Below are 121,896 nucleotides of genomic sequence, written 5' to 3'. Positions count from 1 at the left end.
CCAAAGGGGTTTTATGCCCAGCGAGAATGTACCAGTAGAAATGGACATGTTGGCTGTGGGTTCTTATTTGATAATCCCAACCCCCAGCCTCCAAACCCGCTGTGAGACCTCAGAAGAGCAAATGAAAAGGAGACCCCGGTTTTTATATATTTACCCAACAGGTAAGGGGGAATTAAGGTTAGGAGGTGCGCACCGAGCTTCACAGAACCTGACAGCTCCGCGGAACCCTAGCCCTCCCGGGGACTTCCGCTTTCGGTCTTATCTCCTCTCTTAGAGCAGGAGTGGTTTAAGTGGTAACGGCCGCAGGGCGTCGCCGGAAGTGTCGTAAACGCCGGATATCCGGTTTCTCGGATCGCTAGTGAAGCTGACGGAGAGGGCCGCCGCCCAGCAGTAGACGCGCTATCTGAGCCAGCGGAGAAGCACTTTCAGCAGAGTGTGAGTGAGGCCGGGCCCGGTTCCCTCTCCCGCCGCCGCCATGGGCTGCACGTTGAGCGCCGAAGACAAGGCGGCGGTGGAGCGGAGCAAGATGATCGACCGCAATTTGCGGGAGGACGGGGAGAAAGCGGCCAAAGAAGTGAAGCTGCTACTACTCGGTGAGGGGCTGGGGGCGGGGTTGGAATGTGTTCGGGAGAGCCCGGCTTTTCCGAAGCCTGAGAAGGGTCTAGCCTGACCGGCGGAAAGTACGGCAAAGGGATCCGGAGGGCGTGCCGGGGTGTTGAAGTTGATGGCTGAGGCCCGAGAAGGCGTGTTGAGGGGTGGAGTTTGAGGTAGTAGGAATTAGGCTGGAGAGGGTGTAACTCCGGACTGGTATGGCTTTTAAGAGAGTTTGGGAATATGGAGTTTTGAGACTGTGTTAGGAATTTGTGAAAAGCTCATAAAGGAAGAGCCTCTATTAGGGAAGGTTTTACATTGGGTTGGAGAGTGTTGGTAACTCCGAGGACGCGGAAGCGTATATGTTGGGTTTGTACAATGGTTTGGGAGTTTGAGCGTGGTGATACTTGATGACAGGATAAAGCTGCAAGACTTGAATGTTTAAATGGAGAGGCTTGGACAGAATAGTCACATAAAGACCTTGTCATTTGTAAGAGTATTTTGAACTGTTATTAACGTGTTCAAACATGAAGGTATCTGTGTGTTGAGATAAATGGTAAGTTCTTAGATATAAAGGAAAAGAGCTTGGGTGCAGAGGCAGTCTGTGCTTTTTCTACTTTTTTGTACCATTCGTATTCTCAAGATTTTATATCTCTTTTTTTGTAAAAGGAGGGGGATGGTATGAATTGAGGAAATTCAAAGAATGGTTTGAGTTTTGTGGCTGTCTAGTGGACAATAGATTACACATTGGAAATTGCTGAATAGTTGCTATGGGTGGTGTGCAGTGGAATGGAGTTACTTTAGGATAAATTATGGAATTGGACATTTACTGTAAGACTAATAAACTTCTGGGGAGCTGGTTATCTCTTGTGTTCTCTTTAAAGGAAAAATACTGCCTTTAGGACTACTTCATGTTACCTGATATTCATTTTAACTGTTTTTATGTACAGTCAGATGCATTTTACTTAGCATGATTTAGTTTTAAACTTTTATAAATCATATGAAGTATTCTGGTATTAACTTATCAATAAATCAAGCCATGTTTCTTCATTGTTAGTATTTTATAGGGGTCTGTTAGAGTAAGTAGGAGTCATGGTTTCTGTAAGCAGTAAAACTTTACTTTTTAAAATAAATTGATTTTTTGAGAAAAAGGAGTTACTTTAGGGAAGTGCCAGATTTTCACAATGAAAAGCTCCAAAGGACAGAATACAACATCATAAACCAAGACTCACTTTGTACTCCATTTTGTACCAGGTACGTCTCCTAGTTTCTTTATTTTTATTTTATTTATTTATTTATTGAGTACTGGGAATTGAACTCAGGGGCACTCCACCACTGAGCCACATCCCCAGCTCTATTTTGTATTTTGTTTAGAGATAGTGTCTCACTGAGTTGCTTAGTGCCTTGCTTTTGCTGAGGGTGACTTTAAACTTGCCTTCATCCTGTCTAGCTGCTGGGATTACAGGCTTTATACCGTCCATATCTCTTTGTTAATGTATTTGGTTGTTAGAAGATTGTAGAAATATTAGTGACAGCTTCTTTTGGATACAGAGGAAAAGTTGTACATTGAAAGGAGCTTCCAGTTTGAATACCAGAACTTCCAGAAGGCATGAATTTGAATTGTAGTTTTGGACTGTCTTTGTACAATAGCAATCTTCTGTGGATGAACATTTCCTTGGAGCATAGTAGATGTTCCTTAAGTATTTATTGCTAGTTAATGTTGAACATTTGTCTTTGGGGCCCCTAAGAAGTTTGGTAAAAAACACAATATCCAAGACATTAGCATTTTCTTTATTGATCAGTTGGTTATGAAATTAAAGGCATATTCTCATCTTTTGTGAATGATTTGATTTATTTACATTGACCATAAGAGAGACCCTTAGGACACTAGCCTATTGTAATATAATTGTAAACTGTGAGGCTTTTTAATGGCATGATGTAGCAGTCAGAACTTGGGCAAGCAGAACTTTTCCAAATGTCTGGAAAATTTTTTATTCAGAACTTTACAAATAGTGCATTTAGTTAAAAAAAAATTAAACACATGGTGACTTACAGAACTTGAAAAGCAATAAGTAAAAATCAAAGTACTAAAACTTTGCTTTTAATTTTTTACCAACTTCATTGTTTTTCAAGTGTGATTTTTATACAGTATTCTTGAGTAAGTTAAATCAGTAAATTCAAATAGGTTGTAAAAACAGCTGCTCTCACTTGAGCCATATCATAATACATATCTTTAAGTTAAAATTATGTTTCATGCTATAAGCATAGTACACCTACATAGTATCCAAGTTTTTTTTTTCTGTAGAATATCTCCTTTGATGTGCATGCAAGCCTTTTTTATTTTTACTTCAATACTATGAAAGTATCTAACTTAGTTTAAGTTGAAATTTATCTACTTATCCTTGTCTCTTCTGGCTCACAATAGATTTTCTTACTGGGATATAATTTTTTTTAATATTTATTTTTTAGTTGTAGTTGAACATAATACCCTTATTTTATTTATTTATTTACTTTTATGTGGTGCTGAGGATCGAACCCAGGACCTTGCACTCCACATACTAGATGAGAGCTCTACCGCTGAGCCACAACCCCAGCCCATGGATGTAGTTTTGAATAATGATGGACAACATGGGTTTCCAATCTTAATTCCCATTTGCTAGCTATAAACTTGGAAAAGTTATTTACTTAATTTCATTCTGCCTCAGGTTCTTTAAAATGGAGAAAATAGAGAATCTTCATGGTGTTGCTGTATGGATTAAACATGAAAACAATGTGAGGCAGAACACAGCCAGGTATATAGTACTACCTCAGTGAATATTAGCTGTTACTGTTATTATGAAATTAAAGTGTATGTTAAGACCATAGGTAACACAGAAATTTAATTAAGATACTAGTATGGGCTAAATTAGCTAAGACTTGAGTATTGTAATTCTTGGTTTGAATTTCTTTCTAATTGGAAAGATCTTGATATGCCAAATTAGTGTTTAATCACAATTTTCTCTTGAAAGAGAAAATTATATTATGAAAAGCTTCCCAATCAGTGTGTAGTAGATAAGATGGCATACCAGGTGAGCTGTTTGCAATTTTTTTGTAATGTTGAAATTTTAAATTATTTTTATAATAGTTGAAATAATATTTGAACACTTATGTGATTCTCTAAACTTCCTGAAGTTAGTAATTTGAAAAATATTTATTAGAAAGATTTATTCCAATTTAATCATCTGTAATACTTTGTATTTTTTTAGTCATAATTTCATAACAAGGAATATTTTTCACCAAACCTCTCCGGTTTATTCCAGTGAGCCTTACAAGTACTCCCTCTCTTCTTCCCCCTGGACACTGGGGATTGAACCAAGAACTCTACCACTGAGCTATAACCCTAGCATTTAAACATTTTTTTTTTTTAAATTTTGAGACAGGGTCCTGCTAAATTGCTTTAAACATTTTTTTATTTTGAGACAGGGTCCTGTCTTTAAACGTGTTTTTATTTTGAGACAGGGTCCTGCTAAATTGCCCAGGCTGGCCTCAACCTCACTGATATAACTGAAGTTGAGAAGCACTAGTGTGATTGATAAAGGTACTACCTTTGAATAGACATAAAACTGAATTAAATTTCTACCTTTATTTACCACTATGAGATTTAGAACAAGTAAGTCAACCATATGCATCAGTATATTCACCCATGTAGAGTTGGGATGATAATACTTGTTTCATAATGTGCAATGAGATAATATATATAAAGCGTTTACCATTATTGCCTTCCAAATAACACTAAATGGCAAGTTTTATCTATTATGTTTGTGAGGCTTATCATTTTAGCTACTTTTTCCAGAGATATTTCAGAAAAATATTCGATTATTTTTCATATTACTAAGTTCTTTCCCAAGCTTTTCAAAGAATTTTATATTCTTGTGGTGAAAGGAATTAAATCTATGGCAAGAATTAAGTTGCATGCAGATAATTGCATTTAAAACCTATATTGTAGAATATTTGAATTTATCTCTAATCCTGTATTATATAATTGATCATATTTAAATTTGCAAATTACTGACTGAGTGTGCTGGAAATAAGACTGTCCTTTGATACATATGCTATTATATCCTTCTATAGGAGGGTATTCATTATAACATTTGCCATTTATTTGGGAAAAGGTTTATAAAAGTGAGGATTTGTGTTATATTGGGACATAGAAAGAAAATGGCATAACAGATAAAAGTACGTGATGCAAAAAACTTTTTTTATAGGCACTTTCTTGGTATTTTTTTTTCAGTTGTTGATGGGCCTTTATTTTATTTATTTATATGTAGTGCTGAGAATTGAACCCAGTGCCTCACACATGCTAGGCAAGCACTCTATCGCTGAACCATGACCCCAGCCCATCTTGATATCTTTTACATAAGTGCATTCTTTTGCAGGCTGAAATATGGTCCTTTTTTGGACACATGTCATAATGTGATCTTCCCTGACCATGATATTCTTGTTATACAGTGATGACCATAGAATAGGGTGCTCAGTATTTATATTTGAAAGGGCATGTGACTTTATAATCAGGGCTGCAGCTATATTTCCTTTTTCTTTTTTGGAGGGGGTTGCTGGGGATATTGAACCCAGGGGTGCTTAACCACTGAGCAATATCCCCAGCCCTTTTTAAAATACTTTATTTAGAGACAGAGTTTCACTAAGTTACTTATTAGGGCCTCACTAAGTTTCTGAGGCTGGCTTTGAACTCATGATCTTCCTGCTACAGCCTCCTGAGCTGCTGGGATTACAGGATTACTGGATAACAATATTTCTTAATAATAATTTTAGCTCAGCATACTTATTTGCACTATTACAAAACTTTGTTTAGATCTTAGGCACTTGTTTCTGATAACAGTGGCTCCTGGTCAGGAGTTCTCTTTTGCAGGTTTGTGAAATCTGAAGCAATATGCTGTTTACGCTGTCCCTCCTCCAAACAGCTGAACTGCTTCACCTTCTTGTTTCTCAGGGAAAAGGGAGTTGGTGGGTCCCTGAGATATTTCCTGTTTTTCCCTACCATCTTCTCTGTCCCTTCCTTGGTTTCTTCCATAGCATGCTTGCTTTTTTTTTTTTTTTTAAACAAAACAAAACATGAGATGCCTGTCACTCATTAGGGTATCAGAAGACCAATGAACTTTGAAAAAAAAATTATTAACACAATTTATAGTTATATATGTTTTCGTGAGGAAGGGAACCATTTTATTTTTTCCCATCAGGTTCCTCCTTGGAGTTTTTGAGAAATCTGTTTTCTATATTTGGGATAACTCACGTTTCTCCTTTTCCCCCAGTGCATTAATAAACTTGCTGCTACTTATTCCCAAGTCAGTACATCCCAGAGAACTAGCCTTCCTTCTTTACTTCTCTTCTCAGATCTACTTGTTGCAAACTTTTCTCTTCCAACACCAGCATTCACATTCAACATTATCTATACTTGGGCTAAGGTTGTGGCTCAGTGGTAGAGCACCTGCCTGGCATGTGTGAGGCACTGGTTTTGATCCTCAGCAACATATAAATGTAAATGAATAAAATAAAGTTAATGTGTCCATTTACAACTAAAAAAAAAAAAAAAAACCATTATCTAGACTGAAAACTGGATTTATTTTCAACTCCTCTCTTGCTCCCATCTCTTTATTATCTGTCAGTTGCCCAGTTCTGTCACTTGGTCATTACCAGATTCCAAATTCTCTAGACCAGCTAAATTTAGAAGAAAAAAAATTTTTTTGGTAGACCTAGGATTCCAGTTTTCTTTGTAAATACATTTAAAAAATGTTTCACACACTATTGTCCACTGTGATTATCATTTAGTTCCTTTTACCATGAAACCTTTTTGATATTCTGAATTGGATGTGATCTGTCTCTCTCTCTCTCTCTCTCTCTCTCTTTTTTATTCCATTCATTAATTGTTTATTTACCAAGAAAAACTATTCTTTAGGCCATATATTCATGTTTTATAGTTCTGGAGCACAAATCAGTAACAAACTTCCAATGACCACAATCCAAAGAATTTTTTTTTTTTTTTTTTTAATTCCAGGATCACTTTGCACTCTGAAAGATACCAGCATTCTTCATCTCCTCAGAATCTTTTGTGTGTGTGTGTGTGTGTGTTGCTAGGAATTGAACCCAGGGCTTTGTGCATTCGAGCCAAGTACTCTACCAACTATGTTATATCCCCAGCCCCATCCTTAGAATCTTTCATAGAATCATAATTTCTGTAGAAATTTTTATATGTCTTCTTTCTTGGTTCAGTCACACCAAACTTATAGAGGGCTGCAACCTCCAGGGTGACTGAATGCTCCAGCGGGATGAAACCCCAGATGCTTGGCCAGAAGGCTCTGCCTCTGAGGATTCATTCAGGTGCTGGAAGCCATGGCAGCTACTTTCCTTCACACCAGCATCCCTCCTGATTGATGGAGAAGTGAATGGTGTCCCTCTTCTTGAGATTTCATGGTACTTTTTTTTTTTTTTTGCCAATTAGTGTCTGCCTTATAGCATGGTTATTTATATATGCAGTTGCTCCTAACTATATATGGTTCTTAGTTCAGGAGAACTACATATTTCTTAATATATGTGTATTTCAGGACCTAATATAATGTTAAGAACCTGTAAGAAATAATATCACTCATATCATACAAGTAAAAGAGAGGTTTATTGAAAGAACACAGTAGATAACTTCTTAGGCATCAGACATCCCAGGAGAGATAAGAAATTAAATATAAGCAAGTTGCATTCTCAGGGACTGTGACACTATTCCCCACCCCCATTTCTCCTACAGCAGAATGGCCACTTGCTGTGCTCTGTTGGCTAAGTCATCAGTTCATATCAGCTTTCTCTGCTCACTTTTGATACTCTCCCAAACCCACCAGTATTCAACTTTGGCTTATTCTTACACTTTCTATGGCTCACATGCCACCTGACCTGGTATGTTAAGTGTTATGTGTCATCTGGCATATGCTTCCAGGATCCCCCCATTCCAGGATCCTGGGAAAGAATATCAGATTGGTTCAGCCTTGTTAGATACCCACCAGTCTAGTCTTGAAGTAGGCAGGGTTGTTGGGGTGTTGTGAATTTTATAAAGCTGAACTTTATAAATTTTTATAATTTTATAAGATCTAGGGTGGGTCACTATTAAAAAGAATTAATGATTAATTAATAGATGTCAATGCCTACCACTTAGTAGACATTCACTAAATATAAATTGAATATAATGAAATTAGATGGAAATATTGAGGAACTAAACATTGCTGCTCTAATTTCTCATTAATTCATGAGAACATGTCTGCTCATTTTCAATATGGTCATTTTGTGTAGTTCAGAGAAAACAGTTCAGTTCATCTTGAGGTAGGGTGTAGGATTCTATTCTAAGCTCCTGTTGTCAACATATCCAATTGAGAATACTTAATGTAAACTGAATTTCATTACCTTCTATTTTATTTTAGAAATGTTTAAAATATACATAATCAAATGTATTTTGGGAGGTTCATGCATCATCATCACCCCTGTTTTTTTCTTGCTAATTCCCCCGGTAAACCTTTTATGAACACCAAAAAAAAAAAAAACTGTTCAAAAGTAAGAAGAGAAGTAAACAGATTATTTTGCTGCTTATGTTGTGTTTCTAGGTTTTTCATAAGGAGTAGGTAGAAACATTTGGCAAAGTAGATTTTGGTGTGGATAGGTTTTAGCTGTCTTGTGCTGTTTTTTTGTTTAGTTATTTGGCTTAATTTCATCAGAGATTGGGACTTTGGAGGGAAAGGAGAAGAGGGGATACATTAAATGTTCAGGAACTAGAATATTAGCAGTAAAGACCAAAAAATAAAAATGTTACAAATTTGATTATAAGAAATGTCTAGACCAGTGGCGCTAATTTTGTTCGGATTACTGATGTTTATTTTTAAATGTATTTTCTAGCCAACAGAATATAGTAGACTAGTATTAACTAAAACACATCCCTGATTAATACAATTCAAAATAGGAGATACCATGTAATACAGGACAAAGAGCCTGAAAATTGAGAGATTAGTCCTAATCTTTGAACTTCATTTTTCTTTCTCTCAATTGGTGAGGGATATAAATTGATCTTAAGGTCCCTTGATGGTGAAGTCAATATGATTAATCAGATAGAATATTTAAGTAAGTTATAAAAGGCTTATTTTTGTGTTATTTTTCTTATTCTTGAGTGTGATTGAAATCGTTTTAACCCTACAAAGCTTCTTGAGAAGATAGTTAAATTGAATTAGAAAAATGCCTCTGATGTAAATGTTCAAAAGAGAATACAAAGAAAATAAATTCTACTAGTATTTGGATTTCCCTCAATTTTAATTGTCTTCATTTTAGTGTAGCTCTTTTCCAGTGTTTAGCAAGTTGGAGTTATCTTTAAGCTTTTACCTATCCAGACTATCCTGTTACCTGCTTAGTGATCAGCTGTATTTATTTCTGTAATTCAAGCTGCTTGAACTGAATAACATTGTGGTAGGATTGCTGGTTAATTGTTCTAGTTTTGATATAGTGCTCTATGTAAATAACATATCCTGAAATAATCTATTTTTGTCTTAACGTTTAACAGAAATTAATACATCTGATGTAAACTAAACCAAGAACAGGGGTACCCAAAGACCAAATTTGTTTGACTGTACCTGAGTGTGACTTAGAGATATTAGAAATAAGTTTTTAGGAGAAGCTAGTTTTTAGTCTGAAATTCCTTTGATTTCTAAATTTAACTTGAAAGAGACTTAAAGGTTTAAGGAAGATTGTTAAAAATTAGCTGAGATTTTATCATGTTTATTGATCCATTACTGTTTTGCTGCTGTGGGCTTTTCTTTTTGTCACTGAGTCATATTTTTAAATTGATAAAATTTTAATATTCATGTAAAAAAGTTTTTCGAATGATGTATTTTAACGTCTCAGAAATTCTTTTTATTTAACTCAAAAAGTAGATGATATTCTGATTTTTTTCTAGCTGCTCTTGTAAATCTACAACTGTTGAATTGGACATATCTTGCTATGATCCAAACATTTGTATACTTTTATTCACCTGGCCTGCAAATAATACTTACCAGACTGGTCATATAGGGATCATTTCGACTGGATATATTTAAAATTATTAAGATAATTTGATTGTGGTCATCTTGTAATTACTTTTCATATAAATATTGATATGTAACCTATTTATACTAGGTCAGGTACTAAAAAATTGCTTTTATTTTTTCAAGCTGAATTTAATTTATTTGTTACTGGATTGAGCCCAGGGCTACTCAACCACTGAGTCACATCTCTAGCCTTTTTTTGGTAGGGTACTGGGGACTGAACTCGGGGCATTAAACTACTGAGCCACACTCCCAGTCCTATTTTTTATTTTATTTAGAGACAGGGTCTCACTGAGTTCCCTAGCACCTCACTTTTGCTGAAGCTGGCGTTGAACTGGTGATTCTCCTGCCTCAACCTCCCTAGCTGCTGGGAGTACAGGGTGTGCACCATGGTGCCGGGCTCTAGTTATTTTTTATTTTGTGACAGGGACTCTCTAAGTTGCTGAGGCTGGCTTTGAACTTGGGATCCTCCTCTGCCCCAGTCTCCCAAACTGCTGGGATTATAGGTATGCACCACTGTACCTGGTTCCCCTCTGTTTTCTCTATTTCTCCTAGAACTGGGGAATCATTAACTTCAAAACAGAGCACTGTTTGATGTAATGACATAATTACGTCTGTTAAGTTACTTAGAATTTCTGAAAATAATAATGTTAGTACTACTTCAGTTTAATGATGTAAATCTTTTAAACCATTTTGCAACATTAATAAATTTTCACATATTTAGTTCATCCCAGAATGTGATCCAATCCTAGGGTACTGCATCACATTTAGCCAAGGCTACTTTTTATTGAGCTTTTTGATTTTCATTGTTGTGCCATACAGTGGGAGGCTCATTTATTATTTATGATTATGTATCTCTGATTGTCTTATGAAAAAGGCACTTTTATAGCCTAGTGATAGAAATAAGAAATTGACAAGACTCTTAAGCAGTTCACGGGAGGTAGATGTACAATTAAACAATAGAAATATATGTGGGATGTGACTTGAGAGGGAGTCAATTTTGTAAGGTGGAAGAAAAAAGATATTCATATCAGGAAGTCCTCTTGGAGGATGTTACATTTGAGAGGACCTTGAAAGATAAACAGGAATTCTTAAAGCAGAGACTGGAGAGAATTGTATTCAGACAGAGGGAATAGTATGCATTAAGGCTCAGCATGAGTGAGCAAATAGATTTGACAAGAAGGATTGGTATAGGAGGAGGATAGGAGATGAGGCTGGAAAGATATGCAGGAGATTTGGAGAGTATTTATTTGAAATTTTTAGTAGCTGTTTTTTAAGACATATTTTATTATATACACAATAACAGAATTAACATACCAAAGTCTTTAGACTTTGCTTTGTTTTTATTACTTGCTTTTAAAAAATAGAAATAAATACATATGTGAAACCCAGACTTCTAAGTTTTGTCTTAACAACAATGGTGAACATTTATATGTTAAAGGAAATTGAAATAGGCCCTTACCTGGCATCTCAAATTGTAATGTTTTCCTATTGGTGAATTTTTAAAGTGTGATATATTAATTTACATTTTATTAAATAGATATGTAGAAAAGTGTTCTGTGCTGCTATCAATGTTTCTGGGTCCTAGGATTTGATTCTGATATTTTTAAAGGTGAAATTATGGGATATTTGGATTTTTTTTTTTTTTTTTGTACCAGGGATTGAACCCAGGGGAGCTTAACCACTGAGCCACATCTCCAGTCCTTTTCTCCTTTCTATATTTTGTTTAGAGACAGAATCTTGCTGAGTTGCTTAGAGCCTTGCTAGGTTGCTGAGGCTGGCTTTGAACTCATGATCCTCCTGCCTCAGCCTACCAAGAAGTCTGGGATTATAGGAATACGCCACCTCTCCTAGCAGGATATATGGATTTTGATGAATGGATTTAGTGTTACTCTTAACTTTGGAGGACATCCTCCACTATAATGGAATTATTTGTATAGACTAAAATAGGTCTTTGGATTATTTGTACATTACTATTGTTCATGGCATTTCTGTTCCTTTTTACCCTAAATAAATGAATGTTTTCAGTCATGTCATATATAAAGACCATATATAATTTAGTATTATTAGCAAAATGGCTTTTTGTTGCTTTGCTTTCAAAGAAGTGAAGAAACTTACTCACTAGAGACCACAATTTGAATATTAAGGCATGCAGAGGATAATCATCCTCCTTGCTGACAAATGGCTGCTCCCTTAAGCATTCTTATGTTCTGCATAGTTGAGGAAGAAACGGCTTCTTCTCCTTCTTGACCAGTTGTTATTACTAAAATTACTTTGTTCATATTCTCAAGAGGTGATATTTTGGTAATATTTTGGGAACTGAGTGAACTAACTTTCTGTCTGTCTCTCTTTTAAAATCAAACCAACACCTTCCTCAAGTGATTTATGAATGTAAAAATGGTTGATTAGTGATCTATTGCTTGGTTTTATAAGGCTTGTTACAGGTTCATGTTCATGCACTTGGCAAAACACATCAAAACTCTGAACAAATCATACACTGCCATGTAAGTTATGGATATGTTTTAGTTGGAGTTTTTTTTTTTTTTAATCTGCCCTTCCCTCCTTGCATACTTAGCCTCTAGAAATATTTAATGTAACAGTAATTGACATTGAGTGGGACACGTAGATGGCTTCAAAGATAAATGGTAATATTTAATTTTTTTTGAGGAATAGGTACACAGAAATTTGTTTTATTACACATAACAAATATACCCTTTTATTAGCATTTAATATTTAATAAAAACAACGAGCTTTTTAAAAGCTCCCCCCAAAAGTAATACTAATTTCCTTAAAGCCAATTTCATTCAGTTTCTTTTATTTACTTACTTTGTTGCAAGGAATAGAAAACTCATTCAAACTAGTTTACAAATTGTTAGAATATAGGGAGATTTTTGTGGGAATACAGAAAAATTGAAGAATGGTTACAGGAGCTGAGGCACCTGTTTTTCTTCTTGCCTTCACTATATCTGCCTCCTTTTGCTTTCTTATCTTCACTTGTTCCCCTCTGCCTCTTTCTCTTTTTTGGTCCCTTTGGTCCTGTCCATTCTTTATTTCTTTTCTAACTTTCTCTTGGCATGCTCTCTTTTCACTCTCATGGCTTCCTTTTTTAAAAGTCTTTCTGCTCATTTGTCTAGACGCTTTCCAAATCAACCTTTCTCTGAATCTTTTCCTTATTACCTTGGTGTAAATGAGGCTCTGTAAAGGTAGTGTGAGCATGTTTTTTCTTTCACATATTGTGAGCTTTTAGTTTAGGATAATGTTTTCCATATCTTCTGGCACATATTTCTCAGATAACTGATTTTTCCCACTTACCTTTTGTAGGTTTCACACAGTGTAAGCACCTGACAGCCTATGATTGGGTGATTACTGTCAGGCATTCATTACTGATCCAATCATGGAAGGAAATTGGCCCATATTATGTGGATGATTTATTACTAAGGGGAGTTAGGATTTTTCTAGAAGGGAGTTTATGGGCAGGCAGGTATGAAATTCTGTCTAAATGAATGTGGTGGTGCATGCCTATAAATCCAGCAATTCAGGAGGCTAAGGCTGGAGGATTGCAATTTTGAAGCCAACCTCAGTAATTTAATGAGACTCTAAGTAACTTTTTTTTTTTTTATATACTGGGGATTGAACCCAGGGTCCTTGGAACAACTCCCCCCTCCCATTGTAAAAATTTAATTCTTTTTAATTCTTTTTTTTTAATATTTATTTTTAAGTTGTTGTTAGACACAGCACCTTTGTTTCACTTATTTATTTTTTTATGTGTGCTTAGGATGGAACCCAGGGTTTCGCATGTGCAAGGAGAGCCTCTACCTCTGAGCCACAACCCCAGCCCCCATTGTAAAAATTTGAGACAGAAACTCACAAAGTTGTTTAGGGCCTTGCTAAATTGCTAAGGCTGCCCTTGAACTTGTGATTCTCTTGCCTCAGCTTCCCAAATTGCTGGGATTACAGGCCTGTATCCTGTAAGTTAAGTTTTATAAAAATTTTCTTATATATCCTTTAAGCCTTTTTAGTGATTGGTGTATGATTGCTTCCATGAAAAAATCTTTTTTAGAAGAGAGCTCAATCATCTCTGTCTTAATTGAAAGTTCACTGACTTACTTAACCCATAAGATATTTATTCATTCATCCACTAAGTGAATATTTAAAGAGTGCTCACTATATTTTTTGTACTCTTTTAGGTGTTGGGGTTACAAGGACAGATTTGTAGCAGTTTATGGTACTGGAACAGAATGATAGTACATGCATGGGAGCTAGGACAGGGTTTAAGATTAAGTTTAGAGGGAAAAGAGGCTGGTGAGTCCAAATTTATTCTCATTATAGTAGTGGGCTGAGAATTGAAGGCATAGCCAGTAGTGGGTGTAGAGTTGAGTAAAGATAGCCAAGGAATAGAAATCTGTTTCTGCTAACTGCCCACATTAAAAATTCCATCCATCGCAGCTGGCACTTACAAAATAAGATTAGGCAACCACTGACTATCATAGAAACTCGAGCCATTCATCCTACAGATAATTATTAAGTGCCTATTCTGCCCTAGTTTTGGAAGAGGGGGCTATAGAAAGAAGGCAGCTTTTTGTACTTTCAAGAATTATCCTTTTAAAGAGTTTAAGGATAAGTGGAATTCTAAACAGGCATAGGTCCGAATAATTACCAAAAAATTAACCAAGTATGAGTGTAACAGTGTCTGATCCTATCCTATAGAGCCAGGTTAGGCCTGGTCAGGGTAACTCTTAAGGGTGAGGTACACAGGCATGGAAGGGTTTTTAGATTATATCAAAAAAGATTTCATAATTATTTTAATCAAAATCAAGAAGACCATTTAACCGTTTATGAGAAGCCAGGAGATGAGGAGCTAGGAAGGTAGTCATATAGTGTTTTTAGAATAGCCAGAGCTGGGCTAGAGATAAAATTGAGGTGCAGTGACAGGGAGGGACGATCTGGAGTTTAATTTTGGAAATTAACCCATGGGACTGATGCTGAAAATGGATAATTTTTGCCAGCCATTGGGATGGCAGTAGAACTGTGGGAGAAGTGCAGAAGACTTCAACAATAAGATTGGAGTTTGACTTGAATAGGGGCATCAGGAGTATTTATACATACAAGGCTTAGGATGTTTAAAGAAATAGTGGGGTGAGTAAACAATTATTCTGTTATTTTAGACTAAGGAAACTTGAACTTTGAACTCTTGATATCCAGCAGTTCTGGGCACAAAGGAGGCATATTTGTTGAAAAAAAAAAGTGAATAATAATTTTTATTTGCTCAGGGACATTTTCCCCCAACTGTGATTCTTCTAATCTTTCCTTTAAATTAATTAAAAAGCAACTGATTTTTGTAGTTAGTATCTTGAAAAGCACTTACATGAAATGTCATTGTTAACCTTTGTCTGAATTTTTACTGTTAGCTACTTACTACCTGTTAATATGAAGGATCCAGTGAGAGCAATAGGTATCCTCATTGGAAATAGCATGGACTGTGTTCCTGTGATCCTTAATTGTAGATATTTACAATTCTTTTCTTTTTTTCTCTTTTTAACCATAGCAGTCTAACTTGCAGGCTCTGCTAGTTTGAGACTATATATAAAGTACCCTTGAGCATGAATAATAGGAGTTGACATCCCATATAACTCATCCTTACTGTCATGTATTCTATTTCTGTCTACTATTGGTCCCTTCTGGAGCCAGGAGTGCATGTTGGAGAACATGCTAATAACTGCATTATGGTAGCTGTTGTAAATTGAGTTGATAGGAAAGTAGGGAGCCGTGGTTTGATTCGAGACCTCTGTGCGTCAGAATAAGAGATTTAGTCAGCTTTTAGTGTTATAGTAATTATAGTCATGGAATAATAGAATATTAGAGTGCAACTATAGATCACATGTAGGCCTCCATGTTTTTAATTTTTTTGTAGTTGTGTATGAACAGAATGCCTTTATTTTATTTGTTTATTTTTATGTGATGCTAAGGATCCTCCGTCTTTTATATATAAGGACATAAGACATTGTGTAGTTAGGTTATTTGCCCAAGGTCACCTAAGTAGACTTGGCAGAGTTGGGACTAAATTTCACTCTTCTGTTAAGAGTTTGTTACTACATGGTGTCATTAGCTTTAAAAAGGAGGGGAAAAAATCTTCTTAACTGCCTGTGTTTAAATAAAAAGTGAGAATATGTTAGGGGGAAAAATCTAGTTAACTTGCCTTAGAGGAGGGGCTGTCCATGCCTATTCTAATTATGTTTCCATATGTATGATGATGGACCTATACAAGAGAGAGAATCTTGGTCTAGCATTGGCTAGAAGGTTATCCAAAAATATTGTCATTCTGGAACTTCATTTTGCGGACCTCTGGAAGAGGATTTGTGTTCCAGTTATAATTCTGAATTATTAAAATTTTCAGGATTTCTCCACAGTAACAAGTATTTATTTAAAAGCAAAAGGAGGTGTTTCAGGTGCCACTGGAATGCCTGTCTCTCAGGTGGTAAAAGGTATAAAGGAAACTTTAAGGAAAAGCAATAGAGACAAAGGTGGGTTAGAAAACTGTGAGATAGGAGGCTGTAAATAGAGCTTAAAATATATTTAAGGAGAGAGAGGGGGATGGAGAAAATAACTAATGCTTTGCTATAGTTTGCTGTAGTTTTTAGGTTATAAATTGCTTATGTGTGTGAATCCAGATCTAATCTAGGCTTTTATGAAATAGTGAAATAGCTGCTGAATATTATGCCATTTCTACTGATATTTTGAACTAACATCAATATCAGAGTTTTTATTAAAAGAAACTTTGGCAATCCTTGACATTTCTTGATGATATTCTGAACAGTGAAAACACATTCATAAATAATAGTAGGCTAACATTTATTGAACATTTACTACATGTCAAGCACTTTTAAGCTTTTTCTATTAGTCCCTGTTTTGTGCTTGAAGACATGAATAGAATAGTAAAATATATTCAAGTATGTTATAAATATAGTCAAGTATAAAAAATAAATGTATGTTTATTTTTTTAGTTGTAGTTGGACATAATACCTTTATTTTATTTATTTTTGAATATCAGGCATTTAAAAAAAAGACTGATTTTTTAAAACCCATAGTGTTATATGTGTGGAAGGGGCAAATAATATGATACCTGCTCTTAAGGGATTTCTTTAAAATTAAGAACATATTTAGGTAAATCCAATGATTCGGCAGTAGAATATGTACTGGTAAATTGTTTTTCATCTTACAGTGATGGTGATTATGTACATATTCCTCTTGTTTTACTTGATTGTTTATGATTTTCTAAATTAATTTTACTTCTTGATTCTCTACAGATTACTTTGCCTCTTTTATTAAGAATGAGACCATCTAACATAGTTTTTTTTCTCCTTTTTCTCTCAAAAATCTTGTCATTTTTATTTTATCCTTTCTTTGTATTTATATAGGATGCCCTTTAGGTAGATATACTTTTAAGGATAATGTTTCTAAGTTTAACTGATCCTGGTCCCTTTTGTTTCTGGGGTGTTCCCAATGTTTTCTCCTACATATAGTCTAAACCCGGCCTAATGCGATCCCTTCTGCCTACAGAATCATCTTCATTTCCTCCTTCTCTAAGCCATAAATTGTCTCTGAAGTAGTCTTTGCATCTACCCCATTTTTAAAAAAAATATTTATTTTTTTCTAGTTGTAGCTGGACACAATACCTTTATTTTATTTATTTATTTTTATGTGGTGCTGAGGATCGAATCCAGGGCTTGCCTGTGCTAGGTGAGTGCTCTACCCCTGAGCCACAACCCCAGCCCCAACCATAACACCAGCCCCATACCTCTTGATATTTTCCTTGGTGGGAATATAGGCAACTTTTTTTTTTTTTTTTTTTTTTTTTTAGAGAGAGAGAATTTTAATATTTATTTTTTAGTTTTCAGCGGACATAACATCTTTGTGCAACTTTTGATGACTTTTTGAAGGAGTATGGCCAAAAAGATGTAGATAAAATTAAGAAGTCCCAAACACCACATATGTAGTGGGGAAAGGGGTGGGACATAGGAAAACAACTTGGGGAAAACCTAAGAGTGAGATGTTTTTGGAGACCCTACTATTAGAACAGTGGACTATGGGGGGCTGAGGTAAAACAGAAGAGCCTAGACCTAATAAGAAAGAATTATGAAAAGTGTTTGAAGAATTTGGAAACTGTTAAGCTGATGCTTTTTTAGTAGTGCTATTTGGAAGTAATTGGAGAAGGCCTTTGAATTTAAGTTTGAGAAAATTACAGCAGTAGCACATAATAGGCTGAGTGTCAGGCTCCATCAAACAAATGAGAAGTAGAAATTTAATTTAAGAAAAACAAAGGAAGAGAGAAGATTTTGTTACAGCTTGATAAGGAGAAAAGACCAAATGGGTTCTAGATGACTCTTATTTCGTACCTGGGAGATGGATGAGATGGTAGCACTTTTCATAGTGATCTAGAAGCTGAATGGGTTAAAGATGTTTAGTATACAGTGATTTACTCTTTTTTTTTTTTTTTTAGTTATACATGGACACAATATCTTTATTTTGTTTTTTTTATTTTATGTGGTGATGAGGATCGAACCCAGGGTCTCTCACATGCGAGGCGAGTGCTCTACCACTGAGTCACAACCCCAGCCCCTGATTCACTCTTCATGTGTATAAAATACCCAGGAACACCCATGAAACAAATCCTATATTTAGTTTTGTGAGCAGTAAGAAGTGCCTTCTTTCTTTTTTTTTTCTTTCTTCCTCTGTTTCCCTCTTTCTCTCTCTCTTTATTTTTGTTTTGTGGTACTGAGGATTGTACCCAGGGCCTTGCACATGCTAGCCAACTGCTCTGCTACTGAGTTGTATTCCTAGCCCCAAACTGATGTTTTCTAAGGGAGCCTTGGAAAAGACTTTGTTTTGTTTTAAAGTTAGCACTTTAATAGAGTAGAACTTAAAGAGATAGGTGGATATTGATGCTAAGATTAGTAAAATTATTGATGGTCATTCAGAATAGTCCAACATGAAAGGCAGAAATGCTGTTTTCAATATATAAAACAATGGTACACATTTTATTAACCTATACTTTTTTTTAGCATATAACCACTTATTAGTATAGAATGATCTGAAAATAGTTTTATACAATTTAGACTAAAACTCATATGCATTTGTATTCTTGTTTTTGAAATTAAATCATTAGTTTTCCTAGATGTACATATAGGAGAAATTCACTTCTTTCAAATAGTATCTTAAGAAAGTCACTGTGTGCTGCTGAATATTAACTAAATAGTGCTATCCCTGATTATCGACCATAGTAATAAGAATAAAGTCATATATAAATGTACATTTTTTTCTTTTTTTTTGTATTGGGGATTGAACCCAGGATGCTTTACCACTGAGCCACATCCCTAGGCCACCCCCCCTTTTTGTATTTTATTTAGAGACAGGGTCTTGCTAGGTTGTTTAGTGCCTCACTAAATTGCTGAGGCTGGCTTTGAACTTGTGATCCTCCTGCCTCAGCTTCCCAAGTTGCTGGGATTACAGGCATGTGCCACCGCACCTGGCTTAAGTGTACTTTTTGATTCTGCAAGAATGTAGCTTGTTTAAAATTTTTATATAGTTTAAATTATCTTTTAATTTACATTTTTGTTTGATGAAGTTGAGAAATATCTGGTAAGGGTCATGCTTATTGAATATTAGTCAATCATTTTTCAATAATATTTAAGTAATTTATGTCAGGCTCAGTTTGAGGCTCTAGAAATATAGGGATAAATAAGCCTTGACCAAGCATATATCTTAGTAGGGAAGACAGGAAGTAAGCGAATCTGTTGTGTGAAAAAATGATATATTCTGTGAAAAAAAAAATGTAACTGGGTAAGAAGAGAGTGTGATGGGGTGGAAGCTATTTAGGTAGATTAGTCGGCGAAGGCTGTTGAAGGAAGCAGAAATATGAGTGAAGAAGAAAATCTTGCAAAAATTATTTCGGGTGGTGGGAAGAGTAAATGCAAAGACTGAGTCAGGATCTGGCTCAGTGAGAACCAGTTTGGTATGTTGGAGGAAAAGTAAGAAAGCTGGTCTGACAAGAACAGTGAGAGCAAAGTGGAGACTAGAGGAGATGAGGGTGAGGAGGTAGGCAAGGGCTATTGAAGGTTACTGCCATGCATTTTAAGAATAAATGGAGGCCATGGGCCAACTCTGGTCAGAATTGTGACATGATCTGATTTACTTTTTTTTTTAAATATTTTTTTAGTAGTGGACACAATACTTTTTATTTTACTTATTTATTTTTATGTGGTGCTGAGGATCGAACTCAGTACTTCACATGTACTAGGCAAGTGCTCTACCACTGACTCACAACCCCAGCCCCAGTTGTACTTTTTATACAGTTTATTCCAGCCACTATGTGAAAAACTATAGGAAAGGCATGGTCTGAAGCACTGGCCCACTTAGAAGCTTTCATTGTCATCTAGGCCATGTTTTCAAAGTGCAAGGAACAAACTGTTTTAAAACTGTATTTGTATGTTTTTATTTTTTTAAAAAACCTAAGCTTTACTAATGTTTAATTTATAGATCAGCCCTGGAGCCCCCATTCTATGTGCATGTTAGTTATATTTTAAGTTAGTTCACTTGCCATTTTTAGCCTGAGCAACTGGATGAATGCTGGTGCCATTAACTGAGAAGATGAAGGGAAGAGTAGAGTTTGTTTTGAGATGGGGGTGGGGAATTAGTAACTCAGTTTTGGGCTTTTTAATTTGGAGATGCCTATAAATATTCATTGTAATTTATTCAGTAGGTGATTTAACTATATGAGTACAGATCCAATGTTAGAAACCAAGATTACAGATCCATGTTTGGGAGTAAAAGAGGCAGCATACACCACTTTGGAGCCAAATTCTGTGAATGTACATTTCACTTATGCAATTTACTGTATAATTGTGGGCATGTTATTTGATATCTCTTTGCTTCATTTGCCTCGTCTGTAAAATGAGGATAATAATATCTACCTCACAGGATTGTTGTGAAGGTTAAATGAGCTAATAGGGCAAAGTTCTTAGAGCAGACTGACATATCATAATTGTTAGATGTTAAATATTACTATGGGCTTATGAATGGTGTTTGAAACCATAATTCATAAGATTAGATGAGATAACTTAGAGTGTGGGTATAGAGAAAAGGACTGGGGAAGAAGCCTTAAAGCAATACATTTTTTAGAATTCAGAAATTGGAGAACAGAAACTGAGGAGTCAAAACCAGAAAGGTGTGGTAGCTGGAAGCATGCCTAGAAAAGAAAGTATTTCAAGGGAGAGAAGTCATCAACTTGGACAAATCCTGCTTGAGAGGCTGAGTAAGATGAGAAATGACTATTGGGTTTTTCAAGATGGAAATTGTTGGAGACCTTGAGAAATGGTTTTAGTAGATTGGTAAGGATAGAAGCCTTATTAGAATGGGTAAAGGAGAAAATTGAAGGTACAGAATATTGAAGGTTCAGCGAGTATGTATGACATGTTAGAGGAATTCTGCTGTAAAGAGGATAAATGGAGTAGTAGCTAGAGGAAAATAAGTGCGGTCAAGGAAAGATAGAGATGAGTGTGGGTGTGTGTTGACTAAAGATGGAAAATCAGTGTAGCATACAATTTGTATGAGCTGATCAGGATTGACCCAGTTAGAGGAGAAAAATTGTCATTTGAGTAATTGATGACGTTAGAGCAGATTAACATCATACTTGTTAGATGTTAAATATTATTATCAGCTTATGAATGGTGTTTAAAACCGTAGGAAATTGCAGCAGTTGTGACTGTGAGCAGATAAAATGAAGTAGTGTGTAAGGAGAGGGTTAGTCTCTAAGACATCACAGAGCCAGTTCATCCATTGATGAAGGTCAAGAATACTAGTGGAAGTACAGATGGATTGGTACATATGATTATGGGAAAATGAGATAATTTTTCCTGATTGTTTTAATTTTTACAAGATGGGGCAGAATCATCAGGGTATAATGTTGGGGCATTTCGGAAGGTGAGAGAATGAATTGACTGGGGAAGATCTGGCAGGCAGATTGTCAAGGAGTTCAGAAGGCCTATTTGACATAGTGATTGTTAGCTGAAAGTGATTCTGGTTTTGCAAGGAGGGAAGTGTGGTTTTAAAGGTCTGGAGGAGATATACAGTGAAAAGGTGGTGGAGGCAATACTTTTATTCTTCTGTTTTAATGAGAAGTCAAATGTCTCTTAAGTCCTGTGATGAGAATATTGCTTTTGAAATGTTCCTCCAATTCATGAGCATGGCAAGTAGTCAACAAAGGAATTAAATAATCATTAATTTTTGCCTATGTTCAGTATATAATCATGTTTTATGGTGAGTTACTAGAAATGCTTCTTGAGTATGTCTGTTTTACACAAATTATAGCAAGCAGGCCCTGGGACACGTTGAGTAGATTATACTTTGTTGCTGAGTTACATGAAGAAAGTAAAATGCTTTAATGGAGAAGCTCCATTGTTTTTTCCTGATAGACATAACAGTCTCACCCAGTTACCCTAGGACCTGTGGTTTTCATCAATTTATAGTTATCACTTATGTTGATTTCATACTTTTATGTGTGAACCCAGAGAAATTCAAAGTCTGTTTTTGTTTTATTTCAGGTGCTGGAGAATCTGGTAAAAGTACCATTGTGAAACAGATGAAGTAAGTTGGAACATGGCTTTTTGTAAGACTAGATTTCCTCTTAATGGGTAAAAAGTCCATAGTATCTTTTCATTTTAGGTTCATGGTATTTTTTTTTTTAAATATTTTTTAGTTGTTGATGGATGTTTATTTTTATTTATTTGTATGTGGTGCTGAGAATCGAACCCAGTGCATCATGCATGCTAGGCAAGTGCACTACCACTGAGCCACAACCCCAGCCCCAGGTTCATGGTATTGACTTGTGGTTTTCTTTTTAAAGAATCATTCATGAGGATGGTTATTCAGAAGAAGAATGTAAACAGTATAAAGTAGTTGTCTACAGCAATACTATACAGTCCATCATTGCGATCATCAGAGCCATGGGACGGCTAAAGATTGATTTTGGGGAAACTGCCAGAGCAGTAAGTGTTTCTCTTTTCTTCTTCACTTGCTTTTATTTAGTATGTGCAAGTTAAGCAAAATTTTTAGGTCATGTTTTAGGGAAATAAATTTAAGTAACAAGGTAAGATGTAACAAAGTACCATGTGTTCATTTGAACAGCATTAGCAATCTACTTTAGAAAATACTAAAACCACCATAGGAGTATAGGAAGTGGGATTTTGTAGATATACTATAGATTTCTGTGATAACTTCTGTTCAGTTGCTTCTTTTATAGCACTATTGACATTTATTTTTTTTAAATATTATTTTTTAGTTGTACTTGGATACAGTATCTTTATTTTATTTTTATGTGGTGCTGAGGATCGAACCCAGGGCCCTGCATGTGCTAGGCTGGCTCTACCAGCCCCAGTTGACATTTATTTTATAGTAATTAATAATAATAGTAAATTAAAAGGAAGATTGCCATGATACATAGCTCTATTTTCTGAGGTATAGAGATTAAAAGCAAAGTCACTTTTACAGAATAAACTGTAAAGATATGAGCACTAAGTCCATTAATTTTGGGGGGCGATTTTAGAATTCAGGAATATTACATCCCTATACTGCATTGAACCATAGGCTATAGAAATGTATTGTACAAAGTTATAGTATATTCTTTAATGCCTTTCTCATATCAAATATTAAAAAGCTGTGTTGATTAATTATATTAATACTTAGTGGACCTTGAAGGTCTAGTTTGAAAATTAGGAGATTTGATGCCAGTGGGAAGAGAACCACTGTGAAGGTAGGAGATCTTTTATTGTCAGCCAAATTTCAAGGAAAGTATAGATTATTTCCTAGAAATAAGGAAGTTTTGAAGTTTTTTTTAATAAACTTTCTTTTTTTGTACTAACTTTTCTCCTGGTATCTTACTTTCTTTATTCCTTCCCTTTCTCTCTCTCTCTCTTTTTTTTTGGTGCTGGGAATTGAACCCAGGGCCTTGTGCATGCGAGGCAAGAACACTACCAACTGAGCTATGTCCTCTGCCCTCTTTCTCCCCTTTCTAATTCTTCTCTATTATCTCACTCTGCTTCTCTTTTGTGTTTGTTGTATCTGATAACTAGTTAGTAATACTGTATGTATTCTCTACCTTCTCTCTATTGGCTTTTTCTCCATCTCAGTTATTTATTTCTCTTAGATTCTTCTTTTTCCCTTCCCCTTTTTTCTTTCTTTCCCCTTTCTCTTTTATTTATTTCCTTTATCAAGTTAATGTTATTAATTTTTAGGTCATAACACTCATATCACTGGATGGAGTTGACATCATTAATTCCTGTCAGCCTCCTAAATCATCTAGCTTTCCAGTACCAATTATCCTACTCTACAGTCCTATGTAGTTTTGTTGTTTCTCTTTTTTTCTTTCACATATGAGGATTTATATTTGCAATTCCTCTGTTTCTTTAGTTTTCTATGGTTGCCTAGAAAATGAATGGAAAGAATAGAGCTGAGTTTGGGATAGATTCCTTCTTCATATCTGCTTAAGGTTGAAAGTATGAAGCTCATTGTACATTGTAAAGAGGAGCCTCTTTATAGACCTGTAAAGAAGGTTTATTGTGGGGAATCAAGAGCAGGTTGGTGAGAGATTAAATGGTATGGGAAAAAATGTTTCTGCCTAAAAGTACTTTCAGAATCAGAACAGCGAAAATATGTAGTAATAGAATATCATTGTGTTAAAAAAAACAGTAATGCTTCATGAGATTATTTGAATACCTATATGAGTATAGATAGGTCAAATTTCAAAATCAAGGGATTTGCAAAGTCTTCAAATGTTAGGTAAATCATTATACCATATGTATAGAAGGGCTTGCTCACTGTTGAGTGTGTTTGAAAATTTGTGTAATGCCTAAGTCTTTTCTCAGTAATTGATTCTTTGTTTTAATCTTTTATCTTTGAGGGCTAGAGATGTAACTCCGTGGTAGCACACTTGCCTAGCATGAGCAAGGCCTGGGTTTGACCCTTAGCACTGCTCAAAAGAAAAGAAAAAGTATATCTTTGAAAAGAAAGAAGGAGAATATAGATCCTAAATGAATATTTTTAAAGAGGGTTCAGCCCTAAGTGTTACTAGAGATGAAAGAACACAGGATAGGATTTTTTTTTTTTAAGTTGTAGTTAAAATAAATACCTTTATTTTATTTATTTATTTTTATGTGGTGCTGAGGATTGAACCCAATGCCTCACACATGTAAGGCCTCTACTGCTGAACCACAACCCTAGTCCCAGGATAGGGTTTTAAAGGAGGGGATATTACTAGGCAAAAACCATTAATACCAAAGGCCCAACCAGAGTTTGGCAAAATTGTACTGCGGGCAGTTTGTTTTGCATAGGTTGATGTACAAGTTCAGATAATGAATGGTCAAGTTTTAGGAGATTTGGTTATGATTTTATCTGTGATTTGAAATGCCTTTTGTTTATTTTGTCTTGATGACTACTGAAAATACAAATGTGATTGCTCCCATTTTCCCTTTACTTTTTCTTTATACTGTATGTGTGTGTGTGTGTGTGTGTGTATATATATATATATATATATATATATATATATATATATATATATATTAAAGAGAGAGAGAGAATTTTTTTTTTAATATTTTTTTCAGTTTTCGGTGGACACAACATCTTTATTTTATTTTTATGTGGTGCTGAGGATTGAACCCAGCGCCCTGCGCATGCCAGGCGAGTGCATTACCGCTTGAGCCACATCCCCAGCCCCTATATGTGTATATTTTTAATATCTGCATTTCTCTATTTATCTTGAGGTAGACACTAGATTTGGGTAGGAAAGTAATTCTGTAAGAGCCTTTTTATTTTTAAATTTATAAGGAGGGATGGATAGAATGAAGTAAAACTTAATTCCCATAGCTCTTTTCTGACCTCTACACCTCTCACATATTTTTGCTTAAAAGCTATGATTCTTTTAAAACACTGTGTGTGACTTATGACATTTTGTTCACATCTTTCTTTGTTCCTTCTCTTAGGGCATTGTTGTTATTTTGTGGGGGAAATCTATGGATTTTTAAATTTTTTCCCTGAAGGGTTTATTCTTCCCTCTATTCTTCTAGGCTTTTAAAATGCCTCAATCTCCTCTGCCTTTTCTGTTGTCTGGACTAAAAGGGAAGAAGAAAATAATTTTTTCTTTAAGTTTGATTATTTTATTCCCTGTAGCATGTTAAAAACTTTAGCCCCCCTCCCCCCCCCGCCCACTCGTATTTTTATTGGTGCATTGTACCCTTACATAATTATGGGATTTGTTGTTACATATTTATACATGCACACAATATAACAATATAATTTGGTCAGTATCACTCCCCAGCATTCCTCCCCCCCCCCCCCCCCCCGCTCCTTCTATCTACTGACCTCCCTTTGATTTTCATGAGATCCCCCTCATCATTCTTTTCCTTTTTACTAGCTTTCACATATGAGAGAAAACATGACCCTTGACCTTCTGAGTTTGACTTATTTTGCTTAACAAGATGATCTCTAGTTCCATCCATTTTCCTGTAGGTGACATTATTTTATTTCTTTGTGGCTGAATAAAACTCCATTGTGTATATATACTACTTTTTCTTTATCCATTTATCCATTGATGGACACTTAACGCTGTTTCCGTAGTTTGGTTGTTGTGAATTCTGCTGCTGTAAATATGGATGTGCATGTATCACTGAATATGATGACTTTAATTCTTTAGGGTAAATACCAAGGAGTGGCATAGCTGGGTCCTGTGGTGGTTCCAGGTCTAGTCTTTTAAGGAACCTCCATACTGATTTTCATAGTGGTTGTACTAAGTTCCAGTGCCACCAACAGTGTAAAAGTATTTTTTTCCATCCTCTCTAGCATGTATTATTATTTGTATTCTTGATGACTGTCATTCTTATTGTTGTGAGATGAAATCTCAGTGTAGTTTTTTAAAAATTTATTTATTTTCATTAGGTATATATGACAGCAGAATGCATTTTTGATTTATTGTACACAATTGAAGCACAACTTTACGTTTCTATGGTTGTATACAATCTAGCGTCACACTATATATACAGTCATACATGTACCTAGGGTGATGATGTCCATTTCATTCCACCATCTTTCTTGCCCCCATGCACCCTCCCTCCCCTCCCTCCCCTTTGCACAATCAAAATTCCTTAATTTTTCCCATGCCTCCCACGTCTCCGTTATGGATCAGCATCCATTTATCAGAGAGAACATTCAGCCTTTAGTTTTTTTGGGATTGGCTTACTTTACCTAGCATGATATTTTCCAACTCCATAATGCAGCCGCATCAATGTTCATAGCAGCTCAGTTCACAATAGCTAAACTGTGGAAGCAACCTAGATGCTCTCTAATAGATAAATGGACAAAGAAACTGTGGTATATATACACAATGGAATATTGCTCAGCAATAATAGAGAATAAAATTATGACATTTGCAGGTATAAATGGATCTCAGTTTAGTTTTGATTTGCATTTCTCTAATTGCTAATGATGTTAAACTTTTTGATATATTTGTTGGCCATTTGTATTTCTTCTTTTGAGAAGTGTCTGTTTAATTAATTGCCTATTTATTAATTGGGTTATTTGATTTTTTTGGTGTTAAATTTTTAAAGTTCTTTATATATTCTTTTTTTAAATTTATTTTTTCTTTATATATTCTAAATAGCAACCCTCTGTCAGAAGAGTAGCTAACAATGATTTTTCCCCATCCTGTGGGTGCTCTCTCTTCACATTCCTAATCATTTCTTTTGCTGTGCAGAAGCTTTTTAATATGGTGCTATTCCACTTATTAACTCTTGGCATTATTTCCTGAACTTCAGGAGTTCTACTGAGAAAATAGTTGCCTGTGCCTATATATGCTGAAGTGTTGACTCTACATTTTCTTCTAGGAGTTGCATAGTTTCTGTTCTAATTCATTACTCTTTGGTTCATTTTGAGTTGATGTTTTGTGGAGGGTGAAAGATAAAGGTCAAGTCTCATTCTGGTTTTATGCAGAATGAGAGTTTTTGTTGCTATGGTTCTGTTAGTATAATTTGAAGTCAGGTATTGTGAAACTTCCAGCGTTGCTTTTTTTTCTTTTTTGCTTAGAATTGCTTTGACTATTCTGAGTCTTTTATTCTTCCAAATGAATTTTAGGACTTTTTTTCCTAGTTCTGTGAAGAATGTCATTGCTATTTTGATTGGGATTGCATTCAATCTGTATATTACTTTTAGTAGTATGGTCATTTTAACAATATTAATTTAGCCTATCCATGAACATGAGAGGTCTTTCTATCTTCTGAGGACTTCTTCAGTTTTGTTCTTCAGTGTGTTCTATAGTTTTCATTTTAGAGATCTTTCACTTGCTTGGTTAGATATTCCTAGGTCCTCCCTCCCCCCAAGACTTTTTTTTTTTTTTTTTTTTTATTATTTTTTTATTTTTTCATCTTCCATACATTTGATTTAAATGAGTTATGCATTTCCATTTTTACCCCAAATACAGATTGCAGAATCATATCAGTTACACATTCACAATGCTTACATAATACCATATTAGTGACTGTTGTATTCTGCTGACTTTCCTATCCCCTACTATCCCCCCTCCCCTCCCCTCTCATCTTCCCTCTCTATCTCATCTGTTGTTGTTCCATTCTCTCCCTTCCCCCCCTTTCCCCTCACAACCTTGTATATGTGATTTCGTATAGAAATGAGGGTGTCCTTCCGTTTCCATGCACTTTCCCTTCTCTCTCCCTTTCCCTCCTATCACTCGTCTCAGTTTAATGTTAATATTTTCCTCATGCTCTTTTCCTCTGTTCAGTTCTTAGTTGCTCTCCTTAAATCAAAGAAGACATTTGGCATTTGTTTTTTAAGGATTGGCTAGCTTCACTTAGTATAATCTGCTCTAATGCCATCCACTTCCCTGAAAATTCAATGATTTTGTCATTTTTTATTGCTGCATAATACTCCATTGTGTATAGATGCCACATTTTTTTTATCCATTCATCTATTGAAGGGCATCTGGGTTGGTTCCACAGTCTGGCTATTGTGAATTGTGCTGCTATGAACATGGATGTGGCAGTATCCCTATAGCATGCTCTTTTAAGGTCCTCAGGGAATAGTCCGAGGAGGGCGATAGCTGGGTCAAATGGTGGTTCCATTCCCAGCTTTCCCAGGAATCTCCATACTGCTTTCCATATTGGCTGCACCCTTTTGCAGTCCCACCAGCAATGTACAAGTGTACCCTTTTCCCCACATCCTCGCCAGCACTTATTGTTGTTTGACTTCCTAATGGCTGCCAATCTTACTGGAGTGAGATGGTATCTTAGGGTGGTTTTGATTTGCATTTCTCTGACTGCTAGAGAAGGTGAGCATTTTTTCATGTACTTATTAATTGACTGTATGTCTTCTTCTGAGAAGTGTCTGTTCAGGTCCTTGGCCCATTTGTTGATTGGGTTATTTGTTATCTTATTGTTTAATTTTTTGAGTTCTTTGTATATTCTGGAAATTAGGGCTCTGGAATTGTTTTCCTGATTTCTTTCTTAGCAGATTCATTGTTGGTATACGGGAAAGCTATTTATTTTTATGTGTTGATTTTGTAATATGCTACTTTGCCAAATTTTTTTATTAGCTCTAGCAGTCTTTTGGTAGAGTTTTTTTTTAGATCTTCTAGGTATAAGGTCATATCTTTTGAAAACAGTGATGATTTGACTTCTTCCTTTCGTATTTTTTATCCCTTTTATTTCCTTCTTTTGCCTAGTTGCTCTGGATAGAATTTTTAGCACTATATTAAATAGGAGTGGTGAGGATAGACATCCTTGCCTTGTTCCAGATTTTAAAGGAAATGCTTTCTTTTTCCCCATTTATTGTGAGGTTAGCTTTATGGTGTTGAGTTAGGTTCCTTCTATCCCTAGTTTCTTCAGTGTTTTTCTCAGGATTGGGTGCTGATAAGTAAATAAAGCCTTCCCTGCCTTTATTGAGCTAAGTGATTTATGACCTTACTTCTTTTTATGTGATAAATTACATTTATTGATCCTTGTATATTAAACTATCCTTGCATCTCTGGAATAAGAACAAGTTGGTTGTGATATGCGATATTCTTATGTTGTTGAACACAATTTGCTAATGTTTTGTTAAGTATTTTTGAATCAAGTTCATCAGAGATATTGGTGTGTAGTTTTCTTTCCTTTATGTATCCTTATCTGGTTTGGTATAATATGATACTGGCTTTATAGAATGAATATGGAAATGTTTTATCCCTTTCTATTTCATGGAATAATCTGAGGAGTATAGGTATTAGTTCTTTAAAGGTTTGGGAGAATTTTGCTGAGAATCCATCTGGTTTAGGGCTTTTTTTTTGGAAAGCTTTTTATTACTGCTTCTATCTCATTATAAGTTATTGGTCTGTTTAGGTTTTCTGTATCCTCTTGATTCAGTTTTGGCAGATTGTATTTGTCTAGAAATATCCTTTTCTTTTAGGTTTTCCAAAATTAGAATATGTTTTCATGGTAGTCCCTAATCTACAGGATATCTATGATGTCTGATGATTTTTCTTTATTCATCTCTAATTTTATTAATTTGAACTTTTTCTCTTTTTTCTTTTGGTTAGTTTGACTAAGAACTTATTAAACTTAACCTCTTAATGTGCTAGTCTTTTTTAAAAAAAATATTTATTTTTTAATTTTAGGTGGACACAATGTCTTTATTTTATTTTTATGTGGTGCTGAGTGTCAAACCCAGTGCCTCATGCATGCTAGGCGAGCACTGTACCACAGAGCTACAATTCCAGCCCCAATGTGCTAGTCTTTTCATTTCTATTTTTAATTGTAGGCTTCCCTTAATAGAATGGGCATGCCATTTTCTTTCAGTAATCATGAGTAACCAAAATGGTTATTTTTCTGAGAAGGGTGGTATGGTGAGGAGAAATAGGGAGCAATAAAATCATTCCTCAGCTCAGTTCTGGACTTAAGACTGTAGTAGAGTGAGAATGGGAAAAGAATTAATAAATTCTCCCATGGTACCTTGCTAAGAAAGGTCTTTGTAACACCTCTAAAGTATGACTCTGTGTGTGTGTATGTGTGTATGTGTGTTTAATGAGACAATAATCAAGTTTTAAAGAATGGAGAATCATCTGTCTCTCTTTCCTGCTTTCTTCAGGATGATGCTCGGCAGTTATTTGTTTTAGCTGGCAGTGCTGAAGAAGGAGTAATGACTTCAGAATTAGCAGGAGTGATTAAACGGTTATGGCGAGATGGTGGGGTACAAGCGTGCTTCAGCAGGTCCAGGGAGTACCAGCTTAATGATTCTGCTTCATAGTAAGTAATTTTGCTGTGTGAAACCATAACAGAACAAACATCATGGCCCTAGAGAAAGTTCAGTGCCCATCCCTAAGGAAATGTTTAAGTAATAGAAGCTCTTAGAAGTTTATAGGATCCTTTATTAAACATTATATCTCAATTTAGGATTATAGAGGACTTGGTCATTTATGTGATTTGGAGAAAAGAGTTCCCTCATGGAATATAAATGGGAGATTTGGCACCACAAAATTAGCTTCATGGTATATTTATAACAAGCAAGCAAAGGAGAGACATCCAGTGTAGCTGAGTCCTGGATCTCTTCCAGCTCTATCTAGTAAGTTCCCTGTGCATAAAGGCTTGACACTGATAGCAGCTAGAGGGGTAAATTAGAATTGTGACACTCCTTTTCATGCAGCCAGTTGTCTGTGTATGGTCTGCATGCTATGATTTCTCTGGTACTAATCACCACTTACAAATCTTTTGCCAGATTACAATAATAGACTTTATTATAGAAAGAAAACATTGAGTCATAAAATGAAGTTTTTAAGGAAATTTTCTTAATATTAGTTTTAGAAAATTGGTAATTAATACTTAGGTTGCACTATTATATGTCATACCATTTTGACCCTGTACACATTTGTTTTAAGATCTATATTTATTGGTTTTTTTCATTAAACTTTTTGGGGGAACGTGTTGAGTACTTGATATCTGTGTCCTTCTCTGTACTAGATAAAAGCATTTAAACATTAGGTAATTCCTCCATTATTATATTTTCCTACTTTCCCCATTTTTATTTTATCATATATTGTTATAAGAAATTAAATGATGTTTGAGAAGCTTGCTTATGACTTTGGAAATATTTCAGGATTCTTGCCCACCTTTTAATAACATTTTTTAGTTAAAGATATTAATTTAAATAATTCTCCCATGGTCATCAGGGATAGATTTTTTTCTTTCTTTTTTTTTTTTTTTTTATTTGTTTCATTTAGTTACACATGACAGTACAATGATCTTGACATAGGGGTAGATTTTAATTGCTTATTTCTTTCATAGATTCAGTAAGCTCTGGATCTTCAAACTACATGTGATTTACAAAGTTGGGTTTTTCCCTCCATAATTGTTCATCTAAGCTTGACTCTTTAACATTAATGGTAATATTTGGTTACATAGAAGATCTTTAATGATTCAGTTATATAGGTGCCACATGTTCTTCAGTTTTTCAGCCTGGAAATCGGTGGAGAATTTGGCTTTGTGTCCCCCTGCCCACTACCACCACTGGGATTGAACTAAGGCGCACTCAGCCACTGAGCCACATCTCCAGCCCTATTTTGTATTTTATTTAGACAAAAGGTCTCACTGAGTTGCTGAGGCTGGCTTTGAACTCCCAGTCCACCTGCCTCAGTCTCCAGAGCTGTTGGGGAGAATTTGGCTTTGAAGCAATCTTTTAGTTATTCCACTGAACAAAATTAATTTTTTTTTTATAATTTGTTTTTGACTTAAGTTTAAAAAAAAAACAAAAACAGGCTAGCAGCTGTTTTCTAGTGGTAAAGCGCTAATATGCAGGAGGCCCTTGGTTTGAAAACAATCCCGACAAATTTAATATCCTGCTTCCTGAATTAAAACAGGAAATATTCATTCTTACTATAGTTTTCATCATTCAAATGCCATTCTCTAATGTTCCATCAAGAGGTTAAACATGCAAATAACCTATTAGGCTTAAATGTCTGACAACTTTGGTTTTTCTACTGTAAACTTCAGAAATTTTCTTGAATAACATTGTCATGTTGTTTTTTAAATTGGCCTTCACAGTGTAATTCTGTAGAATTAAAACCACTTTTGTTAGTGTATGCATAACCTACTTTAAATGTCCTATGCTAGGTTTATAGTTTTCCTGATTAATATTCCATATACTGAAGATCTGATTTTGTTTTGCTACTTTAGTAACAGGTTCAGAATCTACTTTTGGCAACGAATTATTTAGTCTGTTGACTTGCTATACACATGATTGGCTTCATCAGGTAAAAATAAATGTATTTATTTTTTAGTTACCTAAATGATCTGGATAGAATATCCCAAAACAACTACATTCCAACTCAGCAAGATGTTCTTCGGACAAGAGTGAAGACCACAGGCATTGTGGAAACACATTTCACCTTCAAAGATTTATACTTCAAGTAATTATTAGCCTTTTTGCTAAATAAGCCTAACACAAACATTAACCTTTCTTACATTAAGTAAGCTCTAAGATTTGTCTAGGCAATATTCCTTTGTTTAGAAACTTATCATATTATCAGCCATTATCTGAATATTTTAACTAATGGGAGCCCAAACATTTCTTTTTTTCTCCAAGTAGAATAAAATATTTGATGCATTTGGAGGAAACTAATAGTTCACCTACCAATAGAATCAATCATGTGATTACCAATATGTATTACTTTTAATTTTATTCTCTTTAGCTACTTTTTGTTAGTCTTGAAAACAGACATTGAATCTTTAGAATGATAAAAATACTAAATGGACATAACTTTCTGATTAGTTATGTGGTTTCGTTCTGCCATTTTTATATTAAATTTGAAATAACAGTGTCATTCCTTTCTTACTGGTTTCCATTTTACTTTAAGGAGATGGATCTAATATTGTGATGGGTCTTGGATTGATGTGTGCCTAGAATTATCAACTAAGTTCTTAGTATAGTACAGAAAGGAAAATGAGCTTGAGTGAATAGGTCTTTGGGGGCAATATAATGACATAAACAGTGATTTGATTGTTTTAGAGAGTAAATTCTAGTATTCTAAAACAAAGAATTTTCTTATAGAATTGGTAATTAATTCTAAGACAAGCCGCAGCTTGTCTCTGTGTTAATGGTCTTTTATAAATAATAAAACAGTCTCTTTGGTTCCCATTTTCTGTTTTTGTGACCTTTGAGATTAGGAGTGAATTTTTCCCCTTTGATACATGATGTACTTTTTGGTTTCTTTATGCTTATAGGTAGAATGGGATACCATTATTCTGTACAAAGGTAAATAACTACTGCCACAGATCCTTTTAGTTTTCTTTTCTTTGAAATAGTTCCCTTCCAGAATGTGTGAAATCCATAGATAGTTATGTATTACTGGATACCAGTTGTGGTCTTGAAATTGTAATACACCAAACAGATTTAAAATCTGCTGCAGTATATTAATAGTTAAGCTGAATGTTTTTAGAATAGATTGGCTACTTATCATTCTGATGAATTTATTTAACAAGAGCAGCAAAAACCACATGGAATAGCTAGTGAAACCATAGGAATGAGATGTCTCTTTGTGTACTATAAAATTAGCAATTTTTTATAATTAAGTGTTTTGACCATTATTTGTTTAGTGTGGGAAACTTTTGTTGATGTCATAGATTGTTCTTTAGTTAAGTAAATCCTGTCTATTGGATCAGTAGCAGATTGAAAAAGTGCCACACCACTTTATTATTGGCATGTAGAGATATCTTGTTATGAAGTACTATCATTTCTTCCTTTTCCTCTTCTCTCTAGGCAAAACCACTATCCATTTATTCAAACATTTATTGAGCATCTACCATATGCAAGGCATTGTGTAATTGCTTACTTGCCTCTCAGTTATGAGGTAATGTTTATAAAATGTTGATCTGTCAGTGAATGATATTGTAAATGTTAATATGTACTAAAAGCCCACCTTGGAACTTCACAGTGTTCTACCAGATTTATGGACTTTATGGAAGAAAATGTGGGAGTAAACTGGAATTATTCGTGCACTGGTCTCCCCTTGAAAGAGTTCCATGGTGAAATATGTGGTATTAACCTTCCTACAACCTGTGATCTGACCCTTTGTTAAAGTCAGCTTGTATATTGCATCATTTCAGGTGTCATGCATGACCAAAGTTGAATGAAGAACTGTGCAAGAGCCAGGCGCGGTGGTGCACGCCTGTAATCCCAGCAGCTTGGGAGGCTGAGGCAGGAGGATTGCGATTTCAAAGCTAGCGTCAGCAAAAGCAAGGCACTAAGCAACTCAGTGAGACCCTGTATCTAAATAAAATACAAAATAGGGCTGGGCATGTGGCTTAGTGGCCAAGTGCCCCTAAGTTCAATCCCTTGTACCTTCCCCGCCAAAAGAACTATGCAAGATCAACCAAAAGAAGGGTTGGTCACAAATAAGATGAATATTCCCTTTCAAATGTATATCAAGAAAACACCAACTCTATCTTATATCTTTCGATCTCTGAGGGGTAAATAATCCTGGAAATTTAGGTCCTTAGATATTGTAGATCTGATACAATAAACCAGTATAGCAGAGTTTAGCCTACAAAGTTGTTATCATTGTTATCAAATATAGATTTTAAGAGTTTTATTTATCTATATACATGCATACCTTATCAGATCCAGGTGGCAGCTAAAAGACATTGCTGAGTGTAGGTGACCCTGGCATTATAATAAATAGGTGAGGACACTATTCACAGAAATTCAGCACTTTACTAGAGAGTGGTGGATTAAAACTAATCTGTGGTGAAACAAAGTAGTTGAATAATTGAAACTTCATGTTATTATTAATTAGGTTCAAGAAAGACTTGGAGCTAGGAAATAACTGGTTAAAGAGTTTTAAAAAATACCGGGTTCTTTGTCCCACCATAAAATATAATTTATTGGTTTTTTTTCATAATTTTTCTCTCAAATATTTTGACTTAACACAGGGAAAACTAACTTGTGAATCAGTAGGAAGATGTTGGAAAGCAGAATACAAGTTGGAGACTTAGAGACAAATCATTCTGAGAGGCAGGGTGGTGGGATGGATGAGTATAGATGCTAGAATTCTTTAGAGTGCTTGAGTCTGGTTCCCCAGTCCCCATCTTTATAGTAGTGTGCTTTTGAGAAAATTATGACATATCAATTCCTTCATGTGTAAAATGAGGTTGATAACAATAGTACTTTTGGGATGTTAGGAGAGTAAAGTGAGTAAATGTTTTTAAGATGTCTAGGGTAGTGTCTGGCACAATGGTAAACACTCAATAAATACTGGTTTTATTATGATTGCTATTATCTTAAGCTGTATTATTCAGCTCTTCATTTTTTCCTTTCTTTGTCCTCTCTTTCCTTTAATTCATTTCTGTGCTTATTCTGCTGACTTTTGGCATGTCCAATAAAAGATTTTATAGGGAAGAACCTCAACTATCTATCTAAATGAGAGTTTAAATTATTCCTAAATTGTATTTTCTCATTTTGCTCTTTTTAACTTTTAGTCACAGATAATTATTTTGACTACATTTTATCTCCTCCTTGTTTGTCTTTTCTATTACAAGTGAGATTTTGAATATGTAATAATGGAAAGATTTTTAATCATTACAGTTTAGGGGTTGTATAAATGTGATCTTGTTGAATTTGTGCTTTTTTTCTCCTTGCTCAGGATGTTTGATGTAGGTGGCCAAAGATCAGAACGAAAAAAGTGGATTCACTGTTTTGAGGGGGTAACAGCAATTATCTTCTGTGTGGCCCTCAGTGATTATGACCTTGTTCTGGCTGAGGATGAGGAGATGGTATGTTGAAGCTTCTGGTTAAAAGCCTGTCTGATGCAGTCAGGAAATGGAAAGTAACTCCCAAAATAACTGAGTGTATCCATTTGTTCACTAAAGCAAAACTTAAGATCCTTAGTTTTTCTGTGTGTCAGTGAGAGTAGATTTTCAAAATTAATTATTACATCTCTTAAAAAGATGTAATAGCCCTCATTGAGTATGTGGACAGGGATAAATGGATTTCTTGGTTTGTCCATCTTCTCACCAATAATTATAAAAATGAGGACTGAATCAACTTTGTTATTAGTGCCTGACATATTTCCATGAATCCCTTTCACTGCTTTAAAACCTGTTGGTCTGGGTTTTTATTAAATTAATCCACTTTTTAATCCTCTTTTTTGCTCCTGACCTATTCTTCTTTTTGGGGTACTGGAAATTGAACCCAGGGGTGATTTACCACTGAGCTTTTACCACTGAGCTACATCCCCACCCCTTCATATTTTTCATTTTGGTTATAAGTTCTGTGTTGAAGGAACCACTGAGCTAGAGCCAGTCCTCATTTTGGGATAGGGTCTTGCTGTGTTATTGAGGCTGGCCTTGGCTTTCAGTCCTCCTGATTAAGCCAGTCCCCATCTTTTTAGTCCTCCTGCTTAAGCCAATCCCTAGTAGCTGGGATTACAGGCATGCATCACCATCCTGGTTTGATTTATCAACCTTTGATTGTTTTTCAGAACCGAATGCATGAAAGCATGAAATTATTCGACAGCATTTGTAACAACAAATGGTTTACAGACACTTCAATCATTCTCTTCCTTAACAAGAAAGACCTTTTTGAAGAAAAAATAAAGAGGAGTTCATTAACTATCTGTTATCCAGAATATACAGGTACGGGTTCATGAAAGATTTTATTGGATGTACATATCTTAGGTCAATACTTCAGTAACATTCATCCTACCAGCTTTTGTTGTGGGTGTTTGTTTATTTGTTTTTGTGGTACTGAGGATTGAAGCCAGAGGGCTTTACTACTGAGCTACATCCCTAGCCCTCTTTTTTTTTTTTTTTATTTTGACGTGGGGCCTTGCTGAGTTGTTTAGGGTCTTGCTAAATTGCCTAAGCTGGCCTTGAACTTTCAGTCCTCCTGCGTCAGCCTCCTAAATAGCTGGGATTACATGCATGTGCCACCATACCTGCCTGTTTTTTGTTTTAAATGTTTCATATATGCCCTTAGGGAGAGTATTCACTAGTATTGGTATCAGCATTAAGCACAATGATTAAGATCCCCTAGGAGCTGGGGTTGTGGCTCAGTGGTAGAGTGCTTGCTTAGCCTGGGTTCGATCCTCAGCACCACATACAAACAAAGATGTTGGGTCCGCCGATAACTAAAAAATAAATACTTAAAAAAAAAAAAAATCCCTTAAGTTGAGTACTATTGACATAATCAGGTTTTCTATGTTCACCTTAACTTTCTAACCTCATTTTTTGAGGAGAGTAAACAAGGATAAATATTAAAATTTGGTATATGTTCACAAAGATAAGATGCATTGTGTTCAAGAAACTCAATCTGGTTTTAGAAAGAGAAACATAATTTTATTGTAGTGTAAAATGTGCATTGATAAAGAGAAACATAATTTTATTGTAGTGTAAAATGTGCATTGATAGAAGTAGAAAGAAAGAAAGAAATGGTTCCCTCCTATGAAGTCAGCATAGTCTTTTCTTAGAAGAATGGCACTTGCATGAGCTGTTAAGAAGATGAATTAGAAGTCATCAGGCAGACAGGAATAAAAGCATTTTTTAAAAAGGAAATAGTATATTTGGCAATATGGAGGTTACAAAAATGACAGGACTTGTTCTGGAACCTTGTGTTATTATAGGAATTTAAAGTGGTAGGAAAGCAGTAGTTAGATCGTCAGGAATGAGCTCATGGAAAGACAGTGAAGAACAGTTGGAAGATTTTAACTGGGATGCATAAGGTAGCATAAATACTGCTTTAGAAAAACTATGCAATAAATGATAATAAATATAGCTAATAGGGGAATTGAATTAGGAAGAACTTTGCCAGAATGTAGATAAAAACTTTTGGTGAGGACCCAGGGATCGCTCATATAAGCCAAGGCCAAGAATACAGATAGGTCTTTGAATGGAATTGGAACTAGGAAATATAAAGCTGTTAGGTATGCTGGAAGTACTCTTTGTCCTTATCTGTTTCCTTCCTGCGTTTCTTCTTTATTCTTCTCTTTCTCTATTTATCTACTTTTTGTTTTACTTAGTTTTACAATAAAAGATGGCCTTGCCTGAGTTTTTGTTTCTTCTCCCATTAGAAAGGTTGGGTTGGGATTGCTTGGCCTTAAGTTTGAATTCCTGAGATAGAAATTCTGGCCATAGTTCAATCAGGCTAAAATCTATGGGCTAGTCATTGGAGGTGGGTGGTACAAACATGACTACCAGGGCTTCACCACTGTGAAACTTGGATGTCAGAGTCAGGTATTCCCAGGAGAGAACTCTTGTTAGCTGAAACACTATAAGTGCTTTCTATAAGAAAGGGAAAGGGTATGGCAAGGGTGAAGAAATGGGAAGAGTTAAAGGAACCCATATTTCTGTCTCAATTGGATATATGTGCTATGTTCTGAATTCATATTTAGGATAGTTATTTTGAAATATCTGTGGAACATCCAGATGGAGATGTGTATTAGGTGGCCTAGGAACTTTGGAAGAAGTTGAGTTAGTCTTATATTTTTATATATGTGTGTGTGTGTGTGTGTGTGTGTGTGTGTGTATGTATCCATTTTGTTGTTGTGAATTTGACAATCCTAATTTCCTTTGTGCAGTTAGTGAAATTAGGTGGGAAAAGAAGGAATTAAGAGTCTAAGAAGGATGGATTGATAAACAAGTGTGGCATATACATACAATGAATGTGATTTAGCCATAGAAGGGAACAAAGTACTGATAGTTGCTCCATCTTGGATATATGTCAAAAATATACCAAGTAAAAGAAGCCAAACATAAAAGATCACATATTATGTGAATTCCTCTTATGTAGAATATCTAAAATAGTTAAATTCATAGAGATAGAAAGCATGTAGGTGTTTACCAGGGGAGGAGATATGGATAGCATGAGGAGTGATTACTTAATGGGAACAGGGCGTTTCTCTGGAAGGTAAAAACAAGTTTTGAAACATTAGAAGAATGATAGTATAACATTATGAATATATCAAATGATATGAAATTGTATGCTTTAAAATTGTTATGTTGGGTGAATTTTCCTTGATAAAATGTGTAAAAAACAAAATGTGTAAGTAGTCTTTTTGTTTTGGTATTGGGGATTGAACCCATAGGTGCTTAACCACTGAACCACATTCCCAGACCTATTTGTATTTTATGTTGGGACAGAGTCCCATTGAGTTGCTTATGGCCTCACTAAGTTGCTGAGGTTGGCCTTAAACTAGTGATCCTCCTGAGTCAGCCTCTTGAGCTGCTAGGATTACATGCATGTGTTACCTCACCTGGCAGAGTCATTGGTTTTTGGACAGAAGGAAAGTCATCTCTAAATCCAGATAGCAGATATTGGTAACTTTTAAAACTAGGTAATAGGCTAAAAAGTTGAGGTATACTTTAAATCTCAGGGCCTCTATTTTCTCAAGAAAATAGGAATTGACATCTGTTCAGAGTAAGGAACAGAGGGAGGTGAGAATTAGATGAGTTTATAGAAAGGAGCCAAGTTTTTAGGATGGGAAGAGAAATCATACTGAAGTAACGGGGTTAGTATTAATTATGAAGGGCCTCTGGGAGACTTCACCAAGGCAAAGAGCCTTCATTATCATATCCGTTTTGTTGTTGTGAATTTAACAATCCTAATTTCCTTTGATTTCATTAAAGATTCTCACAGTTCTGCTGAGCATGGTGGTGCTTGTAATCCCAACAGCTCAGGAGGCTGAGGCAGAAGGAACATGAGTTCAAAGCCAGCCTCAGCAAAAAGCAAGGTGCTAAGCAACTCAGTGAGACCCTGTCTCTAAATAAAATACAGAAAAGGGCTGGGGATTCAGCTCAGTGGTCAACTGCCCCAGAGCTAAATTCCTAGTACCAAAAAAAAAAAAAAAAAAAAAAAAGATTCTCATAGTCCTGATTTACCAGTTACCCATTTTGACTGAATATGATTCACATGTCACTCATTTGTGTCCTTTAATTTACTGTGGGTTTCCTAGTCCTGATTTACCAGTTACCCATTTTGACGAATATAATTTACTTGTCACTCATTTGTGTCCTTTAATTTACTGTGGGTTTCCTACAGAGTTCAAGAAACCTACAATAGACATTTACAAAGTTGTCTTCCTCCGGTTCTTTAAATATTTTCTTTAATTTTTCTTTCTTTGATAAATTCTTCTTTGTTATCAAATTTTCTTTGTATTCTTGGTGGTTGATACTTTTGGTCATGCTTGATGTCATTGAAAACAACCTCTGGTTTAGTGGAATAAAAGTGTGTAATGGCTTTGTTGAGTTTCCCTGACCTTGCAGCCGATTTAAAAAACTATTTTTACTATCTCCATAAAGGGCACAGGATGGTGTAAAAGGCAAATATTTTGGCACATGCCTGTAATCCTAGCAGCTTGGGAGGCTGAGACGTGAATATCTTGAGTTCAAAGCCAGCCTCAGCATCTTAGTGAGGCACTAAGCAATCTAGCAAGGCCCTGTCTCTAAATAAAATATAAAAAGGGCTTAGGGATGTAGCTTAGAGGTTAAGTGCCCTGGGTTCAATCCCCTATACCAAAAAAAGAAAAAGTTATAGATGTTACTGAAAACAGGGTTTACTTGTGGTTTTCTGATCCCTCCTAAAAATAACAGCTTTATTAAAATATAATTCAGAAACTATAAAATTCACCTTTTTAATGTGTATAATTGGGATCCCCTTACCTTTTGCACCTGTTGGTTTATCCCTTTGGTTGTTTAAATTATTACTTTTAACATTCTGAGGCTAGGGGCTGGGATTGTGGCTGAGCAGTAGAGCACTTGCCTAGTACTCATTTACTCAACATCCCTGACCCCAGAGGCCCTGGGTTCGATCCTCAGCACTACATAAAAATAAATAAAATAAAGGTATTGCGTCCAACTACAACTGAAAATTAAATATTAAAAAACGGGGGGTGGGGGTTGGAGTTGTGGCTCAGTAGTAGAGCACTTGCCTAGCATGGGTGATGCACTGAGTTCAATTCTCAGCACCACATATAAATAAATTATAAAATAAAGGTCCCTGGACAACCAAAATAATATATATTAAAAAAATAAAACTCTGAGGCTAAGCCCTCTTAAAACTGGGATGATTTTGAAAAGAAGTATGCCTTATCCTTTTGAATTGTTCATTTCAAGATCTTTCCAAGTAGCACAGGCTCTCTTTGACCTTTTCAACAATTGTATTTTCTAGAAATGCACCCTTCTACTTCCCTTGTTTCCTTTTATACTTTCTAGATTTTTTTCAGCTGAAATATCTAAAGAAAGGGGATATAAAAATTTGTTATTTTCCTCAGTCTTTGTGATTATTTTATTTTAGTTTCAATGGGAGATTGCACCAATGAAGAATATAGTGAAGAGATATAAAATTCTGTTGCATCATGTTCCCTTTTTTCATAAGGAAATGGATGGCCTGACTTAATTGAGTTCAGCTGTTATAATTTGCACTGATAATATTGAGTATCTGTTTTAGGTTCTAATACATATGAAGAGGCAGCTGCTTACATCCAGTGCCAGTTTGAAGATCTGAACAGAAGAAAAGATACCAAGGAGATCTACACTCACTTCACCTGTGCCACAGACACCAAAAATGTGCAGTTTGTTTTTGATGCTGTTACAGATGTCATCATTAAAAACAACTTAAAGGAATGTGGCCTTTATTGAAGAGGGTGGATGTTAGTAAAAGGTAAAAACATCATGCAGTTTTGCTAAAGTGCTATAGTATAATCTCTTGGCTTTGTAAATTTTTTCTAATTAAGAATGTTCTTCTTTTCTAGCTACAGCAGTATGGAGTGTTGAGACCAGACATCTTTTGCTGTCTCATGGGGCAGCTGCAAGCATGACGGGACCAGGGAATGGCAGAAGCATGCAGAATCTTAGCACTCTTTAGCACAATTTTCTGTATTAGGGAACTTTTAATTGACATGAGATACTCAAGTCAGACATTGGAATTGGAACAGCTGTAAAGCATGGTTTCATCATCAAGACATCACTTGGATTTTATAATCTTAAATTTTAGGGCAGATCTGAAGTTGAGGTGCTGCATTCCAGAACTTCAATATGTGGCTTACTTTTTTTTTTCCCCTTCTTAACAAATCACCAGTAATTCATTTCTGAAGTTTTTTTCATCAAGAGAATAACTCATTACTAAATGTTACTTCTTTATTTGCAAAAGAATCTTTATTAAAACACACTCTTAACTATGCATATGATGTCACCAGATTATCTTGAAAATATTCCTCTTAATAGGAACTCTTTGTTTTTAATTCCTGGTGTGGTCAGAATATACATCAATAATTACTTAAAATTCTGTCCAGTTATAGGGGCTATAAATACAGCTTTTTTGAATGCAATATGGGTTACTGTTGTGTTCAAAGTAAACTATGGTGGTTTCTAAATGGTAATTACATTGGAGAGGTCTGCAATAAGATTCTAGCTCTCTTTTTTCTTTAAGCTTATGTGGTTGAAAGTTAACCTTGTTTTATGCTAATTACCAAATTACTAGGTACATGCTGATGTAGTATGATAAAGTCAGCTTCTTGGATATGGACACACCCAGGGCAGCTGTTAATTAAAAATGTAAATTGCTAAATTCCAAACAGAACCAGTGACTTTGCTGCTACATATCTCTAAATTGACTACTTTGATATTCTTGCTTGTTTGTCTCAGTCATAGGGAGTTTTATATAAGGTGCCCCTTGTTTTTCCATCTGTGGTCTATTTTGTTGGGAGACATCTATAAAGTATATTAACAGTGCATGCTTTTACTTTGTAAATGTGGTGCCAAATCCCTGTTTGCCATTGTTTTACTGAAGTAATGTTAAATGTAGTAATCCTTAGTAAGTTCGTTTACCCAAACTGTTGCATTTTTGGACTTTTCCACTTTGTCATATGTACAGATTTTAATCTGTTATAGTTGGCAGCAGTATTAAAATGGTGAGTAAAGAGTCCAGGTTTGCTCCTGTTTGTAACCAGTCTTTTTTCTGGAAGCATTGTCTTCTGTTTATTTTTACCACTGCTGAGTGTGCTTCGCCTTTGTCTGAGAGTGGGTTCAGGTAGAAGTGTTCCTTCATAGACTATTCCCTTGGTGTAATAGTATTGTTGAATCTTGACTTTATGGATGAAGGTTATATGTCCTGTCTGTACAAGTAATATGCAGTCATAATCTGTCCTCCAGATTTGCATTTTGCTGGCATAGAGCTATATTTACTTTAGCCTAGAGGTCTTTTTTGTTTAATGTACAGCAAATGTCATTAAATACTGAGCAGACCATTGGAGAAAGGCAGATGAAGAGAATGCATTTTGAGCATTTCAAATCAGTAATTTGAGCAGTGCCTTTTGGGGTCCAATCATTTTTAATTGGATTCTGTTTCATCTTTTGCTGTGGCCTTATTCATTGAAGGTTGGTGGTTATCAAAGCTGCTTCAAAAAGCAAGCTATAGCAGTTCAGGGCCTTCAGTGGGAATTTAAAAAAAAAAAACAACTTCTTATTCTTTTTGGAAAATCATAACTAAGCAGATGGTATAGCTGTATTATGAGACACAGTTTTCATTAGATGTAGAAAAACTTGATCTGAAAGAAAAATTATTAGCTTCAATTGGTGTTTGATTTAATGTAAATATGGGTTGATAGATCTAACTCATTTTAAATATTTCCTTTCCTTACTGTATTCTTCTGTAATATAGGATCATTTAGTAATTAGTACCAGTGAAATACTGTTTTTGTAGTTTTTCTATACTCTGGGTTTAATGGAATGGTATTGTTGAAAATCTAAAATAATAGATAATCCAAAGTTAATTTTACTTTGAAATGCATTTTGTATTTTCATTTGAATGTCTATCTGATGGGTTTTGTTTTTTTTAAGTCCTTCTATTAACAAAAATAGTCCTCCACTTTTCTGTCTTGACAGCAGTCTCTATTTGCTTGAAGATCATTCCTACCATACCATCTCAAGTAACTTATCTAAATATACATCCCTTGAGAATAGATGAGAGGCAGTTTAAGCCAGCGGTTTTCAAGTATGATTTGAGTCAAAATCACCTGGACATATCTGAAAAGATTGAATTTTGTCTGGTAGAGTAGTAATCTGTAACTTTCAAAAGATGATTCTTATCAGCTAGGCATTCAAATTACTAAATAATATTTTGAAATAAAAGATCTTTTCTTACAACAGAGCCAAAAATGTGGGGGAAACATCATATCTACTAGCCTGGACAGAGATTGCAATTTTTAATCAGAGAAGTTAAAAGTTACTCTCCTCCCCAACCCAGAATGCTAGAGATTTGTAATGGATAATGTTTCTGAATTTGGGTGACCAGACTTTTGGACCATCTAAGAAGTTGGCATAATTAAGAAAATTAAAGTTTGAACCATAAATACACCCTGGAGGGCTAGGGTTGTGGCTCAGTGGTAGAGCACTTGCCTAGTATGTGTGAAACACTGGGTTCAGTCCCCAACATCACATTAAAAAAATAATAAATAAATAAAGATATTGTGTCCATCAACAACTAAAAAATATTTTTTTTTTCTTAAAAAGTACACCCTGGAAGGAAGGATTGCAACAGTAATTTTGTGGATAGCCACTTCTTCTCCTGATTAAACATTGGACAGAGAGATGCATTCTTCTTGATGGACAGGCCTCCCTAAACTTACAAATACAAGCTTAGATTGATTCCACTTTCTGGAATGAAAATTCCAATGCCCATTATTCATCAGTAGGTAATGATGATATCATCTTGGGACAGTTCAGATTCTAAATTTCTAGTTCAATATAGCATTTTATTATTTTTTTCTGGTAGACTGTTATTTTTCACAAGGTGCTATAATCATAGGTGAAACAAAATTTTAAAAACCTTTTCTTGTTTTTTTTTATGTTCACATATGTTCATATGTTACGTGTACATTTTTAGACTAAAAAACCTGTTTATTCTAAGTTATTACTCACCCTGTATTCTTTTTTCGGACAGGGGCTGGGATGGGGAGGTACCAGAGATTGAACTCCTGGGCACTTGATCACTGAACCACATCCCCAGCCCTATTTTGTATTTTATTTATAAGAGAGAGGGTTTTCCTGGGTTTTTTATTGTCTCACTTTTGCTGAGGCTGGCTTTGAATCCATGATCCTCCTGCCTCCACCTCCTGAGCCTCTGGGATTACAGGCATGCGCCACTGCTTCTGGCAGTCCTATATTTTTATATCCTGGTCACTATTCTCCTGTTTTGACTGGGACTTATTTTGGACTTTGCTTTCCATGGCCTGATTAGTCACTTTATATATTTCTCCATTTGTTTAACCTGTATGACATAGTTCTGGAATTTCATGTTGCAGAAGTTCTTGTTGTATTGCAGTTACATGTAAGTTTAAGTTAGTCTTTCCTTTCAGTTAAAAACCTGCCCTTGATTTTTTTCTCCCTTTTCAGTTGTTAAACAATAACAACGAAGTCCTCTCAGCAGCACTGATTTCCTTCAGTGTTACTGCTTGTGGAATCCTTTCCCTTTCCTATGTAATGCTTTAAGAACAAAGTTATCTTAATTTACCAGTGCTACCAGGTAATCATTGGGTTCTATTTCAGACTTCATAATACAAATCAGATCTGACCTGAACAGGCACAGCTCTCCAACATAGCTCTATGACCATTATATTTTGTTATATTGTTCTCTTAATCACAAGAGCAAAAAGTTGGTTGTCTAGAAGTCTGAAATTTATGTTGTTTTTTCTGCCAGCTATCTGGGAGTAAAAAGGGTTTTTGAGGCAGTAAGGAAGTAACTTCTAGGTCAAGGTCTTTGTTCCCTTATCTTTGTATAGCTTTTAAAAGTTTCCCCCCAATTTTGTCATTGCCTTTTATGAGTTACTTCTGCTGAGGATAACATACTTTAGAACTAGTAAGTGCAGAGCGGTTATTTTCTTTTTGTGTGGTGCTGGGGTTTGAACCCAGGGCTTTGTACATGTAGGTAAGTGCTCTAGATGTGTTGAGCTACACCTCCAGCCCTTTTTATTTTGAGGCAGGGTCTTACTAAGTTGCCTAGCCTGGCCTTGAACTCTTTATCCTCCTGCCTCAATCTCTGGAGTAGTTGGCATTACAGGTGTGCACCAGGACAGATTTTTTTTTTTTTTTTTCAGTTTTAGAGATTGAACCCAAGGATGCCTGTCATTGAGCTATATCCCAAACCCTTTTTTAAATTTTATTTTTGAGAAGGTCTCATTAATTTACTGTGGATGGCCTTGAACTTTTGATTCTCCTGCTTCAGTCTCCTTAGTGTCTGGGTTAAAATCAGCACAAATGTTAAACAGTAGTACATGGATAACCTTAATTAAAATTACTATTGAAGTGACTGAGTTATTTTCTGTTTGCCAATAAGAAGTACTTTTTGTACTTAAAGTGCCTTCTAACAGAAAAATTAGTCTGAGGACTGGTTGTGAAAGACATTCCTATATTGTAGATACGGAGAATTTAATTTTTATACAAAATTAAAACAAGAAACCAGTATCTGAACATTTTTATTTCATTTATTTCATGGCATTTATTATGCAGTAAAGATTGAAAGATGTACATCAAATTAAAGACAAGAAAATTCTGTATCAGAGGTGATTATTTGTAATAATATGAATAGTCACTTAGAGTTGGTGAAATAAAGCAGCACTGACTAGCTCTAAACTATTAATGGGTCAAATGTAAAAAGTCTTTGTCCAGTAGTAATGTTTTCTTTTCCTGAAATCTAGTGGTAATCATAAGATGGCAGAAATAATCAAATATTAAAATATGCTGTGGGATACACTATCTAAATATATTAGCTATTCACTAACTAAACTTAAAATCTTTGACAGCTGGAATATTAATTCTGTACAACCTGGTTAATTGTCTGCTCCTAGCCTCTGCCTCTGACCTTAATATTCAGAGTATCCAGAATAACCCCCCAAAGCCTGGGGATGTGGCTCAAGCGGTAGTGCACTCGCCTGGCATGCGTGCGGCCGGGGTTCGATCCTCAACACCATATACAAACAAAGATGTTGTGTCCGCCGAAAACTAAAAACTAAATATTAAAAATTCTCTCTCTCTCTCTCTCTCTCCCCCTCTCTCCCTCTCACTCTCTCTCCCTCTCTCACTCTCTCTTTAAAAAAAAAGAAAAAAGAAAAAAAAAGAATAACCCCAAAGACTTTTATATGCAAGAGAGATTCCCAGTAGTTAGAATACAAGAAGTTACCTGTTCTTTCTGTTTATCCTTGTTCATCTAGGATAAAGGTGCAGAAACCTCTGAAAGTCTCATGAGATTGAAAGTTGTTTGGAGTGATGGGTTCTTGTCCTTTTTCTGCTATTTGCCATGAAACCTTGCATAGGTTGCTTTTAGTCATATCACTCATCTGTTCTCTAAAGATGGACTAAATTATTCCTTCCTGCTATAATCTGAGGTTCTGATCAAATGGAAATAATATATTTGAAGATGTTTTATAATGTTCTTTGTGATACTCAGGATTATACTGCACTGCAGAAAAGTTAACATCCTGTGGCAGCACCAACAAATGTATTCATTGTAGCTGGTGGTCTTTTTGTAGCATTTCCCTCATAGTCATTCTGAAGACCTGAAATGAAGGTGAACTATAAATTACTCTAAATTCGTGAGGCAGGGTGAAAAGTTGGGTTGCTTTGTTTTACATATCAATCAATTCTTTCTTTTCTGTTCATACTGGTGCTTACTTTTTCATAGCCAAAAGGCAGAAAATTTCCCTCCCACAGTCTCCAATATGTCTGTCTGACCTCACAGAAACGTCTTCACATATTACAGAGCAGGACCACCAGAGGCTTTGGCACACTTGCAGTCCCTCGCCCAACATGGAAGTCCTGCTGGAAACTGTGCTGCGGGGGCTGTGCCGGGTAGAGAGGGCAGTGGGAGGTAAGAGCTCTCACCCTTCACCACCTTCTCCACCCAGCATGGCCAGCACACTTTGGTCTACGGCATATCTCCAAGTAGAGAATGGGCTTTGAATGCTGTTGTTACCTTGGGGATGGGGGATAATACTCTGACTTGGACTATTTGGTAGGGGGAACAATGTGAATTTTATCATCAGAGTAGGAATTGTTACAAGTAAATGTGTCTTTTATATTGCTTTTAAGACTGAATTATTGTGTTTCTTTTATCCACTGTTCCTTTATTCACAGAAAACATAAAAGCACACTTCTGTCTTTTCCATTTTTTAAATTTAAAAATTCAGTATTTTAAATTTTCTTTTTCATGTTAAGTATATGTAATATCCAATTTACCACTTAGATCATTTTTAAGTATATAAAAAATATACCTTCCATCTCCAGAATTTTTTTCATTTTGATTTAAAACTCTACGTGTTTCCCACCTCTCAACCCCTCTCTTTGAATTTTAGGTAATTCACATAAGTGGAATCATGTAATATTTGTCTTTTTTGTGTCAATTGTATTGTATTTTGTTAAGATGGAGAAACTATCATTAGATATATGTGTAATGTAGCCTAATTTATATTTGGTTTATTGTCATTATTGTCTATGGTAGGGAAGAATGTTATGGTGTCTGCCTCTAAGGATATGAACAGAAGATTATGCCTTCAACAGAGAAGTTTGTTTATATTTTTGTGATTTTTTTAACTAATTTCATATTCCATTTTGGGACCTCTACTTCTTACTTTTCAGATGGTTTTGTTAAATATCAATGATTTGGAGGTGGCGTAACTAAAAGTTAACCAAGACTTTGTTGAGAGTAGTTTAGAAGAATGGGAAATTGATTTTATAGTATATGATAGGCTATTGGTGGCAATTTCTGTAGAAAGAACACTTGCTTTGGATTCAGAAGAGCAATTAGAGTTTAAGTTCTACTTGCTAGCAGTGTGGATCTTGATAAGAACACATTGCCTCTCCAGGCCTGAACTTCATACCTATAAATTGCTAATAATGGGCCCAGAATATTTTTTAAGTTCCTTCTGACTTTAGCATTCTAAGAATTAAGGTTGCAGTGTAAGAAAATAGGGTTGAATCTGTGTTTATGAGTTTGTTACAGAAAATAATTTCAGATGGCTTGTAAAGAAAGGTATGTAAAATTCAGTACTGTACAATGTAAATTTAAAATGAGGCAAAAGAAGAATAATGATAGACTATATGGCATAGATTTAATTTGAGCTTTCTTAATAGCCATTTTATGCAAAAGAAAAAAACTTTTCATGCACACAAAGGGTCCATGAGATAAAAATAAGCCATTTGTGTAGAAGTACAAATGCACTTTTTCCAGTTTTACACAGTACAAGATTTGGGAACGATGTCTGGGCTTGATGAATTAAGCTGGGATAAGAGGTTAGTTTGCTTTGTTTGGGGAAGCTTATTGAAAATATTGAAGAAGCCCTCTTACCTTTACTTGGAGGAGAGCCCATTCTGGGCCAGGAGTTTCAGACTTTTTGTTTTACTTGGTTTTAAAGTATAGGTGAAGGGTGTTGCCCAGGGCAGCAAAATTTTATTTTGTGTATACTCATTAAAGTAGTTTTAACTTGAAAACATTCTAAGAGGGGCTGGGGATGTGGCTCAAGCAGTAGCGCGCTCGCCTGCCATGCGTGTGGCCCAGGTTCAATCCTCAGCACCACATACAAAGATGTTGTGTCCGCCAAAAACTAAAAAATAAATATTAAAATTCTCTCTCTCTCTCTCTCTCTCTCTCTCTCTCTCTCTCTCTCTCTCTCTCTCTCTGCCCCCTCTCTCTCCCAGATCCTGTCACCAGATCCTGTCAACAGTTGTGGGATTCTTGCTTTAAGAACTTTAAGGACTGCTCTTTCTCCCCCATCCTCCACTTTTTGATAATGACTTATGTGAATTTGTGTATAAAGCAGTTTAAAGTTTGAATATCTGTCAGAAAAGAGAACTAAAATAACAATCCTGTTTTGTTTTGCAAGAGGTATTTTAATTGTTCTTCCAGAAGACTTGTTCTTCTGACTTAGCTTCCATACTGGTATTGGAGAGAAGGTTCTATATGAACATTAATAACCAAGCAACCTGGTTGAGACTTCTGTAATTTGACTCATAATCTATTTCTTCATAGATTCAAGGATGAAGGAAAAGCTAATAAGAAGCAGCTGGGACTGGGGTTGAGCACAGTGGTAGAGCACTTGCCTCGCAGGCATAAGGCACTGGGTTTGATCCTCAGCACCACGTAAAAATAAATAAATGAAATTTGTTTCCAGCTACAACTAAGAAAATTTAAAAAAAAAAAAATGGAACAAGAAGCAGCTAACAGGCTGGCACAATTAAAATGAAAATCTGCTCTGTGCCAGAAATACCCATGCACACTTAGGCTGGGGAAGTGCGGCCATACTCTATAGAAGTGGAATAAATGGTATAAATTATGTTGTGGGCCTAAGTAGACAAGATCATAGTTAAGGGTTCTTTAACCTGAGGCTTCAGAGATCCAGGGATTCTATACATAGACTGTATTTAGTATGTTAGTTTCTTTTGTAATTCTCAGTGTTTTATGTATTTAAAAATACTCTGAGCTGGGGGTGCTATGGCTCATATATGTAGTCTCAGCTACTTAGGAGGCTGAGGCAGAACAATCATTTGAGCCAATGAGTGGGAGGCCAGCCTGGGCAACATAGTGAGACCTCATTTCAAACAAACAAACAAACAAAATATATTCTGTTAAGAGGTCTGTAGGTTTCATCATAACTGCCAGAGGGATCCATAATAACAAAACAGACTCAAAATCCTTGCTTAAGTTTTTTAATTGTCAGTAGATATAGCCAGATTAGTTTTTCCCGTAATTTTCCTCATGATTGTTTTTAAAGGAAATCAGAAAGACTTAATTGGATTCAATTTTAACAGCTGCAGATTTATTCTTCATTGTATATCAAGCCTTATATGCCTCTCTAGTATTAATATTGATAGTAGCAGCCTAAGTGTGAATGGGTGTTTCTGGCACAGAGCAGATTTTCATTTAATTGACTCTTTCTTTTATATGTTAAATCTTGGTTGCCAAGAGCTTTTTTCACTAGGAGTTGTAAATGCTAAATCTATACTTGACTTCACCACCTCCTGTCAAGATAAATGCAAGCTTTGTTTCCTCTCAAAGGAGTTCAAAGGAATAATTTACTCCTTGGTGGGTTTGGGGAAATATTGTTCTCAGCCAGTATCACATGAACCTAACAGCAAAGATTTCCAGTGCCTAAAGCAAGCTCAGCTGCCTTTTTGTTCTCCTGAAACATGCAGCAGTTGAAATGAGAAATTAAAAATTGCTCACTTCTAAATTCTATGATAGAGAAATGGCAGCAATAAAATCCTCTTAAGTGGGAGTATGTTGATGTCCTCCAAGTTTAGTCATAAAGTATCTTATATAGCTGAACAGTCATTAATAGAGATATAGGAAACAGTCTTTTTGGCAGCCTGAGGGTAGAGAGATAAGCTGTGCTTATTAAAGATAATCATTTTTGGATGTGTGCCTTAGAAACTAAAAACCTCACATTTCTTACCCAGCGATCTGTATCTTTGAGCTAAGGCACATAGAGATCTATTAGTAAAAAGGGGCTGGTAGATTTATTCAAGTTTTGTATTAAATAGTTTTTTGGTGGACTGTAGGGAAGGCTTGCTGTTTTACTTGGGGTAGTTTGTTGAGATAGTTTATTTTAAAAGCCAGGTGGTGAATTTCACAAATTTTTCAGATTTATATGGACTTGCTTTTTGTGATTAACCATAGCAGCTTTTATGTGCCTTCCCTTCGGTTATGTTTGTGCTGCTCAGAGTAACCCTGTGAAATAGGTTGCGAAGTTAGCTTCTTTTTATAGATGAGAGATTTGAAGCCTAGAGAAACAAAGAGTTCATAGTATTCAATTCTTGTATTAAGTAGAGTCAGTACTGAAACCTGGATGTTATGAGTCCTAGCCTTGCACTCTTTAAACTGCACCAGCTATCCCACTTGAAAAAGATGATGCAAAATACTGTTGTAACTCTGCATCATTCTCCATATCCATTGGAGAATGGATTCATTTTTCATGTTATAGTATTTTGACCCATAATTTTCTGCTTGAAATTACCTAGATTCCAAGCCTGTTTACAGAATGTATACCTGAGGACTGGTGAAGATTAGAAGAGCCCGCAGTCCTTGAGGTTTTCTTTGATGATGATATCTGTAACTGCATCAAACACAAATTTGACATTCTGTGTATCTGTAGCACAGGTCATGTGACTGTAGATTTCTTTGACATCTTTTCGCATATTGAGGTCAAGGAACTGGTTCTTGATATAATTCCCCGCATCCTCAAAGGAGTTGTTCCCTGGTTTTCCAGAAAAATAGTAAAGAAGTGGGCTGAATAAACCCTTGTCTGTTGCTTGTTCACTTTTTAGGTGACCAACTTGATCCTTAAAATGTTGTATTAGACAAATACAGTTGAGGGCCTGTTTTTGGAACAGGGATTCAGCCTATTGTCATCCAGTGTTTCTCACTTGAGTGGACCAAGGAAATTGAGGAGGGAAGTATCTCTGTGTCTCTACCTTTTGTTTCTGGTAGGTATCCTTTGAACAGTTAGTAGCTCTCATGCATCTAAAATTTGCTGTATTCCAGACACATCTTTATTTTAAACCTCTAACTAAATGCCCAAGCTTCCCCTGAGACAAGGTCCTTTATATCTTCTTAGCATAGGGAATGAGGCAGTTAGTTGCTAGTTACTACAAAAAGGTATCACTGTTGTTTGGAGCCCTTGACACTTACCTTCATACTCTGGAAAACAAATACTGAGATGGACTTTCTTGATTTTTTCCTCAAAAAGATCTTTCTTGTTGAGAAAGAGCACAATGGAAGTAGCCGCAAAGAACTTGTGGTTACAAATGCTGTTGAACAGATGCAAAGACTCATGCATACGATTCTAGTAAGAGGAAACACCATTGAAAATATCAGATTGGGTTTATGAGTTGGTTGTTTGCTTTCATTTTTGTTGCCCTTAGATAACCAGTACTCGAAATGTAAAAGGATAGATATGGGAACAATTTTTCTCTTTTTAATGCGGAGTAAAGCCAACATATCTGGGTTCCTTCTAACCTCATTTCTGTCATTTTAATAGCTGTATAACTTGGGGAAATTATTGAGTTTCTCTTGAGTCTCAGTTCCCTTATACTGTTATCATGAAAGTTAAATGAGGGCATATATAATGGTATCTGTATAGTGGCTAGCATATAGGTATACAGTAAATGTTATGTACCTCTTTGGCAGCCAGGACACCATCAAGGACTTCAACATCCACAAATACTGCCAATAATAGGGTCCTAGATCTCAAGTTTGGACAGGAGCATGACAGGTATACTTTGGTTCTAGTGCCACATGATGAAGGCTAGAGAACTTCCCAATGCACACCACAAGCACTTCTGCTCTTTTTATTTCCTTCTGTGATTGCTACTCTGAAAGAGTGAGAAGTGGTGCTATATATGTGCAGAGTCTGCAGATTGCCCATACTAGCCTGCATGTAGGAGACAGGCCTTTAGGGACCTGAAGTATGTTGATATCTGACTTGAGCTCAGTCATCTAATAAAGCAAGGAAGATAAAATTTGTAGTATTATCTCACTTTTACTACTCCTACAAAATTCTTTAAAAACCTCAGAAGTCAAGGTTAAAGATAGAAGAGACGTTGGAAACTGAATAGTATTGTAAAACATTTTGGCTGAAGTTGAAGAGTGTTCTAATGTGAACTTGAGCTTTTAAGGGGAATGGAAAAGAGCTGAAGCTGAAGTGAGGAATAGGAGGATAGAATGTTTTTAATGAGTAGGTTGCTGGCTTCCATTTGTGAAGCAGATGTTTATGTGAAATTAGTGTTTTCAACACCTTTGACATCCTTTATCTATCTTATACTTAGAGAATGTAACTGCCCAGGATCTGATACTTGTTCTGCAGTACTCTTAAAGAACTTCACAGGTTGAAGGGAACCATCTCAGGTGGTTCCCCAGCTGTCAGTTAAGTTGGCAAGTGAGAAACCCTGTCTGCTAGTGTCGCCTTACTTCTGTTGATACACAGTACATTTCTAGGCTTCTGAAGTGAGGTTAGTAGCTCAACATCTCTATCTGGGAGATTTATACCCCTTACCTTGTTTTTTAAAAAAATACTGAAATCCTCTGGTGAGCTTTGTGATAGTTAAGTAATACTTTGATGTCATTCTGAGTAAATCTAGAGTTCCAAAGTACTAACCTAGAACCTGCAGAAGAGGTATTTTAGAATGGCTTACATGAGACATTCATTGGTCTGCTAGAGGTTAGCTAGATTGTTAGAGTTCCCTGAAGTCACTCAGTTTGGGGTATTGGGATGACACAAGCTTAGAGAAAGGGTTATGGCAAAAATTTGTCCTACTAAAGCTGTTTGGTTGAAAGGTCACTTACCACTTCATCATCTTCCACCAGTACCATGTCGTAGGCACTGAGCGCTGCACAGAAGATGATGCAGGTGACGCCCTCAAAGCAGTGGATCCACTTCTTTCTCTCAGATCTCTGCCCTCCCACATCAAACATCCTGTGGGAGAAAGCAGATGTTCATAGGTATGCCCAGAATATGACCCACATGCCTTTGGTGTTAATCCCCCAAAGTGGCTACTTTGGGGTCAGTTAGCAGCAAAATGAGAAGTGGAAAGGAAAAGGGAAAGAAGTAGGACAGTAATTTAGATTGGGTTTCAGCAAAGGCCTAGAAGCATGCCCATGTCCCTTTTTAGGGTTATTTGTGTGTGTCTGAGATGCCCCAGGGAATCATGTACTCACCTGAAATTCAAGTCTTTGACAGAAAACTTGGTTTCAATAATGCCTGTAGTTTTCACTCTAGATCTCAAAACATCTTGCTCATTAGGAATGTAGTCGGGGTCTGTAATCCTGTCCAGTTGGTTCAGGTAGCTAGAGAAAAGTGGTTTGTATTGATGACATTATATTCTCCACAACCAAGGTGAAGAAACGTAAAGCATCTTGCCCACAGTCACACAAGTAGTATGGTGATAAAAACAGAACTGGAATCCATATAATTAAATCTAGGATTCTTTCTTTCAAACCATTATGTGTCCTTAAAAAAAAAAAAAAAAGTAAGCAATGGGCTATGGGACTGCCCATTTGAGGCAGGAGTTCCATCCAATTTAAGTCAAATCAGATTAAGTTATCCTTGGATTTTTGCGTGAGTTCAAGCTTTTCTAGACTGAATGAGATTGACTGATTTAAATGGGGTGACCAAAGTTCCATCATAAGGCAAGAGTAGACTGAACTGAATGAGATTGACTGATTTAAATGGGGTGACCAAAGTTCCATCATAAGGCAAGAGTAGACTGAAAGAAACTAGAGACACAAGACATGAAGGCAATACATAGACTTCATCCTGAATCACATTGGGGGAAAATCATTTGAGCTAATAGGGGAAAATTGAACACTGATTTGGATATTGATTATATTAAGGTATTATTAAATATTTTGATGATGATATTGTGCTTTTCTTTTTAAAAAATCCTTATATTTTAGAAATAGTTTATAGGATGAAATGATATCTGAGATTTGCCTTAAGATAATCTAGTGAAGCCAGGTGTGGTGTCACACACCTATTACCCCAGCTACTCAGGAGGATGAGGGAGAAGGATTACAAATTTGAGGTCAGCCTGGGCGATTTCAATAGACTCTCTCAAAAAAGGGCTGGGGATATAGCTTGGAGAACTTATCTGGATTCAATCCCCAGTGCTGCAAAAATAAGTAACTGAGTGTAGGGGTAAATGAAAAGAGTTGGCCATGAATTAACTATTGGAACTAGGTGGTTCATTATTTTAGTCCACTTTTGTATATCTTTGAAAACTGGCATGAAAAGTAAGAGTTTTTTAAAAAGGATAGGAAGCTTGGTGCAGTGGAACATGCCTGTATTCCCAGTGGCTCAGGAGGCTGAGACAGAAGGATCAAAAGTTCAAAGTCATCCCTAGCCACTCAGCAAGGCCCTAAGCAACTTAGCGAGACCCTGTCCCTAAATAAAATACAAAACAGGTTTGGGGATGTGGCACAGTGGTTGAGTGCCTCTGAGTTCAATCCCCAGTACCAAAACAAAAAAAGAAAAGATAGGAAGAAGGCAGATGTGAAATGAAATGACTGAGATAAACAGGGAACGAAAGTTAACACTAATGCCTAATGTATGCCAGGTATTTTAACATTAAAATTCTCATTGAACCTCATACACCTTCAAGATACATATTCTCATTTTATGATTAAAGGGAAAATTTAAAGAGTTAAATAACTTGCCTGAGATCAAAAGACTTTGTGGTATGCTGTAAGAAAGCTTTGTGGTCAAGCTGAACTGAATGCAAATCTAGCCTCTGATAGTTACATATGTGACCTCGCTGAAATGGTTTTTCGTTTATAAACTAGGACTAGTAAAAAGTATTATCTACCTGAAGGCTTATCGTGTAGATATGTAAAGGATCTCAAGACAGTACACATGGTACATCTAGCAGGGACTGTGCCTTGGAAAGGGAGCAATCTAGAGAGAGTAAATGATCCAAACAGGAATTTAATGCAGGTCTGTTTAATTGCAAAATTCATGCCCATCTATGACATCTCCTGTTACAGACACACTTGATAACTCGGTCTCTGTCTGTGTCTTTTGGAAGCAGCTTTGCAAAGTTGCTAGTCTCTGATTCCTGATCACCTTCTTTTGGTTTGCCCTGGTGGTTTCTGAGTCCCCTGCCCTAATATTATGACATAGATGCTATGGTGAAGGAAACTTTGATTCCTGCTTGGTTATCTAGTAGAGCCTGAGTAAACCAACTTGAAAAATCAACCCTGAAAGAGCCTTCAATGCATTACGTGTCTCCTGAGAGAGTATGTGGCAGAACCACAGGGCTATCTTTTGATTCTGAAGGAAGAGGCTAAGTGTTCAACTTAAAAGAACAGAGCTGAGGGCTGCTAGGCAGAGCACCTCTGTTTTGAATTTTGCCTCTTCTGCTTTGTAGCCAGTGTGTGGTAATGCAGAGTGGTGGGAACTGGCAGATACCTGTGTGGCATTAAATTTATTGTGTGGGTCTCCAGCTTTCTATGCCAGAAATTTAAGGCAATCCTGGAAGATTGCCTAAGCATCATCCCGCCTCCTCCCCAGTCAGAATCTTACTAGGATGCTGAGTCATTGAGCTGATATTCTGCAGCTCTTTCGAAGCAAGCTTGAACTCCACCATCCTTCCACAACTTTCTGATGACCTCCACCAGCTCAGGAGGCATGGTCCCCTCCTCAATGGAGTCGGCCAGGTTATTGAGCTGTCGCCCATCATCCTGTAACACAGAAACCTGGCTGAGAATGACATAAGCAATGGCTTTCTAGGAACACTGCTGAATGGAAAGCATTTTGCATTGCTACCAGTGGTTAAATGTGGCAGTCTCCAGTTAAAGCACACTTTAACTTTTAAGTGTGCTCAGATGTAGAGTGGGCTATATATCCAGCCCTGGGATGCCTGTAGGATAGCTGAGATCACAGGTGCTTCTTCTCTGTTATTTCCAGCTTCTATCCTTAGTCTGAAAGTGGACTGCCACAAAATGTGTGTCCTTTACTGTAGGGAGACTGGAAGTTTAAAGGCTACATTGACCATGAAATAAGATGGAAGACAGGCCTTTGCTTTTTCAATGGTTTAAATTTAGGAAAAGGCTCATACTAGAACTAGGGGTTTAGCTTCTAAAAGTTTCATGACTAGGGCAAGAAGAGCAATTTAAATGGTAAAATAAGACAAAAAGAGAGAAGAAGCCAGGCTCAGTGGTGCATACTTGTAAATCCCAGCAACTCGGAAGGCTGAGCCAGGAGGATTCAGAGTTCAAAGCCAGCCTCAGCAACAGAGTTACTAAGTAATTCAGTGAAACCCTGTCTCTAAATAAAATACAAGAAAGGGTTGGGGATATGGCTCAGTGATTGAGTACCCCTGAGTTCAATCCCTGGTACCAAAAGAAAAAAAAAAAGGTAGGGGTGGGGAGAAGCTGAGAATAGTTTTATAAATATAAAAGTGAGGTTTGCTTACTTCTCTGGACTAGGATTTAAAACTTGGCATATGGGATTTTAGTTAAACAAGTTTTTTTCTTACCCAATTTCCCTCATTGTTTGTTGGTCTTTTGTGTGTGTGTGTGTGTGTGTGTGTGTGTGTGTGTGTTTTCAGTAGCCTTTCTTGCTTCCACCCTTAACCACACAAGATTAATCACGTACCGCGCGGCTTGGTTCAGCATAGTCAATGCCCAGTGTGGACATAGCCCGGATGATAGCCAGGATGGACTGCAACACATTCCCATAGATGACAGTCTTGAACTCCAGGCATTCTTCTGGTGTATACCCATCCTGGTGAATGATCCTTCAAGGGGCAGACACCCAGCTTTTAGATGAATCTAAATAACCAGACCTAAGGGATTGGGAATCTAGGGGGACTTAAAAGGTCATAAGAACCCCATCTCTCTAGTTCTGCTATCCCAAAGTGCAGAGTGGGAATCAGGTTTTTATACTCAGTTTCCAAGAGGCTGAAGAGCCTTTCACTCTGAGTACCTCCACTGGTTCCACTGAGTACTTCCCCCAACCACAGTCCTTTGGGGCTTTGTTCCTACTCACTTCATCTGCTTGACGATAGTGCTCTTTCCTGACTCCCCAGCACCTGGAAGGAGAAATGCTTATGCTTCCAGTTTCCACCAGTTCTCCCCAACATTCCAGTAGATGGTCTGTGAGGAGTCAGAGCCATTGCTTGCTTGGGAGCCTTGTAAGGGGAGAACTTGTTAGAGGAATGATTGCTGCCCTCAATTTCTGTCTCCTTGAGCTCAGGCCATTTGCCCTGGGTTGAGAGCAGGATTTCTCAACTTCAGCACTTATTTACATTTTGGGCTAGATTTTCTTTTAGTGGGTACTGCCCTGTGCATTGCAGGATATTTAGCAGCACTCCTAGCCTCTACTCTACAGATCAGCAGCATCCTACTCTTTAGTTGTGACAACCAAAAGTGTCTCCAGATACTCCCCAGATGTCTCCTGAGGGTCGAAAACCCTCCCATTGAAAGCCCCTAATTGATTCAGGGGAATTCCTTGGACACATTTTTTCACTGTTTTTGACTCAGGTGAGTAATCTTGGGTAGGATTGGAGAAAGCTGGGCCTCTTCACTGGAATATTTTATTCTCTATGGTTCCCTTTATTGACTAAAATATCCTAATGCTCTCTTCTCTTTCCACTTCAAAAATTCACCTTCTGGGCTGGGATTGTGGCTCAGCGGTAGAGTGCTCACCTAGCACGTGTGGGGCCCAGGGTTAGATCCTCAGCACCACATTTAAAAAATAAATGAAATAAAGGTATTGTGCTCAACTACAAATAAAAAATAAATATTAAAAAAAAATTCACATTCCGGGCTGGGGATATAGCTTAGTTGGTAGAGTTCTTGCCTTGCATGCATAAGGCCCTGGGTTCAATCCCCAGCACCACACACAAAAAATTCACATTCCCTTTGACCCTCCTTTACTCCATGCTACCCTGATCCCTCAACCTCCTACCACTTAGCCTGTGCTGGTTCCCTCTAAGCTGCTTATTCTGAACCTAGAATTTGCTTTAAGCTTAAAAGGTCTTTCAGTGGCCCCACCACCTCCATTTCCCCTTGTGTAACTTCTGAGCTTCTCGGAACCTGGGTTGAGCTTATAGAGATGCTCCTCTAGTGTGTCCTTAGGCTGTGCCACAGTAGGCTGAGAAAAGGACATGCTTTAGCTTCTGCTTCAATTCCCAGGCTCCTTATGAGCTTGGAAACCCAGCCCAGGTATCCAGGCCCCACTTGCTCTAGCTAGCCTACTCCTGTGATACTACTGGTGCTTTTTTGTTTTGTTTGTTTTTTTTTCCTTAAGCCTGTTGTCAAATTTTCTTGTCTTGGTTCTATTTATGGTCATGAACAATTTCCCTGACTGACCCACTGAGATGCTTTTATTTTCTCAGTACAGACCAGTGATCTGCTTAGAAGCTCATCAAGTTGATGAACCTCCCATCTGTCAGGGGTTTTAGAGGCAGTTACCTAATAGAAAACAGGAGGGGACTTCTTTGGATAAAGATCCCATTCCTCCCACATCAGGATTCCCTACTTCCAAAATTTTTACTGAAAGCCATAAGGAACCAGTGTACTGGGCAAGAACCAGTGGATCTATGCCTGGGACTATGTAGGAGGATTGTATGGCAGAACTGCTGAATCCATTGGTAAGGGAAGGTCCTGTCTGATTCTTTGGACCAGAGTTCTCTCACTGCAGATTGGGTAAGTGTCTGCAAGGTTAGGGTTCTTGGATTTGCAAAATCGAAATGAGGTGCTACATTTGGAGATGGTGGGTTTAACCTCACTTTTGGATTATTACTAGTTCAAGGAAGAAGAGAAAAATTCCAGTAGCTTTGGTATTCTGGTTTCCCTTGGAGTGGCTATATAGACTTCACATAAATGGCCCTAGAGCTCCCTAACTCCTAGTTTGGGACTTGATAGGGAAGAGGGAAACTGGCCTGTCCTCCCTCCTCCCTTGGGGTGGGCTGAAACACCTACCCTACAGGAAAAAAGGAAGAAGCATTACCTTCCCCTTCTCTGGCTCTTCTTTGCCTCTCACTCACCCAGCAATAGCAGCTTGACAGTCTTTGCTTCCTTGTCAGCATCCTCCTGCAGCTTCTTTTCTAGCTCCTTGGACCTCTTGGCCAGTTCTTTGTCCTCAGTACTGGCTCCACTCCCCATCTCTGCTGTTCCCTCCTCAGCTACGTCCTTAGGCTTCTAGGCTTCTCCTGTAAACTTTCCTATATGTGAGATGGAAGAAAAGGAAAAACTAAGTCCAGATGGAGTATCGATCTCTTGCTTCCCTAAAATTGATTTACATGTGGCTGGGTAACAGAGCCGGCTATAGGTTGTTGTACCCTGCCTCCCCTGGTTGAGACTCCCTACCCCAACTGGACACCTTCGTCTTAGTCTAGGGATTGTAGTCTTTATGTCTAGCAATGTGATGGGTTAAGCCAATTAAGAGCTTTGCCAATAAGCAAAGGGCAAAGACTCAATCAAACGTTCTGTAATGAGAGAAATGATTCAGATTCTGACACAGGAGGAAAGGGTACAGGTAGGTACTGGAGCTCTTTGGAATGAAATATGCCCACCTCCATCCTTTTGCGAATCTTGTCTCCTGAAAGCCACCTGCGCCCTTGGAATTACTTGTATTGTAGAGCTATAGGTTAGGGGCACAAATGTAGGAAGCATTCCTCATGCTGGGCCTCTAGATTAAAAGGTCTTCGTTTCAAGGGCCTCAATAAATCAAAATATACTCTTGCATCAGAGCAGACTGGTTCTGGCAAAGAATTGTTGTTCGGGATTGAAAAGATTGAATATATTAGGACACTTTTATGCAGCTTTTCCAGTGGTTGTTACTCAAAGAAGATGCTACCTTTGTTCTTTTGTGTGGGCCCATCTCTTGTGTTTCTGTTCTTAGCATTTAGCTCTTTGTGTTTAACGATCTGTTTGCCATGTGAATTCCTCCCCCTGAAGGTCAGGTACCAAATCTGATTCATCTCTGAACCCTCAGAACTTGTAGTTTATTAGTGCACTCTCATCCAAGAGTTAGTAAAATTTGAATAAGTGAAAGGAAAAGGGTCCATGATAGAGAGAATTGGACTGCTTCCCACGACCCATCAAGGCTGCTTGATGCCCAACTTAACTTGGCAAGTGAACATTGCTGGTATTTAGAGAGGGATTTGTGTTGCCTCACACAACAAACTCTGCTTCTTGTAGCAACTGGAGTCTTGACTTAGTCTTCTGAGGCTGGGGCAGCTCTCACTCTGGCCCTCATCCCAGTTGCCTTAACCAGGGAGAAATGAGGGTGCAGTCACCTCACAGACATCGAAGAATTTCCACTGGTCATATTTCTCAATGCCATTGTTTCATTTAAATGAGTCATGGGTGGAGCCTCCTCAGGCCAAGATTCTTTAGAACTTTGCTACTCAAAATGTAGTGTAACGACCAATAATATTATGACCTAGAATTTTGTTAGAAAGGCACAGTTTGGGGCGGGCCTAAATCCAGATCTTCCAATTCAGAGTGCATTTTAACAAGATCAAAAGTGACTTTAAGGGGCTGGGATTGTGGCTCAGTGGTAGAGTGCTCACCTTGCATGTGCAAGGCCCTGGGTTCGATCCTTAGCACCACATAAAAATAAATAAATAAAGGTATGGTGTCCAATTACAACTAAAAATAAATATATAAAAGAAGTGACTTTGGGGCTGGGGATGTGGCTCAAGCGGTAGCGCGCTCGCCTGGCATGCGTGCTGCCCGGGTTCGATCCTCAGCACCACATACAAACAAAGATGTTGTGTCCGCCGATAACTAAAAAATAAATATTAAAAATAATCTCTCTCTCTCTCTCTCTCTCTCTCTCTCTCCCTCCCTCCCTCTCCCTCTCTCACTCTCTCTTTAAAAAAAAAAAAAAGAAGAAGTGACTTTAAGGATATTAAGATTGGGAAGTACTGCTCCAGGGAATTCTTTTTCCCCCAAGCTTGCCTCATCCTGAGAATTCACCTGGCATGATTGTTTCTGTTTCATGAAGTCTTACAGACTGGAAGATCACCTTGCTTTCAAAGATGTTTTAAAAGTACTCATATTTTAAAAGGGTATGTCTTAGAATCAGTAGGATTCAGTAATAATGTTAATTCCAGAGTCTGAGAAACTGTATTTTAAATTAATATAAATAATTTTTGTCATCTGTCAAGTTTGGAAAACCCTGGTCTACACCAGTTCTCAATTTGGGTGTACGTTGGCATTTACTAGAGAGCTTTTTTTAAAAAAATATTGATTTAATTGGTGTAGAGTACAGTCCAGGCATGAAAATTTAAAATTTTCCCCAGGTGATTCCCATGTGTAGCCAACCTGGAGAACCATTAAGTTAAGAAGATTTAACTTGCTCTTCCCTTTTAGAGCTGGAAATGTGCAGCTGTGACCAGTGGGACAAGAAAGTGGGAGGTAGAACCTGGTTCTGCTCCCTACCAAACAATCTGCGCCCTGGCTGATCTCCTCCCCTCTGCCCTCTTTCAGCTGGCACCTGGGAGGCTGGTCTCTGGCAGCTGCTGAGTGGCTTTGGTGCAATAGTGTTTTCCCAATTGAAAACTGGCAAGTGCTTATTGACTTAAGGGAAAACAGGACTCTGAAATTGTGACATCTTGGCATCTTGGTTATAAGGTTTCAGTAATTATACCTCACCACCGTCCTGCCCTGCCCTACCCACAATATTGGTAACTTATACCTAGGCCAGAGCTGTATTGAAGGCTGCACCTTTCAAAGCAAGGGACTGCTAGGAACTCTGCTAAACCATTTAGGTGGCTCATAGCAGTTAATTCTCATAATAACTTCAAGGTAAGTGCTGTTTTCCTTAGTTTACAGACAAGACAACTGGGACTTGAGGGTTCCAAAACTTGTTCAAGTTATATATCTCAACAAATAGACAATCCAGTGATCTTCCTTGCCACTATCCACCCCCTGCCCTCAATAAGCAGCCATAAAGGCAAATTGGGAACCCAGGAACAGCAGCCCTTGCATTGTAAGAGGAGCCACAAACTTGTTTCACACGTGAAGAAGATGCTTGAGTGTGTTCCTTTGTCAGCCTCCACTGCTGCAGACTTCTGTGTCCTGCTTTGTTAGCTTTCTCATTAGTTCTTAGGGAACTCTTGGCCCTTGCCCGGCCTGAGAGCAAGGTGGGATCCACCACCTTGGCACCATACTATGCCAGGACATATCCCTCAGGGATCTCTTACCTCCAGTCACCAGCTCTGTGCCTTCCCTATGACTGTTCTGGTAAAATAGGGAAGGCAGGTAGTGCAATTCCCATTTTAGAGGTAAGAGAAGTGAAGCACAGGAAATTCTCACTTTTAGTATTTCTCAAAATTCTCACTTTGCTGTCAAAAGTCAGAGCTAGAGCTCAGATGTTTGGTTCACATCCCTTTATTACCACATCATTTTGAGAGGAAGAGGAATCACTGTTTCTCAAAAAATTGGGGCATATTTCTGAGTTAAGGGGAGAGCTCAGGATGTGTCATTATCAGTAGTAAATCTTGTCCCAGAGACAGTGCAGGGATATGACACAGGAGGGAGATGCCTTTAGGACCTTCCAGTCCAAAAGAGGAGGAGGAGGAAATTCGCAAATTAACAGTTTAATTAAAGGGACACTACTAATGCTGGGGAATTCAGAGTTGTTTAAAACCTAGCCTTCACCCTAGGAAAGGCAGTTATATACACATCTAACTGCTGGACTGGTAGGTTCTGTGGTAAAAGAAAGGAAGGGGTGATTGTAAAATGGACAGACTTTCCCTAGAGAAGCAGAACAGCCATAAAAATGGGGATATGCATTTGGGGAGGGGAAAACCATGAAAAAGGCATAGTGGCACATGAGGTATAAAATGTGCTCAGAGAAGATTGGAAAATTTGATGTGACTGTACTGGAGCAAAGAGTGCATGGAGGGTAGGTAGAGCTGGGAGATGAGGACAGGAAAGAGAAATCGGGGTCAGCCAGTGAAAGTCCTTGAATGACAGGTTAAGGGGTTTGGCTAAAATCCAGTGGGGACTTATAAACAAGTACAGATGGATACAGCTGCACGGTACTATAAACAGTGCTGTGTGACTGAGGTGACACGGTAAGAGGAGGTGGCTGCTGGGAGAGGCTGAGAAATGAGCAAAATGGCTTGGTTATAGAAGGATCTGGGCATAGGATGGGACTTAGGAAATTGTTCTGGCCAAGGATCTTTTTGAAAGTTCAGGTGTCCTCTTCTTCCAGATATAATGTCTGCTAGGAGTGGTGTGGCCTAGAGAGGCTGGCATCATTGGCAAGCCAGAAGGAAAGAGAAACAGTTCTTCAGAGAAACAGGAGTGCATAGAAATTGGGGGCCTTCAGGGCCTGGGTTCTGGGGGTGGGAGGCAATTAAAGAACCATAGTGGGAAGAGGCTGGGAGGGAAGTAACTGTTTAGAGGTAAGAAAGACCCCAAAGGCTCAAGATTAAGACCTCAATGTGAAAAGCAGAGGCTGTGGGAGGATCACTCCTTCCTTTCCAAAGCTCTGGGGGTTTTTTTGTTTTTTTTTGAAGATAATGAAAACCCACTGAGATTCTTTTTGATGTTGAGTAGGTGGGAGATTGATGCTTAGCTGTAACCAAGGCAGACTTCCTAGCAGCCACAGTACACCAGATGGCCAGGAGTACCAGGGGTGGAGGGGAGGGTTATATAGAGAAGGGAGTATTGCACATGGGCTGGTGAATGCTCATAAAGGACTAATGAACTGGTTTGCCTGGGTTGGGTGGAGGGCAGGGATTGCCACCTATTGGCTAAATAGGTGGGTAGATCCAATGCTAGACAATTTTTTAAATGCAGATAGGTAAAAAGAGAAAAAAAAAATATAACCCATAATCCCACCACTCCCGATAATAATTTTTTAACTTTTTGGTGTTTCTTTTCTATGCATATACATCACTTAATTAGGACCATATCATATATATATAGCTTTTTTGCATCCATTTTTTTCAATTTCATATTGTAAACATTTTCACATCATTAAAAAATTGTCCAAAAACAATTTTAATGGCTGTATTTTATTTTCTGCCTGACAATAATTTAAACATTTCCCTAATGTTGGACCTTTAAGTTTCCCAAATTTTAACTGTGTGATAAACATTGCAATGATGAACAACTTTGTGCATACATATTTTTCTAGCAGTGGTTTTTAGAAGAACAATTTCCTGAAGGTGGATTACTGATTCAATTAGTAAGAACCTTTTTGAGACTCTTGATTAAATATTACTAAATGGCTTTTAGAGCAATTCAATGTTTATGGCCACCAGTTGTGTTTGTGTGTGTGTGTGTCCCATTATATTCACCTTGCTTGCTCTGTTAGATATGTATTTGTTTGCTATTTTTGATACGCAAACATTATCTTCTTCATAGATCCCCCACCCCCTATGTGTACTGAAGTCTTCTTTTTCAGTGCTGGTGATTGAACCCAGGTCTCTGAAAAATGCTAGGCAAGAGCTCTGAGCTACACCTTTAGCTCAAGACCCCCCACTTTTTTTAAAGTTTGGGGTGAGGAGTAGATCAGGGGTCAGTGGGGTGGACACCAGAGGTAGGTACAGAATAGGGTTCAGAGTCCAGAATCCAGGGTGGGGAGAGAAGAGAAAGCCAACTTTGGGAAGGAACTTTGTGGGGGAGGTGAGAACTGGGAGGAGCTGGACAAAGAGCTTAGTGTGGGGGCAAAGGGCTCCCACAAGGGAGAGAATAGGGAAGAGACTAATTGCTGCTCATACACTAATTACATTCAATGAAGTTCTCTTTAGGTAGGATTCTCTTCCCACTCCCAAGGGGCAGAAAATCCTAACTAGTTGGATAGGGTGTCTGCAGTCCTGCAAAGAGTCAAACTCCACTTCTTTATAGAATGCAAGATGAATCAATAGGATGTCAATAAGGATCCAAAGCCCAAGACCAAAGCAATGATAATACATGATCATAATAGTAACTACAGGCTAGACACAGTTCTAAGCACTTAATTTACATTAATTCATTTATCTTAATCATCATATAAAGCAGGTATTCTTAAATTTACAATGAATGATGAAACATAAACACAGAGAAGTTAAGTAACTTGTTCAATGTCATTCAGGAAGTAGGTGGAGGAATCGGAATTTGAACCCAGTCATTCCAGCTTCAGACTTTAAGCTCATTAACTATCAAATATATAATGTCGGAAGGGAAGGTAGCATTGCAGGGCACACCCTGACTACCAATGCCTGCCAGAAAAAAAAATAATAATAATAGACGACCCAGGTGAGAATGCGAAGAATGCAGAAAGAGAACTTCTCAAAGTGAATCCCAGGACGAAATAACTTCATTGGGCCTTGCCTATGTGCCAGGCATTGTGCAGAGGGGCTTCACAACATTCCTCACAATAATCCCTGTGAGTGAGGTACATTCACCACCCCCAACCCATTTTACTGATGAGGAAGCTGACTCTTGTACTTGCCAAGACCGAGGGCCCGGCCGGGCCAAACGTGGCGTGGACGCCCACGTGGCGGCCGGGAAGAGGAAAAATAGCGGGGGCGGGGCCGCCGGGCGTGGACGGAGGGGGCGGGGCCACGGACCTGGCGGGGCCTACGGCTGCGGAGGCTGGCGCGGCGCCGGCGGGGTTTCGGTGGGGTAGCACCTGTTGCGTGACTCCCCCAAGGTCCAGCCGTGGGAGTCGGATCCCGAATGTCCAAGGAGTGTTGAAAGAAACCTAGACGAGTTCCGGGTACCGTTCTCTGGTGAGCACGTGGTCTGCCCGCCTCTTGAGTGCAGGACTGGGGGTCGGAACGCCGGGGTCTCAGAGGCCAGTCCGGCTGCCATCGTCGGCGGGGATCCGTTTCCAGCCAACTAGCAATTTTGAAAAACTGCCTTACTTCCCCCTTCTCAGTGCCAGGGTGGGGGCCCTTGGAGCAAGTTGGCTGAGTTTGGGCCCCATCCCCTCTCCTCTCCCTCACCATCCGGCCTTCCCTTCTGGGCAGACCCTCGTGGGAGACTCCCTGGTGCCCCGCGGGACTCTGCCAGCATGGCCTCAGGTAAGTGTATGCGCGTGTGTTGCGGGAGGGAGTCTGGGACAGAGAAGTGCTGTGGCTAGGGCGACAAGTGGGTGGGGGTCTCAGTGCATCACAGCCTACAGAACTCAGGGACGGCGACCATCTCCTTCTGGAAGGGCCTGGGGAAGCTGAGCCTGAATGTGCAAAGACTGAAGACCAGTCAAGAAGAGTTTGGGGTCTTTTCCCAGGATCCCAGACTTGCCCCTGCCTCTTGGCCTCCCTGCTTTCTTAGAAGGCCGTTTCTGCTGGACAGTGGAATTTTCCCAGGACAGGCCCCTCCCTTCTGGACTGGGATTCTCAGTTTTGCACTCTCCTCCCAGAGCTGGACTACCCCTGGAACTGGGGGTCGGGTGGGGAAGAAAAAGGGGAACTCTGTCCCAGAGGCACTGGTTTTTCTCCAGTACACTTGCGCTGCCCCTAGAGCAGTGTGCTCTGAGCTTGGAGGAGCTCAGGCTGGATTCCTGTTTATTATTATTATTTTTTTTTCTGCCAGGCTGGCTGGACCAGATAGCCTGGACTTTGGCCCATTTGCTTTAGAGTCTGGGCAAAGGATGAGGGTTCCTGAGCCGGGTTAGTGCAGAGCTGGGGGCTGGCCCTGACCCATCTTATTTTATCCACCGTAACACCCATCAGGCACAGCCACCATCAGTCACGTCACTGCGGGGACCGAGGAGGGAGGGGAGGAATAAGGGGCAGGGATGGAGGCCCCACTCCGCGAGGTTGCCTAGACAACATCGGCAATCGTGGCCAGGGCCTCTTCCGCCTGCGGGGTGCTGCTTCCTGCATCAGTCACTCCCGCTGGGGGCGGGGCGGAGGAAGGGGTTGGATGTGGCAAAGCCGGGGCCCAGCCGGTGCTGCTCAGACTCCTTCGTTGTCGCCTTGGCCCCAGCCATGGCATCATATTCATCTGGCCCCGGCAAGTCCAAGGCCAAATATCCCTTTAAGAAGCGGGCCAGCCTGCAGTCCGCAGCTGCAGTTCCAGGTGAGTGTGTGCTTGTTTCTGGCCTCAGGCAACTGGCTCTGCCCGAGCACCTTCTGCCCAGGTCACTGCCCCTCTCAGGAAGGGGCCCTTTTCCTGCATTCTTTCTGCAGTGGTGCCTCTTGATCTCGGTCCCAGAGATGTCTGGCTTGGGAGTTGGTGTGCAGAGAGAGACTGGGTGGGGATGACCGAGGTTTCTATGTCAGGGATGCTGTCCTCTGTAAGGAGGAGTGGGTGTGGGTGTGGGTGCAGCAAGAGGTGTGTGTGCACACGTGTCAGCGTGTGCAGATGCTAGGACTGCGTGTGAAGTGTGTGTGTGAATGGAGTGGGGGTGTGTGGGACTGACTGGTTTGTGGACTGGCCACCCTGATTGGTGCTTGTGTCTTTCCCAGGCAGACTCAGGCTGTACTCCTGTGGCTGGTCTATCTTTGCAGGACCCCCTCCCTGGGGTTCTGACATCTGGGCACATCCATTGCTGGCCAGCATTCCAGAGCTCCAGGCTTGACTCTCTCTGCCATCTGTTGTTTGCTTGTTCCTGTGTTGTGAGCCTCCTTAGGAGAGTGTTGCCCTTGGGGCAAACCTACGTGCTTTGTACTCTGCATCCTTTGGTTTGGTTCCCATTCTCTGGGCATCTTTGCACTGTTTGGAGCCTGTTGTGTGATACGGTTGTGCTCATCTCAGTGAGGGCTCAACCTCCTGGGTGAGTGCTTACTGAGGACAGGTTCCAGCAGGCAGGCAGGAACCTGCTGTCTGCTGCCTCTAGGCCTTGTGGCTAAGCAATGACCCCACTTTGATGACCAGGTCATACCAACCCTCCCAACCGCCCGCAGTTGTCCCTACCTATAGCCCAATTATAGGTATGGGGGTGGTACCAGGTGGCCAGAATCTTGGAGTTGGTGGAGTAGCCCTCTCTGGGTTTTGGTTGACTAACATGTGAGTGTAGGTGTGGATGTGATACTGTCGTCAGGAACCTCTGGCACAAGTCCCAGGAGGAGAGACAAGTAGGTGCTGTCTTCTAGGCCTGGCCTCAGAGATTGTCCTCTTCCAGTATTTTCTTGTGCTATTGAAGATGCCTGGTTTAAAGTTTGTAATGTCCTGAGGGTCTGTTTCTCTGTGCCATTCAGAAGGTATATGCCCTAGGCTAGCTCTGTATATGCTGCCTTTCTGTTGAACCAGGTGGTGGCCAGGTGGTGAGAGCATCTGATACTTGGGGCCCCAGCCTGCCAAGTCAGTGAGTGGGGGGTAATAGGTGGCTAGAATCTTGGAATTGGTGGAGTAGCCCTCTCTGATTTTGGTTGACTAACTTGTGAGTGTGGGTGTAGATGTGTGGCACTGTGGTCAGGAACCTCTGGCACAAGTCCCGGGAGAAGAGACCAGTAGGTGCTGTCTTCTAGGGCTGGCCTCAGAGAGCATGGAGGTTACTGCCTGTGTGTCACCTCCAGTGAACCCCAGGTGGCTCTCTGCAGTGGCCTGGCAGGCAGGGGTGGCTCTGCCTGCTGGAACCTGTCCTGCACACCCCAGCATTGCTGTGCAGTCCCCAGGTCACCCTGCTAGGAGAGAGGATAAGATTAGGACCTTTGACTCTACTCCTGCTGAACCAGCACAGACCAGCCCTGGAAGCCTATGGTCTACTCTTCTTGAGGGGTTAGAAGTGTTCTGGGACTTTACCTGGGGAGTAGTATATAGGCTTCAGGCTCTTGGGCAAGCAAAGACCTTACACCCTGAGGGTGGGGTAGATGCCCATCTTTTCTTCCTCTTCCTACTGTGCCCTCTTCCAGGTAAGACATGGTGTCATACCATCTCTGCCCCTGTCAAGTTTTGCTTTCTTCACTGTGCTTCTTTGCTCAACTGCCTTGGTCCTGGCCTAGGACTTTATAGAAAATGTGCAGAGCATTTTCTCTGTGAGCCCTGGGGCTGTGGCTAGGCAGTGCAGGGGCCCCTTCTCATTGTTTACAGCCTACATCCAGAGATAGAAGCCATGTCATATGTGAGTCCTTTAAATGCTAGTGCCCTTTCCCAAAGCTCTCCTCCTGGAGGGTTTGTCCTGATCCTGACAATTAGATGTAGAACAGGAGTTGGAGGTTTGGGGGCCATAAAGCCTCAGTATCTGGCTCTTACTTAGAGTGGGCCACTCTCCCAGCTGTTAGTCAGTTCTTCTTCCCACAGAGACCTTTTTTTTCCTCCTGAATGACCCCTTAGTCAGGGCTAAGAGGATAGTGGTGGGCAGAGGAAGCTGACCTGGGGTTGCTGGTTTCAGAGAGGAAGAGAGCTGCTGTCCCTTCTTTTCTTTCTTCCTACCCTTTGGCCAGCCAGCCCTTGCCTGCTTCTGTCCCCTAGGGCAGTGGTTTTAAGGAGGCTTAGCCCCTCCCTGCCAGCCTGCTCTGGCCATATCAGCCTGCCTTGCTTCTTCTCCCCCTTGGGAGCCCTGCTTCTGGCTGGGCCACCCCAGTCCTGTAGAGCTTAAGCCTCCTACAGTTCTAGACTTTGTCTTATCTCCCAAATCTGATGTTCCTTCCCTGGGTTTCTGGGCCCCCTGAGCTCCCTCAACCCTCTACTCTGGCCATCCAGGGTCTCCCCTGCTTGCAGCTGCACTTGGTACAGCCCGTGCCGGCCCCTGAGCTGTCCTGGGGGACTGGCTGCAGCTTCACTCGGCAAACAGGCGGGCAAGGGGCACAGGGCTGCTGGCTGGAGCAGCCTGAACTCTGCAGGTAGGGTTCAGGCAGAACCAAGGTGAGCAGGAGAGGTGGTCTTGGATCTGGGACAGTCACCTCTTTCTTCCCTTTGTCCAGCTTGGAATCAGACCTAGAGTACTGGGAAATGGGCACAGAAACCTTAAGGTATGCTACCTGGGCAGAGCCTTTAATCCCTCCCCAAGTCAGGATAGAGAGGAGAAAGAGGGTGCTGGAGGGGTACACCCTGCACAGCTGTCTGGGAGAGCCAAATTGTCTGTGAAGAGCTCCGTACTGGGGAGGCTGGGCTGCTGAGCCCAGGCAGGGTCCTTCCTGGTGGGCCGAGAGCTCAGTCAGTCTCATAAAGAAACAGCTCCAAGGTCCTTCAAGTCGTGTCCTTATGCACATGAAGAGTTTTGCTCTTACTGGAGAAAGACCCCTGGCCTTTGAGGCTCCCTTCCCAGGGCTCTCCACGGGGCCTCCGGCCCAGATCCTGGGGCCTCTGAGTGGCGCAGACTGTTTGTGGCAGCTTCCTTTGGAGGGGCAGCCAGCAGTGGGAGGGGCAGGTTGGGGCCAAGCCACATCTTGGCAGCCCTGGGGTCCTGGGGAGAGGGCAGGCCTCCAGGGAGAAGCCAGGGTTCCCTGCCAACCAGGCCTTTTCCTTCCCTGAGGACTGGTTCCCTAGGTCAGAGCTGAGTGCCTGCTGTGGCCTCCCCTGTGCCCTGTAGGTCTGGGATTGCAGGGGGCCTCTGGCCCCTCTGAGTAGAAGATCTGCTAGTCCAAGGGCCGGTCTGATCCTGGATCAGCTGCTCTGGAAGCTGTGGGCTAGAATCCTGGGTGTTGCCAGCCACCTGGTCCTTAATGAGTGCCTGCTGTATGTCTCTCTGTGTGTCTCTGTAGTGTATACACATGTACAGGTGTGTCTGCCTGTGGGGGATAACATGGTAGATTCTCATGACCCCAGGGAATGCGCCCTTATCTGGGCCTCAGGTGAATTGAATGAATCCACTTGTCTTGGGGCAGATGCAGGACCTCCACCCCTGAGCCTGGGATGGTGAGGGGTCCTTCCTTGTACTGGGCTGTGGGTGAGGTCCTTCAGGAGCCACTCACAGGCACCTTCCTCAGCCTCTGTGGAGGGACTTCCCACTGTCCAGGCCCTGGACTCCCTCAGGGACTGGCCTGGGACAGGCAGCAGCCCTTGGCTTCCAGGGCACCCAGGCCCTGCCCATCCCCACCCTTGACCCTGACATCACTGTCTCTGCAGAGGCTCGGGGTGGTCTGGGGGCCCCTCCGCTGCAGTCTGCCCGATCCCTGCCGGGCCCCGCCCCCTGCCTCAAGCACTTCCCGCTCGACCTGCGCACGTCTATGGATGGCAAATGCAAGGAGATTGCCGAGGTATAGCCTGGCACCCGCCTCCCCTCACCCCATGCCCCGCCTCTGTTCCCACACCCCTCTGTCTCAGCTGCCTCACCTCAAGCTTGGCTGTCCCTGATCCTCAGTCTCTCCCAGGAACCCCAGCTCCTGCTGCCCACACCCACGCCCAGTTTCTGCAGGGGAGGGCTGGGGCTGAGGGCCCAAAGGAGAGGCCCCCTGACCTGTGTTGCCTCCCTCCTGCCAGGAGCTGTTCAGCCGCTCGCTGGCTGAGAGTGAGCTCCGAAGCGCCCCATATGAGTTCCCTGAGGAGAGCCCCATTGAGCAGCTGGAGGAGCGGCGGCAGCGGCTGGAGCGGCAGATCAGCCAGGATGTCAAGTGAGCCTGGTGCAGAGCCTGCCCAGTGCCCCTCTGGCTTCTTTCTTGTTCCATCCTCCGTTTGGGATCTACCTGGAAGCACAGGCTTTGAGGCCAGGCTGTTAGGTTCTGGTTTTGTCTTCTGTCCACTGGGGTGGCCTGGAATATGCTGTTTAACTTCAGGGTCTGCTTTCTTACCTCCAAGGTCGGGTGAGCAAAGCATAGGGTCCTACAGTCTTGCCTGTGAGGATCACATGTGACAACCTCTGCATAGCACCTAGTGAAGTACTGGAGCCTGGGAGCCAGAGCCACCCTCCTGTTCTTCTGACCTCTTGTTCCTCTTGCCTCTAGGCTGGAGCCAGACATCCTGCTTCGGGCCAAGCAAGATTTCCTGAAGACGGACAGTGACTCAGACCTACAGTGAGCAGGGCAGGGGTGCACACACAGGGGAGGTGGAGCTGGGGCCTGGCTGCACGAAGTGGGCTCCAGCCCCTCCCTTGTATGCCTCCCCCCTCCTGTAGGCTTTATAAGGAACAAGGTGAAGGCCAGGGGGACAGGGGCCTGCGGGAGCGTGATGTTCTGGAGAGGGAATTTCAACGGGTCACCATTTCCGGAGAGGAGAAGTGTGGGGTGAGTGTGGGGCGGGGTTTTGGATTTCCATCTCTTTCTGTCATGTCCTAGGGACCTCCCAGGCTAAGGGATCTCCCAGCCTGGGGAGCTGAGGATAAGGCCTGCAGAAAGTGTTTCTCATTCCTAACAGCTGGAGGGACAGAGGGACTGGCTGGGAGCTCCCTGATATGCTGGGACCAGAGTGGGCTACCTGTTCCTGGGTCTAGGCCTGCAGGAGGTGTGGATGGTGTGAAGTCTGGGGAAAGCCACAGGGAAGAGGTACTTGTGAGTCTTGAGTCTAGGTCAGAGACTGAGGAAAGTGACTGCGTGTGTTACCCCCAGGTGCCATTCACAGACCTACTGGACGCAGCCAAGAGTGTGGTGCGGGCACTATTTATCCGGGAGAAGTACATGGCCCTGTCGCTGCAGAGCTTCTGCCCCACCACCCGCCGCTACTTGCAGCAGCTGGCAGAGAAGCCCCTGGAGACACGGACCTTTGAGCAGGGCCCCGACACCCCTGTGTCTGCTGGTGGGATTCTTATCCCTGACGTTCCCCAAGTGCCCTGGGCTTCTGCCTTGCCCATGTCTCCCCATACCCAGGATAATTTCAGCTTCTTGAACACCCAGAGGGTGGAAGTTGGAGCTGGAGCTGTACTCTAGGACCTTTTTTTAAAATATTTTTTTAGTTGTCAATGGATCTTATTTATTCATTCATTCATTCATTCGTTCATCCATTTATTTATTTATATGTGGTGCTGAGAATTGAACCAGTGCCTCACACATGCTAGGCAAGCACTCTACCACTGAGCCACCACCCCAGCCCTCCCTCTGGGACCTTTGATGGATGTCTCATTCCCTCTAGAGCCTCTGGGCTGGAGAGCAGCTGATCTGGAGGAACCCTGGTCCTAACTCCACCATTTCCACCCTTACAGATGCCCCAGTGCACCCCCCTGCTCTGGAACAGCACCCATACGAGCATTGTGAGCCAAGCACCATGCCTGGGGACCTGGGCTTGGGTCTGCGTATGGTGCGTGGCGTGGTGCATGTCTATACTCGCAGGGATCCTGATGAGCAGTAAGATGGGTGTGGTGTGTGCTAGGGGCTGGGGGAGATGACATCTGGGAGGTGCATGGCTTCCTTTCCTTACCCAAGCTTCCCCACTTGCAGTTGCTCTGAGGTGGAGCTTCCATACCCAGACCTACAGGAATTTGTGGCTGATGTCAATGTGCTGATGGCTCTGATTATCAATGGCCCCATGTGAGTTCTTTTTGGTCACTCTGCTTGCTTCCTAGCCCAGATTCTCCAGCCCTAGCACTGCCCTGTTCTGTCCCATATCTGTTACTTGGGCTCTGGTCTCCCCACCCCACCCCAGTCACCCAGTCCTTGACCTTCCCTCAGTCTGCAGCCCTCTTGGCCGCCTCTGTCCTGGACCCTCCTGCCTCTTCTTGTCCTCTGCTGCCTGGGCTCTACCCAGGTTCCTCCCTCAGGGCCTGAGTCCCTGCCTTGCTGCCTTCCTACTGCCCAGAAAATCATTCTGCTATCGCCGACTGCAGTACCTGAGCTCCAAGTTCCAGATGCATGTTCTGCTTAACGAAATGAAGGAACTGGCTGCTCAGAAGAAAGTGCCACACCGAGACTTCTACAACATCCGCAAGGTGGGTCTTCACCTGTGGCCCTCTTTGTGTCCTGACTCTGCACCTCTGCCTGGCCTCCCTATCCAGGGCCTGGGATCCCTACTCAGCATCCAATATGGGGAGCCCTCTCCCATCTCACTGCGCTGGCCCTAGACCCTCTGGGCATTTGGTAGGCTCAGCAGTGCCCTGTTCCACTCTAGGTGGACACACACATCCATGCCTCGTCCTGCATGAACCAGAAACATCTGCTGCGCTTCATCAAGCGGGCAATGAAGCGGCACCTGGAAGAGATTGTGCATGTGGAGCAGGGCCGTGAGCAGACTCTGCGGGAAGTCTTCGAGAGCATGAATCTCACTGCCTATGACCTGAGTGTGGACACACTTGACGTGCACGCGGTCTGTCCCCATGCATGAGCTGGAGGGTTGGGTTAGTGCAGTAAGTGAGGGTCAGGGGTGACCTGGGCCTGCCCATCTCCTCCAGGATAGAAACACCTTCCACCGCTTTGACAAGTTCAATGCCAAATACAACCCTATTGGGGAGTCTGTCCTCCGAGAGATCTTCATCAAGACCGACAACAGGGTTTCTGGGAAGTACTTTGCTCACATCATCAAGGTATGGAAGCAGCCTAATCTACTGAGCTGCAAGCTTGGGTATAGGTGGGGTGAGGGGACAAGGGACTTAAGAGGTCTGACTGAACATACGTGGCAGGTGTGCAGAGGGCGGGAGAGGAGCCTAGGTGTGGCAGCTATTCTGCACATGTCTAGGAGGTGATGTCCGACCTGGAGGAAAGCAAATACCAGAATGCAGAGTTGCGGCTATCCATTTACGGGCGCTCGAGGGATGAGTGGGACAAGTTGGCACGCTGGGCCGTGACTCACCGAGTGCATTCTCCTAATGTGCGCTGGCTCGTGCAGGTGCCCCGCCTCTTGTGAGTGTCCCTTGAAATGGGAGGAAATACCAGGGCTGTATTTAAGGGGGCCAGTCCTGCCGCCTGTCCTCCTGGGACTAGGAACCTCTCCTTGCCCAGCTGAGCCCTCCAAGTACAAGGAGAGGCCTCCCCAGCCCAACCACAGTCTATCCAACCTGACCACCCTGGCATCCCCACTTTCCCAGTGTAGTTCACACATGCTTCTGTGTTCTTGGGCCAGCTCTGACCCTTACCTTCTTTCTGGGTTAATTCCTATTGGCTCTGACCGATTGTCTCACCTACAGTGACGTGTACCGCACCAAGGGCCAGCTGGCCAACTTCCAGGAGATGCTGGAGAACATCTTCTTGCCATTGTTTGAGGCTACTGTGCACCCTGCCAGCCACCCGGAGCTGCACCTTTTTCTGGAGCATGTGAGGGAAGGGTGGCAGGGGCTGGGTGTGAGCAGGACAGCCAGGCTCAGGCCCAGCCACCAGCTTTGGGATTGACCACGAATTCCTATACCAGGTGGATGGTTTTGACAGCGTGGATGATGAATCCAAGCCTGAGAACCATGTCTTCAACCTGGAGAGCCCCCTCCCTGAGGCTTGGGTGGAGGAAGACAACCCACCCTATGCATACTACCTGTACTACACCTTCGCCAACATGGCCATGTTGAACCACCTGCGCAGGTACCTGTGCCACCCAGTGCTGATCCTCTGCTAGCAGTCACGTTGTGTGCCGAGGTGGGGCTGTGGAGCTGACCCTGTCTTCATGCCCCCCCAGGCAGAGGGGTTTCCACACGTTCGTGCTGAGGCCACACTGTGGGGAGGCTGGGCCCATCCACCACCTGGTATCAGCCTTCATGCTGGCGGAAAACATCTCCCATGGGCTGCTTCTACGCAAGGTCAGGGTCTACACCCCAGCTCCCCTCACAGTTGTTTACCTTCCTTTGAACCTTTGGACTCTTTCAGCAACTGATCCTCCTCACCCTGACCCACAATCGGATTCCTCCTTCCCACTGTAACTAATGTTCTCTACCCTAGACTAGGCCCTTCCAGGCTAGGCCCCTACTTGGGTTCTGGCTATAACTTGAATTCTCAAATCAGGTCTAACCTGGACCCATCCTCCAACATGCACTACCCTGTGGTTCAGACCCTCCCATCCCCCAACCAGCATTCTCTTCTCTGCTTCAAGCCATCTAACAGGTCCTCCCTCTTTTGTGTCTGCCCAGGCCCCAGTCCTGCAGTACCTGTATTACCTGGCCCAGATTGGTATTGCTATGTCCCCACTCAGCAACAATAGCCTCTTCCTCAGCTACCATCGGAACCCGCTACCTGAGTACCTGTCCCGTGGACTCATGGTCTCGCTTTCTACTGATGATCCTCTACAGTTTCACTTCACCAAGGTCAGAGACCAGCAGGCAATTTGGGACACTAGGTTATCTGGGTTGGTACTGCCTCCTGCTGGGGACATGCTACAGCCTAAGTGGAAGTTCTACAGGATAGGGTGGGAGCAGGGAGGGGCTGCAGGGCCAGGTGCACCTATCTGAGGGATCCTGGCCTATGCAGGAGCCACTGATGGAGGAATACAGCATTGCCACCCAAGTGTGGAAGCTGAGCTCCTGTGACATGTGTGAGCTGGCCCGCAACAGTGTGCTCATGAGTGGATTCTCACACAAGGTACTAATACCTGCCTACCTGGGCCTTGACTCTGCCTTTCTCTTCCCTTCCTCCACATTTGGGGTCCTGACCTTGTCCCTGGGATGATTGGGAGTAGGCTGCAGCCCTGCCCATTACTCACATGTCCTGCAGGTAAAGAGCCACTGGCTGGGACCCAACTATACCAAGGAGGGCCCTGAGGGCAATGACATCCGCCGCACCAATGTGCCAGACATACGTGTGGGCTACCGCCATGAGACTCTGTGCCAGGAGCTGGCACTTATCACACAGGCCGTCCAGAGTGAGATGCTGGAGACCATCCCGGAGGAGGCGGGTGTTGCCACAAGCCCGGGGCCTCAGTGAGCCTGGCCCTTGTGGTGCCCACCCCATGTCAGCACCTTGACCATGTGTTGTTTTCAGACCCCTCCCATCCTGTTGTACTCTGCATGTCTCCATCCTTCTTTGTTTCTGTTCTGCATGTCTCTGACCATGTGCTGTCCCTGGGCCACCTCAGTGAACGTGATGCTCAGGAATTTGCTTTACTGTTGTTTGACTCAGGTGGCACCCGATGGCCAAGATTTAAGGGCTGGCCCCACTGGTGGCCCTGTCCTAGGATCCTCAGAAACCTGGCTGTCCTTTGGGTACCTCTGAGTGTCCACAGGGACTTGGAAGGGTTGTCCCCTTTAGCTAACCAAGGTTGAACCAATCAACCAAGGCAAAAGGAGCTGGCCCCTTTTGCCCCTGGGGGCCTGCCTGGGCAAATCCGAGCTTTGGCTAGAGTTGAAGTTTAGTCCCCTGTCCTGTTATGTGACTGAGGGGCCATTGAGAGGGCCCTGTACACTCTGCTGCAGGCACAGGTTCCTGAGGCCCTGTGGAACTCCAGCAGCCATGTCCTGGGCAGAGCTGGGCTTGAGCTCGCTCAGAGCCTGGACTGCCTGGCCTGAGGTGATGGACTTGGGCCTTGGAGGTGCTGGACCATTGCCTCTGCCAAGTCACTGCCCAGCAGCCTTTTCCATTTTTTCCCTGGTCCATGTGCTTCTCTGGTGTTAGCTTCCTATGCCTCTGTGGGAGGGGGCAACTGCCCTGTGCTGTGTCTGGGGCCACTGCAACTGGAGGGTGCTGGATCTGCCACTAGCCCTGTGGAGTATCCATTTTGTAATCCCCAGATCTTTGACCAGCCCAGGATCCCAGCTGGCCCCCTATGTTGTGTTCTGGACCGAGGCCTTTGCTGTGAAAAGCAGTTTTCATATGACCCATCTTTCCTAGTGCATGAGAAATAAAGGTTATTTAAGTAACAAGGCAGGAGGAGTCTCTGTTGGGAGAGGGAGAGCTGTTGGGGGTGCTGTGGTCGGGTGCCAGGGACATTCTGAATGGAGGACCAGCACATTCTGATGGGAGCGGCTTGTATACTTGGACATGGACAGAGGGAGCTATAGGACAGAAGAAATGCCCAGTGGGCCTTCATCCAACTTGCCTCCTCTGAGTCTGGCCCCAGGTCTGGGGCACATTCGTGTCACACCAGTTTGAAAGATGATGGCCCTTCCTACCTTTTATTTCATGTGCATTTGCAGCCCGGTTGATGTGAGCATACACCCTTACAAGCCACCTGAGACCAGGACTTCTGAGACATCAGGATCTGGGGAGCTTGTTTAAAATGCCCTTTCTAGGTCCCACCTTTAGAGATCCTGATTCAGAGGTGGAAGTTGTGGTGCAGATACCAGCAATGCTTTGATTCAAGGCTTCAAACCCAGCCTTAAGCAATTCTACTTGTGTCTTGCACCGACTGCACTGTTTTCAGAGCACCTCCTTGGCGTGGAGGCTGCTAGAGCCTTTTGCCTGTATGAGGAAGGGAATTGTAATGTGCCCTGGGCTGTGCAGGGCCCTGGGTGGGCAACAGGGAGGCCTGTCATGGTTGCTGCTTCTCAGGGAAGGAACTGGGGGCTGGCTGCCTCAGAAACAATCAGCCCTAAAATAGCTCGAGGCTATAATTGAGGGTCTGGATGCTGGAGGCTGTGGGCCACTCCTCCCCTCTGTCAGTAGTTATGCCCCTGATGGCCTCTCTTGGCAGGTGATGAGTGCTTCTGCACCTGGCCCCAGCCTCCCCAGCAGGTGCCCTGGGCACCCTGGGCAGAGCTCTCCTGATCCTCCTGCCTCCCAAAGGCTGCCAGCCAGGCCTCTGGTGAGGATCCAGGGCCCCTGTATACAGAGGCATCTGTTGCCGATTCTTTCTAGGCACTTGAATACTAAATGTTGGCTCTGGGGAATAAATGGGAGGCTCTACAACTCTGACTGGTTTCTAGCTGGAGAAACAGGCTCAGGAGGTGAAAATGGCCAGTGGTAGAACCTAAACTGGAGCTTGGGGATTAGGGCTCTCTTCCACCCCACCCTGGGCCTTACCTACCTCCCAAACAATACTTTTCAAGGGTAATGGGACCGACTTTTTCAAGGATATATTTAATATAAATAACCTGTATCTTAGCTTTGTAAAACAGGCAAGCAGGATTAAAAGGGAGGGTGTGTGTGTGTGTGTGTTTTGGTATTGAGGATTGAACCCAGGATATTGTGCATCCTAAGCAAGTGCTCTATCACTAAACTGTATCCTCAACACTTCTAAATTTTAATTTTGAGACAGGGGGTCTTGCTCAGTTGCCTGGGCTAGCCTCTAACTTGAGATCCTCCTGCCTCAGCCTCCTGAATAGCTGGGATTACAGGTGTGCACCACTGTGGCCAACCCAGAAGAGCTTTCTACATTAGGACTAGGACTAGGACTTATTCTAGAACTTTTTGAAGTTCTTTTTTTTTTTGGAGAGAGAGAGAGAGAGAGAGAATATTTTTTAGTTTTTGGCGGACACAACATCTTTGTTTGTATGTGGTGCTGAGGATCGAACCCAGGCTGCACGCATGCCAGGCGAGCGCTCTACCGCTTGAGCCACATCCCCAGCCCCAATATTTATTTTTTAGTTTTCAGCGGACACAACATCTTTGTTTGTATGTGGTGCTAAGGATCGCACCCGGGCCGCACGCATGCCAGGCAAGCGCGCTACCGCTTAAGCCACATCCCGAGCCCCCTTTTTGAAGTTCTTAAAGGCCAGGACTTCCTGTCCCCTGCCAACATTTAGGACTTTTCCACCAGTGAGAACTCCCTATTTACTTATCATTGAATTTGTCATTTAAATCAATCCTTTGATCCCCTTTCTTGTCCCTTGTTGTTGTCAGTGTGTGCTCAGGGCTAGCCTTAAGAATATTACAAAATTCAAAGAGTTTCTTAGCAACCTCTCCATAATTTTTTTTCTTTCTTTCTTTTAATGTTTTTTGGTTGTCAATGGACTTATATTTATTTCTATGTGGTGCTGAGAATTGAACCCAGTGCCTCACATGTGCTAGGCAAGCGCTCTATCACTGAGACACAACCCTAGCCCTCCAATTTTTTTCTTTTTAAAATCATTATTAAAACATTGTATAAATCAATGGGTTTCACCGTGACCTTTTCTTACATCCATGTTTTATATCATCACATCTACTTTCCCTTCTGCTCTCTCTTCACCCCCACTCCATCCTCTTCCTCTGAAAGTCCTTCTTTTGCCTTCAGGTTATCTTGTTTACTTTCTTAGTTTTCACCTATGAGATGTAATATGTGATGCTTGCCTTTGAGTTTGGCTTTTTGCTTTACATGATGTCCTCCAGTTTTATCCATTTACCTGCAAATGACATGGTTTCATTCTTCTTTATGGGTGAATAATGCTTTGTTCTGTATATACACCATGTTTTCTTTTTAAAAAAATTTTAGTTATAGATAGACACATTACCTTTAATTAATTAATTAATTGATTGATTTTTATGTGGTGCTGAGGATCAAACCCAGTGCCTCACATGTGCTAGGCAAGAGGATCAAACCCAGTGCCTCACTTGTGCTAGGCAAGAGCTCTACCACTTAGCCACAACCCCAGCCCTACACCATATTTATCCATTTATCTGTTGACAGATACCTAGACTAATTCTAGGTACCTGTCAACAGATACCTAGAATCAGTCTTGATTGTTCTGGATAGTGCCACAGTATACATGGGTTTGCAGCTAGTCTCTTTTGTATGCTGACTTCATTTTCTTCAGGTATCTAACCAGGAGTGGGATAGCTAGATTTTGTGATAGTTCTATTTTTGGTTTTTTGGGAATCTTCATACTGTTTTTCATAATGACTATACTATTTACATTCCCATCAAAAGTGTATAAGGGTTCCTTTTTTCCACAGCCTTGTTCAAATTTATTGTTATTATTTTTTTCTATTAGCCATTCTGACTGGGGTGAGATGGACTCTCAAAGAAATTTTGATTGTCGTTCCTTGATGGCTAAAGATAGTAAGCACTTTATCATATCATTAGCCATTTGTATTTCTTTTGATAAATGTCTACTGAGATTATTTGCCCATTTTTCATTTTGATTACTTATTCTTTGGTCAGTAAGTTTTTTGAGTTCTTTATGTATCTAGATATTTAACCCTGTGTCAGATGAATGGCTGGCAAAGAGAATCTCCCATTGTGCAGGTTGTCTCTCAACTCTGCTGATTATTTCCTGTGTTGTGCTTTTTAATTTGATGTAATCCCATTTGTCAGTTCTTGTTTTTGTTTCCTGGTCTATTGGAGTCTATTCAGCCAGCTTAGAGTGTTTCCTCTATGTTTTCTTCTAGTACTTTCAGTGTTTCAGGTCTTATGTTTCAGTCTCTGTTTTATTTTGAGTGGATTTTTGTATGGGGTAAGAGATAGGAGTCTATTTTCAATATTGTACATATAGCACTTCTTGTTTAGGAGGCTGCTGTTTCTCCCATTTATGTTTTAGCTCTTTTTTTGAACAATCAGTTGTCTGTAGCTGCATGAGTTTATTTCTATGTCCTCTCTTTGGTTCCATTGATCTGCATGCCTATTTTTTATGCCAATCCCATGCTGTTTTGATTACTGTGGCTCTGTGGTGTGTTTTGACACTGGGTATTTTGATGTCCCAGCATTGCTCTTTTTGGTCAGGATTGCTTTGGTTATTTGGAGTCCTTTGTGTTTTAATTTTAGAATTTTTTCCCTAGTTCTGTGAAGAACATCATGGGTATTTTGATGGGGACTATATTGAATCCATAGATCACTTTGGGTAGTATCACTGTTTTGACAATATTAATTCTCTCAATCCAAAAATATGGGAAGTCTCTTCATCTTCTAGTGTCTTCTTCAGCTTCTTTCTTCAGTGTTTTGTAATTATCACTGTGTGATTTTTATCTTCTTGGGTTTATTCCTAAATATATAAATTTTTGAGGCTATTGAGAATGACATTGATTTCCTGATTTCTTTCTCAGTTCACCATTGGTGTATAGAACAATCTCCTGATTTTTATATGTTGATTTTTGTATCCTTCTATTTTGCTGAATTTGTTTATCAATTCTCAGAGTCTTTTAGGGGAATCTTTAGGGTTTTCTAAGTATAGAATCATACCAGCAAACAGGGATAATCTGACTTCTTCCTTTCCTTTTGTATCCCTTTTCTTTCTTTCTCTTGTTTGATTGTTCTGGCTAAAATTTCTAGTACTATATTGAATAAGAATGGTGAGAGTGGATACCTTGTATTGTTCCTGTTCTTAGAGAAAATGCTTTCAGGGGGCTGGGGATGTGGCTCAAGCGGTAGCGCGCTCGCCTGGCATGGGTACAGCCTGGGTTCGATCCTCAGCACCACATACAAACAAAGATGTTGTGTCTGCCAAAAACTAAAATGTAAATAAAATATTTAAAAAAAAAGAAAATGCTTTCAGTTTTTCTTCATTCAGTATGATGTTGGCTATGGATTTATCATATATAGCCTTTATTATGTTGAGGTACAAGCCTTCTATACCTTATTTATTCAGGACTTCAAATATGAATGGATGTTCAATTTTATCAAAGGCTCTTTCTGCATCTACTGATATGATCATGTGATTTTTATCCTTAATTCTATCTGTGCACTGTATTATGTTTATTGATTTGTGCATATCGAGCCATACTTACATCCATGGAATGAAACCAACTTGATCATGGTGTGTGATCTCTTTAGTGTGCAATTGGATTTGATTTGCAAGTACTTTGTTAATCAGGGATATTGGCCTATAATTTCCTTTTTCTGTTGTATCATCAAGTTTCGGAAGCAGGATAATATTGGCTTTATAGAATGAAAAAAGTTTATAAAATGAAAAAAGGAAAGTTTTCCTCTCTTTATATTTTATAGAATATTTTGAGAGGCATTTGTGTTAATTCTTTTTAAGAATCTGGTAAAATTCAGCAGTGGATGCATCCAGACCTGGGCTTTTCTTTGTTGAGAGACTTTTTTGTGTTTTTTGTTATTGTTTTTGGCATTTGTTATTGAACTCAGGGGCACTTTACCACTGAACATCTCCAGCCACCCCCGCTGCCCCCCCCTTTTTTGGGGGGGTACCAGGGATTGAACCCAGGGGCACTTGATCACTGATTTGTATTTTATCTAGAGGCAGGGTCTCACTGATTTGCTTAGTACCTTGCTTTTGGTTGGCTTTGATCTCATGATCCTCCTGCCTCAGCCTCTGGAGCTGCTGGGATTACAGGTGTGTGCCACCGTGTCCAGCCCCATCCCTTTTTATTTTTTGAGACAGGATCTCTCTACATTGTTGAGATTGGCTTCTAACTTGTGATCCTTCTGCCTCAGCTTCCCAAGAGCCAGGGATTACAGGCGTGTGCCCTTTTCATGATAGGAGAGTTATTACTGCTTCAATCTTAGGAGAGTTATTACTGCTTAAATCTTATTACTTGGGATTTGTCTATTTAAGTTTTTTATACTTTCTTGTTTCGATTTTGGCAGGTCATATGTATCCAGAAATTTGTCCATTTCTTGTAGAGTTTCCAATTAATTCACGTATAGTTTTCCAATGAGCCTTTGAATTCCAGTGGTATCTGTTAATATATCCTTTTTCATATCTAATTTACTCATTTGGGTCTTTTTTTTTTTGATTAATTTGCTAAAGGTTTGTAAATTTTATCTTTTCAAAGAACTGTGTTTTCTTTCATCAATCCTTTGCATTATTCTCTTAGTTTCTATTTCATTTATTTCTGCTCTGATCTTTATTATTTCTTTCCCTCAACTGATTTTGTTTGGTTTGTTATTGTTTTTCTAAGAACTTGAGATGCATCATTAGATTACTTGAGTTTTTTTTTTTTTAATGCAGGTACTCATTGCTATAAACTTCCATATACAATATTTTTTTAACAACTTGTTTCTGGTTTTCAATTTCTAGAATTTTTTCTTTTAAACATATATCAAAAGCAAATAATCTTAAAACAGCAAAAAAATCTAAAAAGAAAATCAGTTTCTTAAATAACTTGGAAAATATAGAGAAATGGGAATAAGAAAAAAAACCCTACTCATACTCTGCCAGTTTCACTAAATATTTGCTAATTCCCTGTGTGCCTGAGGTATATGTATATATTTAATACATTTTAAATATTAACATCTTCCTTTTGGTTCTTTTTTCAAGTGGCATTTTTTAATTGAGATTATATATAATATATATAATATTATATATATTATATATATAACATATATATATGTATGTATATATAATCTTACACTTAAAAATTTATTTTAACATGCCTTTCTACATTTCACTAAAATACTACATAAATAGGAGTGGAATTACTGTGCCTGCTTTACTGTCATTTACCATGATGACTTTTCTCTGTTAAGAATAATTGAGCTAACATTGTGGCTACCATTGTGTACTCTGGAGCCAGAATTTGTGGGCTTGAATTCTGGCTTTACCCCTCTCTGGCTGTGTGACCTTAGGCAAGTTAGTTCCTTCTCTGTACTCAGATCTTTACCCATTGGATGGGGATAATAATAGTGATTTCCTCATGGGTCAACAAGATTCATTCAGTCACTGAATGAAGTTGTAAGTAAGTACTTAATAAGTGTTAGCTATTGTCTTTGCATAAGGCCTTAGAGATTATTCCCCTAGACTAGATGTCCATGAGGGAAGTTACCAGGTAATTATAATTATTATTCGGTACTAATAATGATTATTATTACTGTTATTGGTACTGGTGATTGAACTCACAGGGACTGAGCTACATGCCCAGTCCTTTATTTTTAAATATTTATTTATTTTGACACAGGGCCTCTAAATTGCTGAGGCTGGTCTTGAACTTACCGTTCTCCTGACTCAGCCACCCGATTTGCTGGAATTACTGACTTGCATCTTCAGCTGCTATTATCTTTTATTTTTATTTGATTAGATTTACAGCTTTTGATGGAAATCAAAGCCCTTCCCTCTTATATCTTGCGCGGAGCTCCTACAGTCCCCTCCTCCTTCCCTCTCTTCGGGTTCCACCACGCCCCTCCTGGTGACCTGCCTGGTTGGTGTGTGGCGCTCGCTGCTCTGTGCTCTGGGGCCCGGGACTCCGTCTCTTAAGCGCGAAGGGGAGGTGGGGAGGGGAATGACAGTGGCAGCAGAGGGATTTTAAAATTTGCTCTAGATTTAAAGGCCCCAAACAGATAGCAATAAAACGGGTACAAGAACCTGCCTCTTTCCAGTTCTAGGGCTGGCCCTGAATGAAGGCTACACGGGGCGCTGTCAGGTCTCCAGGGCCATTGGCTAGACCCCTGGCTTGCCTCCCTAGCGCCCCCTCCTGGTGTAGGTGGGGAACTGCTTAGGATGACGTCCAAAGCCTCCATCAGAACATTTCCCAGGCCACAGCACTGCTTCATTCGTAAATTTTACTCATAGGAAATCCCAATAAAGCTTTAAGAATTAAATCACATCTAACCCAGTGCTTGACAAACCACTTTCGTTTTCAAAACGAGAGTAAAGTTGCAAGGTGGGATGCCCTGGTCAATCTGCAGTGGGTGGTCTACCCTGCCTGGGTGTCTGGAGTTGGGATGACCCAAGAGCACTTGCTCTGTGCCAAACCTGTCCTTTGCAGGGGGCAGAAAGGACTTTGGAATGCCCCCAAATGTGGGAGAGTCCAAAAATAAACTTTGGGTTTGCAAAATATGAAAAAAAGCAAAGTCAAAATTGACAAATGTTAATAGAAGGCCTGCAGAAAACAGCATGTCAACTTTCATATTTGTTCAGTTTAGTATTCATACAAGTGTCATTATATTTGAAAACAATTTGTAAACTGAATTTTTGGCAGAAGCTCCTGAATACACAGGATGATTGAAGAGGAATCATAGCCAGTAGTAAATTAAATGAGTTACTCATAGTCAAGTAATTTTAAAGGCAAGTTTATAAGAACCCTTTTAAATTTAAAGCAAAGAAAAGTTGCACTGAATGAGGGACATGGGTGCATTTGGATGTTTGTTACTATGAGACTGGGATCCCCAAGAATCAGACTCAGGGTCTGTAAAGGTCTTAAAATGGCCCAGCCCTGCAGTCCTGCTCTGGGCTAGGAGGATCAGCTCAGCTTCTGGTCCAGGCCTACCCCATCCCTTCCTGGGTTTGCAGGGATAGATGCAAAGAGGAGTGAGTATCAACCCATTCTCAGCCTGTGTTCCCAACAAACAGGTATGATTCTAGTGGGATAAAATACCAGTGCACATGCTGGCACCGGGTGAGCTAAGTGCTATGATGGGGTACCCAGCACCCTGACAGAGCAGGTTCCTTCCCAGGAGGTGTGAGCTGCCTGGGAAAATAAAAAAGTCTGAAATAATCAGTGAGAAATAAGACAAAGTCAAAGATTATATTTAAAAAGTTAAGTGCTTGATGGGTCTTCCAGTCCGGATAGGAACTGGAACTGAACAACTGAAAAAGGCCCCGATTCTTTATTTAAAGGGGAGAACATCAAAGGCAGGGATAAGGTTTTAGTAGGAGGAGTTTTGTTTAGGTGCTTACTTCGCAGTGTGGTGGGAGTCTTGCTGTAAACAGGTTGATTGGCCTTTGGCAAGCTACATCTGTATCCGGAAGGCTGTTTGGCTTTAGTGGGTTACTCCTCTACGGACCTGTGTTTGAACTTGAGCGGTGAACTAGAACAGGTTGCCCACGTGAATTGGGTTTTCTTGCACCAGTGGGTTCTCCCTGGGAGTTACCAAAACTGGGCTTCCCTGCCTAATGGCTCAAACATTGCTCAGTTCACACACAGCTCCTAGATGGCTTCCCACAAAGTGCAAAGGCATCTAATATACCTGAGGACTCTCCTTGACAGCTATCATCAAGAGCAAATGGAGGGAGGTGAAGTTGGAGTGATTCCCTCTCCTAAAAAGAGAAAATCAAGGTTCAGAGAGGCTACATAATTTATCCAAGGTGACTCATCTAGTCAGTAGCAGGAGGTGGGAATTTGACCCCCACAACAATCTGCAAAATCTTTGTTGCCCCCCATGACCCTTGAGGCATGTATGATTGGGGGTATCTCTGTTGGGGTGGAATGATCAGGGAAGGGGCAGTGTCTGGCTCTGGTGAGCAAATGGAGGGAGGCGAGGCTGGAGACCGGAAGGTCATGAAGGACAATCCTGCCACATCCTGAATGTGAGTGATGAGGACTTGGTGGCTGTGGGGGTGAAGAGCAGGGGGTGGCAGAACTAGCCATAGTGTTGTGATTGGCTGGCACAGCTGATAAAAGGTTGAGAAGGCGAATCCTGCCACCTGACATTCCACACACTGCCTGGGAGGTAGGAGTTTGGGATGCCTGGGTTAAAAATCACCATTTAATGATACAATTGTCACTTATTAACATGAACTCTTGGGCAAATTATATGAACTCTGAGCTTTTGTTCTCTTATCTGTATAAGAGAACAAAATTAGGGTGTGTTTGTCAGCTTTGTGACGTTGCAGAAAAATTACCTGAGATAATCAACTTTTTTGACTCACAGTTCATGATCACTCACAGTTCAACTTAGCCCTGTTGCTTTGGGCCTGTGGTGACAAGCCCATCAGAGTAGAAGCATATGACAAAGGATGCCTGCTCACCTCCTGGTGGCCAAGAAACAAAGAGGAAGTGTCCAGGGTCTCAATAGGTCCTTCAAGGGCACACCCCCAATGACCTCACTTCCTTTCCCTAGGCCCCACCTCTTAAAGGTTCCATCACCTTCCAATAGTGCAGTGGGTTGGAGACCAAGCTTTAAACACATAGGCTTTTGGGGAACATTCTAGATCCAAACTATACCACAGGCCCATTTCAGTGGTTTATAGTGGAAATTACATATCATGTATAAAGCTGAGCTCGGATAATTTTGGACTTGTGGCAGAGTCTCCATTGGGGAGCTGGAGAAGTGTGGGTTAATTCTTTTGGGGAGAAAAATCACAATAATAGCATGTTTCTTTTGTGCTTCCTGATTTTGCACTCTTCATTTTCACTAGCACCTATGGGTTCAGCAGGAGAGTGATTATTCCTATCAGCAGCCTCAGATCCTTTTGGAGCAAGGTGGGATCAATGCTGTACAAACAGGGTATGATGGCATGGACTACCAGAGAGGCCCGAGACCTGGCCTGGCCACTCGGCTAGGAGGTGAGCTTGGGTCACACTCAGCATTGAACTCCTGGCCTAGTGCTCTCATTTTTAAGCTTGCTTTGGGACCTGCTGAAGAATTAGGGCCCTCATCGCATGGAGAGGTGGCTAGTTCTAGATGTATGTGAAGCTGGGGTTGTGGGGTGTGCAGAGAGGAGCAGGAATGAAGTAAGACTTTCGAAGGCATATACCCATATATCTCTTTAACTCCCTGCAAGCCCTTCAGCTCTCAGCTCATCCCTGCCTTGGGCTCAAGCACCTTCTGGGAAAACCCCCACCAGCTCTGGTCTTCAGACTCCAACTGAATGGCTGTAGAGTCTCAGGTACTCTATCCTCCTCTCAGTTCCTTCTCTTCCAGCCCCCATCAGCTAACTTCCTACTTATCAAGTTCCTTTCCCAGAATAATTTTCCTTTAAAAATTCTCACAACACATTGTACAGTACTGTTACATTTAAAAAAAATTTTTTTAGTTGTAGATGGACACAATGCCTTTATTTTATTTATTTTTTTATGTGATGCTGAGGATTGAACCCAGTGCCTCACACATGATGGGCAAGTACTCTACACTGAGCTGCAACCCCAGCCCCTATAGTACTATTATTATTATTATCCACTTTTCAAGATGGGTAATCCTAATGTACAAACAAATTAAATAATGGCCCAGTCACTCAGCTGATACAAAGTAAAGTCAGAATTCAAACTCAGAAAGGCAAGAAACCAGCCAGGGCAGAGTCACCCTGCCACGAGGTAAGACACATTTCCCAAAAGGCACAGTGAATGGGCCACCATGTCTTGAAGAGGCCAAGGATGCTGGTGGGAGAACTTGGAAGGGGAGACCAGCAGGGCAGTCTGGAAGCAGTGGCAGAAACTCAAGCATGTGGGACAAGGGGCTGTTTCAGTGAAGAAGAGGATGACAAGAAGATGCAAACTACTTTATTAAAATGTTCTTCAGGGCCAAGCCTGGTGGCGCATATTTGTAAGCTATTCAGGGGGCTGAGCAGGAGGATGGCAAGTTTGAGGCTAGTCTCAGCAACTTTGGGAGACCCTATCTCAAAAAAAAAAAAATTTAACTGATAGGGATATAGCTCAATGGTAGAGCATCCCTGGGTTCAATCCTCAATCCACCAAAATAATAATGAAATAAAATAAACACTATTCAAGGTGACCCCTCCTCCCTACTGGGTGAGTAATGCCATTCTGCTGGCTTCCTCCCTGGTTCCATCTCTCCTCTGGCCACTCCCATTACCCCAGGACAGTTCTGCTGTAGGTGCCCAGCCCAAGGTTGCTCTTCCCTTAGATCCTCGAGTCAGGAAAGAGGTCTGTTGAGAGCTAAGGATGTGTGGGGAAGAGGTGGGGTGAGGAGTGTAGGAGCACCTTCACATTCCTCCTCAAGGGCCTGGTTGGGTGGCTATTTTAGCAGATGCCATGATGGGCAAGGAGATGGTGTCCATTGGGGGGAGAGACCCTGCAGGCCAGATCCTCTACCTGCCATGGCATCCAGGGACAATCAGTCCCTAGGAACTGACTCCCTCTCACACCCAGCTCACAGTAGATGCAGAACAGACCTGCTAAGCTACTTACCATCTTATAATATGGGCTCAAAATATCAAGCATAGGATTTGTAAAAGGTCAACTGAAAGTGGCATGGGAAGCAGAGAGTTGGCCCTAGAGTTTTGAACAGCTTGAGTTGGCCCAGGGCCTCCTTTTCCTTTGCACCCTTGTGCCCCCAGGGAGATCCATGCTAATCTGTAAAGGGCCTTTGTGTTTTGAGAAAGATGCTCCTTCCTGGGGTGAGCATAGCGTCACATTAGGAAGCACAGCATGGTGAGCAGAGCAGAAACTGGCTTCTAGGTCTGGCCACCCAGGAGCTCTCTGCAGAAGAGAACCTGCTTGATACATGTGGTGGCTTGGCCCTGGAGTCCTGGGTGTCTGAGCCGGTGATACAGGTGCAGCTGCATTATCACTGATGCCACTGGCTCTCATGCCTGCCCTTGGACAATGTCAGCCTGCTGGGCGTGGGATTGTAGGCAGCATCCTACAAGAGCTTACAAATCAGCTGAAGCTCCAGCCACCCCCACTCTACCCTAATCCTGTCCTGTTGATGAACAAGGCTCAGCGCCTGCAGAGCTGCCTGTGCGCTGCTGTGGGAGTAGTGTATTTATGCTAACATAACCCTGGGAAGTCTGCCTTTGGTGCCAGAGCCCCCATCTGAAGAATCTGGGTGCATAGCTGTCTCTTTCCCCTCTGCCACATTCTGTCCCTGTGCACCAGTTCTGGGTTTTTTGTTTTTGTTTTTTTTTTTTCGTACCAGGGATTGAACCTAGAGATGCTTACCCACTGAGCCATATCCCCAACCCTTTTTCTTATTTTTTATTTAGAGACAGGGTCTTGCTGAGTTGCTTAGGGCCTTGCTGAGTTGTTGTGGCTGGCTTTGAACTTGCAATCCTCCTGTCTCAGCCTCCTGAGTTGCTGGGATTACTGGCATGTGCCACTGCACCTCACTACCAGGTTTCTTGCTGTACTGCTTGAGCTTCTGGGTCACGCACTAACCCAGGGCTATTGCTCACCCCCATGCCATGTGAGTTAGGAAATGGTGAGCTCTCTGGGCAGACATGGCCCTGATAGCTCAGGAACCAATGGCATATTTTGATAAAGAAGAATATTCTCCCTTCTGGATGGTTGCAGCTGTCAGTACCAGGAAAATTCCTCCACGAACTGCCAGGTAGAGGCTGGATATCAGCTATCATCAGCACCTTGGCTTGTAGCCCTTGTGCAGTTCCCAGGATTTACACAGGTGGCGGTACTGACACCTTTCTGAGAATAGCTGCTTTAGCCGGCAGCAAGAACTCAGGCTGCTTGGGCTGGCTGGGGCACCCTCCCCAGGCATCAGTGCCCACTGACACATGTAGTGGGCACCTGTGGGATGGAGACAGACCAGCTTATGTACAAATCCCCCAGTGAGAGATATGACTTAGGTTCATGCCAGGACATAATAGCTGAACCAAGGATAGCTGCCCAAGGGCCTGCTGATTTGTACACTTTTGTCCTGGACAAGGTGGGACACTCACATTCTGTCTCTTTGGCTATGCTGTTTTAGACCTCACTGTATCTGCATTATCTCGCTACCCCATTCTTCCTTTAGCTATGTGGGCCACCTGTGTTTGAGCTACATTTTTTCTTTCTTCTTTTTCTTTTTCTTTTTTTTTAGTACCAGGGTTGAACCCAGGGGCACTTAACCACTGAACAGAATCTCAGCCCTTTTTTGTATTTTATTTAGAGACAGGGTCTTGATGTGTTGCTTAGGGCCTCACTAAGTTGTGAGGCTGGCTTTAAACTCACAATCCTCCTGCCTCAGCCTCCCAAGCTGCTGGGATTACAGGCTAGATCTTTTATGTTGGCAGATCCTAATTGGGTTTCCAAGTTCCCCTTGCTCTTCATGTGGAATATCTCTTAATTTTTAGATGATTTCTGCAGGTGTTCATTTTTTCCCCATCTCTGGGTTTTTTCCTGTAATTCTCAGAGCTTTGAGAAGGCCTAGTTTTCACCCCGGTGTTCTGTTACAGTCCAAGCCTGGTCATGGCAAGGCTTCTTGCTGAGAGCCCTGGCAAAGGCTCTTTGGGTTGTGGGTGGTCAGTGCAGTTGAGGAAGCTCTGGAGTCTGGGGCACTCAGGCAAGTCTTCAAGAAGAGGTAGGCTTTGGCCTGCTCTCAAGGATGGGGAGAACATGCACAGAGGGGACCAGGGAGGAAGGCATGCTGGGACTATACTGGGGGCATTTTACGCCCATCCTCTGGTGTGGGGTCAGTATCCCAAAAGCCATGGTAGAAGGGAGCAGTACTGCCCTTGGCCTTTGGACCAGTGCCTCCCTGGGATGGGACCTGGAGGTTCTTCTTTCCTCTCTCAGGGGTAGGCTCTGAGTCTGCTGAGTCCACGTGGGGGCCTTAAATATTCCCAGGAACATGGACTTGTTTATGTTGTGACTAGAAACACTAAAATATAAAACCGGTCGGAACTAGCCCCAGCCCTGAACCAAATTCCTTACACCCCCATATGAATACCGCGCTCTAACCCCCTTATCGTGGACATACCTAGGTAGAACTCCATCCCTTTTCTCGCTGTCCACCTCCAGGATAAGCTGAATCACTGTTATGTAGTTCTCACAAATGTTTTGGACTGATCACCCTGGTGGCTAGAGCCTTTTTCTTGGGAATCCCAATCAGCCCTCTCTTCTGACAGTTTGGCGCCATCCCTAGTGGGAATTCCCTGGCTGTTGCCTCTGTTGCAACTCCAGCGGTGGGATCCCCAGAACACACACCTACAGCAAAGTCAGTCCCAGGTGTGTTGAAGATTCACTTGTAGAACAATTCTGCTTTTAGAGGAAGACAGGGAGGGACATTTGATGACCTTGGAATGCAAAGATTTCTTAAACAGTACACAAAAAGCACTAATTGTGAAAGAGAAAAAATTGATAAATTATATTAAGATTAAGAAATTCAGTTTCTGAAAGACACGGAATGGGATTAGATTAAAAAAGGGATTGTATCCAGACTAGATAAAGAAGTCCTACAGATCAATAAGAAAACTACAAATAAAATTTATAAAAAAAATTATAAAATAAAAAAAATTATATTCTTTCTAAAAACAGAAAATAAGCAAAGGTCTTGGTCAGATGTATCACAGGAGTGTTCAGAGATGTTCATCTTCACTGGCAATCAGGGAAGTGGAAATTAAGCCTCCAGGTACACACCAAGACGGCATAAAGGACAAATCTTGTGCTGTAAGAAGGTGAAACAGAACTATGGGGCATGACTGGTGGCAGTGTAAATTGGTTCAACTGTTTGTCAAGGCAGTGACCCAGAATTCTGCATGTCCTATATTATAGCAGCCCTTTCTTTATTGCTCAGTCATGTCTGACAGGACCCATGGAAGGACTGAATGCACGTGGTAGAGTCATACCCTGGAATGCCAGGTAGAAATGAACTTGACACGTTACCTTTGTACACACAGCCTGAATGAAGTTTGTGTGGAAGAAGCCCAGCACCGTGTAAACCCCAGACCAGGCAGAACTGGTCTATGGCATTAAAAGCCAGATTAGTGGTTACTCTTGGGGCAGCACAGACTTTTTTGGGGGATATTTAGGGGTGCTGAATGTTCTGTTTTTATCTGTGTGCTGGTTACTCAAGAGTGTTGAGTTTCTGAAAATACTCAAGCTCTACGCACACTTATAACTTGTGCACTTTTTCTGCACGTATTTTATTCTCCAGTAAGAAGTTAGAAACAAAATAATGGTCATGGTGGGACTAGCCCAGGACCTGCCCTGGGAACCCTGGTGATCCTGGGTAAAGGAGTTCATGGGCACAGGCATGGTAAAGCCTATGAAGAGGACTAAGGGCTCCATGGTCAGCTTGCTGCCAGAGGTGAGAGACACATGATGGACCTCTGACTGAGGAGATGTTCCCTAAAGAGAATGACATGAAGCTCACCTTGAGTCTTGAGGTAGCAAAGGAGATTTACTGGGGATGGGGTTGTCCTGGGTGGTGAGAGAAGGCACCAGCCAGTGGAGAGTAACAACCTCCGTGAAGTTCACCTTTTTTCTACTCCAGCTGTGGGCCTTGGGCTTCCCAGTCTTACTAGTCTGTCCACACACAGCCATGCCATTTTCTTAAAATTGATTTTAAAGAATTTCACTTTTAAAGCTCAGTCACAGTACAACTCTAGACCCATTAGGACAGCCATAAAAAGGGGGAAACAATGGAAAATAACAAGTGTTGGTGAGGATGTGAAGAAACGGGAACCCTTATAATTGTTGGTGGGTCACTGTGGAAAGGAGTTTGGTGGTTCCTCAGAATCTTAAACATAGACTTAATGTGTGATCCAGCATTTCCACTCCGAGGTATGTTCCCAAAAGAACGGAAAACTGGTACCCAAAGAATTACATGGGCACACATGTATACTGCAGTGCTCTTCACAACAGCCAAAAGGCAAGATAGCCCGAATGGATCCAACAAATTAACGCATAAATAAAATGTGGTGTATTCATACAGTGGAATATTCTTCTGCCATAAATAGGAATGACAGTCTGATACAGGCTCTGATGTGGCTGAACTTTGAAAACATTATTCTAAGTTATAGTAAAGCCTCTTCATAGGCTTTACCATGTCTGTGCCCATGAACTCCTTTACCCAGATATATTGGGTGACTCCATATACATGAAACATCTAGAATAAGTAAATCCACAGAGATAGAATACAGATTAGTGGTTTCCAGGGGTTGAGGGGAGGGGACTAAGGGATAGGGGGGTTCTTTTGGGGGGGGTGATGAATAACTAGATAGATAGAGGGTGGTGGTTGCTCAACATTGCGACCCTATGTATTGCCAATGAATTTCTCACTGTAAAGTGGCTCGTTTTTATAATATGTGCATTTCACAGAAATGAAAAAAAAGACACACACACAAAAAAAATAGCCTCAGTATTTTGTTGTTTTGTTTTGAGATGGATCTTGCTAAATTGCCCAGCCACCATCCTCCTTCCTCAGCCTGCCAAGTTGCTGAGATTACAGTCATGCACCACCTCACCCTGCTCAGCCTCTTCTCACTGGTAAAAAAGAGGCTAATAACACTACTGTATATCTTAGGGGCAGGTGGTAAGGAATAGAAAAATAACGAGCAATGAGGTCAGCCAGCAGCTATTCCATAAATGGTGGTTACTATTCTCTAATGCTACTTCCTAGGGCCGTACGGGGGCGGGGGGTGGGGATCCAGTCTTCCTGATCCTGTGGCTCAAGTTCCTGGGCAAAAAAAGGGAAAAGCACAAAGAACTGTTACTGCGAGGCGGTGCCTAAGGGGCTGTCCCTTCCATGAGGACAGAGGAGTGTCCCCTGCAGTGCAATGGAGCGTATGGATAGCGCTGAGATCACGCGGCACGCGGAGGGAACCCGCGGGTCCAGTCCCTACCGGCGACCTGCAAGTTCCGGCACCAGGGGGAGCCATAGGAGTTATTGCGAGAAATGGGGCGGGAACTGAGGCTTCTACCAAGAACCTGCTCCTGAAATCTGTAACCCAGCCTACTGGTAACCATGGAACCCAGTCAACGTGGGAGATGTCGGAATTCACCCCTCTCTCCACCTTGCTGAGGGGCAAGTGTGGGTCCCGTGGGCAGGGTCGTCCTTCAGGTTTCCCCGCCATTCTCTAGCCTGCATCCTTCTGGAATAGAGGAAGCTGTACCTTCTGCTGGGGTCCTGCCACCCCCAAATACTGCACCAATGGCCGTGCCTCTGCCTTCAGGGCCGGGCCGCGGGAGTCAGGGCGACTGAGATAAGGCTCAAAGCGGCAGGTGGGTTGAAACTTCTCCCTGCTGAAGCTTCCAGGATCTGGGGATCTGAGGCATGTCGCGATCCCTCTGTGCCACGTCTGCATGCTCCACATCACCTCTGCTTCCTTTTAATTGGTCAGTTCTCAGCCGGGCTGGAGCCGGCCTGGAGTCAGATTGTTGCCTGAATCCTTAGTTTCCATCGTCCCTTCTGCTGGGTTGAGGGCAGTGGCAGGGAGCATCCCCAACCCCTAATGCTCCACCAGGGGCAGAGCTGCCAGGACCTCACCATCACCATTTTTGTACCTGAAGGTTCCTCCTTGCCCCCACCTCAGGTCAGACCACCAGAATGCATAAATGGCCCATCTCCAGTCTCTTGGGGACATCCCTATAACCTGCTTTCAATTCCTGCCAGATCCAACTCATTGCCTCCCTTGCTCGACCCCATTCTCTCTGTACACTTTTTATTTAGGGAAAGAAAAATCCAAATGGTCTAACACAGGGAGGTTGTTGCACACGGTGATGGTTCTGTAGCCCTGGCATACAGCTCTTAAGCTTTCTGACACATTCTTTCTAACTTCTAGACTCTCTCTGGTGTACCTGTTGCCTCACTTACCCCAGACAGCATGTGTTTATATCTATGTTACACTGAAATATTAGGGCTCTGTGAAGTTATGTTTCTTGCTGATAATGAATACAAGGACTCAAAGCCTTCTAGAAAATGTCCACTCTGCCTGACATATGCCCAGTTTGTCTATTTTCAGCTCTCCTGGTGTTTGGAAACAGTCTTGGGTGGTGATGGAATCTTGGGGCCCTTTGATTTTGTCCTGCAGCCTCCTGCAGGCAGTGTGGTGTTCTGGGTGGAGTCAGGCCTTGGGATTGACTGGGCTGGGTCAAATACAATTTGGTGACTTGACAGCTCCATGTCCTTGGAAAAGTTACTTTGTTTCTCCTGGCCTCACTGTCCTTATACATCAAATGGGAGAAGAAGAAGTCTTTGCGAACAAACATATTTGGTGGACATGTAATAGGCATTCAATAAATATTGACTGGGATTATTAGTAAAAGCAAAATACACCCCTTCTTTAAAGAGGGACATAGCTCTTTCCTAAGCACCATTGTCATACTTACATTGGCTGTCAAGAAATGATCGTTCCTTCAATCAAATACAAATTAATAGATAAATGAAAGGAAGTCTAGTAGACTAGAGGAAGGAGAAGGGGAGTTGGGGGAGGATGGGAAGGGAAAGAGAGAGGGAAAAGGGAGAAATCATAAAATGAAATCAATTTCTATGCATGTATGATTTTTGTCTGGATGACCTCAACTACTATGTATAACCATAAAGCTCTAATAAAAAAAATAGAAAAAAAAGATAAGGTGACAGTAAAAATGAACTGTTCAAAGAACAATGTAATTAGTGACTTCTCATGAGAGTGGGTTGTCATTTCCCTCTCTGCCAAATTGTGAGCCAGGGAACGCCTCTTCAGAGGTGGAGTGCCAGCACTGAGTTCTTAAAACTTACCAACTGTTTGCTAAATCGACCTCTTTCCTTTACAAAGGAAAAACAAAAAGAAAGAAAGAAAAAGAAAGAAAGAAAAGAATTACCATTCCTCATTTGGAAATCGTGGTGCATGCCTATAATCTCAGCCGCTTGGGAGGCCAAGGCAGGAAGATCATGGGTTCAAAGCCAGTCTCGGCAACTTAGTGGGGGCCTAGGTAATTTAGTAAGACTATGATTCAAAATAAAAAAAAAAATAAAAATAGCTGGGGACGTGTCTCAGTGATTAAGCGCCTCTGGGTTCAATACCTGGTATAAAAAAAAAAGAAGAAGAAGAAGAAAGAAATTATTGTTCCTCAAGACACCCAGGAGCAGAGGCCAAAGGAGGAATATTCCAGGGTGTACGAGATTTGCACTCGCAGGTCAAAAGTGGTTAAAAGATTCTTTTCTACCTCTGCTAGCTGGTGGTGGAGCTGGGCCCTTTATCCAAGCAGAGTGAGATCCTGCAGAGGGCAGGCTGTCTGGGCCAGGGTAGCAGAGGCAGAATTATTCTTAAGGGGAACAGATAAAAGGCCTGCAGCCAAGTGTGCGATCAAATCTCCAAATAATAAATCTGTGAGGGACCTTAGATGAGAACTCATAGATGAAATATCATGGCGACTGCCAGAGGTCTCACAGCTAGGGAGGGCAGAGTCTGGCACAGACGGAGGATGGTGTACTTTTATCAAACGCTGCACATTTATGGTCAAAGGTCTTGTCACAATCAAACGGACAGAATCTCTGATACAATCCCCACTGAATAACATTTCTGTGAAGTGTGAACTTTGTCTATTTTGTTCACTGCTGAATTTCCCAAGAGTGATTGGCATATGTGATAGAGTGTTAGATATCTGGTCAAGACATGGTGAATGAAAGAACCCTGTGAGGTCTGTGCTACTGTAATCAAGGAAATTCAAGGGGGAGCATGGGAGGAATGGAGGAACTTTGGATAGGGTAAAAGGGAGGAAGGGGAAAGGAGAGAGCATAGGGGTTGGAAATGGTGGAATGAGATGGACATCATTACCCTAGGTACATGTATGAAGACACCAGTGGTGTGACTCTACTTTGTGCACAACTAGAGAAATGAAGAATTGTGCTCCATTTGTGTACTATGAACTGAAATGCATTCTGCTGTCATGTATAATAAATTAGAAGAAATAAATTAAAAAAGAGAGAGGGGGGGGGGGAAGAAGAGGAAATTCAACAACAAAGGGATGAAGCAATTTGCCCAAGGTCCCCGAGCTGGTCAAGGGGAATCAGGGTTTGCACCCAGGTCCCTGTGAGAGGCTTCCTGTGAGCCTCCAGAGTCCCAGTCTCCTCACTGCCTAGTTTAATATTCCATCTAACCAGTTTCTTTTCTGAGATCCACTTATTTGGAACTTCTCCTGTCATGGCTGTCTATAGATATTTATATAACTTAGATGAATTACCTTTGGACAGTTAGCCATACCCGCTGTTGGCTTCCCCGTTTCATGAAGAATTTTCTGTGGTTGAGTTTAACATTCATTTACTTGAATAAGTCATATTCAAATACAAAGGCAAAATATGACATATAAATATGTCTGATTTATAAGTTTCCAAAGTTTTTTGAGAGGTCGAAGGTGGGATGGCATTTCCAGGGTTGCGCAGGTACAAGACTGGCACCAAGTTGGAAGTCCAGAACCTTCCTGATTTGTTCTGCTTGTTTAGCGAGGGTGTGAGACACAATAGTGACAGTGTTTGAACATTCTCTTCCTTTCAGGCAGCCCGTAAGGAGCCATCTCTTTAGTGACAAATAATGAGGGACAAGCCAAGAAGTGACAGCCATCAGTGAGGCTGGATCTCAGGAGCTCTTCTGTTCTCTTCCTCCACTTCCCTCCACTGATTCCCATTTTCACTCACCACAGAGGCTCATTCTGTGGTTCTTGAGCTTGAAGGACTTTGGGCATTGTCATTTTCAGCCTGGGGGCTGTCAATCCTCACTGCCCACAGGCAGCACTGGTAGGACTGAAAGAAAGCAAAATATGTAAAAATCTAGGTAATTTTATAAAAATGAATGTTAAAGTATGTATACTGACATGTACACACAAGTGCCCTGTCCCACCATCTTGCTTCCCAAGATTTCAAGTCAGCAGATCTGGGTGAAAGCCCTAGTACCTTGTGAAGAGAACCGTCTTCACGGGGGATTCTTAAGTGCAGCCTTGGATTGACACACAACTGGTCCAGTCTTGCCAGCCTTCCTTAACTTGGCGTCATTTGAAAAAAAATGAAATAAAATAAAGGTTTAGCATTACTATACTCATTTGTGAAGAAATGAGTCCAGAGGCCAATAGATTCCCATTCTCACCATCCTGAGGTGGAGCTTCATTTTTTATCTTGATTTTTGAATGTCAGGAGCCTCCTGTGACTCTATAGTGGCACCTCCTCCTCCACAGAACAATCTTAATTAAGCTTCTTTAGAGGTCCGCACCAAAATGGTTCTTAGACTCCCTGTAAAAGAATTGTCAGGAGGGGATATTCCTGCAGAAACACAGGGTGATAAGAAAAACTAACCCAAGGCCTCCACAGAGGCACCTTCATTTCAGAGTTAGGTCCTTAAAGGGCAACTGGTGAGAGGAGAAGAAAAAAGAAAAGGAAAACTGTCTCTTTCCCAGGCACTGATTTTCAGAGAGAAAGTAGAGAGACTATCCTTGGGGTTATTTTTGTAAAACCAGGCCTGATCTGGGAGTGGAGACGAAAAAAAAAAAAAAAAAGAAACAAAACTAAAACTGTTGCCATGCGAACTTCTGTAGATTATGAACCTCTGAGCCCCTCCGCCTGTACACAGGGTATGAAGTTCTAAAACTCCCTAAACTTGGGGTCCAGAGGGATTAATTGATTACAGCAAGAGCTTTTCCCTCTGGACCTGGTTGCAACCAATAAATAAATAAGATGGTCGTGTCTGTCCTTAGAGCAGCCACACTTTGTGTTAGTCCCACATGGCTCCCAGAAGTTCCCAAATGGAAGATTCCAACTCAGTCTTCATCAAGCTGGATCGTGGAGGGTGAGAACAAACATCCCCTTTCAGGGAAATCCTGTCCCTCTTCCCACTCGAGGTGCAGTCTGACCCCAAAGACTCATATTTGACACGTGGAACCATTTGCCATTACATTCCTTAAGGTTTGTGTTGGTCTATTTGGATTGCTTTGGCAGAATACCCTAGACCAGGTAGCTCTTGACCACCAAACAGGTGTTTCTTGTGTTCCTGGAAACTGTGGGACGTCCAAGATCAAGGCCTTGATAGGTGTGGCCTCTGGTGAGGGGATTGTCTTTTCACTGTGTCCTCACATGGCAGAAGGGATGAGACCCAAACACTGATCTCTGGAAACACCCTCAGACACCAGGTTACCAGGTTTCCCTTCCCACTAACAAGATGCAACTAGCCCACATATAACCGAAAATGCGCTTATCCTTTTCTCAGACTTGGCTGCCTACCCTCATTTATAGAGCCTGTGTTTTCAATGGAATTGTGGTTTTCAGGATTTCAGCTTTCGGGATTTCGACACTGGGGATTTTAATCTTTGGGAATTGTGATTTTTGGACTTGAGGGTGTAAGAATGTCGATCTTTGGGGATGTCACCATTGAGGATTATGGCGTCTGGGATGGTGGTTGCAGGGTGCTCCACAGTGGGATAGGCTATCTTTTAGTCTGTTGATTGCTTCTTGTGTTGTGCATAAGCTTTTTGGTTTGGATGTGTTTTCCTTTGCCTATTTTTGCTTTTGCTGCCTGTGCTTTTGATGTCATATTCAAGAAATCATCGCTTCGACTAAATGTCATAAAGGTTTCTCCTTGATTTCTTTTAGAAGTTTTATAGACTCAGCTCTTGTATTGAAATCTTCAGTCCATTGTAAGTTGATTTCTGTGGATAATATAAGGATCCAATTTCATTCATTTGCGTGTGATTTCTGAGCACAATTCTTGAAGAGATTATCCTTTTGCCATTGTGTATTCTTAGCACCTTTGCACAAAATCAGTTGACCCTATCTATATGAGTGAGTTTATTTCTGGGCTTTCAGTTCCATTCCATTCATTGACGTGTCTATTTTTATGCCACTGTAAGATTTGGAAATCTGAAAGCATGATGCCTCCAATTTTGTTCTTTTTCAAGATAACTTTGACTACCTGGCATTATGTTGTGGTTCCATATGAATTTCAGGATTTTTTCTATATCTGTAAAAAAATACCATTGGGACTTTGATAGGGATTACATTGAATCTGTACATAATTTTGGGTAGAATGAACATTTGAACAATAGTTTAATCTATAAACATGGGATGTCTTCCCATTTATTTGTCTTCTTTAATTTCCTTCATCAGTGTTATGTGACTTTTAATGTAGAGATCTTGGTAAAATTTATTCATAAGTATTTTTCTTTTGGAATTATTATAAATGAGACCTTTAAAAATTTCCTGTTAGACATTTTGTTGTTAGTATTAATTTTTTGTATGTTGATTTTACATCCTGCATCTTTTTTTCCATTTAAAAAAAATTTTAAATTGATTTTTTAAAAATAAACAACAGCAGAATGCATTACAATTCTTATTACACATATATAGCACAATTTTTCATATCTCTGGTTGTATATAAAGTATGCTCACACTAATTCGTGTCTTCATACATGTACTGTGGATAATGATGTCCATCCCATTCCACCATCATTGCTAACCCCCTGCCATCTCCCTTCCCCTCCCACCCCTCTGCCCTATCTAGAGTTGGTCTATTCCTCCCACGGTCCCCCTCCCTACCCCACTATGAATCATCCTCCTCATCAGAGAAAACATTTGGCATTTGTTTTTGGGACTGGCTAACTTCACTTAGCATTATCTTCTCCAGTGCCATCCATTTACCTGCATTGCCCTGATTTTATTCTCTTTTATTGCTGAGTAATATTCTATTGTGTATATATGCCACTCATCTACTGAAGGGCATCTAGATTGGTTCCACATTTAGCTATTCTGAATTATGCTGCTATAAACATTGATGTGGCTTATCATGCATCTTTACTGAATTCATTTATTAGTTTTAACAGTTTTTCTTTTACTTTGGGTTTTTGTTTGTTTGTTTTGTAGAAATGTTAGGCTTTTCTACATGTAAGATTATGCCATATGCAGGCAGAGGCAAATTTATTTATTTTTGCCTTTATTTCTTTTCCTGTTTAATTGCTCTGGGAAGACTTCCAGTACTGTATTGAATAGAAACGATTAGATTCAGCATCCATTGCTTATCTTAGAGGAAAAACTTTCAGTTTTTTACAGACTATGATGTGGGCTTTTCATATTTAGCCTTTATTATATTAATGTACATTTCTTCTATGACTAGTATGTTGAGTTTTTATCATGAAAGTTGTTGAATTTTCTGAAATGCTTTTTTTCCGTCTATTGAGATGATCATGTGATTTTTACACCTCACTCCATTAATGTGGTATTTCAAATGAATTGATTTGCATATGTTAAACCATCCTCGCAAGGGACTTGAATAAAGATTTCTTCAAAGAAGACAGGCAATTGGCTTACAAGTGTTTTAAGAAACTCTCAATATCACTAATCATAAGGGAAATGCAAATCAAAACCACAATGAAATATCATCTCACACCTGTTAGAAGACTTGTCAAAAACAAAAACAAAAACACAAAAACCCAGAAAAGGTGATAAGTGTGGAGGAGACATTGGAACTCTTGTATACTGTTGGTGGAAATATAAAATGGTACAGCCTCCATGGGAAACAGTGTGGTGATTCCTCAAAAACTTAAAAGTGCAACTATCCCAGAATCCCAAACTTCCAATTCTTACTATAGAAATCCTAAAGAATCAAAATCAGCCTCTTAAAGAGATATTCACACTCCATTGTTTATTGCAGCGTTATTCACGATAGCCAAGACATGGAAGCAACCTAAATGTTAATCAATGGATGAATGGATAAAGAAAATGTAGTATGTACATACAAGGGAATATTATTTAGTCTTAACAAAGAAATAAATTTTTCAATATACCACAACCTGGATGAGCCTGGAGGACCTAATGCTAAGTGAAATTAGCTAGTCAGGGAACAAATATTGCATGCTTCCACTTATAGGAGATATCTAAAATAGGCAAACTCATAGAAATGGAAAGTAGAATGGTGACTGCCAGGGCCTGAGGGAGTGGGAAACGGACAGCTGCTCTTTGATGCAGAAACTTGCTGTCATCCAGGATAAAGCTGCTGTACAACATCGTGTTTACAGTTAGCAATGCTGGCCTGGGCACTGAAAATTTTGTTAAGAGCAAAGACCTCATGTCACATGTTATTACATGATTAAAAAAAAATACAAGCTTTAAAGTGTTACCTATTTGTATGTTTATATAACTGTGCATGATTTTTGAATATATACAGATAGGAAATATTAGCAGATCCTTTATTATTATCGGTTACAAAAATAGGGTACTAAAGGAGCAAAATTAGAATTTGGGTCTTGCATGTGAAATGACTCAGTTGTTTTACATCCAGGTAGTACAGTTCTTTTTTTTTTTAATTTACTCATTTTTATGTGGTGTTGAGGATCGAAACTGTGCCTCACATGTACTAGGCATGTGCTCTACCACTGAGCTATAGCCCCAGCCCAAGTTCCTTTTTTTAAAACCACTGTGAATGTGAAGTGCTTTTTCACATATTCTTAAGCCATTTCTTAGCAATTCCCTTGGGTAGTCCTGACCTAATTTATTTATTCATATTTAAAAATGGTATCACAGACCTATATTCACCCATAAAATACATACTACTCCAGAACTGAAATCTGAACGCTAATGTAATTGTCCTCATCTGGTAAGATACAAATAAGCATGTGAACCTAGGGCAGATGTACTTTTGGAGAAGTCTGTGAATTTGGAATGCTTTGGAAATGAAGAGTTTTCTAACCTTGACAAAACCCTTGGCAAAACCCTATGACATTGGTTAAAATAAAAACCTCCAGCTGCTTTGCTGTTACTAATGAAATAGCTTTAATAAAATTGTAAAGAACATTATTCAAGCACAGAGACCTAGAACCTCAGAGCAATGCTTTAGCTGACCATTATGCTAAACACAGCATCATTAACCAAGATAGTTGCTCTTATAATCTCATAGAAAAGGAAGGTCTTGGAGGAATTCAAAGAGGCTATTTTTAACTATCATAACAAACCCCTGATTCAAAAAAGGGGGAAAGAGGAAAATTACGAAGCCAAAAGTTTTGGATCCTGATTGTGTGCTCAGAATAACTGACTTATAATGTCAAGTAATTTAAAATGGATCTTAGCAAAAATGCTTTATGATGTTACTCATTATTGCAGGGATAAACTGGCAACAAAATAAATCAGCATAGGTGGGGATAATTTATTGGTATTACCCAAACACATCTTACTGTCAACAATGTGATCCTAATAAATCTAAGTGTGGGATAAGGACAAGAACCAAGATTTTTTTATTAATTTTTTTAGTTGTAGATGAACACAATACCTTTATTTGTTTGTTTGTTTGTTTATTTATTAGTCGTATTTGGACACAACAATTTTATTTCACTTGTTTATTTTTGTATGTGGTGCTGAGGATGGAACCCAGGGTCTCCCACGTTGCCGGGGATCAAACCCAGTGCCTCACCCATGCTAAGCAAGTGCTCTACCACAGAGCTACAGCCCCAGCCCCAAGAACCAAGATTTTGAGGGCCCTTCTAACTTCTAAATGCACTTTATACCTTCTGCAATGAATTTTAAACATGTTTCTGATTAGTTTCTGTTTTGGTATTTATTGCCCTCGCCATGCCTTAAAGTTTTTCCTTGATGGAGAGCGATAGCTCTAAGTGTGGTTAAAAGTTTTTTTTTTTTGTTTTTTTTTTTTTTGCTGGGTGCAGTGGCACATGCCTGTAATCCCAGCAGTTCAGAGAGGCTGAGGCAGGAGGATCTGGAGTTCAAAGCCAGCCTCAGCAAAAGCAAGGCACTAAGCAACTCAGTGAGACCCTGTCTCTAAATAAAATACAAAATGGGCTGGGGATGTGACCCAGTGGCCAAATACCCCTGAGTTCAATCTCCAAAGTTTTTTGTTTTCAATCCTGGAAATTTCCATTTATCTTTCCAATAAGACAGAGACACTCAGTTTACTGGTATTGTTATTAAGGAACTCTGTAAAGTTTGTCTTTTACCCCCAAACTTTACTGTCCTTATCATTGACAGTCTTCAGGAAAAATAGAACTGATAGAATTGTAAAACTAAAATCAATAAAACAGCCTTAAACTCCTGTGACCTAAAATATTACCATTAGCCTTAATGAGTACAAGATTGACCTTTTCCTTATGAATTAATAACAGGCTGGTCTATGTATTTGAAAATTTCACCCCCAATCTTAGATTCTATGTGATTACAGTGAAATTGCAAGGCAAATAAAGAAATTGCAAAGGATGATACCTTTATCATTAATAGATCCAAACTGCACTGCCAAAGTGCCTGCCTATGATCTACAACAGGAGATTCAGTGTTCAGGGAATACCTGACAAGAACTGCCCTTGAGTCTCATCGAAAAGGATTTTATCAGGTACTATTAACAACTGATAGCAGCGAGACTCCAAAGTACTGATTCTTAGGTTAATGGTTCTCAGCTAAAAAATATATATACAGACTACTAATGCACTCATTCCATTGGAAATCTTTGACTGAGATTTTTAGAATCTTCCTATGATGCTTAGTTCAGAGGTGACAGCTTCTGCCCCAGATTTTTCAATCAAGATTAACATTCCTATTCAACTCCCTTTTATGATTTCATCTTTTTATCCCACTTTGAAGCCCTCTAAAACCTTATCTCACATATCTTCATCCTTCTCTTTCTGACCCCTTGTATTCTGCATCTAACACTTAAGAGAACACAAAACTTTCTTGTATGTTTCTCCTAGAGTATTGCTGCCATTCTAACAATTGCTAGACCTGTCACTTTCTCCTGAGACTGCTGACAAAAATTTAATAGCCGTTCTTTTAAAAATTTCAAAAAGAAACTTTCCTCTCACAGGTTCCGTGTGGTAAACTATGTTTCTCCCATATCATTAATTCCAACCTGCCCTCTTGCAGAACTCAACAACGCTCCTGCTGAGGTCATTACAGTCCTATTGGCTAGACCAATCGATAAGGACTCATATTGGGGCTATTCTGGTTGCTATAGTTGTTTGCTTTCTCAAAGACATCTCACTTGTTTTGCAGGAACTGCTTAATTCCACTTAGGGACTTTGTCCATCTCAAGGGATATAAAAATGATCCACTCCCTCTGATAACAACTGATACTCCCAGTGCAATCTGTGTTCCACTAAGACACAACATTGTGTGTGACATCAGGCTTACACCTTCTCCTGCACACTAATTTACCCAATGGTCCCAACTCCTTGTTAGAGATTTCCAGGCATTCAAAACTACCATTTCACTGATAATCAAGTTTACATAAAAAGGCTATCTAGAAGCCCGCTCCCTGCAAAATGAAGCAAGCAGATATTTGGGAGAACTTCTGGAGTAGGGGATTAGGTGATTCCTTTTCATACAAACTACAGGCTACATCTCTCACATTGGGAACAGAAAAAAAAAAAAGACACAACAGCAAAAATTGGCAGCCTTGAGTGGAGAAATAGACAATAACAGTGGGAGGCATTAATTATCCACTCTAATGATGTGTGGGACAGGCAGAAAGAAAATAAGCAAGGAGAGGACTTGAATAACAATAAGCCACCTAAAAATCAACGGACATGAATACTCTTCTCAACAATCACAGAACACACTTTATGATGAAGGGAACCACCTTCCAGTGTCCCTAATCTCAATTCTCCCTATTGGCTTTCAGAGACTCTTAGCAACCCTTGGGATGATCCTCCTGGCTCCTGGGACCCACCTTTGAGAGCCTGCTGGTCTAGTACTTCCCTTTCTTATATACAGCTGTTCTCCTTCTGTGAAGGGGCCTTTGTGCTCTGAGATCCATCTTACCTGCTCCTCAGAGTCCTTGCTCTGGCCAATGTTAAGTTTAATTTGTGTTAAGCTACCTCCAAGCATAATGAATTGCGACCTAACTTGTTTGTAAACAAACTGCAACCTAACTGAGAGTGTATTCTTTTGATAGATAGTTGAATTTCAGCCAATCATAACAGCCTGAGATTCAGTCAACTACAGGTGGCCAACTCATAAGACCATGTCCTTAAAAAACAAATGCTGAACTGGGACCAATCAAATTGTGTTGTATTTCACTTCCATTTTCTCATGATAAATACTGCCTGCCCACATTGCTGGGGTGGGGGTGCTCTCAACCTCTCCTGATTCCAAGTGTTGCCTGTTCATAAATCATTCTGTGCTAAAACTCTACTAATATGTCTAACATTTTTCTTTTAACACCAGCATGGCCTGCACTTAGCCTCTTTCCTCAGTTTATAAAAACACCAAGACATGTCTCATATTTTCAAAACATCCTCCCTGTAGTTCTTGTGTGACTTCCAGTCTCAAATAGCTAAACTACAGGCAATTTGAGGGACTATCTTATCTATGGGGCCTATCTGTTGTAGGAACTCAACAACTATGTGTGTGTGTGTATGTGGCGGTGGGTACTGAGGGGTGCAAGGAGTGCTCTACCTCTGAGTTACATCCACAGCCTTTTAAAAATTTCATTTTGAGTCAGTGTCTCACTAAATTGCTGAGGGTGATCTTTCTTTTCTTTTTTTTTTAAAGAGAGAGTGAGAGAGGAGAGAGAGAGAGAGAATTTTTTAATATTTATTTTTTATTTTTAAGTTATCGGCGGACACAACATCTTTGTTTGTAACATCTTTGTTTGTATGTGGTGCTGAGAATCGAACCAGGGCCGCACATATGCCAGGCGAGCGCGCTACCACTTGAGCCACATCCCCAGCCCCCTGAGGGTGATCTTGAACTTGTGATCTTTCTGCCTCAGCCTCACAAGCAACTGAAATTATAGGCATGTGGTTGACGTTGTTTTTCTAAAAAAGGAGTGACCAAATAAATGAATACTAATGTAACAATGTCTGTTGTTTCATAGTTATTCTAAAAATGTTGGCTTTAAAAATCATTTTCTCAGTTGAATCTGGAAATTTTGTCTTTCCAAGGTCAAGATGTATAAAACTTTTGAAATGATACACTTAATATATGATAAGAACTATAAGTATAGTCACACTGTCACTTAACCACATTTTGGTTAAAGACCCCATGTATGAAGGTGATTCCATAGGACTATAATGGAATTTAAAAATTTTTATTGATTAGTGATGCTGTAGCTCTCTTAACATCATGGCACAATGCATTACTCATTAATTAACAGTCCCTCCAGTTGACTGTAGTTTGGCTGCTGAAGACTAGAAGTCAGGTAAGAACGACAGGAGCAGGTGTTTTGAAAATACAGGACATTCTTTAGTGTTTTTAAAACCAAGAAGGAGAGAAGTTGGGTGTAGGTCATGCTGATGTTAAAATAAAAATGTTAAGCAAATTAGATTTAGCAGGTATAACCAACCTATTGTGCTGTCAACTATATGAAAGACTAGCACATACACACCCTCGGTGATAGCCTTGGCCTGTAGTCCCAGCTATTCCCCAGGCTAAGGCAGGTGAAATGCTTTGAGTCTATCAGTTTAAGACCAGCTTGGTCAACATAGTGAGAATGTCTCAAAACAACCCCCCCTCCAAAAAAAGAGCACCTACAATGTACACAGTAAATAATACTTAATAATTATATTAAATGTTACTGGTTTATGAATTTACTATGGTCAGTGTAGATTATATTCTTCCAGCTTATATAAAAAAATGTTAACTGTAAAACACGATGTTATACTAGCAGCAGCCTCATTCATCTCATGTTCTCTCCTCTTGATTGAATCAAAAAGGCCACCTCAAGTAACTGTCTTACACTATCTAGGTCTGCACAAGTACGCTATGATGTTCACACAATAAAGAAATTATCCAACTCCGTTAGGTGACACGTGGTTATTGGTAGGACTAAGCCCTAGTACCATAGTCTCACAGTGTGCAAACCTAGAAAAGAATTCACTTTGAGGCTAGAGGCCGCTACTGAGCCAGGACCCAGACGGAGTCTGCGAGATCGGTCTTGTCTGAATGGTGGGATGCATTTGCAATAGGGATTCATGTCTCAACAACCCAAATCAGCAAAACGCTGCAGACCAAGGCTTGTATGACTTAATGGGGGCGAAGTGACAAATTAAAACTTTCAGATGGGAGTAGCACTTATGGCCTGACCCTCCCACAACCTGCGGGAAACCGACAATCCAGGGGCTGAGCTTTGCAAGGAGGGCAAGGAAGGGAGAAGGGGTACTCAGCTCTTCGCCAAGTACCGCGCTCCCAGCGCAATGCCTACTCCCCAGGAACCCCGCAGAGGGTAGGGCTAGGAGCCGCTGGGCGGGGCTGGAGGCGGAATTGGATCTTATTCTTTCCGGATTTGAGCAAAGCGGCCCCTCGGGTGTGAGGGGCGGGGGAAGGACCGTGCGTAAGAGGGGCGGGGCGGGACCGGCCACCAGGGCCCGTCCCCTCACTTGCCCGGCGCCAGCATAAAGTCACAGCTCAGCCCCACCGAGGCCAGTCGGCTCCCCCACAGCACCCGCACCATGCCCATGATACTGGGTTATTGGGACATCCGTGGGGTGAGTTGGCGGGTGAGAGCGGGCGGGGCTGCGTGGGCCGGAGACGTGTGGAGCAGAGGGGGGCGGTTTCTAGGAGACGAATCCTTTTCAGGATTTGCTGGAGTCCTCTGCCTGTCTCTCTGAGGCGCTCTCCTCACACACTGTGAGCTCCTGAGTGCGCAGGCTCGCAGGAGGCGGGTGGTGTTAGGTGTGGGTGGGAGGTTCTGGTGGGGGAAGTGAAATCATGGTCCCTCCATCTCTGACCTCTGCCATGGCCATCTCTCCCAGCTGGCTCATGCCATCCGCCTGCTCCTGGAATACACAGACTCAAGCTATGAGGAGAAGAGATACACCATGGGGGACGGTAATGTCACCTTCCTGTTTGGCCCCCTGTCCAGCTCCTGCTCATCGGTGCTCTGTGGCCCATGGCCTGGCCACCTGTTGTTCAGCTCTGCAGAACTCCACCTGGTGCACTTAGAGCCTGCGCCTTCCCAGAAACCTCCTTGAGGGTGCAGTTTGGTCTTACAAGGCAGGACTCTGGGAGTGGAGTGCTGGCTCCTCCTCTGTGATCTTGTTGGGTTCCCCTTAGCCCTTGTCTGAACATTTTGTAAGCCTCAATCATGTTGGATTCATGGCCCTTAAAAGCATTCATTACTCCCTGTAATCTTGGAATGTGAAGTGGAGTGTCTGAGATTCCAGATCTACCCTCTTAGGGGTCTTGCATCTGCCTCCTTGGGAGGGTGCAGAGAAAGGAGTGTTAGACTCAGGGGAGGCTTACTTTCACATCATCTTCTCCTCCACAGCTCCGGACTATGACAGAAGCCAGTGGCTGGATGAGAAATTCAAGCTGGGCCTGGACTTTCCCAATGTAGGCTCGGAGGACAGGGTAGTTTGGGAAACTGAGGGCATCCCTTCCTCATCTTTATGCCCCAGTTTAGAGTTTCGAGATCAATGTTTCTGTTCAACTATTCTCAATTCTGTGTGTCTACACTGTCTTTGTGTGATGGTCTGTGTCCCAGATCATTTATTCCACATTGTGTTTGTGTAGTGATTACCATGGGCCAGGCATACCAAGTACCAGGTCTCCATGTCCCTAACTCAGGGAAGGGGAAGTGGGCCCTGGCATCTCACCTGACCATCTCTGGTTGTTCATCCAGCTGCCCTACTTGATTGACGGGCCTCACAGGATCACCCAAAGCAACGCCATCCTGCGCTACATTGCCCGCAAGCACAACCTGTGTGAGTGGGGCTGGCTGCACGGTGTGGGGGATGGTGGCCGTGTCCCTGGCTTGGCTTGGGTGGGAGGCTGAAGGTGTGTCTCTTTTGTGTGTGAGGCAGGTGGGGAGACAGAAGAGGAGATGATTCGTGTGGACATTTTGGAGAACCAGGCTATGGACATCGCCAATGAGCTGGCTAGAGTCTGCTATAGTCCAGACTTTGTGAGTCATCTGCTGACCACCCCTACCCCCCCTGGGCTGGACGCGGCAGGATTTGGATCAGGATTCTGGACTCCTAGAATCCCCTCTAGATGAGTCTTGTTTCACTTTTGTACTCCTTAGTGCTGCTTATCCTCCGGTACATTCTGCATGCTTCTGTCAGTGTCCCTTGTAACATCAGATTGTGTCAAATGAACACTTTTATTCAATCCCCACCATTATAGGGTACAGTCCAGACTCCTCAAGGTGGACATTTACTTCCTAGAGCATAAAGTCAGATTTTGGAATTCTTTCCACTTTTCATCTCTGCCCTAGGCCCTCTCCCAGCTGGTTTACATCATGTGTCTTCTCATGAAATGCACATACTTAAATTTATGAGAAAAGGAAGTACGACTGTTACAGAACCCTTGAGTTTTGACCTTCACCAAAGTGTTTTCTGGTGCTGTCTCCTTCATACCCATATAAATCAATTTTCCTATTAGGCAACTAAGCGTCAGCCAGAGGTTCCTCTTCTTCCTTCTTATCAGCCTCAAATACTTCTTACTTTATGGGAAAAACTCAAATGTGTATTTCATTCTTCTGGAACCTTCTAGGTAGAACTTTCATCATCTCTCCTGGGCTCTTTCAGTTCATGCTTCTTTGATACCGCCTAACATCTGAGTCCAGAGCCTGCCAGGTGCTCAGGGCACTCATGAGTCAAAAACCACAGGAGGTGGTTGGTAATAATGTCTTGTTGGAGATAATGTTCTATTCTTCTTTGATGTTCTATCATTTCTAAAGGATGGGGTCAGGTATCCTATAGGAATCAATAAATGCCAATTCATTAAATTAAAAAAAAACTGGATAGTGATTTAATCCCCATTTTAGGTAAGATGGTTTCTCACTCGGGGCTAGCTGGGGCCATGTATAGCAATGTTGAGCCTCATCACTCTACCAGGGAACTTATTTCTTAGGATAATGACAACTATTTTCTGCCTCAGGAGAAACTGAAGCCAGAGTACTTGGAGCGCATCCCAGAGGCACTGAAGCTCTTTTCACAGTTCCTGGGGAAGAAGCCATGGTTTGTTGGTGATAAGGTAAAAACAAAAGAATTGGGACTTTTCACCCTTTCCAGGGTACAAAATTTCATGCCCACTCATCCTTGGCTTTCTGCAGATCACCTTTGTGGATTTCCTTGCTTATGATTTACTTGACCTGCACCGAATATTTCACCCTAAGTGCCTGGATGAATTTTCGAACCTGAAGGACTTCGTATCCCGCTTTGAGGTGATTCCTCTCACCCTCTTTCCTCTTGGCTATCAACTTTTCCTTCTCTCCTCCCACTATGTTTTCTTAGTCATGAAGCTAATTGAAGAAGAGAGAGCATTTATTGAGCACTGGCTTTGTGCCAGGACCCATGTTTATTACCTTGCATCTATTGTTCAAATATATCATTACAACATTCCTGCAGGGTACATAAAATTATCAGTCCCTCTAGAGAGATAAGGAAACAGAGTGTAGAGGGTTAGCCATTTGCTCAGGGTCCCAGTGCCAATAGAGGCTGTGCTGGGCTCCATGTCAGCTTGTGGCTCCTAAGGACACCAGTCAGTGGATATATTTTGTGCCAGAGGCAGAATTTTTTGCACCAGTTGGACCCCCCATCTGAGGACACACTGAACGCCAGAGCTGAAGTTGGTGCTGAATCGGGTACATATACCTGTGTTAGAGGACTTTATCCTGAAGTGTTCTGTGGTGTGGGACTTTCCTTTCCTCTCCCTTGACCTCTTTCTTCTTTTCAGTGTTCTAAGTGTTCCATCTGCGAAATGGGGCCATACCCTTATTTTTCACTCATACGCTTATTTTCCATGATGGTTTCCTCCATGTGAGGTCTGCTGTCAGGTCCCGTGGGGCATGCAAAGATTCCCCATGCCCAGACTGAGTGGAGCAGGGAATGGCAGGTATCAGACTATGAGGTGTCCGTGGTACCACTTGTGTTCTAGGAAGCACAGCCTGTACCTCACCTCAGAGCCAATCATGGGTCACCCCAGGTTCCCTTGTTTGTCACCAAAACAACCTCTTTAGCAGATTCAGTATTTTAGCCTTTCCCCCTCCTTGTCTAGAAATGCGCTGTCTCAGCTAGTTATTACCAGCCCTGGTTTGGGTCCAGGCTGAGTGGCTTTGGGGATTGTGTAAGGGCTGGATTAAGCCTGGGAGTGAGGAGTGTAGGAAGCTGAGGGCTGTGGCCTGAGCCTACTGTGGGCTTGATCCTTTGGGCACAGCAGCCCTGATTTGCACTGAACCCCTTAGAAAGCATCTGTGCAGTGCCTGTCCTCTAAAGAAGGCCCACAAGCACACCAGGCTTTTATACTGACTGGTCCCGTGTAGTGGGGCTAGAGAAGAGGTAGTTTGGAACACAGTGAGATTGGACTCAGGTACAGGGTGGAGAAGTTTGGACTTTCTGCTTCAGGGCAGTGATTAGAGTTGTCCTTTCTTTGTGGGTCCATTTCCAGTTACATACTATCATCCGGGTTTTGCTGAGTCACTGGGAGAATAATCTTGGATCTCTCCCAAGCTGCCCTGTGTCATGCTCAGTCCTTCTGTGTTTAAGAGGCAAGAAGGAGCCTCCTGTGAAAAAGGAGATTGTTTGTGCAGATAGTGGGGACAGGGCCTCTGGTGGGAAGGGGAAGTGAGGAGTGCAGCCGAGAAAGCACAGAATCAGAGCTACACAGCCAGGCTGCATCTGGTCTGTCCCACTTAGTGGCTGTGTGAGCATGAGGAAGTCGACTTAACCTCTCTGAACCTCAGCAGTCCTGAGTTCTGTTTTCTCTCTCCCACTTGCAGGGCTTGAAGAAGATCTCTGCCTACATGAAGTCCAACCGCTTCCTCCCCAAACCTCTGTACACAAAGGTGGCTACATGGGGCAACAAGTAGGACCTTGAAAGGATAGGATCAGGGAGTGAGGAGCCTGTTCTCTTCTGCTGCCAGGGCCCTGGGAAAGGGCCAGACCCCCTGCAGTTCTGGCATTATCTTCTCATTTTTTTCTCTTCTGTCCATCCCCCTATCATACCCACGGCCTTATTGGCCCTCCTTTCTCCCTCTAATCCTGAGATGGGAATTTGGAGATACAGAAAAAGAAAGACTGAACGAGTCTCAAAAGAAACTCCAAAACACCCACGAGCCTTTGAAAGGCAAAACAAGCCCTCCTGAGCAACCTATCCTGTGTCCTTAGCACATGTCCTTAGCCCATGTCAGTGACCCATGCCCTTGCCCTCAAATAGTTACATGAGGGCAGTATACAATTGGTAGAAAAACTGGCGTGAAATTGTGTAAACCTGTCCTGGCTCTACCTGTCGTCCAGCCCCTAGGTGCTGTCCTGCTCTAAATTATAGCACCCTACACCAGGGAGTTGCTGTCTGTCCTTCTGGGGATAGAGTCCCATGATCCCTTTTGAGGGCCAGTCCCCAGTGACCTGAGTACCTCTTATTAGGCCCTGTCTCCTAAGGTTCCACTACCTCCTGATAGTGCCACCCTGATGACCAGGCCATGAACACATGAGCCTTTGAGGGATGTTCAGGATCCAAACTAAAGCATTTAGGGAAGACTCAGGTGAGAGATATGTTGCTCATCAAGAAAGTTCTCTTACAACAACAGTTGTATTTCTAGAAAATTAGATCCAAAAATGGGTCAAGACTTGAATAGATGTTTCTCAAAAATGAATATTCTAATGGCCAAGAAACGTAAGAAAACAGGGTAAACACAATTACATAGCAGAGTAGTTATAAATACCAGAGAATCCAGGTGTATACTCACTCAGATGGCTGACATTCTGTGGACCGACAGCAGTTTTTGAATTTATGGATTAACTGTAACCCTGATGCATTGCTGGTGGGACAACCACTTTGTAATGGTGACTACGACATCTAAACCTAAACATTCAAGTACCTATGACCCAGGATCCCTCCCAACAAGAATGAATGTTTTTGGTCTCCCAAAAGACATGTTAAGACATGTGCAACAAGATTTGAAAGCAGCTTGATTTTAAATAGCCCACAACTGACCTCAACTGAAGAATGGACAAATAAACCATTTTATTAATATAGTTCTACTATTCTTGTTATGACATGGTACACTACGTTAAAAATAAATGCGCTAAGGCTGCGCATGACAACATGGATGAGCCTCACAGATGTAATCTTGAGTAAAAGGATCCAGACTCAAAAGTACCAGTGGTATCATCATTCTATTTATATAAAAATGGAGAACAAGGAAAATGACTGCATGGTGATAGGTGTCCAATAAATGCTGACCTTGATGGGGTGGAAGCTTCCTATTGATGGGAACTTGTAGAGTGCTGGAATGTTCCATATCTCAAAATGGGTGTGATTACATAAAGTAGACATATGTCAGAATCTGTAGAGGTATATACTGGTGATCTGTGCATCTCAGTTGTGCTTCAGTGAACACTACACATATATTATCCAACATACATTATTTGTGTTTGTGTTAACCATCTTCTGCCTCATGGAGGGAAGAAGTCAATGGCAGGAGGCCATGTGTTTTTCTCCTTGTTCACTGGTATATCAATATTTGAATAATACCCAAAACAGCTTCGGAACATAGCAGGTGTTCATTCTATCTTTAGTGGCACCACTTCAAATTCTCCTTTGATTGGCGCTCATTTCTTTGGATAGGTGAGATTAGTGTGTACAGACTCTCTCAATATAGTTTGTCTAGTCATTCTCATGCTGTGGGAGGCCACCGTGCCTTGTGACCTTTCCTGATGGGTTGAGGCTCTGCTGGTCACTTCCTGTGATCTGACCACATCAAAGTGGCCGTAGATGGTGGCCCAGTCTTGAGAGTCGTAAAAATGTCGCTAAATCTATCTTCATGCTTAGGTGTGCCTTCCTGCAGCCCCATGGATCTAACTACGGTCACCTGTTCCTTTGTGGTATTACCCCTTTGCCCTGTTTGGGACAGAATGTTCCATGGAAACGCCCTTTGTGTGTCCCCTTCTCTTGCTCTGCCTTTGGGTGTGGCCTTCCTAGATGTCAGTCAACCTGCTGCCAGCAGACATCATGAAGCTAGACTTAGCCCCTTGAAACCTGACCCCTTGCCTCATTTGAATAGCTTCTCCTCAATAAAAGGGGTCTGAATGCGCTGGCGCTCTCTCTCTCTCTTTCTGTGGACCCTTAAGGTCAAAGGATCCATCACAAGACCCCCCCCCCCAAAAAAAAAAGGTATCTCTGTCTCTTGGGTGGTTATTTCATGCAGCCCAGTTCCCCTGGAGTGACCCTGAGTGTTTTTGTCGCCAGGAATGTGACATCATGCCGTTAGATCTGTGCATTTAACTAACGTTAAAACTTTTTTTCTAGCATGATGATCATCTTTAAACTACTCGCTCCCAGTGCTTGGTTATTTTATTTGGGTAGGTCACCAAGTAGATACTATAAGGTAATGGGGGAAATGTTGTAATGATTTATAATAGACTATTTGATGATCTCTAGATAGAATATTTTAATTTTTGGTGGCACTGTAAGTCACACGGACCTCCTTCTACATTATGTAGGCATGTGGGGGGCCAACACTGCCATCTCATGATACTTTTATAGCTTTGTAATGCTTTGTAATTTTCCACTTTACTCTTTGTAAATTATTCGTTGTGCATGTGTCCACAGAGGAATCGCTGTCCATGAATCTCCCTGCATAAATTTCTCTGTTTACTCATTCTGAGTTGATTAGTCAATTCCTGTGGAAGGTTGAAAGATGAGCCTGCTGCAGTCAAAACCTTTGTTTCCTGTAGGGATAAGTAATTAACTGTGGTTCTATTCTAGGTCCTGTCACATAATGTGATGGTCAATTTCACGTATCAACTTGACTAGGCTGAGAGATGCCCACATAGGTGATAAGACATTATTTCTGGGTGCACCTGCAATGGTGTTTTCAGAAAAGATTAGCATTTGGATTAGTAAAGAGGATAATCCTTACCAAAGTGGGCAGGCATTATCCAAAGGAAGGGTGAATTTTTTTCTCTCTGTTTGACTGGGACATCCATCTTACCTGGGATTCCTAGGCTCCTGGTTCTATACCGTACAATTTCTCTGGGACTTAAACTGTAGCCCCTCCACATACCCAGACCTATGTACATATACTACACACACACACACACACACACACACACACACACACACTCTCTCTCTCTCTCTCTCTCACACACACACATATTCTCTGGATACATGTATTCTCTATTCTGTTACCGTGGAGAACCCTATTATATGTAGCAAATAAATGAACTCAAATGATGGCTCTAGTGAACAAATCCATTTATTAAATGAAATACAATACAAAAATATTAGGACATATCCATTTACCTGAGTATTTTTTCAATTTGGAATGAACTGGATGCAGGTTTGGAGGTAAGCTATCTTCTCTCCTGGTAAATGCCCTGTTCATCATGGGTATTTTAAGGGCCTCCGCAGGGAAAACCATCTGTTTGCCTGTGTGTTTTGCCCAGGTCATGTACTGGAACATGTCTGGCAGGCTTTTAAAGCTGTGTGAAGAGTGGGAGAGAGTGCTGCTGGGGGGATGCCCATCACAGGTGGCGTGGTGGTCTGTCGGTGCTCATGTATTCATCGTGTGGCCTCCCCTAGGGGATATTAAGTGCAGGAAGGGTCCTAGTCAAGTCTTTGTAAGTTGGAAGTGACCTGTAGACGTTTTCTGCACATCCTTCTCAGACATGGTGTACACCTCTTCAAAAAAGCTCAGTTCTTCCTTCTGGCCCTGGGATAGCAGCTTGAAGAATGACCACGCTAGAGCTGGGTTCAGGCTGCCTGGCTCTGGGACAGGGTGCTGGGTGATCACAGACACCCCCTCTCTACCCTGAACCCTGGACGTGCAGCTGCCCAGCCTCCCCAGCTGCTAGTCCCAGTTCTCTGCCCCACCCTCTTTGTCTCTTCCCCATGTGTAGCCTGAGACCACAGGGCCACCCGCTGGGTCAGAGTGTTCCTAGTTCCCCCTGCAGGCTGCACCCTGTTACTGGTGTCCAGGGAGGGCTGCTCAGGCCTCCTTCTTGCTCGCCAGCATTACTAGGACAGTGGTCCAGTTGTGGCTTTTTTTTTTTTTTTTTTTAGGTTGTTGATGGATCTTTATTTTATTTCTTTACTTATATGCAGTGCTGAGCATTGAACCCCCTGCCTCACACATGCTAGGCAAGTGCTCTACCACTGAGCTACAACCACAGCCCCAGTTGTGGCTTTTGATCTACTCATGGTCTGTAGTCCAGGGTTTCTCAACCAGGGCACAACTGCCACTGGGAACCACATTAATTCTTTGTTCTGGGCACTGCGCTGTGCATTGCAGGGGTGGGGGGTGGTGTTTAGCAGCACACCTGATCTTGAGAGGCCAGTAGCACTTCTCAGTTGTGGCAATTCAAGAAGTCTGTGAGCATTGCCGAATCCCCTGAGGGGATAATCACCTCCTGTTACAGAGCAGTGATGTGGATGGAGAATGCCTTTTTTAATAAAGAAAAATAATTTTAAAATTTGGAATTCCACTTATGCAGTCAACCTGGGCTGTTTTTGACTTGACTTGTATTTTAATTAGTAATATATGTTTGTGTGTCCTGGGGGGGGTGGTAAATGTATTTTCTTAAAAATTTTTATTTGATATAGTCTCAGACTTTGGAAAGATTTGCAAAAAACAAAACAAAACAAAACAAAAAAACCACAAAGAACCCTATGTACCCCAGCTGTTCACTGTGTCCCCTCTCCCTCCTCCCCACCCTCTTCTCTCTGACCCTCCCCAGAATGCTGGGCAGGAGCACAGGGTGCTCTTGACCACACCATGTTCTTTGTCTAAGATGCCAGTACCTGATAGTAGACTCAGACCTATAAAGGACAGGGCTTTGCAAACACCCCCACTGCGCTGTCTCCCCAGGGGACATTTCTCATGCCATACAGGGGTGGAATTTATGACAATTCATGTCACACCTTCCTCTCTGGAAAGCTTTGAAAATTCTTGGTACAAATCCCTAAGGCCAAGGGTGCCTTTGTTTTGCTTTTTCATTATTGCTTCCTATTACTCCATCAGATCTTTATTTCTTTTTTTTTTATTTTTTAGAAATCAACTTTATTGATATATAATTTACATGTAATAAAATACACACAGTCAAGTGAATAATGTGGTAGATATTGACAAGTTTATACATCTATATAACCATTGTCAGAATCAAGATACAGAACAGTTCCATTACCTCAGAAAGTTGCCTCCTGTCCTTTTGTAGTCTGTCCTATCTCTGGTCCCAACCCAGATAACCAGTAATCTGATTTCTTCCATTATAAATTAAATTTTATATCTGGCTCCTTTCACTAGCATATGTTTTTGAGATTCATCCATCTCTGTTAAGTGAATGAATAATTTGTTCCTTTTGGTTGCTAAATAGTATCATATTGCATGAAAACTTGAGCCTGTAAAATTTTGTTTAAATGTCTTCCTGACATTGATTGTCGGAGGCACAGTGTGAAATGACATAGAGGATGAATATTATTGAAGAGTATTTATCTGGATAACTATTTGGGTATACTGGAATTAATTTTATTTAGCTTTTTAGTACTTGAACCTTTAAGGTTATAATTAAAATTTTTCAAATTCACACTTTATTATAAATCTCCCGAAAACCTGAATAAAATCCTTATATTAAGGAAAACTGGAGAAAGGTTATTTTCCCAAATAAAAATAATTCTGGAGGCAGGGGGAAATGATTCACTGAGTGTATGCACTAGGTCCTGGGTTCAGTCTCTAGCACTAATGCTGCTGTTTCTGCTGCTGATGATAATCTAAAGAGAATTAAAACTAAGCATATATTTTACTTACTTTCCCATTTGATATTTTTCTTTTAAATGCTTTAGAGAATCACTTATCTTGCTTAAAAAATAAAAATCACTTGTCTTGCTTTAAAAAATAAAAACTTGTTCAATAAGAATTAGCACAAAGTGGGGCTGGAGTTGTGGCTCAGTGGTAGAGCACTTGCCTGGTATGTATGAGGCCCTGGGTTCGATCCTCAGCACC

The 121,896-nt window shown here is 41.0% G+C and overlaps 4 protein-coding genes across 9 annotated transcripts in view; 3 read left to right on the top strand and 1 right to left on the bottom strand.

Annotated features, from left to right (window-relative positions):
- The first annotated feature begins 341 nt into the window (after positions 1–341).
- Positions 342–48,827, top strand: Gnai3 (G protein subunit alpha i3). Its single transcript, XM_076863096.1, has 9 exons — positions 342–593; positions 22,286–22,328; positions 22,588–22,729; positions 30,858–31,015; positions 33,043–33,171; positions 36,403–36,532; positions 37,240–37,393; positions 42,201–42,413; positions 42,505–48,827. The coding sequence occupies exons 1-8, from the start codon at positions 476–478 to the stop codon at positions 42,389–42,391; spliced, it is 1,065 nt and encodes a 354-aa protein (XP_076719211.1). The 5' UTR covers positions 342–475; the 3' UTR covers positions 42,392–42,413; positions 42,505–48,827.
- Positions 48,828–52,804: 3,977 nt separating this feature from the next.
- On the bottom strand, positions 52,805–61,403 carry Gnat2 (G protein subunit alpha transducin 2). Its single transcript, XM_076861613.1, has 8 exons — positions 61,286–61,403; positions 59,284–59,326; positions 58,891–59,032; positions 57,817–57,974; positions 55,455–55,583; positions 55,083–55,212; positions 53,430–53,583; positions 52,805–52,995 (listed from the first exon to the last, which is right to left on the bottom strand). The coding sequence occupies exons 1-8, from the start codon at positions 61,401–61,403 to the stop codon at positions 52,805–52,807; spliced, it is 1,065 nt and encodes a 354-aa protein (XP_076717728.1).
- A 6,443-nt stretch (positions 61,404–67,846) lies between these two features.
- On the top strand, positions 67,847–79,775 carry Ampd2 (adenosine monophosphate deaminase 2). Of its 5 annotated transcripts, none has more exons than XM_076863092.1 (19): positions 67,847–67,978; positions 68,219–68,272; positions 73,203–73,333; positions 73,557–73,687; positions 74,018–74,086; positions 74,188–74,296; positions 74,618–74,804; positions 75,208–75,349; positions 75,443–75,532; positions 75,801–75,930; positions 76,110–76,304; positions 76,390–76,521; positions 76,674–76,837; positions 77,122–77,248; positions 77,343–77,506; positions 77,601–77,721; positions 78,049–78,222; positions 78,386–78,496; positions 78,629–79,775. In XM_076863092.1, the coding sequence occupies exons 2-19, from the start codon at positions 68,263–68,265 to the stop codon at positions 78,836–78,838; spliced, it is 2,397 nt and encodes a 798-aa protein (XP_076719207.1). In that variant the 5' UTR covers positions 67,847–67,978; positions 68,219–68,262; the 3' UTR covers positions 78,839–79,775. The 5 variants fall into 5 exon arrangements, with proteins under 5 accessions (XP_076719207.1, XP_076719206.1, XP_076719210.1 ...); XM_076863091.1 differs by having other exon boundaries at positions 68,128–68,272; XM_076863093.1 differs by lacking the exons at positions 67,847–67,978; positions 68,219–68,272 and adding an exon at positions 69,167–69,272.
- Positions 79,776–111,304: 31,529 nt separating this feature from the next.
- Positions 111,305–121,896, top strand: part of LOC143404846 (glutathione S-transferase Mu 1) — a 13,137-nt gene continuing 2,545 nt past the window's right edge. Inside the window, exons 1-8 of one of the 2 annotated variants that reach the window (XM_076863089.1) lie at positions 111,305–111,439; positions 111,707–111,782; positions 112,222–112,286; positions 112,576–112,657; positions 112,757–112,857; positions 113,835–113,930; positions 114,010–114,120; positions 115,675–116,932. In XM_076863089.1, the coding sequence (XP_076719204.1) occupies positions 111,404–111,439; positions 111,707–111,782; positions 112,222–112,286; positions 112,576–112,657; positions 112,757–112,857; positions 113,835–113,930; positions 114,010–114,120; positions 115,675–115,764 (657 nt within the window). In that variant the 5' untranslated portion in view covers positions 111,305–111,403 and the 3' untranslated portion in view covers positions 115,765–116,932. Of the gene's footprint in view, positions 111,440–111,706; positions 111,783–112,221; positions 112,287–112,575; positions 112,658–112,756; positions 112,858–113,834; positions 113,931–114,009; positions 114,121–115,674; positions 116,933–121,896 lie in introns of those variants that run through there. The other variant, XM_076863090.1, reaches the window with a different exon arrangement.

This window comes from Callospermophilus lateralis, chromosome 7 (genome assembly GCF_048772815.1).
Source record: "Callospermophilus lateralis isolate mCalLat2 chromosome 7, mCalLat2.hap1, whole genome shotgun sequence".
Taxonomy (NCBI): domain Eukaryota; kingdom Metazoa; phylum Chordata; class Mammalia; order Rodentia; family Sciuridae; genus Callospermophilus; species Callospermophilus lateralis.
The sequence above is the reverse complement of the archived record's forward strand: the minus strand, read 5'-3'. Positions and strand labels throughout refer to the sequence as shown.

Coding starts and splice junctions, on each gene's coding strand:
- Gnai3 (XM_076863096.1), top strand. CDS start 476: ATGGGCTGCACGTTGAGCGCCGAAGACAAGGCGGCGGTGGAGCGGAGC. Junction 31,016..33,042: donor CTTAATGATTCTGCTTCATA/GTAAGTAATTTT, acceptor TTTATTTTTTAG/TTACCTAAATGATCTGGATA. Junction 37,394..42,200: donor CTGTTATCCAGAATATACAG/GTACGGGTTCAT, acceptor TATCTGTTTTAG/GTTCTAATACATATGAAGAG.
- Gnat2 (XM_076861613.1), bottom strand. CDS start 61,403: ATGGGGAGTGGAGCCAGTACTGAGGACAAAGAACTGGCCAAGAGGTCC. Junction 59,327..61,285: donor TGTCAAGCTGCTATTGCTGG/GTGAGTGAGAGG, acceptor TTCTCCTTCCAG/GTGCTGGGGAGTCAGGAAAG. Junction 57,975..58,890: donor ATGCTGAACCAAGCCGCGCG/GTACGTGATTAA, acceptor TCTGTGTTACAG/GATGATGGGCGACAGCTCAA.
- Ampd2 (XM_076863093.1), top strand. CDS start 69,182: ATGGCATCATATTCATCTGGCCCCGGCAAGTCCAAGGCCAAATATCCC. Junction 76,522..76,673: donor ACTTTGCTCACATCATCAAG/GTATGGAAGCAG, acceptor GCACATGTCTAG/GAGGTGATGTCCGACCTGGA. Junction 78,223..78,385: donor TACAGTTTCACTTCACCAAG/GTCAGAGACCAG, acceptor TGGCCTATGCAG/GAGCCACTGATGGAGGAATA.